This window comes from Magallana gigas, chromosome 6, assembly GCF_963853765.1.
Source record: "Magallana gigas chromosome 6, xbMagGiga1.1, whole genome shotgun sequence".
NCBI classification, from domain to species: domain Eukaryota; kingdom Metazoa; phylum Mollusca; class Bivalvia; order Ostreida; family Ostreidae; genus Magallana; species Magallana gigas.
Genome location: NC_088858.1, coordinates 27,976,659 through 28,120,837, shown reverse-complemented (window position 1 = coordinate 28,120,837; position 144,179 = coordinate 27,976,659). Strand labels below are relative to the sequence as shown.

Genomic DNA, 144,179 nt, shown 5'->3' with positions numbered 1-144,179 from the left:
ATACAATTTTAAAAAATATCCCTTGGACACACCCTCCCAGGCACCCACCCAGCTTGATCCATGCATGTATTTCTTATTTAACTGGTACTCCAGCAGTATTTTTTTCAAATAGCATAAAACTCTATTTTTAATAAGATAGGCCTATACAAATATTGCTGAATAAAAAAGCCTATTCTACATTTTTTTGACAGCGTTTGAATCGTAAAGTAATTGTACGACTTAACAAAAGGAAAGCAATCGGTTGAGGGTGGCAGGGGATAGTTTTTTTTGGTCGAGGAAATGTGAGGAAGATAGTGCTCATATATGTGATTTGATTTTTCAGTGGATTTTTAAATTTGCTAATGTAACGTGTTTTACCTAAACAAAATATCGGGTTCTTTTTAAGGGATATAAATATATTAATTTTACTTCTACTCTTCCTGAGTACAATGATTAAACTTGATTTACAATTGATTGGAGGTGTATTTAAATCACTTATTATTGTTTAACTGGGATACTTATCCCCGCGTGCCTTGGTAAAGGGTTCTTAATATTACAGGAAGTCAGGCGCCTCAGTCATATAGACTTACTACCTCCCGACAACCAATTAAGATTCCAATTCCAACTAGTAGGCTAATTGTTCTCGAACAATTAGAGGTCTTTCCACCTAATTTTTTTAATGAATTGCTAGATTGCTCAATAAGGTATACAAAAAATTATTATACCTATGATACATGTTGTACTATAAAATGGGAAAACCACGAAGCTATTAATTGATAAATGGTTTTTAAAGAGATTTTTTATTATTATCAAGCCAATACTATAGAAATAGATTTAACTAACAATAGAAGAGAGTGCTCTAGAGGCTAGCTGTCTTTGAACAAAATGAATGGCAAGTTCCACTTGAGTAACCACAGGACTTGATGTGATACCTGGCTGACCCAATTGAATACCTTATTGCGCAATCCAGCAAGCTATTGAAACCCTTGCTATAATTCTGTAATTCAAATGATATGAAAATTCATTAATTAACGGACTTCCAAATGACGTTGACCTTTGACCTTTATGTCATTTTGTTTGGCCAAGGTAGATGCTTCTATTCCATGTGGTCCAAAGTCTGTACGACTAATAATAAAAAAGTTGGAAATGATTTTATAGAAATTTAAAAACTTTCAGGGGCAATAACTACTAGAAGGGGGCCTTAGATCCTTTCGGTATGAATAGATTGAAGAACCCTCCAAGTGTACTGAATACATTGGTAAAAGTTCCAAGTCTCTATCTCTTATGGTTTCAGAGGAGTAGCGATAACAAGCATTTCGTACAATAGGGGCTATAACTCTGTAAATATTCAAAAGTATGAGCCAAGGGGCTATATTTTAATTGTCTTAAGATGTCCTACTAAATCGATCAAAAAGTTTTTCTCTACCACCCTTAACAAAAGAAATATAAAAACTTATTAATTAACAGCTTCTCAAATGACCTTGACCTTTGACCTTTATGTCATTTTGTTCGGCCAAGGTAGACGCTTCCATCCCAAGTGGTCCGAAGTCTCTATGATAAATAATAAAGAAGTTGGAAGTGATTTTATGAAAATTGAAATACTTTCAGGGGCAATAACTACTACAAGGGGGCCTCAGATCTTTTTGGTATGAATAGATTGAAGAAACCTCTAACTGTAATGAAGACATTGGTAAAAGTTCCAAATCTCTATCTCTTATGGTTTCAGAGGAGTAGCGATAACAAACATTTTCTTCTCAAAGGGCAATAACTCTGTAAGTTCTAGGAGTTCTTTGACACAGGGTCAATTGGTACCATAACTTTTAATGAGCAATTACATAAAGTTTAAATTGTTTGGATAACTCCAATAATAAAAAAGTCACCCCGAGCTAAATAGAAAAAAAGAAGAAGAATAAAAAACATAAAGAAATCAAGAGGTCTTTCACCTGAAAGGTGGAAAGACCTAATTACCGCTGAGGAGTATTCCTTCCCCTAGTCTGTCTACTTACAACCTCACAAATTACTTCTAACAGGTTTCTATTACCTTCCAGGTCTTGCGGGTTCTTCTGAGAGCTGTGCGTGTCAGACCTACTCTCCTTATCTGCTAGATGAGTCTGGTTATATACCCTTGGGAGAGTTTATTTCCAAGGGGGCACCAGGTCATTCCATTTCAATGGGTGTGTGCTTTATTACTTAAACTTCATGGGTGTGTTTCTCTGCTTGTCACTACCCCTATTCCGTTCCACTAAAATTGGTTTGCATGCAGGGGAAACATGGTCCCGACTCTTGAGAATTTTTAAAACAAGTACAACTTACAAATAGCACTATATAGAATAGCCAGGGACGGTCTCAAAATTTTCTGAAAAATTTTCCTTTTTCACATTTTCACGGGTCCAGCACCACGCTCCAGTCCCAAGCAACTGCCATAAACTACCATAGGATTATTAGCATAATGTATACGCATGCAAATAATCACCAATTGAAAGGGGGTCAATCACCTTCTTTTCGTGTGACATTTCGTGTTCTGAACCAACCCTACTTTTCAAGCACAAAACCGAAAGTTAAAAATGTTGGCCACAGTTTCGCATTTTCATTCCATATCTGATGAAAAGTGCTACCAGCATTAAAGTGTCATATATCAATGGAATTGACATGAGCCCCTCTATCCACAAAATGAATGCAATAAATATTCTAGCAATTTATACACCTCAAATAACCAGCCAAACCTCAGGTTCTCCCTTTATTTCAAAATTTTGACCCGGGTCTTTCGTTCGAAACTATCCCCTGCCACCAAGAAATTCGAGATGAAAATTTGACAGCTCGGATGGTGGGGGGATTTAGCAGTTAAATTATGCCTTTGCATTGCATTGAAGAACAAAGAGGGTATTATATTTTTTATACAAGTACTAAGCAACATATCTGCATGATCTCTTCATTGTTAATCTTTTATTTACTACAGAAGTTTTAATTGTTCCAGTGAGTGTGACATAATTTATACGTCCCTGTCTGAGATTGTTCTATATGTTGATAGGTATGTGTTTTGTACCTGGATTCCTTCAAGAATTCTCTTCATCTTATAATCGTATACATATGCTTAAAAAAATACTGAATCTGTTATGCTATAAATAACTCAGTTTATGACTAGTCTTACATAAAGTATCTGCTATAAACAGCTAGGTTATTCTCTCTTGAGAAGTGGACAGGCATAGCCTACATCCACTTCTCCTCTCTTCGCAAGTCCTCATATTTTGATTCTGGAAAACGTAAAAATGTCAGAACCAAAGACGATTTACGCTTCGACCGGTGTTTCGACTTCACTTTCCCTGAATTTTCGTAACAGACCTTTTCTATATTTTAAACATTATTGCATCCATATAAATTTAAAGCAATATGAGCTTTATTTTTTAAAATTTTATTTTGCTGCATAAACCTGTTAGTACGATAAGTCTGCATGTAACTTAAACTTTTATGATAAATAAGGTTGGAAAAAATCATTAATTTTTGTCAGAGAAAAGATATCTCTTCAAAGGAACATATAGCAAATCCATTTTTGTATAGGACAACAATAATTCAATTTCGCTCCAATTAAGGTTCCTGAACAGCCCTTTTCACAAAAATTTGGCGAAAAGAAATTTAAAAACCATGATATTTTTGTCATTTTAGTAGAAAATAACATTTTTGTTAAAAAAATTCTTCATGAAAAGTGCAGGTCATATTGCTTTAAAGTGCAAAAAATGAAAAAATGTTATTTTAAAATTTTTGATATAAATTTGCATTAGAATAGATGAAATGTAACAACTTTTGGTAAGCAACTTTTTCTGTAACTGATTGGAAGATTAATGGAGATTGATCCCTCAATATATCCAGAACTTCCTAGGGATCTTACAAACTATAGACAAATAGAACAACTTCTTAACTAAAAGTTGTTGCATTTGAAACATATTAATGCAGATTTATGTAAAAAAATTCAAAATCAAGAATTGAATTTGAATTAGCTAGGTGACCTAATGCAATTGGTCTTCATCTGTCGTTGTGCGTTGTGCGTCGTGCATTAATAATTTTACAATTTTAACTTCTTGAAAACTACAAGGCCAATTGTTATCATTTTTGGTGTGAAGCATCTCTATGGTAAGAAGAATTTAAATTGTGAAATTCATGGCTCTACCAACCCCAGGGCGCCACGGGCAGGGCCAAATATGCAAAAAAAAGCAAAATTTTCAAAAATCTTCATCTCTACTCCCACACATGTGAGGAAAAAACTGAATAAATGGTTAAGATGTCCATGAAGCCCTCTACCAAAATTGTGAAAGTCATGGCCTCTGGGTCAGGGGTTCAGGATCTAGGGTGGGGCCAATATGGCCATATAGTAAAAATGTATTTAATATTTAGATCTTAGAAAATCTTGTCCATGAAGTCTTCTACCTAATTTGTGAAATTCTAAACCCCAGGGACTGGGGTTTAGGCCCTTGGACGGGGTCAGTGAAGCCATATGTTGTAAATGTATTAAATCTTAGAAAATCTTCTTTACTCCCACACATGTGGGGAAAAAATTGAATGCATGGTTATGATGTCCACAAACTCCTCTACCTAAATCATTAAATTCGTGGCCCCTGGGTCAGGGGTTCAGGCTGTTTTAATTTTTGCTAAAATTATAGGTTTGATAGTCCTTTTTGAAAGATTTCAGGCAGGAGGTGGTCGTCATTACAATATTATAATTTTTTACTCCAGAATGAAACTTATTTAAATGCATATATGACTATGAGACTCCTCAACAAGTTTGTGTATGGGCTATGGTACTCAGGTGACCATTAAGGCCTATTGGCCTCTTGTTTTTAAAGGAGGCTGGCCATCCCATTACTTTGTTTTTATCAATATCTTTAATCATGAGTTTTAAACAGTTTATTAAATGATATGTTTATTTTTTTTAACATTTAATTAGTACTAAAACATTACTATTCTATTTTTGATAATGATTAATAAAGGATATAGACATCTCATGAGTATTATAAACTAATATGACAAATTATCATTATAAAAATTTATTATGATTTATATATTTATTTATTATAAACACATACATGTTGACTCTACTGATTTACGTGGAAGTCTACCGCTTTTAAGCTCTGTCTCCCACCTACCTCTTTTATTAGAACATCTACTGCTTTTCTTCAAAATACGCTCTTTGTTTTAATAGATAGCCATTATGGAAGCAATTGTTGACCAAAAATCTCATCGGGTTTGAAATTAGTGCGTGACTTTGAATCAGAGGCATACAAACATTTTTTGAAGTTGGGGGAATGATAAGTTTTCAAGCATGTGTATTACATTGAATGATGAGAGAAGCCACTTCCAGCGATTACATTAGTTACAAGACATGCCAATAATATCCTTGCCAAGGATAAGGAAGCTTCGCAATTCAACACGTGCCTTTAACGATGCCTGAATATATCTTTTAACTTGGCCATAACAGTAAACTTGACTTCCAGTTTATTGCAACATTGCATTATTTGTGATATTTAAAGCATGTAAACATCGTTTTTGACATTGAAAAAGAAAATACAATTTCTTACTAGTTCTTACTTCTCTTAATATGTTAGGATTAATCTATTTTTACTGAAAAAAATTTAGTCAATTGTTGAAGTCTGCACTCAAAAAATTTTTCCACATAAAAATTAGCATAATGAATTTGATGGTTAATGCATGCAAACTTTTTATTGCATGTGTTGATATTTCTAAATTTTAAAAGTCTTTTATATTGTAGTTGGTATCGTAAGTTACTTTTCAGAAACCTTTACAACTTATGTAGTATATAAAAATATGTGTTTTGAAATATACACGAAAAAGACTGCGCGCAATGCTACCGCTTTTTTGGTTCGAAATCTACCTCTTTTTCACCTCTGGAGGTTAACATGTATGATAAATAGTAATTCAACTTTATAACAATTGCACTGTTAAATCTTTCCATCTTCAGAAACACATCTGAAGATAATGGAGACACGTGTTCACTATGGACAGATATTCCAGAGTCCTTACTATTGCAAATATTCTCTTATCTAGAGGCGACAAGTTTAGTGGCGGTTACACAGACTTGCAAGGTAATAATCTTGAAATTATCCGATTATTATTGAATAAAACATGTGAGAATATTCAAATTATATTCAATAGTTTTGTGAAAGGAAAATTTTCCTATTGATGCATTTGATATTTGATGTACAGGTATGGTGCAGAGTAGCGTATGATGAGAGCCTTTGGAAGGCATTGCTGTGGCGACGGTGGAGTATTTGTGGGGTGGAGCTTCCACCGGGGAGAGACAGTTGGTACCAGGAGTACAGACGTCTGTTCTACCACTGCCCTGTGATCCTCAGTGAAACTCTGATGGACCACAGTGATGAAGTTCTCCATGTCAGCTTCTCAAACCGCGGCGACATGTTCTCTACTACTTCCAAAGATGCTTCAATTAAGGTGATGTTACTCCATTTTAAGTGCAATAGGTCTTTTTGTTTACCTGGTTCTATTTTTGATTACAATAAAAGCGACAAGAACAAGCACTCAATTTGTGTCCTAGACTTTGAATATCTCTTACAATCGTTCGATTATTTTGTGTCAATTTGTTGTAGATTTGGCAGGTGGGGTATCCAACAAATCTTAAATATACCAAGGACTTCCGTGAGCTGCTGGGCTGGGACTTCACCCAGTTCTCTTGCTTCAACAAAAGCGACACCATGCTTCTAGTTTCAAGTGTCAAAACAACTGATTTTATGGACAGAAGAGGCTTTGTAGCTATTCTATCCCTCATGCATAGTAGGTCCCTCAAATATGAATTATATTATACATATATAATTATGTATAAATATTGGCCGGGGTTAAGGGCAACATTGAAAATATTAGCCTTCGAGGGACGAAATATTGCCCATCACAAAGCAGAAGAAAATACATTTATATTTGTCCCAAGGGGGCTAATAAAAATTTTTCAAAACAACAATCAACATTTGTTTTTATTGTATGAAAAAACAAACCATATTGAAGAAAGGGTTTGTAAACAAATTGCTGTAATATTTTCTCAGCTCAACATAGAAATCATGAGGTCAATTTTGCAAAAAGTTCATTTTCTAAATATCGTCGGCATTAAAAGGTCTTTGATAATATTCTGTTGCCCTTAGAAATTATGCTACAGATATTCTATCTGTGTTTACTCCTCAGTAAATTGCAAATCCTTGTATCTGTTATGCTAGCAAACCCCTACATTGATCGTCCGTTGTTTAATTGCCTTAATTGATTGCGTGAAATCACCTTGTTTTGGAGTCGCAAAGGTTTATTCACGTCACTGTCAAGGAATCGACAAATCAGAAGTAATTTATTAAAAGCGTGGGAATATTCTCTCGATATCATTCCTAGACTGGTCAATATTTTTTAACATGCTAATATTTCATTTATTGACTATTCTTCTATATAGTGTTATATAGTGAGAATATACTACAAAACATAATAGATAAAATATTTGACCATGTATAGCATATTAATGGTGAAATTGGTCTAATGGGTCACTGTACAATATGCAGTTAACCCTAAACAATGATATCCCTATATATATGCAAACGGCCCCTTTTTAGCTCACCAAGATGAAGTCGGGGGGAGCTCATGCTATACCCCCAGCATTGGCGTCCGGACCTGGTTAAAGTTTTTGTTGCAGGTCCTGTATCTAAGTTATTACTTGTCCTATCTTCATCAAACTTGCATGGATGATGCATCTTGACCTACTTATGGACTTGAAAGAATTAGACGCTGAATCTGGGCCATAAATTTCAGATGCTGGAGGAGGTTAAAGTTTTTGGAGCAGGTTAAAGTTTTTGGTACAGGTGCTCTCTGATTGTAATTTTATGCTACTACTGGTCCTAACTTCACCAAACTTGCATGGATGGTGCTTCTTATGATACTGATGCACCCGACAGGCTTGAATGCTGAATCTGAGCCATAAGTTTCAGATGTAAGAGGAGATTAAGGTTTTTAGAGCTGGTTTAAGTTTTTGGAGCAGGTGCCTTTTGATGATTATATCTTAGTTATTACTGATCCTAACTTCACCAAACTTGCATGGATGATGCATCTTATAATACTGATGCACCTGATAGGTTTGAATGCTGAATCTTAGCCCTAGGTTTCAGATGCTGGATGTTTTTTGGAACATGTCACATGTTTTACAGATAATAGTACATCTACTATTTCAAACTTGCTTAGTTGATTTAACTATAATATACATAAATCGCAGAGGTACATTGTAGCTTGAGATGCAAGGCCTTATCTCCATGTATCAAGAATGCTAAAAAAAATCTCTTACCTCACTCAAACCTGCTTGATAGATGTGTTTCTTATAAAATGGTATAACATGATTCCTATGATATAGTATTGTATGGTATGATATGATACAATATTATATCATATATTATATTGTAAAAAGTTATATGATACGATATGATATTGTGTCAGAATAATCATTTTTTGTACATTAAGATATGATATTTTATTATATGATATTGTTATGTATAGTATTGTATTTTGATATATATTGTAAGTATTATAGGATGCAATATCGTATTTTATATTATTGTCTTGATAAACATTGTATCTTATAATACGTATAAAATGAACATATGATTACCATACAATTTTTAGCTCACCTGAGCTGAAAGCTGAAGTGAGCTTTTCTAATCACTTTTTGTCCGGCGTCCATCTGCCCGTCCATTCGTCCGTCTGTCTGTCTGTCTGTAAACTTTTAACATTTTTTACTTCTTCTCCTGAACTTGGCCAATTTCAACCAAACTTGGTTTGTTAAGATAAAAGGGCACGCCCTATTTTAAGGGGAAATAATTAGAATTTATTGAAAATTTGGTGATATTTTTAAAAAATCTTCTTCTCAAAAACCATTTGGCAAGAAAAACTGAAACTTGTGTGGAAGCATCCTCAGATGGGGAAGATTCAAATTTGTTCAAATAATGGTCCCGGGGGTAAGATGGGGCCCCAATGGGGGGGGGTCGGGGTCGAAGTTTTACATAGGAGTATATAGAGTTAATCTTAAAAAAATCTTCTTCTCAAAAAGTATTTGGCCAGAAAATCTGCAACTTGTGTGGAAGCATCCTCAGATAGTGTAGATTCAAGTTTGTTTGAATCATGGTCCCCGGGGGTAAGATGGAGCCACAATGGGGGGGGGGGGGCATCAAAGTTTTACATAGGAGTATATTGAGTTAATCTTTAAAAATCTTCTTCTCAAAAACCATTTGAACAGAAAAGCTGAAACTTGTGTGGAAGCATCCTCAGATAGTTTAGATTCAATTTTGTTCAAATCATGGTCCCCGGGTGTAAGATGGGGCCACAATGGGAGATCAAAGTATTACATAGAAATTTATAGAGTTAATCTCTGAAAATCTTCTACTAAAAAACCATTAGGCCAGAAAAGCTGAAACTTGCATGGAAGCATCCTAAAATAGTGCAGATTCAAGTTTACTCAAATAATGGTCCCTGGGGGTAAGGTGGGGACACAATGGGGAGGGGGGGGGGGTCAACTTTTTACATAGGAATATAAAAAGAAATTTTATTTTAAATTTTCTACTCAGATCAGGACTGGCCAGAAAAGCTGTAACTTGTGTGAAGTAGCATCAGGTAGGGTAGATTCAAGTTTGGTCAAATTATGATCCCTGCGGGTAGGGTAGGGGCACAATGGGGACCGGTTAAATATAGGAATATATTGAGAAATATCTTTTTCTAATAAAAACAACATTTTCTTACAAAAGGTGCAACATTAGTGAAAGCAACTTTAGATAGTGTATGGATGCAAATTTGTCAGAATCATATTTTTCAGGAGTAGGATGGAGCCATATGGGGAGGGGGTCCAATTTTACAAAGAAAAACATCTTAAATTCACCAAAACTCAAATGTTATAATATATGGTTTTACTTATATGCAAGCATTTTGACAAATTTTTGATTCTTTAGAATTGTTTAGACTTTGGCTTCTGGACATTTCTTGGGCTTCATAAGTTTGATGTAGGTTTATATCCCATTTGATTTAGATCTTTTTGAGAACTGTAATGCTCAATATGTAAAATGACTATACTGTGACAGAAAGGGATCAATGATGAACAGAATATCAAGGGAAAAAATTAATGTTTTAATATACAGGATCTGTTAGACTACATTGTCCATATTTATTTTTTTTATATTACTCTGTAAAGCTGATTTTATAATGTGTATTGTTGCTCATGTGAGCAATGTGGCCCATGGGCCTCTTGTTTAACAAACGATATACGATATGTATGCATACAGTATCCATGAGTATCCAAGATCATTAACTTTGATTTTCATATAATATGATATCATATAAAAAGGTGGTCTCATAAAGTTGATGCCAATGCCTCATAAAGGTGATGCCTCTCCTTGGTGTGCTTTGTAATCTGTGATTACCTAATACAATGTATGTTTATACAATGAATTTTTAAAAATCTACCATGATTTTAATAATTTTAAAACAAGAGTAAAGGAAAATTAAACATCCTGATTAGTGTTTTAAAAATAGCTTTGATCATGGTTTTTTGTTTTTTTTGGTAATGGTTGACACACTATTAATGATTTTGTAGATCCTGTAACAATGAATTTTGTTCCAGTTTGCAACCCTGTTCTTTCAGTGAATAGATATGAATAGAATGGGTAGACCTTGGTACAATAGTTGATATCGCAGTTCGTACAAGACTCGTTAACATATTTTGTGACTTTGTTAATTGCAAAAATCTCTGCAGTTGAGTAAAAACTTAGTGATCAGAAATAAAATCCGCTCAAAATACAACTTACAAATAATTTATGCATATAAGTACACCCTCACCTAAATCTATGACGTGTATTATAGACGTAGCATTATGACAGGTTAAGCAAGTTTACATCAGGTAAACAAAATCAGTTTATAATGGGGAAGGCCCATGCACTGGACTTTTGCATTTTTTTAGAGGTTACATTTGTCATGAGTGCAGTCAGGTACATTTTTCTACTTTCTGGACAAAATAAATGACCAGCTGAAGGAGAAAAATGCACCTAAATGTGCTCCTGTATTTTAAAGGCTTTCAAATGTGGGGCAGGGATGAAAAGTCTACTGGAATAAAATGTAAATAGTGTACCCCTACCATGAATAATGATATATATCTCCCATGTGATTGTTGTATCTTAGGTAAGAAAGGGATTCTATTAGGGTACATATATCGCAGATTATGTTCATGTAAAATGTAAAACGAAACTTCCAAAGTTTATTTCTTTGCCAATTTACTGGGGTCGGTATTATGCATCATCCTTTAATTATTTTGTCAATCATCATTCATTTGTACATTTCTTTCAGTGTAAATAAAGTTACATGAATTCATAAGATAAATTGAATTGTGGCTGTGATTGTAGTACATGTACAAAATATTTTGTTCTTTCTTCAGATTTACAGATTTTAAGAGTAGTTTCTATGGATCCCTCCCAGCTGTTTGGAGCTTGGCTGGATGACAATACATTCCTTGGAGGATATCTAGAAATAAGCTTAGATAGATTTGCAACCACTGTTCAGATTGAATCATTTCAGGTAGAGTTTATGTATTAGGCTTCATCATTTTTTTGAATACATGTACATGTAATTGTTTAAAGATTAAGAACAAATTATTTTCACTGTTTTTGCCAGAATCAATATGGTGATACTCTTTCAGGTTGATAAGAATTCACCATTACCGAATGATAAAACTCCAGTAGTGGAGGAAGGCATAGGACAAAACCTGTTCACTTTCTCCAGTGAAACAGCCAGCCTAATCAAATTTTTGACAGTGGCCCATGTGTCTAGTACTGATACAAAAAGTTCTTCATCATCACTGCTGAAAACTTGTCATGGAACAGAAGATATTGCAATGAAAACAGAGAGTAAAAAGGAGGAAGCTCTGAACATTTGTTGTAACTGTAACATTAATCACAATGAAAATCAGTCAACAAGTGTGAACATTGACCACAGTTGTAATTGTTTGAGGACATCGTTTGAAGAGTGGAAAAGTGGAGCCAGCACTAAGCCCAGGAATCCATGCATTTCATGTGCCAGTGTCAAACTGGAAGATCATGAATCACCACCAGGTACCTCTCTGAAAAACTTGATATTTGTTACTGGAGAGTTTGCTGTCGCACTCCATCAGCTGGGAATTAAAAACGTAAGTTCAGAAACTTTGTCCAAGCAGATGTCTTTCAGCAGTGAGATGGATGAGATGGAAATATCTGAGGAAAATCACCATATGGTGGTTAATTTTAGTAACAATGATATTCATGTGCAACCTCTTAGAAAATCAGACAAACCAGATCATCTGATTGATCTGTTCGGACATGTGACAGGATTATGTCTCTCAAGAGATTCTAGGCAAGTGGTTGTCTCAAAACTCAAAGTTCTATCTGTTAAAAACATCTTAAGATGTGATCCTTCAATAGTTTATAATTATCATAACATACAATACAATTGGCTTACGGTTACTTCTGTAAGTATGTTAATGTTCATGATTACTTTGCAGGTATTTATATCTTAATTATCGTCCTTGGATTGGTAAAGTAGACAGAAATGACCCCTGGGCAACCCCTGACCTTTCACCTTCTATAGAGATCTTGGTGATTGACCTGCTTACCTTAAAAAATGAGGGCGTGCAATATGTAGGTCACAAGGGATATTCCCCTTCCACCATGTGTTGTTTTGTATTTCTGGATGTCAGCAGTGACTATGTTGGAAGGTAATGCAATTGATTAAGTGATGCAGGTACATATTAACAATAGAGCATAAAGATGATATTTGAATTCATGCATATGCAATAAGCAATGATAAAATCATGTAAACTTTTTACAATTTTGACTTCTCCTTGAGAACCATGGAATTTAAAACAAAAAATTACATTTTACAAAATGAATTAAAAAACTAAGCAAGTTTCCTCAAAATTCCATAAAAATGTTCTCTTATTTGTTGTTGCTGTTACATCAGCTGATTTTTTTTAAAAATTTGCAATCTAAAAGGAAATTGTTTTGATTGTAGTGGTAGTGAAGATGCACGAGCATATCTGTGGGATAAGCATTACAAAAACAACATAGCAGTGTATGAGCACTCCTGGGGAGTGGTGAATGCAGTAGGGTTCAACCCTGCCAACCAGGAGTACATGGTCACGGTCAGTGATGACAACACCATCAAGATTTGGAGGTCCAGGTCAGAGATCAGGAAGTTACGCCCTAACTTTGAAACCGCTTCGATCGAAGCAGACAAATTTGCAAGGAAATTCTGAGTCTGTGAAAGTACTCAAACGATCCAGGGTAATCTGAGGAACCATTTATCTGTGATCACTAGGACCAATGCCAACAATCTTGAAATGCAAAGCTGTTTTGCACCCCCTCCCCCCCTTTTTTGATGAAAATTTGAGCCATTCTTTCTAGTTATTTTTTTAGTATACACACTCTCCTAAATGCTGGTATTTGTATTATTTCTTTTTGTGTATAAATAAACCAATATTGCTGTTGTACATGTATGATAATTAATAAAACATGATAAATTATTGAAGAGGGCTGGATAGTCGTGGCAATCTTTACACTTTACAATGTCCTTGAGAAAGAGAGTATAAATATGTAGGAAAATTTTCAAAATTTAAAGCTAAAATGTTTTGAAATTTTTCGTTACTAAATAATAGTTCATATCTAAAAAATCATTTAAGAAAATTTGAGGTAGTTCTGATGAGTGATTTGTTGATCACTTAAAAATTAGCTTCCTTAAGATCTGTACAAGAATAGTCTCTTATTAATTTAAACAAACAATGGTTGGGTCAAAAGTTTAAAATTTATCAAGAAATTTGAAATAATAATGTGTCAAAGAGTAGCACTTCAATATTGTATAAGGGCTAACAAAGCTGCTAATAACTTTTTAATAAGAGGCCCATGGGCCTTATCGCTCACCATTAAGAATGTTTTAATCCAAGGATATTTCTACCTGAATATTAAAGCTGACATTAATTCATAATTATGCATTTTTTTCTTCTGTTCTTTGAGTTCTTAATTTATTTTGATACTTTATCGCTGCACACAAGGGATAAGTTTTACAAAATTACTTATGACCACATTTATAAACGCTCATGTTTCATAAACTATCTAAAAGTCTCTATCTAATGATATTAGTGCTCTCTTGAATACCTTCAAATGATGCCTACAATGTATGTTTGATAAGATTTGAAAATGATAGAGAGCATGAATTCAAACCGAAATACAGTAAAATTTGCCAGAAATCTAAAATCTAAAATATAGACTTGAGGAACCTATAAACTACGTGTGATATATAATATGCAATAATGATTTCAAAAATTACACAATATCTTATGATATCAAATCATATGATACAATATCATATTATGAAATGAATTGTATAATTTGCATTGCAAGATATTGTATCATGATTTAATGTCATAAGATATTGTATCATGTTTGACATCAATATGGTATATTAAATGATATCAGGTTACGATACAATCATACAATATCATGATACTATATTGTATGATATGACACAATATGATATCATGATACAGTATTATATAATCTGATCAGGGATGGGGTAATGGTAATTTGTAATGGTAATTGAGTGTAATTAATTACAAATTTTGATGTAATTGAAAGTAATGTGTAAGTAATTTGCCTATTTTTCAATAACATAAAATGGTAATTTAATTACTTTCAAAAAAGAAATGTAATTCAAGTTACTTTTCAATTACTTTCAGTTACACATTGATGATTGTATATAAGAATAAGAAAGCTGTCCAGTATACATTGTCCTCCACACTTCCAACAGTACAAAAATATATAACAATACAAATACAAGAAATGCCAAATAAGGATGAGTACTTAAATGCATTGAACTTTTACAAAATAGACATGAGGTTTTTGATAGGAACTTTTTCATTTATTCACTATTTACTCAAAAGGTTCCTAACTTTATGTCAAATATTAATATCTGTTATGTTTCTGATATTTATCAATTTGTAAGGGACCAAATAATGTTTATGGTATGCTCAATCTTCGTTACTTAAAAATTATGTTTCTGATATTTATCAATTTGTAAGGGACCAAATAATGTTTATGGTATGCTCAATCTCCGTTACCTAAAAATTGAATTTTTTTATTACAAATAAAATCAATGTTATTGAATTGTATAAACTATTAAGTCAATAATGCTTTTTAATTGCCAGTTTCCCTAGAGCTATATGGCTTCAGTTGTTTTTTTTAGCTCACCTGAGCTGAAAGCTCAAGTGAGCTATTCTGATCACATTTTGTCAGTGTGTCCGTCTGTCTGTCTGTAAACCTTTCACATTTTCAACATCTTCTCAAGAACCACTGGGCCAATTTCAACCAAACCTGGCACAAAGCATCCTTAGCCTAAGGGGATTCAAAGTTGTGAAAATTAAGGACCACGCCTTGTTGCAAAGGGAGATGATTAGGAATTATTGAAAAATTTCGAGAAATTTTCAAAAATCTCACAATCCATAAGACCAGGAAAGCTGAAACTTGTGTGGAAGCATCCTCACGTAGTGTAGATTCAAAGTTGTGAAAATCATGACCCTTGGGGGTAGGGTAAGGCCACATTGGGGGTCGACTTTTTACATAGGAATATATAGAGTAAATTTTTAAAAATCTTCTTCTCAGAAAGCAATCAGCCAGGAAAGCTGAAACTTGTGTGGAAGCATCCTTGGGTTGTGTAAATTCCAGGTTGTGAAAATCATGACTCCCGAGGGTAGGATTGAAGCATTCTCAGGTAGTGAAATTCAAAATTGTGAAAATCATGACCCTTTGGGGTAGAATGGGGCCACAATGGGGAAACAAATTTTTACAGAGGAATATTAAGAGTAAATCTTAAAGAAATCTTCTTCTCAGAGACAAATTTTTAGATAGGAATATATAGAAAATATCTTTAAATCTTTAAAAAAACAAAAACAAAAAAAGAACAAAAAAAACATTTGCCTAGAAAATCTGTAACTTTAGTGAAAGCAACTTCAGATAGTGTAGATCCAAATTTGTTCAAATGAAAATCTTTAGGAGTAGTGTGGAGCCACATTGGGGATTCAATTGTACAAAGGAAAACATTTTAATTACTAGTATTCACAAAAACTGAGATATTATTATCCCCTCGCGCAACTTGTTGCGAAGGGGATATAGCATCGCTACCGTGCGTGTGTGTGTTCGTATGTGTGTGTGTGTGTGTGTGCACTCCATTTCAATTTTCTAGTAAATTAAAAAAAACACCTTCCAATAGAATTTTCCCAACCTTTGCACAAATATTCCTCATCGTAAAAGATTAAAACAAATGCAGTGTCATTAATTGGTCAAATTTTTATGCAAAAACTTAGATAAAATTACACCATTGTAAAGGAGGGGGGCATACATTATGACAAAATTCGTTCAAAACTAAAAATATTTATCATAGATTGCACACTTCTGTAAAATAACAAATAAAAAATGCATGTGCCTTTCCTAACCATTAATACTATTACAAATTATCATTTCATTAAATCAATGTCATAATCAATTTTGTATAGAGTACGAGTTATCAATCGAAATTTCTGAGTAAGAGTTATCAATCACCAGAACGAAAGGTAGCAAGGGACAGTTTCGCATAAAGTACCCGTCAATATTTTAGTAAAAATGAGTGTTACTGTATTTGAGGGCCTGTATGTTCTATGAAAATTAGTGAATTGATTATAGGTGATAATTTTATGGTAGCAGGGAGTCATTCCTGTATTTTGGTGTAAAGCATGTAGCAGGCTTGGGGCGAATTACATTGTAAAGTAATGCATTACATTGCCATTACTTCATTAATTTGGGCATTAAATTACCATTACCATTACTTGATTTTCTTGAAGTAATTTAATGCATTACATTACCATTACATGAGTAAAGTAATGCATTACCATTATCATTACTTTTTTTTTTAAAGTAAAGCTAATAAAGAGTTTTTGCAATTGTTTCAAATATACAACACTCTTTGACATATCTACAGCTTCATGCTCAGTATCAGGTTCAAATTCAATGTATAAACAAGAGTCATTCTTTATTTGCACAATATATAATCATATTGTGGCAATATGAACAACATATTACATAAGTAAAATGATATTTATAGACATTTGGCATGATACAATATCAGATATGAAATAGAGACACAGGATAACATGCATAACAAAAAACAATTTATGAAATAATGTTGCGGTTTTTAAAAGCTGAATATAGATATATCCCCAGATTACACAAATCTTTATAATTTTGGACACTTACTTTTATTAGCTCACCGAGACGAAGTCAGGGGGAGCTTATGCTATACCCTCGGCGTCGGCGTCGGCGTCCGGACCTGGTTAAAGTTTTTGTTGCAGGTCCTGTATCTAAGCTATTACTTGTCCTATCTTCACCAAACTTGCATGGATGATGCATCTGGACCTACTTATGGACTTAAAAGACTTGGATGCTGAATCTGAGTCCTAAATTTCAGATGCTGGAGGAGGTTAAGGTTGTTGGACCAGGTTAAAGTTTTTGTTGCAGGTGCCCTTTGATAGCAATATCTAAGTAACTGCAGGTCTGTACTTCACCAAACTTGCATGGATGGTGTTTCTTATGATACTGATGCACCAGACAGGCTTGAGTGCTGAATCTGAGCTATAGGTTTCGGATGCTGGAGGAGGTTAAGGTTTTTAGAGCTGGTTAAAGTTTTTGTTGCAGGTGCCCTCTGATGATTATATCTTAGTTACTACTTGTCCTAACTTCACCAGATTTCCATGGATGGTGCGTCTTATGATACTGATGCACCTGACAGGCTTGAATGCTGAGTCTGAGCCTTAGGTTTCAGATGCTGGATATGGTTAAGTTTTTTGGAACAGGTCACATGTTGAATTGATAATAGTACTATTTCAAACTTGCATAGTTGATTAAACTGTAATATGAATGAATCACAGAGGAAGCTTCAGATGCAGAGCTTGATCTCCATTATCAAGGATGCTAAAAAATATATCTTAGTTATTACAGGTCCTAACTTCACCAAACTTGAATGGATGGTGTGTCTTATGATACAGATGCACCTGACAGGCATGGATGTTGAATCTGAGCCAAAGGTTGCGGATGCTGGAGCAGGTTAAGGTTTTAATTTCTAGTGCCCTCTGATGATGATATCTTAGTTATTACTGGTCTGAACTTCACCAAACTTGCATGGAGATGCGTCTTATGTATACTGATGCACCTGACAGGCTTGAATGCTGAATCTGAGCCATAGGTTTCGGATGCTGGATGAGGTTTAGTTTTTTATGGAACAGGTCACATGTTAAATAGATGATACCTTGCATAGTTGATTTTTTTTCGATTTGAACATATTTTATTATGCAAAATAATATTTACATAATAGGATTGGGCAGCAGGCAAAGCCTATTTAAGCCTTCTCCACTAGGTACAAGGTAGTCATATGTACAAAATACAAGAATTGTGGAGTTAAATGATACAATTAAGAATACATGATTTTTTTGTGTAGCAAAGTGAACAAAAGAAAAAAAGAGGGAAAAAAAAGATAAAATTGACAAAACCGGTTATAACAAAAGTAGAACAGAATTATCAAGTTTTGTCAATAAGGTTACAGCATATATATATAAATATAGGTATATGCATAATTTTGTTTACATTTTCAGTATATGTGTTAATTACATTATTTTCTTTACACAAATCTTCTGGATTTTTTAATGTATTCATGTACAAGCTTGAACAATTTAACATTTTCATCATATGAAACATCATTATCTCCATAAAGTAATAGATCTAAGGTAATTGGTTTTTGGAGATTTAACATAGATATTTGATGAAATAGACAATTTCTTTCATCATTATATTTTGGGCACTCAAAGAAAAAATGATTTGCATTTTCAGTATGAAAACCACAATAATCACAAACAGAATTTTCTCGAATAAAATCACTAAATAAGTCAGCATTTAAACTGCTAGCATTATTTCTTAGTTGACAATGTATAATGTTTTCCCTCCGATTCCCTAAATTAAAAAGTTTTGTTGGAGTCTTAAAAAAATGTTTCTTAATAGCATTTGAAAAGCAAGCCAACTTTGGAAGACTTCTAATAGCTAGTGGAAGATCATTCCATAGCTTAACTGTAGATGGTATGAAACTTTTTAAATAAGATGTTGTTCTGGCTTGAGGGATAGTGTAAGTAGATTCATCATGATTTCTTAAAGGATATGGGGTTATAGGTGGAATACATGGTTCTAAAAGATTTTCAAGGTAAGTAGGTACCATGTGGTTTACCATCTTATAAAACAAAATTAACTTGTGCACTTTTCTTCTTTCTGATAACATATCCCATCCCAATTCATAATACAACTTTGTTCTAGAGGAATTGATTCTTAAGCCTGTGATAATTCTAGCTGCTGTGATTTGAACATCTTCTAAAAGATCTGATTCCCTGTCATTGCAGTTGTCCCAAATAACATCGCCATATTCTAAAACAGGTCGGATAAAGGACAGATATATTTTATTAATGCATCGCGACAAAGTGTGTGTTTGAGCATACGCAACTTGTTTAATCTACTACAAGCCTTTTCATATATGCCTTGTATATGTAATTTCCAGTTTGCATCAGACTGGAAATTAAGTCCTAAATGAACATGATTATTTTGTATTGTAATATCAGGACCATTATTACCAAATTTAATAGTAGGATGAGGAATATTTTTCCGAGTAAAGTTTAAGTTTATAGTTTTTTTAGGATTAAAATCAACCATCCATTTTTTGGACCATTTATCTAACTTGTCGAGATCCTTTGTTAGAGAATCTGCTGCTTCCATAATATCCTGATCAACAATAACATAGAGTGATGTGTCATCAGCAAATAGTCGAACATTATTGGACAAGTCAGAGGCAATATCATTAATGTACAATAGGAATAAGAATGGCCCTAACACTGATCCTTGTGGGGCACCAGAGTTAGTTATAGGACCCAATGAAGATGTAAAACCATCTAAGACTACCTTTTGTTTTCTATTCCATAGATAATTTTTTACCCAGTTAATAATTTGACTTGAAATGCCATACTGTTTTAATTTAAGAATGATACCCTCATGCCAAACCCTATCAAAAGCTTTGGATATAGTTGATTTAACTATATTATAAATGAAACGCAGAGGTTGCTTCAGATGCAGAGCCTGATCTCCATTATCAAGGATGCTAAAGAAATCTCCTACCTCACTCAAACCCGCTCAATAGATAGATGTGTTTGTTGATAAATGATATAACATGATTCCTATGATATAGTATTGTATGGTATGAAACAATATTGTTTAAAATTATACAATATAATATCATATGTAATATTATAAAAAGTTATATGATTCAATATGATTTTGTATCAATTTTTTTGATATTTTATGTTATGATATTGTATCATGATATCGTTATGTATAGTATTGTATTTTGTGATACAATATTGTATAATATTATATTGTATTATTAATTTATTATTTTATCACATTATACTATTACATAAGATATTGCAAAATATAATATTGTATCCTATGATACAATATTGTATATTCTATAATATTGTATCATATGATATTGTATAAATATGCTATTAGTTTCTGTAATATAGAATTATATCACATGAAATTGTATAATATGATACTGTAATATTATATGATATTGTATCATACGATATTGTATAATATGATATTGTTTTATAATATGATATATTATCACATTGATACTGTATCATTTTTGATACATAATATGATATTGTATCATATGATACAATATAATTTGAAACAACATTGTATCGTATCATATGATACAATATGTATAATATAATATTGTATTATATAATATTTTACTTTATCACATAATTTTGTATCATTTGATTTGATACAATGTTGTATCAAATTATATTGTATCATATGATACAATATCATATTATGTATAAAAAATGATACAGTATCATACAATTTCATACTGTATTATACAATATAATATCTAATGTTTCAATGTTATGATGTATTATGTTATATGATATTGTAATATAAATTACTATATTGTTTTATATATTATGATATTGTATTATGTGATCAAATACAATAACGTTTATAAATAGTGCCTGTTTTGGAGGGTAACTGTTGAAATTGACACCCCGAGACAACCATTGTCAACCGATGCGAAGCGGAGGTTGAATATGGTTTTCGAGGGGTGTCAATTTCAACAGTTACCCTCCCAAAGAGGCACTATTTATTTTATTATACTGAATGTCTTAATTTTAAAGAAACTTTTACTGCTTTTATATAGAAATGAAGTGAATTCTACGGCACACCGTAGGCGCATAATTAATGCGCATCTAACAATTCGTTGTGTTAGCCGTTGCCAAGTGTGTTGCTATCGCTGAGGGTAATGGAACGAATTACCAACTGTGTCTAAACCAATCAGATTTCAGTATTTAACATGAAAGTATAATTAAATACAATGTCATATCATACGTTACAATATCATCTCTCATCATTGTTTATTATGGTATTTTATTGTATTATATGATAGATGTTGTAAATATGATAGGATGCAATATTTAATTTTATATTATTGTATTGATTAACATCTGAACATATGATTATAATACAATTTTTTAACATATGATATACGATATTGTGTCAAAAACAGAATCCATGAATATCCAAGATCAAAGAGTATGATTTTCATTTAATATGATAAAGGTGGTCTCGTAAAGGTGAAGTCTCATAAGGGTGATGTCTCGTCTCGGTGAGCTTTGTAATCTGTGATTACCTATGTTTAATTTATAAACAGATGGTTTTCCCCAGTTATATTTCTTAATATATTTGAATCGTATTTCTTTTTACGGAGGACAATTTAAGACAAAAGATTGCTGTTGCACTTTATGATTGAAGATTCAATGGGTTCATCTTTTAAATGCATCCTTCTTCCGGGCTATACTAAATAAATGTTTTGCAGTAGCAGTCAAAGCTTGGACTGGAAAATACTGTTTGACGATCCTTATCTTAGGATATATTAAGTGCAATAATAGATTAAATACATAAATCTTGTATTTTCTATCAGTCCAAACTAATGTACAGTATAATTAATATACAAGAGAGAGAGAGAGAGAGAGAGAGAGAGAAAGAGAGAATAAGTAAGATTATTTTCAAATGGGTTATAATATTGGAAGTGATATTGATTTTCATCGTGCATTCATTTTGCTTTTAAAGGTGCAGGTCTGTCTCCTATTCTATTGTGACATAGTGAAGGGAAGGGGATTGGGGTGTTTAGCACTTCTTATAACAATAGATTATTTTGATACTTAGATTATCCTGGGGGCATAGTTTGTTGTTGACACATTTCTTATTGAAGTGCAAACTAATTGGAGTAAATTGTTTAAATGATTAAAAACTCTTAATAACAACACTCTTAAAAATGTTATGAAATTGTGCTGTTATCTTTAGTAATATAAACAGTTCAAAAATGAAGTTTAAAAAACCTTTTTTAATAAAACATGTACAATTAAAACATTTTTTTCTTAATTAGATTTTTTTCTTTCTTCTTGAAAAATATATTTAATCAAATTCAATTTCAACTATTCATTTATTCATCACATTTTTTAAAGTGAACATGCATAAAAATGCAAAGTAATGCCATGTAATGCCAGCATTACACTAGATTTTGGAAAGTAATGCATTACATTAGCATTACTTGTAATGCTAATTTTGAGGCAATACACATTACTAGCATTACTTTGAAAACATGTAATGCATTGCAATGCATTACCATTACATTTAGCATTACCCCAAGCCTGGCATGTAGGTCCCATAGTGTTATAGGGGGTGCTTGGGAGTCAGATGCGAAACGGCGGCTGTTGACAGGTGTGCTCACTTTCATGCAAGAAGAAAGTAGGGCAGACGGTAAGTGAAATAGTGTGAAAATGACATGGATGGGAGGTGGATGGTACAGACTGGCAGGGAGGGGACATGTTAGACTACAGGTTGCACCCTGTCACGGGGGTCATCTCTCTGCAGGGAATACGGTAGGGTGGGGGTCTAAATGGGCCAAAATGGGTAAAATTTTGACATTACACAGGGGGGTCAATAAGACATTTTATTTGACCAGAAAAAAATATGGGTGTCATTTTGGGTAAATTTTTAACCTTAATGTCCTTCCTTAAGTCTAACAGGTAGTTACAAGTCATTTTGATCCAGGTGCAAATTATATTTTTCCCGCAACATAGCGCTAAATGGGGGTACCCCCACCCCACAATTTCATGCATCAAAAAAACTGTCCCCTGCTACCTTCAAGCATAGGTCAAAATTATAAATTCCCCCAAAAATAGTTTTAGTGACATATCTGTGTTGCATAAGATGCTGTTAGTTCCAATAGGCCAGATTTTGTCCTCTGTTGTATCTGTTTACACTCATTTTTGACTTTGTAGCCAAGGAAAGATAACTCTAATATTTGGCTAGGAATAGGCAGTGATTACTAAGCCTGGTGAATAGCACAATGGACGGACCTGCAGACACTGGGGGCTCTTGGTAACAGTATTTTTGGCTTGTGCTGCCCCATCACTTCATTTTATTAATTAATTAAGCAGATTATTAATTAAATTATCAATTAAAATGGCCCATTGATCTTTCCTTATTCTTAATTACAGGTACTTGACCATATTTGGTTTTTACCTCTGCATCTCTAATGTAATTATGTCTGCAGTTTACGAAATCAATTTAACGGAAGAGCAGAAAGCTCAGTTAATTCATATCTAAAATTGAAAGGAAGGTCAAAAGGACCAATTTTTGTCATTTTTGGTTAGGCAGCCTTAACGAGTCAGGGTATGGGGTTTTTCGCCCCGTCATCAATAGCAAACAACACAAAGTATTAGTGCACAGATTTTATTTTTTTATACAAGGACATCATATTGACAAAAATTTACATGTTTCTCATCTGTGTCACTGTAAAATTTGTATAAACACACAGCATTTGTCTATTGAGCCGCAGTCTGTAAACAATTCACGGAAAACATGTAAGTTGTTAAGGAGATGCATGGGTCATGAACCTTATCCGCAGTGTCTGTTTCCATAAGGTAGTATGATGTTTCTGTTAAGGTTTAGCGGTTAATTCCTCACGCATGCTCATTTGCCCTGTTTTCTCTTTCGTTATTGTAGAGGGAGAGTTCTCGGAGTTTTCGGTTCATTTTCTTCTTCCTCCCAAAGTGTCGAGTGGTCTTGTACTTCATTGTTTTCTTTCATAGGCTGTGGTACTGCCTCAGGCGATCGAGCTGTGTCATCTTCCGGTGGAATGGTCCTGCATGGTCCCAGCGCACACCGACCTTGTTGGCAATGAAAAATGAGGAAGATCCAGTGCCGTGAGTAGAGGTATGAACTGCAGAGTGACACAGTGCGGTGAAGTTTCTGGCCCAAGTGGTATTCTTCGGTGCATAAGTGAACACTGTCTGATGGAGACTCTCACATTTATTAGTAGTTGAGAGTCTGCAGATTTTTGGTAAGTTTTGGCCCAGTATCTGCTTATTGATGACCCTCTGTAAGCTGGAAATGTCTTCAGGTTCCAGGTCCAGGTGCCTTCCATAAGGTAGGAATTTGGCGCTGTAAGTAGGTAGGTGGGCATTGCACGTAAACGACATTCTGCGACAGTGGTCATGGACTCCAGAAAAGCATGGCAGAATGTTGGATATGGCCTGCTCAGCCTTATGTATGAAAAGTTCATCAGACTTGCACAGTTTTCTTATGTGCACCAGTTCATATCGAACTCGTGCTCGCACACATGTTGCCAGTCTCTGAATAAAAGCATCTCTGTTGCTACCGGGTGGGAGGGGGGACTTTAGCTTTATGCTCCTGATGTTCTTTTGCAGGTTCCTTAGCTTATGAATAAAGCACTTGTACTGTATGATTTCAGTGCCAGTCGCTGCGGAATAGTCTCTGAGTGTCTTATCAAGTTGTGCAGAGGAGTCACTGGTTACTGAATGTTCTCCTCGCGCAGGGAATCTAAGTTTCTCCTCACAAGGGTAGCTTCACTTGATGCAATGGTCTCATCACTCTCATAATTTTTCTTGCAGTTCCGGTGGTCACAGGATCTTTTACTACAGAGCTTGTTGGCAGTCTGTAGCACCAGCACCAGCTTCCGGGGAGTGTTGTTCTCTACAAGGGGTGAGAAGCTCTGAGTCCCAGCCTCGAAGCTGGCCTGTGGTCTGTTGTTATATGACGTGTCAGTCTCCAAGTCGACTTCCGTTTCCTCCCTTCCTGCCAAGCGGTTCACCCTCCTCACGTATCGTTGGTTTTCTCGCATGCTCTCAGAGTTAATTTCTTCCACTCGGTCACAGAGTGAGTTCAGTTTTCGCTGCATTCCCCTTATATCAGGTGCCTTAACGTTAAGGCAGCTGAGAATGAAACTAGTGTCTGACACTCCAACCTTTGTTTTTAGACAGCCGAGTAGAAGGGCCTCATTGAGGGTTCCAGTCTCCGGTCCTCTAGATTTCTTGTGTGTATCGTACAGCTGCACCTGACTAGAGCTGAACCGACAGGTAAGACACTTGGACTGGCCTGTTATGCAAAGTCCTTGTCTCTTGGAAATGCTGAAGTTCATTTTAGGGCTACTGCAGTAATGGTGGACTGCTGTTTCTTGCAGTAGCGTGGTCAGTGATTGTACGTTGACTATAATGTTTTCTCCGTCAGACCGATCCTCACTTGCAATTTTGACTGTTGTAGGCTTAACAGGACGGAGTCGGGATGGCAGCACTGGACTGTTGGCATGAAGAGGACATGGATGAAAGGGCATCTCGATAGGCTTCCTGGGGCGGACGCGTCCACTGGTCACTTGCCGAGACTGACCGGGAACTGTCATCAGCATCTCCAACGTCGTCGCCATGGCAACCGTCAACAGGTACTACTTTTGAACTGAAATAGGGATGACCCTTTCGGAAATACCCTTTGCGTTTTCCGTGGTTTATTCTGTATTGGGTTCTCTTGGAGCCGGGCATGTTTGAATGTGGCCTGCCTTTGGGTACCTGCTACATATAGTTGCAGCACTTGGTGTATCCCCATCCTTTTATCACTAATGTGTTTGTTTAAATTAAGAGTGTAACCAGTATCTGATAAGGAATTTTCCATCTTATGAGGCTTTGTTAGGATTATAAGGGGTGAATTGATGGATGCTGTCAGTGTTGGTCACATATCATGTCTTCAGATTATCTCCCCCTGGATTTAAGACTAACTGCACATTATCACTTATGCTGAGTTTAGATAAACAGTCATTGAGGGCATACATGACCCGTGTAGGCTAATTAGAAATCCTTTGTATCAAATTTCAGTATTTTAAGATGTTTTATGTGTTTTAATTGTATTTAATATTTACTAAAAATGTAGGGAAAATTCAAAATTATAGACCATTTTGGCTAATATGTAAGTGTTTCACCTGGATGCAATAAGTCAGAGTTGGGTAAAATCTGTTGATATAGAATCTATAGGCTCTGTAGTATTCCTCTATTTCTTCTTAGTCGTCTTCAGTCTTTTTGAGTTTTTGTAGTTTGGACCCTTTACAAATGACAACTCATACTTTCTCAGAAAGAGCTTTTTTATTCAAAATCTACATGTTTTGTTCCACTGGCATATTTCATTCTCAATAGTGCCCATCTTTAAAATTTTGTCAAGTTTACTCCGTCATAGGCCTGGGTAGCCTTTAAGGCAGTTTCACCCCTATTTAAGGAGGTTCACTCAAAGTTAAAGGTAGCAAGGGACAGTTTCGCATAAAGTACCGGTCAATATTTTAGTAAAAATGAGTGTTACTGTATTTGAGGGCCTGTATGTACTATGAAAAGTAGTGAATTGATTATAGGTGATAATTTTATGGTAGCAGGGAGTAATTCCTGTATTTTGATGTAAAGCATGTAGGTCCCATAGTGTTATAGGGGGTGCTTGGGAGTCAGATGCGAAACGGCGGCTGTTGACAGGTGTGCTCACTTTTCATGCAAGTAGAAAGTAGGGCAGACGGTAAGTGAAATAGTGTGAAAATGACATGGATGGGAGGTGGATGGTACAGACTGGCAGGGAGGGGACATGTTAGACTACAGGTTGCACCCTGTCACGGGGGTCATCTCTCTGCAGGGAATACGGTAGGGTGGGGTCTAAATGGGCCAAAATGGGTAAAATTTTGACATTACACTGTCACAGGGGGGTCAATAAGACATTTTATTTGACCAGAAAAAAATATGGGTGTCATTTTGGGTAAATTTTTAACCTTAATGTCCTTCCTTAAGTCTAACAGGTAGTTACAAGTCATTTTGATCCAGGTGCAAATTATATTTTTCCCGCAACATAGTGCTAAATGGGGGTACCCCCACCCCACAATTTCATGCATAAAAAAAACTGTCCCCTCAGGCCTGCTACCAAAGTAGGGTGACAGAACAACGTTACGGTGAGTTAATAAAGTTAATAGCTTAAAGCTGACATGAATTCATACAAGCTTATCTTTCAAAAAAGATTGGTGAGCTAGCGCTGTAGCTATCATAAAACACAGAAGCAGATTTATAAAACATTGGTTTATATATATTTTTGAGTCGATTAATTAAATGGGAAGGCACAGTGGTGTACTGGAATTGTGTTGAAGTGGGGTATCAATTTAGAAATGTGAAACTAGAGGCATGGCATAGCTCATTGACTGTGTCTTAATCATTATGTATCTACTGTAATTTCAATTTCCGGGTGAACATTTTCAAGAACCATTGGTACTGTTTTGTAGCAATCGTATCTTCTCGGGCCTTTCCGGCAAGCTCGGAAAACATATCCGAAGTTGTTTTCCGAGGTTGAAAAAATCTAAGATAAAGCTAGCTATTTCTTATAATATCGAAAATAACTCTGCATTATTAGTCCTAAGCTACTGTTACTTTTTGACATTTACAATAAAACACAAAACTTCATGTGAAAATGATAAAACGAAATTCAAATGGTACAGTTTATCTACAGTAGTACAGAATTTCCAGAATCCCCTACTATGGAGTCGAGCATGCGTATTCCAGTGAAAAAGACTAACATAGTTGCTAGCGCTCGAGAGCGCTAGCAAAAAGCATTTGGTCGCCATATTAGTTTCGATCGCTCCTCTACTGCCACTGGTGTATATATACCGGTTGAGAAATTTACCTTCGGTTGCTTTCCGATCGAGGCATTCAGGCTGCACCGACTTCCAAATGCATGAACTACATATTGTAGTAAAATGTTTTAGTAAAGAATAAAGAAAACAACAATCAATGAAATACAAAGTATATTTATTCTTGAAAGGATTTCCCAGGTTTACTTTATTATTTTGCACAGACAGTGCTGCTTAACTTCGCAAGCACATCGAACACGTGTGTCGTTCATACAGAGTGAATAGCGTCTGCATCTTTTTGAAAACCCCGATGGCACTACATCCAGCACAGTAGATAAATGATAATCACAGTAAATCCAAGAAAGTAACAACGTAACATCGTTTCCATTCGTTCCTACAAAAACGCTCCGTTTCTAAAATCCATGCAATCATTGACATTGCTCGATCTGCCACAGTGTGTGGTTTGCGCATGTGCGATGTTATAGTATACACAGGAAAACGGTCCACAGTTATCGAGGAATTTTATAAGTATCATCACCTGGATTTCAGTCTGTCTTGTTTCGTCGTTTATTGGATATATCTTGCCAGTGCAGTGGTTGTCATTTTATTTTTCTTCAAAACGCGTTTCTACACGTCTTTTCGTCCTAGGTAACGTGTTCGGGTGTATGAAATTCCTGAATGCGGTGAAGCATGAATAGTGCTCTCAGCTTTATATAGGGGGTGTGGAGCTATGAGCAGAACAATAGAAATCGACAACTAATATGGCGGTAGTCGGAGATAAAAGGGAAATAATGCGTATTTATGAATTCATGTCAGCTTTAAGGTGTGTTTGAATGTTTGTTATTATCCCCTCGCGCAACTTGTTGCGAGGGGGATATAGCATCGCTGCTCTGTGTGTGTGTGTGTGTGTGTGTGTGTGTGTGTGTGTGTGTGTGTGCGTGCGTGCGTGCGTGCGTGCGTGCGTGCGTGCGTGCGTGCGTGCGTGCGTGCGTGCGCGCGCGCGTGCGTGCGTGTGTGTGTTTCCAAGTCAATTGATTCAATATTATTTGAATTATCGTAAAAAGGTTAAAACATGAATTCTATGTACGACTTGACAATAGACATTTCCGGTAATTTTCTGTACGACTTTAAGTAAATCGCTACCGTGTGCAGTTCAAATCAACAACTTGATATATTTGGCATTTTAATCTAGTAAAGGTAAAAAAAAAAGCGAACGTTTTGTAGTATTGGAGAGTTAGAAGATTGCCCATAGGTATAAGTTGAAGCGGGCAAGAAATTAAAGTCATCCAATTGACATCGAAACAAGCTAGCAGTCGACTTTCGGACAAATTTTCCCGTATTACTTACAATAAAACTAGTCCAAATTCCGGAGGATACTTTGACAGATATCGCACATTTATCACGCGAAGATTGTTTTATATCAATAGTAACTGCATATCTACTACTATGAGTTGACATACCACAAGCAACTAGAATTGTCAATCAGAGTAGACTACAGATCGCTAGATCTGCAGCTACTTTTTATAATATACACGTATACGGGTCGTTTATGTATGCTTATATAGAAATGAATGTCACTTAATGAATCTATATTAATTATTTAACTTTAAAGCATATGTGTACATGTTTTGAGTTTCTGCCAGGGATAGGAAAACTGTGCAACCACGTACATGTACCCCCCCCCCCCCATTTATACACCACAAAGTTTGGGGATTAGGATGAAATAGAAATTATAAATTCAAAGTGGTTTTTAGAAATTGTTCTGTTCTATTTATTTTGATCTGATAAATTTTGATCTGAAAAATTTACATGTATTTTCCTAAATAATGCATTTCCCCCTACAACGAGTCATGTCGCGAGGGGATGCTCCACTTTGCAGTGCCCTTGTTAGTCCCCTACCGGTTTCACCGGAGGGGACTATAGCTTTCCTCTGCGTCCGTCAGTCCGTCTGTCCGTCTGTCCGTCCGTCCGTCAGTCCGTCTGTCTGTCCCACTTCAGTTTTCCACACTTTTTTTCTTTATGCATTTGAGGAATAATATGAAATTTGCTGAACAGCTTCAAAATGTCAAACTACAGATCAAGTTTACACTTTTGTAGCGTCTGATTGACATATTTTCGAGAAAATTAATTTTTTATATTCTAATTTTTTAATGTTCGGGTTCGTTATCGGGTTCGGTGTGTAACTGAATAAACGAGGTCAGTATGTAGTCAGTAATAATATCGTGCGTTACTTGAACCATTCCTTTTCCTGTACCATTCCTTTTATCATTTCTAACAAACAAATACATTCTATAAAATAGTGTCAAGCATTGTGTTGTAAATTTAATCGGCAGGGTTTTTTTGTATTATTATTACAATCGGGTTCGTTGTCGGGTTGGGCTGTTTAACTGTTTGGTTTGATTCGGGGTACAGAAGACGGTAAGAAATGATATTGTGCATAACAGTGCATTGTTTTCACAAATTTTTACCAGCGAATACAGAATAGACTTGGCGAAATTACAGGAGATGAAATAAAGAGTATTATTTTACCTATTTCCTATTTAATTTCTATATCAACTATATAGTTTTAATTTCCTCTGTTCTTTTATCTCTGATTAAAGCATGACATCTCGTTTACAATAGCTCTGAAATAGTTGTGTGCTTGGAAGCTTTCATAGAATAATACAAACCGGTAGGGGACGTGTATTGCTTATGCAATACTCTCAGAATGCTTGTTATATATGCTTTTATTTATATGCAAGCATTTTTATGCTGATTCTTTAAAGCTGTTTAAAATTTCGCCCCTGCAAAATAATTAGGCCTCACAAGAGGTTCCTGGTTTGATGTAGGTTTATACCCTGTATATATAAACAATTGTTTAGGGTCTTTTTGAGAACTGAGATGCTGAATGTGATACGACTATAAAATCATCGTGTTAGAAAAGGGACTTGGTTATAAATATTAAAATATCCAGGGGGAAACAGATTTTTTCGTAAAGGATCCACATGTATTATACCACATTGTCTAAATATTTTGTATCATGACTCCATGAAGCTGATTTTATCATGCCTTTTGTTGCTCAGGTGAGCAATGTGGCCCATGGGCCTCTTGTTTTTAAGTTTCTGTTGCCAAATCTTGGTGGGATCCCTTAATGACCAATAGACCAATAGGTGTGAATTGTGTTTTGATAACAATTATAGTCTGCTCTCTACCTAGATTTACCTAACCTGTATTTTTCCAATTTGTAAAGAGGAATTTAGTGGAGATAAATGTTTACTTTCAGTGTCCCAGAAAAGACTTGTAAACATGATAGGTGTAGGTTAAGGGACATGGATACTGAACAATTTATAATCATTAAACGAAACCGTGAAACTGTAAACATGTGGTGTTGTAGCTAAATCATTGGTAAATTTGACAAAAGTTGTATATGTTATATCTGCTTTAATTCAATAAATGTATTTTTCTCAAATATAAATGTGTATTTTAAAGGGGCGTGGTCACGATTTTCGTCAAATTCTATTTTTCTAATTCTATTATTAACAATGCTTAAGAAATGCATTTCTAATGATCAAATGAAATTTTAGAGTCAGTCTTTGAGTTTTGAGTAAGATACAGAGCTCACAATTCTGTGTCATGTAAACAAGGCTCGTGCCCTGTTTTTGTTTACATAGGTTCAATATACCAATTAAAAACCTTTTTCAAGCTGATTTTTCTATCTTCTTATTCATTTTAAGCATAGATAAACAGTTCCTAACGTTTAACAAATTCATTTTAGGTCTAAATTAAAAATTTTAACTTCAACATTCAAAGTGTAAACAAAAGCTTTGTTTACATGTCAAAGAATTGTAAGCTCTGAAACTCGCTTGTTACTCAACAAATGACACTCAAAATTTGTTTACCTATTAAGAATGCCTCACTGAAGCATTGTAATTATTCAAATCGGAAAAATAATTTTTGACCAAAATCGTGACCATGCCCCTTTAATCAATTTAATCAATTACATTTGCAAAGCAATTGTAATTTAATTAAATACATTTGAAAATCCTTGTAAAGGTAATTTAATTGAAGGTTTTAAGCAAGTAATTGTAATTTAATTAATTACTTTTGAATGTATTTGATCCCATCTCTGAATCTGATGCAATATGATATTGTATCATGATATTCTACAATATTAATTTATAATGTGATATCATAGAATGCAATATAAAATGTATCCTGTGACACAATATTGTATATAATGAGAACATCGTATCATATGTTACAATATAAAATTGAACATATGTACAATGCAATATTATATCATATGATATGATAATGTGTCAAAACCAAAAAATCCATTTTATATTATTGATTGATCACTAGCTCTCTGATTGCTTCATATCCAACAATCTAAAAAAAACCAGAACGCTTCTTTCACCTGCACGTGATATAGGAGGTCAATATAACATTTGATTTTCTCTACATTGGACTAAAATTAGATCGTTCAGATTGTTTGGCTATAGTTTCAAACTAAAATCTTCGCTTGATAACACTTAATTTGATATGTCCCAGTCTGTATCGTCGCTGAATCATAAAATAATTATTTCTGTTTGTTTTCGATCAATACGATGATTCAGCTACCCTCGTAGTACAATATTCACCTCGCCTCCGGCTCGTTGAATAGTGTACTTCTCGGGTAGCTTACTCATCGTGTTGACCTCAATATCAGCAATAAATTTATAGTATTTTATATACTAGATCATTGCCTGATTTTATATAATGTGTCAAAGTTGGTCTCATAAAGGTGATGCCTGTTCTCGGTGAGCTCTGTGATCTTTGAATACCTATGTTCGTGAAATGCAGTCAAGGAGGTATATTTAAAAAATCCCTCCCACATTATTTTATGTTGGTTTTCGGTAATTCATTGTGGAGAGATGCGATCTTTAAATGACTAGTACATTAATTGTAAGCAAAATAATTCAAGTTTTATTGGGTTTTTTTTTCTAAGTAAATGGTAATATAACACTTTAAAAGTCTAATTGTTAAGTCAAAACATGCACAACACAACGCACTGGAAATCTTTTGAATTCATGCAGCTGTTCTGATGAACAGTCTCGTTATATAATACGGTTATTGATATCGTTTATATCAACACAGACAAAAATCGAATATAATGACATAGAACATGGTACAGAATTGTGACAGTCACTCCACTTTTAGAATACTGGGTAGACAAGATACGGCGGTCAGTAGCTGGCGGTGCTTAGTTCTGATTTGTCCGTATACAGTGTATATATATTTCACTTTATTCAAGACGACCTGAAAGAGCCCCGTAAAACAATGCTAGAGCACGGTTAACGAAAATAAAACTTGACCATATTGAAACAAATTCCGACCCCTTTGGCCAAAAGCAATCGACCAGTAAAAAGCTTCGTAGCTTTGAATGACCAATTATAACGTGTGGAACCGGTAGGATGTTGAACAAGCTACTAAATGAAACGTTTGTGTTGTTCAAGTGTTTGGTGATGATGAAGCCTGTTTAAGATGGTTTGTCGCTTATTAACGCGCTATTCAATAAAAATTGATTAGAAGACGATGAAGTGTTGGTGGATCCATAGTCCTGTTTTTGACCATTGTTTGAAGTTAACGGTTCGTACACTGATTGGGCCCATTTCTGCTGTTTTCCCGATCCAAAAATAGTGAATATGACAACAGCAAATAGATGAACTGATCCCGTGATTATTAAAATCTTTTGCCAAGATTCTGCATTCTGAAGTAATAGAATAAAATAGATCAAGATAACTTTAATCAAGATCGATAAAAATGATTATAAACAACAAAGCTTTACTGTAGTCTTTCTTACCCCCCCCCCCCCCAAACTATTGTGTTGAGTATAACCCCAAGACGTACCTTTTCCCTGAGGGCTCCGGCTAATGTTGTACTGATAGAACCTCCGAGCTGGCCCAGTCTGGCCACGCCTGTGAGAATGCTTGCATATTGAGGTGACAGGTCTAAAGGATTTACCCGGTATGCTACCGTAGAATTGAAAGTTGATACATTATATTGGAGGATATCAAACATATTTTTAGCACACCTGAGCCAAGCTCAGGTAAGCTTTCCTGTTCAAAAGAATGTGTGTCACCGACCCCTTTTCATACATTGAATTATAGAAAAATCTACCAGATTGAAAACCCAGAAGTGTGTTAAATGAGTGTGAAAAAGTGATACGTCTGGATTAGTGTTAATAGATTTGATTGATTTAATTTATTAATTGAAGATTTAACGATGATTTTGAAGACCTGCTAACAGTGAATTTCGTTCTGATTTATGACCTTGTCCTTACAAAGATTACTCAAAGTACTGACAGGAGATGATTTTATCGATTATTATTTGTCTTAAAATCAACGATATGTTATTTTGCTTGGCAAGTAGTTAAATATAATCTCTATTTGAATTAGGTACATTTTTATAATATGGATCCTCGGACTTTTCCGACAAGACTTTTGAGAAAACCTCTTATGGATAATGCTGTGTAATATTTTAAAATAGAATTGATTTCATCAAACTATGTATCGGTATTCGAAATATTTCAAAAAGTATATGGATCCAACAAATAACTAGATGCTGTCATTAGACAGTAATACCCGCACCAAGTGTTTGCCCCTAAATAACACTGTTTGTACCATTTTAATTAAAAATGAAGGCCACATGCAAGCTCCGGTAATACATTTAAAAATTATAATTTTCATAACTGAAGGATGAGGTCCCTTCCCATATGATAATACACATGAGCAGCACTTTATGTGCGATTTGGGGTTGAACTGTTTGCAGTGAATTTTCAGTTAATCAATAATCTTAACATTTCATGTCATAGAAAGTATAATGGTCTATATAATTATTACAAACAAAATTAAAAATTAAATTATGCCTCCTCCCTGTGGCGGTTGCCGATTTCAGATTTGCTTCTGTGTAGCTACATGTACATCATCGTGTGCACAGATTTAGAGAAGGGGTGGGAGTGAGGGTCCAGACCCCCCCCCCCATGAAAACTCATTTATATCAATTGTAAAATAACCAAAAATACACCTTGGACCCCAATGCTCTTACAGACATGTAAACGCTCTAACCCACTGCGCTTCAATGTTAGGTAACATTATTTTGGGGGTAAATATTTAATTAATATTTAATATACTTTATTGTTTATCTCAATAGGAAGTATACATCACAATATGCAGGTGTCCTGCACCACCTTAAAGCTATTATTTACCTAATAAAATAGTGCAAGTGGATTTGAAGATTAGGTCATAAAAATACATGCATGTTACAAATAACTGATCTTGTCTGAAGTTACGTACACAACACAGGTCTGCAGGTTTCATTAGCGGGTACTAGTTTTACCCAGGTCTTCGATTGTATACATACATGTCATTACATACATGTCTGTGTTTTCCATATGCAGAAAAGGATTAGTTAAGATCAGCTAAAGGAATTCATTATTGTGTTTTAATTGGATTATCATTATGATAAGTTTGGCAAGTATCTAGTACATTTCGGAACAATGTGTTTATTATGCAGAATACAGATGTAGTCAGACGATAGGAATAAGTCATTTGAATATTTCCCAACCTAGATCTCGTCAGAAATCGTTGGAGAAATGGAAGAACTTGTTTAAAACATAGCTTGAAACGAGGTCCCCCTATAAATCCAAGATGGCGAGTGTCGTCCCTTTACTTTTTTTAATGTACATTGAATACACCTTTTTAACATGACTGAAACGGGGGGTTTCAGTGAATTTATTTGTTGCAGTACACAGAAATACACATAAGATTACCAATTTTAATCAATTTTTTCTTCGGGAACAAATAATTAGGAAATTCACTATCCAACAACCAAGCCCCTTTGGATACAATTGTATTTTGTTGTGTTTTTAATAGGTCTAACAACTAATAACTATTACCATTTTTTTAAAATAAAAAATAAAGACAATGATATTTTTAGTCTTATATTTTGAATTGTTTCAGTACTGGGAGATGTGTTAATAAAATGGTTCCAACGCATGGTGATTAAACTCAACTTTTTTACAATGCATGGCCGTCATATAAAGCACAATGTGTATTACTGACATGACAAATGTACGCTGACAATTTAAACGAATACGGGATTGCTTCCGATAGAACATTTCTTTTAAAGGGTACCTGCAGTGCCGGTCAATTTTTGATATAATGAAGATCTATGTGTAAAAACATCATCCTGAAAATTTTACAGCGATCGCATAAGTAGTTTTCGAGATATTTGGGGAAAACCCGATTTCACACCTGAACGAGTTTTGAATCAAGCCGATTTGGCGCGAGATGAGCTGTGACGTCACGGGGTCAACGCCGCTGTATGAGAAACAGGAATATCGTAGGAAAACTGTTCGTTTTCTTGCATTGTTTTATCGATTTCTGAACATTTTTTTCTGTTGTTTTATTTCCTTATCAACCCTGGATGACTAAATATACTGTTGTTTGAGTTTAAACCCGTATTTTATCAAACAAAAATGCCGAATTCGGAAAATTGTTTGCTTCATGAATTTAGTCAAATGTGTAACTCATTTTCCATATAAATGCACATCATATGTAACATAATGACAATTAATCAAATCACTATTGTTATAAGAAACATATTTCGTTAATATTGTCATTCTTTCGAATGGTTTTTCCGTGACATTATTAACTGATTTATAATATTGATAATACATATTTCGTAAAAGGTAACGCGGGGTCTATTCCTCGTATAAGGCATAAAATTACAAATGATGTCGGCCGATTATTCAATAATATTGATATCGGACCTATAACAATCAAAATAGTATGCATTCTTTAACAAACAAACACGGGGTTATAAACGGATCAAGGCGAAAGTCCAAGATGGCTGCATGATTAAGTCTGTCTCGTATTCTTCCAGTAAAAATACGATAATGGAATTTTATTTTACATTTATTTACATCCTTTGTCAAAATGTTCAAGTTTATTCAGATTTCATAATAAATCGTTGTCAGTATAACAATTTAAGCTATATGGAGTTAAAGCACTAACTATAAACTGCTGACCACAGCGCTTCCGAAATAAATACTTGATCACATAAAAAAGGGTTTAAATTGCTGAATTGTAAATTTGGTCAATATTTAAGTGATTAGATAAGTAACAATAAAAACATTTACTTCGAACATTAGTTTTACTATTTGATTGTCTCATGCATGATTCTTTAATCACTGATTGACGGACTATACACATGTATTAGGTCTAGCTTACGAATGATTGATTTTACAGAGTCTAATTTATTTCTCTGTTTTTTTTTTTGTTAAACAATTGAGTAGCTAATTATACACAAATCAATTTACCAGTCTAGAGGTGTGAAACCCTAGGCCTCTCTTCGTTCACCAGACTCGTGTACCTTGTGTATACATACCCCAGATACACGTGTGTCTGGAGCAGTGGCTTCGTTAGTTTACCTGTTTACCTGAGTCATTGTCTCAGATCACTCGTGTGTGAAAGGATATTATGTAATCAAAAAATGAATAATGAACATAAATATGCCCATGCAAGCGTTTTAAGTTATTGTATTAATCGGTAAAAAGGCGACGAGAATAGCAAATTTTAAAATCCTTTAAAAAGAAATCTGACTGTAATAAAATAATTAAGGATATAAATTTCTAAATCTACAATACTTAAAATAACTAGATACGTCAAAACATTTGACCTATGTCAGTCATTTTGGCTGAAAAATCGAATTTAATTTGTATAGCTTTGTAAAGGAATTTCCCTCCTGTTGACCTCGTGACGTCACTTCCGCTGAAGCCTCTATATCGCCTAATTCTGTTTTCTCTTGATTAGATTTCCCAAAGCAGGTAAAAATAGCCACTTTGAAGCGGCGTAACTCCGTTATTTTTGCATCGATTTCGATGCGGTTTTTTGCATTAAATTTTGGTGATTAAACTCTTTGACATATGTTTCACATCGGCTTGGCTGCAGGTACCCTTTAAGGCAAAACAAAATACTGATTTACGATGAAGATGATATTATCATCGTGGAGATGATTTTAAAAAGTGAACTTAATATTCGTATACGATAATATTTGAATCCAAAGCCGCTTATTTTAAGTTACAGTTATTAGGGATATTAATTACGACTTGCCCCGCGTTTCGCGTTTTTTATTTGCAAAACATCTACAAACGAAAAGACCAAACAACCTTCAGCAGCAATTTATAAATCATTTATTACATACATAATTTTAGAGGGGTAATTAAATAAATTTTATAAATGCTTTATAATTGTACTCGCTATCTCCCATGGAAAAAAGTGACATGGTAAAAATGTTGTTCAATCTTCATCAAATACGTTGCCCTCCCCTCCCCCCCCCCCCCCCGGATGCTACGTGCCTGCATGCAACGCAATGTAATGCTAGGGCTATTAAATTCGAACAATGTATATGGTGAGGATCGGATTGATAATGGTTCTGCTTGTTCTACAAATACAAATAGCGAATGTAATACGAAGTATTGGGGTGTTATTTTTTAAACAAATATAAGTAATGCTTTCTTTAAAGCTTGCATTACTAAACAAAGTATTTCATTGGGAGCATTATTAGTTACCTAAGCTGCATATATGTAGTTCTCGGTCTGGATCCCGGAAAAACTGACTACCATCCGAAATGTTTCATACAAGGGCTACAGACTTACAGCTAACATTACCTTTAAAAAATACATTTTAGAATTTGCCGCTGTTCATAAATTCATTAAAAAGACGCGCAAATTCAATTGGTAATATGTCGTTTGATATGAGATTTATGACGTCTATTTGTATTGTTTTCATAATAATTATTTTATTATTTCAAGCTTGTGGGTGGAATAAAAACAGTTTCACATGTTATATGGCATTCGCGGTACATGGTGACATTGTATGATGTGTCTCAAAAGTTCTTTTTTGGACTCGTCTACGAAAACTGCGAAAAATTAATGAATGAGACATTCTGGCGCGGAGTCTTGTAAATGAAATTTCCATTGGCCAGAATTGATTCTTTCGTGAGGGTCGGGGTAGGTATAAAAACCAATTTAATCGTTCAAAGTTTTGAATTGTCAAGCAATGATATATCAGATCGAATGTTTTAGAATGATTTATAAATCCATACAGTCATTTTAATCGGTTGTCGTGTGAGCATGTGTATTTAGCAGGCGGGCATCCTTACACCCTATTAATTTAAGACAAATGAAATCGTCCAGCAGAAAGAGAAAACAACCCCCTCTGGCATTTTAGTTCTTTCAGTTAACTTTCCAGACTGCATGTTATAATAAATTAATGATTTTGTTTGTTAATAATAATTCAACATCAATTATAAATTAACAATGAATGTACAGTCTAGTACGCTAGTACGCGAGTACACAATCTTGTTGCGATGACAACCCCCCCCCCCCCGGTCATGATACCTATTTCTAAATCAGGGTTACACACGTGCCTGCAGGTGGCAGAAGACAAGCTGGAATTTAACTGTTAAATGAACTATAAGTTACCGATATATCTCTTTGGAAATGTATTTTTCCTTAGTAAGTACGTGTAGTAACTGATACATGTAATTGTGAAAACAATAGAGGAATGCATGATCTGCGCATAATAACTGCTTGATACAATATTTCTTTTTTCCAACATGATAATAAGAAAATATATGCTTGAATTCTAATCGGAAAATATACGAAAGCCGAGAAGGATCATTCGAGATTCGAGATACGAGATTCGAAATACGAGATTCGAGATTCGAAATTCGAGATTCAATATCTAAATTAACCAATCAAATCAAGGATCTGAAAATATGTATCCTAGCGACATCAAACTGTTCTAAATAAAAATCATACGTACATGCTCTTATATACAAATAAATGCTATGTTCACTTCTCCCTACCTAACTAAATAATTATTTGTATTTACTTTTACACAGAATATCTAAGTAGACTAGTAATAATGCAGTGTGCTTCGCGGATCTAAGTGATTTTGTTTGCCCTGGTGCATTTCCACCTGATGCGTTTGAACCCTGGGGTATTTCACCACCAGTAATAGTTTAAAACCCGGGTTTATTCACCCCTTTTGTGTAAAAATGCGGTTGTGGTAGAGAACTTCATAAGCGTAGCTAATTTTTTCTGTAGGGGGTCCTAGGCCAATTTTAAAAAATTTTACTATGTAAATTTAATAAGCTCCAATTTTCCCGAGGAGGGGGTCCAGATCCCCTGACCCCCTCCTTTCTAGATCCCCGCATGAAGATTAGTACATGTATCTAAATAATCTAAATGTAAATAATCTGTCCTGTTTCACTAATAAATATAAGCATTACTTATCGTTTTTATGTATGCATACAGTGATACACTAGTACTATGATTATTAACAAATCATTGAGATATTATCACATCATACGGAATTATTAATAAATACAATTTTTTTTCCTTTTCCTCAGTAAACAACTTATTATGAGTCTTACTTTTGGAATTGTTTTCAATATAGAAGGATACCTACTCTCTACAATTAAAGGTAGGGATGATAGGGTGCCAATTTGTTCACATTGCCGATTTCTTGTGCAGAGAACAGTAAAACCTTTTATTTGATTGTGAATGAATATTTCAAAATTAATTGTTGTACATATATTTTGTTATAATTCATTCATTGATATATCAACAAGAAAGAATAAAAGCATATGTTTCTCTGTAGTTTCCTACCCCCCTACCCCACCGCACCAAAATTGACAATAATTACATATAAGTCATACAAATGTTTACTTTTTTTGTAAGTAAATCTCTAAAGATGTAAATAAGCACTGCAAACAAAGATGTGTGTATTTAATTAATATACTACTACATTACACTTAGCCAGATAAAATGTAATCAGGATGAAGCTACAAGGGGTGAGTGGTGCAAATTTACCAATTTGTCGCCATACACACAGAACACCAAATAAAGAAACTGTGAGTGGTGTGTGGAATGCATAAAAGATGGCGGCAAATTATCTCAAATAATCAGTGCAAAAACCCACAAATAGGCTGTTATTTGTTACATATCCTGCAAAAACATTGATAAAAAATGTTATCGTCCCATAACATAGCCGATTAAGTTAATGTGTACATATGGTCTGACGTACATGTAATTCTAATATACAAGAAGGCGGACGTATCAGGCGGGAATCCAGAAAATTAAATTTCAAAAATGATCGGTTGAATTACATTAAATGCTTTGATAATTGTTTTTAACCTATCGCACGGGTCAAAATGCGTGATAGAAGCTATGTACAGTGTAATTGGAAACTTTCATTTTATATCAATATGTAGTATTACCTATTATAACAAATGAGAGTATAGCACAACTGCCACAAGCAATACATGTCCTTTACCGGCACCACCTCCCTCCCCATAAAAAAATGAAACAATTGTCGTTTTATTTGCTAAAATGTGTGTGGTTCAAGATATTTTTAAAGGATATACCCGATTAGAATTGAAAAAGAGTCGTACGTTTAAAACTAATTTTGTCAAAATTTTTAGATTCATTTGGTTATATTTTGGTCCATTTGGGTAAATATATGCACCAGCGCAGCTCTAATTTATATATAATCAGGCCATAAATTCAAAATATTTTCAAAAATTAATAGCTTTAAATCCAGTGGATGAAAGAAAAGGAAAGCAAGTCGAACTCGATGAGTGCTAATACCTGTGTTGAATGAATGGCACAGTAGGATATGCGCAAAAAAGTCCCGTCTACTCTTTCCTACCCTATAATTATTGGAATATTAAATCCGATTATAAGACTCAAATTAAAAATCAAGTACGGATATGTACCTGTTTATCAAAAGTAAAACTACTCATAATTTATCTACAGTGCATCGTTATGGAGCTACACAGAAAGTTTTATATTAATTTGCCGAGCCAAATAAAAAAACCCTGGAAAACGAAGAAAAAACAAAGTGGGGACAGAATAACTGACAAATTAATTAGGACTTTATAGCCCCCCCCCCCCCTCTTGAAATGTATGTACTGAAAAATATTATTGGCGTACAACATCCGCACATAATTTAGAGAAAATTTCATGGTGTTTTTTTTTTATCATTTTCGCTAGCTAATGTAAGACATCACAAATACCACAAACCCCCTCACGGAAAAGGAAATGCTATGTGATGAGAGAGAGAGAGAGAGAGAGAGAGAGAGAGAGAGAGAGTCGATGTAAATCACAGGTGCGCTAACACCGTTAAAATGCTTGCTAGTTGGTCTGCCCTACCCTAGCTACCTCCTCTCTTTTCTCGTTTTAGAGGCTTAATTATTGTCTATATATGCTTGTAACAAATCAAATCTATTTCAAGTTCTAAATCAAACTGAATTTGACACTACAAAACTCTCTCTCTGTCTGTCTGTCTGTCTGTCTGTATCTCTCTCTCTCTCATATCGACAATGGCATTGCCATACCCTACAATACACTATTCTTATCTGGATTTTTGTCTTTGAGGTTGTAAATCATTATATCTTCTATGGTTTAAAACTTTATCATAACCTATATTTTGACATGTCGATTATTTCATTGAGTTTCGTTTCATAGCTAAAACATTTAGATTAAACAGATCTTTCTTCGCAAGCCGATTTTTACACAGTTGGGGCGAATACACTTCGGGTTAAAATTGTTCGAATACATACAGGGCAAACAAAACCACTTAGATTCGCAAAGCCAACAGTGTTATTTCTAATTTAATTGTTTATACTGTGTGGGGTTAATTCATCAATGTTAATTTAACCATTTTATAACCACTATATAAGAGCTATTAAGACATTTATTTGTAGGAAAGAGCATGTACGAATGATCTTTATTTAGAACAGTTTGATGTTGCTAGGATACAGGTTTCAGATCCTTGATTTGATTGGTTAATTTAGATATTGAATCTCGAATTTCGAATCTCGAATCTCGTATTTCGAATCTCGTATTTCGAATCTCGAATCTCGAATGATCCTTCTTTGCTTTCGTAGAAAATATGCTGGACTTCATATCCGAAAATTCAGGCACGTAGAATCAGGGGAGGGGGGCTGCCCCAAAAATGTTGGTAAAGATAGTTAACTCTTACGTAGAATTCTTACGCCCGCCGAGGAAATTTATACGCCTGCCGTTTATTTGGTGAATTATTTTAATATTTCCTTAGCTATTTTATTTCTTTTAACTAAATAAATGATAATAGAAATAAAAAGTTGGCTTTATATTCATTATTTAACATGAAATTAGTTAAAAATCGGGCAAGCAGATAGATCTTGCGAAGAAATCACACGCCTGCCGAAATAATGTTGACGCCTGCCGTTTATCTAATGGATTATTTGAATTTTTTCTTAGATGTTTCATTTTACTTACCTTAATAAATGATAATTTAAAAAAATTTGACTTAATATTAATTATTTAGCACAAAATTTGGAAAAATGTTCAATGTCGGGAAAGATAGTTACTCTTACGTAGAATTCGTACGCCTGCCGAGAGAAAACCACACGCCTGTCGTTTACCTGATGGATTATTTCAATTTTTTCTTTGATATTTTATTTCTTCTAACTAAATAAATGATAATGGAATTAAAAAGTTGATTTTATATTCATTAATAAGCACAAAATTGGAGAAAAAATCGGGTAAGCAGAAAATCATACGCCTGCCAAGAATATCTATATACGCCTGCCGTTTATTTGATGGATTATTTTCATTTTTTCTTTAATATTTTATCTTTCCTAACTAAATAAAAGATTACGGAAATAAAAAGTTGACTAAGTTCATTAATTAACACAAAATTAGTAAAAATTGGGGAAGTAGATAACTCTTAGGCAGAATTTATACGCCCGCCGAGAAAAGTATTTACGCCTGCCGCTTACCTTGTGGATGATTGCGTGGACCCTGAGGTCCGTGCAGAAAATATATAAGCGAGGTTAAACCGACAATCGCAACTTCTCGGGCCTTTCCGGTGTCGTATAATTTAAGGTCCGCCTCGTTAAATGGTCCGGCCGGACCTTTAATGTTAACATTTAAGGTCCGGCTTTCCCTTATAAGAAAAGGTCCTACCCGTAGTCATTTATTAAAGTTTCTCTAAAATTAATTATTCTCTTTTGCTAATACACTTGTATCTTAAAGATGTCTTTGTTTACATAATCCAGCCGGCCATTTGCGTATGGTACAAGTATGACGGTATTATTTTAATAAATGACTTTGTGGAATATCAAATACTGATAGCGGGTTAGATTTTGACCAATTATTTAAGAATCTGAAAAAAAAACCAGGAGTATTTTGTCGATAATTTGCACACACTATGTAGTCCCTTTAGAGCGGTCTAAAATTTCAAGCACTGGTTGAATAACATTTAACTTATTTTGTGCTTATATGTGCATGGAATGACACTTTTCCTGTAACGTAACAAAAATTACACATTGTGAATTCTAAAAGTTTCTAAATTTATCATTAAAATGAAGAATTTTAGACGACACATGCAGTAAGTTTTTCTAGCCGAGTCTTTCGTTCAACAGCGCATCGATTGTAAACATTTCAGCTAGGTTTTCACCAACAGGGTGAAACGACCATGATATTTGACAGATTTGGCTAAAAGGAGATTAAAAGTTATGGATACTCTTACTAATTATAAGCAGTCAGGTTTTTTTTCATCGCGGCAGTTTACAAAATAGACAGGATTAGGATTGCACAACATTTTTAAAACAAAAATAATTGAAAAATGTCAAGGGGCTGAATAATGTCGCCGGATTTGACAAAATGCCGGAATACACAACATCCGGATTCAATGAGTTTCAACATGTACATTATTTTTCATTGAAATATGGCTTAATTGACCGGAAAACTACTACAACGTATAATTATTGCACACATACTTAGCATAACCATCGTTTAAAAGCGTACAATTTTTTAATTAATGAAAATCGGACCTAGCAGCTTCAACATTAAGATTTACACGTGTAAGACACTTTATTTGTCATATGCATGATCCTGTGCATGAATTATTTTCAATACCTGTTTAGTCTCCAAAATGATCTCAAATTCCATTCACAACTGTTGTCATTAAAAATCACGTTAAACAAAATTTCAAATTTTGAGTCGATCTCAACCGTTATATATCCAAGGAATCTATTGATTTTATCATGTGTTACGTAATTAGGTTTTTAGGGGTCTAACGTCCAAAATTTTGATCACCCATATATCATTTGATCTTTCATTTGATATTAGGAAAAAAAGGGCTTGCCTCTTAAATTAGGGGACCAGAGGGCTCTAAAGTCTTTACTGAGAGATATTATGTGAAAGGTCATAAAAGCAGATATGTTACCTCACAGTTATGTATCCAAGCAATGTAATGATTTTACCATGCAGTACATACATGTAATTAGAGGTTTTCAGAGGTCAAATGTCCGGAAAAATTAATCACCCATATATCAATAAGGAAAAATCTTTGGAAATGCACTATAGAAGCAAAGATGCTCAAAATGATGCACTAAACCTTTATTCAACCTTTAAAATGTCGTTAAACGGCCCTTATAAGGAGATCAGGGATCGGTCCCCAAAACTTTCTTTCACATATATCTCAGGAATGGTAATGAATTTATAAACATTTATGAACAAAATGTGTTTCACACTAAACGATCTTTTATTTGATATTAAGAAAAAGGGATTGACTTCTCAAATTAGGGATCAAGATTGGTCTTTTATCTATATAGTCATTTACTTAGTGATGTTTTGTAATAGGTTATAAAAGCAAAATTAGGTATAATACGTTTATATATCCTAACAATATAATAGTTTTCTCATGCGCTGCCTAACTAGGGATTTTAGGGGCCAGAGGTAAAATAAAAAAAAGGGTTAATCTTTTCTATCTCAATTGGAAGAAATGCAAGTGTTTAAAAAAGCAACTTAAGAGAACTTATAAAAAGCATTACATGAAGGCATTAGTACTCAACTCCTATTTCCAGATCAGTTTTGTTGTCGAAAAGTCGATGACGTCATATCACCTTCTAAAAATCGGATGGAAGACCTCCTCATTGCTCGCAACGAGATCGTGTCTAGTTATTCTTCTTCTTGGTAGACACCCTTAATTTCTCAGCCATTTCTCAATCGATTTTAATGATTTTTACAGGGATGATTTAATTGGTGAATGTCTCTTTGCATCCCACTTCCTGTCTGAACTGTCTGAAAATTTACTTCCGCTTCTGAATTATCTCCCTTTTTAATGTATTTTTGTTTTCTAACTATTATAGTTAGAGACTTGTTTATATAGAGACTTGAAATTTATATGCAAGATAGAGTGGTTATGGTAGATTTGCTTGCTTGTTTTAGATTTGACCAGAAGTCATCCCGGTAATCCGTGAAGCTCGCCTTGACCTGAAAATGTTGAAGTTAAATTTTTTTGACAATTTTTGGGAAATTTGAGATTTGATCACGAATATTTTTATTCTCTTAAATATTTTGTTAACACATGTAGGGTATCAAAAGTTTATCTATACAAGAGCTTTCAACTGACACCAAGCAAAAGGGGCTGACCCCTCATATTAGGGGCCAAGAGGGGTCTGAGGTCTTTTATCTATATCGCTTTAATAAGAAATATTTTGTAATATATTATAGAAGCAAAAATGTTTATCTTTCAGTTATTTATCTAAACAAGATCCACGTTTTCAGTTGTGTTACATAATTAGGGGTTTTAAGAGGCTAGAAGTTCAATATTTTGATCATTTATATCTTAAAAAGGAGAAATATTTTAAAAAGCATTATAGAAGAGAAGATGCCCATAACAACGTTTGTAATAATATTTAACCACCAAAGTTTCATTAAATGGCCCCTATATGGAAATAAAGGGTCGGCCCCTGAAACAATCTTTCCCAAATATCTCAAGAACGGTAACAAATTTGGAAACACTTAATGAACGAAATATGTTTAGAATAAAAAGACCTTTTATTTGATCTCAAGAAAAAGGGACTGAACCCTCAAATAAAGGACCAAGAGGGATCTAAAGTCTTTTATCTATATCTCTTTCATAATAAATATTTGTAATGCATTATAGAATCAAAAATGTTTATCTTTCAGTTATTTAACTATACATGTTAAAAAGTTATCTAATATGCTACATAATTAGGGGTTTTATGGGGCTAGAAGTCCAATATTTTGATCATTTATTTCTTAAAAAGGAGATATATTTTGAAAAGCATTATAGAAGAGAAGATGCTCAGAATAACGTTCGTAATCATATTTAACAACCAAAAATATAGGGTCGGCCCCTGAAATAAATCTTTCCTAAAGATCTTTTGATACTAAAAAAGGGGCTAGTCCCTCAAATTAGGGAACAAAAGGGATCTCAATGTTTCCAATCAAAACTCTTATACATGTATCACAAACAAAACAAGGGCGAGAAGTCCAATACATTAATGATTTATTTGTTAAAAAAGAGGATAAATTTAAGAAAAGAGTCTGTTTAAAATCAAAGGATTTTTTCTACTATTTCCTAATCATGTTTTCCTGGTAAATAGCAAAAAAAGGTCATACATGTATTTCAATTTCTAAAATTGGACGGAAGACCTCCTCGTTGCTCGCAACGAGATCGTGTCTAGTTTTCTTTATTTTCCTTTTTAATTAACAAAACAAACCAACAAACAAAACTGATCAAGATGAATATAATTACATGTATCAAAATAAACCTCAAAAACAAACTACACATTCATCCTTCACCCACAATATTGCCTTTTCGATATTTGTCATCGTTGTAGACCCGTGTAACAATCTATTAAGTAGGTGCTTGCACGACAAAGAACCCCTTGCTGATCTTCGTTTTCATTAACGCATGTAAAGAAAAAAAACACCATATTTTGATTTATTCTTGAATTTCTTTTGATGTAAAAAAAAAAAAAGAGAAGAAATTAGTTCTCAGTCTCTCTTTATGCCTGTTTGCAAGCGGTTAATCTAAATTCATTTTGTATATCCTTTTGTAATTTATAAAAAATGCGATGTAAATCTTTTTTCCATGCAATATTTCGGATAAAGCAATGAAGAGTTGTTTCTTGAAATCTTATAAGACCATAAAATTGTAAAATGCTAACATTGAAAATTGTGCCCGACTTCTTTCTTTTTTAAGGTAAAACTTTATTGATTTAAAGAAACCTGATTCTTTGAGACAAAGTAAATTGACATAATCAATAAGAGTTTGACAATCTCTAACGGCAAGTCTGTAGCTCTTAATCTGTAAAAAAATCGGATGGACGACCTAGGACCCGGATCGTCCATCCGAATTTCTTGAATATTGCCATTTCTTTCGTACGCGGACGCAATACTCACCGAGACTAAATGGTTCGTATCTTAAGTTTTAACTGCTTTGAAAGGTACATGTAAAATTGGCATTCCGATTATTTTGAAAATCGATGAATAAACAAACTGGTTAAAATTACCGTAAAATTACCGACATAGGTCTTCCCCATGCGCGGATCTAGAAGGAAAGGGGGGTGGGGTGGGGGTTCCAGACCCCCCCCCCCCCCCCTGCCGCAAAATTTCGTTCAATTACGTGTACATTAAAAACTTACCAAAATTATGCCTCGGACATCCCCTGGCAAACTCAAATAACCGCCAGACCTCATCCCCCACCCCGTTAAAATTTTATGATCCGCGCATGCTCCCCCTCCTCGAAAATCAAAATTATTCTTCAAAACCCCCTGTAAAATTTCCAGGATCTTCGCATATATACTGAAAGATTCATTTGCGCTTGCGTTCGATAAAAATGCGTGTAAAATGTTTGCCAATGGTCTTTTTAACTTCATACCGGGCATAACCACAGTCCCACTGTGTGAATAAAATGCAGCGAATCAAAGTATAGACAACGTGTAAAGATCTGTATTTGCTTATAAACAGCGAGAATTAAAGTTCACGCTTCTGGCTGTTACAGTGGCTCTTCTATTTATTTGAACTTACCCTTAGGATAAAACAGAAATTTGACGTATAAATCGCATTTGCAGACAAGAAAAGAAGTTTAAAAAATGTAAATATAAGCATTAAATCATTATTTTTTGAAAGATATAGTCTCATAACTGCAGCGGTGTGTGCATACAAATTTTCATAACACGCTAGCGCGCGTTACTCAATTTGTATGCACACAACGCTGCAGTTATGAGACTATATCTTAAAAAAAAAATAATGATTCAATGCTTAAATATATTGTACCATGGTCAGCTATCAATTTTTTGTATTACGTCACAAGTCACGCAGCTACGACGGAAGACCTAATCGTTGCTTGCAACGAGCTCGTCTCTAGTTTTCAAGAACTAACTCTTGTCAGCGGTGATGATTTGTGCTTAGGTCCAAACACAGTTTCAGTTTCGGTTTGCTAGAGTATCTGCATATTTATTTAAATCAACTCCCAAAAATGAATCAAATGTGCAGGTTCTAGTACAATAGAGGATATGTATACAAAGAAATTAAGCAGATCGGACAGGATTTGTTTACATATCACGTGACATTGTTTTTCGCGAAAATCTCACCAGTTAAGTGAAAAATGTACACATTCTATACACTTTTCTATGCACTTTGCTAATTCGAATATGCGCCATGAGCATTTAATTTACATTTTACATAAGATTCTTCTCAAAAATAGTTCGCCAGAAAATTTTAACACTAATGTGGAGCCATCCCCAAGGCGTCAAGTTTTTTAAAATCCTGATCCCTGGGTTTAGGGTTTGGCCACGGGGGGGGGGGGGGGGGGTAAATTTTTGTATATATGGGAAAATCTTTAAAAATCTTCTCATAAAAATTTTGCCAGATAAGTGAAAACATATATTTATGTGGAAGCATTCTTGGATAGTGTTGTATAAAATTTATTCAACTCATTATCACTGGAGGTAAGGTGGAAAACAATATTACCATTTTTACTAAGGTATTATTTTAGGAAAATTATTTAAAATCTTCATTATTTATTAGGAACTCAATGTTTAAAATGCACTCAAAATTAAAATAAAATCCGCAAATTATACAATAATTTTAAATTTGATTATTTAAAGATGTTTGGATCCGAATTCTGTCAGTTTGGTATTGTTTCTCAGGTGAGCGATGTAGCCTCTGACCTCTTAATCATTTTTGTCACGTAGGGTTATAACCGAAAATACAAGACCAATGTGGCCAAATTTGGTAAGTACTAAGAACTATTTATCTTTCTCCTTCTATAATTAAAAAAATTGATTGGTCAATTCATAAAAATTTCTGGAGTCTGGATCAACCTAGATTAATTAAACAATATTGTAAAGGAAAAGCTTCTTTCTCTCGCACCAACCTGCAATTCCAAATCCCGCCAGCCCTTCTGCAATGATTAACAGGATAATTGCTGCAGTGTAGTTTTTGACGAAACCCACAGCTATGACTATTACGGCCTCTGGACCAAATCCTTCAAAAGTATCATGATTATTATTTGTTATTAAGACATAGCTAATGTGACAAGTTATTTTTTTGGTGCTTTACACCACAACCATCTATTAAGTCAAGGGTTTCTGATTTGAACCTCTCCTCACGAACGGGTTTGTTGGGAACGGGGTGGACCGAAATACTTGGCTAGCGAAGATGTACTACAACTAGTAGATTTATTGTTCATGGAACAATTATAAACCTTTCCACCTTTCTTATTTTGTTTTAAAAATTTCAAAATTGTTCCCATGAGCTTTTACCCCGTAATAAAATTACACATGCAGTATTATGACATACAGGTACTTCGAAACAAACGAGTGTCTGTGATGTTACTCCCTAGGAATGCCACTTACCAACGAGAAGGGACAGTTTGCGACCAGCTGTTGTTGATATCTTCTTCTTTTTAATTAATTTATCCATAAGAATTCCACTTAAAACGATAAAAACCGACATCAGAATGGGCGGTATAGATGTCAAGAATCCAATCTATAAAGAGAAGTGAGGATGGAAGACTTTCTACAAGGATGCTTAACTAATTCCTACAAATAACAACACTTTAACATGTGTGTACTTAATCCAACACTAGTAAGTTACCGTCGCAACACTGAGCGCAAAGACGTCAGCAAAATATTGGGGTATCTCCGTAACCATTGTGGCAAAAACCCAAGACCTTGTTACATTGGCCAGCAGTAATGCCCAGACAGGAAGTGACGTAAATATACCCTTCCACGGAATGCTCTTTGCCTTTTAAAATAAAGGAACAAGCACATAACATAAAACATTCAAATAAAAAAAACCCATTTTGCATGAATTCAAAGATCGCTGACCTTGACTGCCGAAGCCTTTTGCATATTTGCGCCCTCTTCTTCATAGACTCTTCTCTCTTTCTCGCTTAGACGAGGGTGTTGTTCTGGAGTTTCATAGATTGTACAGAGCCAAATAATCGATAATACAACCCCCAGGGTACCTGGAATTAAATAACAAGTCAAGCTATCATAAAATTTAGAAAAATGTTGTTGTTGTTAATGTATATGTTGTTGCAATTGAAATTTAGAAAAATGAATCATTTAAAAAAAAATGCCTTAAGTTTTTGTGTACTAAACTTAAAGGTATATATGCCGTTTTAAATTAAAACTTAACAAGAAAGAATTTTTTTTCATTTTTCCATTTAGCCACAAAAGTTATTAACTTTTTGCAAATTATACAGTTTAAATCAAACTCAAAATCAGTTTGGATTGAAATGGTTTATGCTTTTAGAATTTTTAGTTAAAACAAAGTAGAACAAAATTTTGAAAGCTTTTGTGGAAAGAAGAAACCGGAGACCAAACATCGTATTTCATATGTCATATAGTGTTACCATGTCTTGGGTCAATATTTATGTTCCGAGAAGGTGTTAGGGAAAATCACCACCATCCAGTAGAAAACGCGAGAAAAATCTTCAGACAAATATGGTACGGCAGACACCACACAAAGTATAAGATAATTGATTGCTTAAATCTCTGTTCCAGACTTCTAATGCCCAAAGAAATTTTAAATTGTTTAAATATTAACACTTCCTTTTCGTGTAGTGGTCGTGATTCAAGACTCCAGAGTCTTGATTTCATTCTTGAAAAATATAACAGAAATACTCAAAAGCATGTGAGTGGTGTTGCAAACAATAATAAATGGGAAATTAGATAAAAAAAATTTGATAATCTAGAAATATTATCCAAAAAGAATCCACGACCACCACACGCAGCCAAAACAATTTCAAAATTTTACCAAAGAAAGAGAGAACCTCAAGATAAAAATCAGACGGTCATATCATTTCAAACCCAGTTCAATTTTTGTATTTCTGGTTTAAATCAATCTGCTGACAAAATATCTCAAAATGTATTGACATTTACCCCTTTCTCTTTGGGAAATATGCGAACAATTTTTACAGATTTTCTGTTGCACTGTAAGTACCCAAGCCCTTTAAAATTTAAAAAATTCCCCATTTCAAAAACGGAGCAAATATAAATTTCAAAAGATGAGAACAAGACTAAAGCTTTTGGTTTTAATAGATGAAAACATTTCTATGCTACCTTCGGACAAAATTAGAAAATTACGAATCCGACAGAAAATTACTTAAAAATGCCAAGAATCAAGTTTATTAGACTTCCTAAAAATATTAGAAGTGAAGTTTTAGATTGTTCTGTTTCTTTTGAAAAAAATTGTTGAAATACGTATTTATTTAGACAGTTCTTACACATGCATCAACTCGGACTTGAAGCATTTCATTAAGCGAGTATGTACAAAGATGAAACTGTAAATATTGTTTACTGCCGTGTACGTTATATGTTATTTTATGCTAGTATTTAATGATATTCAAACTTAAAATATATTTGATGTGTGAATCTTAACTGTGTGAGTGTGTATTTTATTATGTTCATTTCTGTAATAATTATCGTTACAGATCACCTTAAATTATATACTAAGTACATTGAAAAATATATATTACAAGAACCCAACAACAACGATTTGCGTTAACATCAAAATGCGGCTGTGACATAGAGATAAACGGGAAAAAATAAAAGCATTTATTTAGCTAATGCTGGATTGGTAGAAATGTTAAGCTCTACAGGTAAAACGCGACAATGATTTTTCTTAGTTTTCTTCTTAATTAATTCTTAGTTACGCATCAAAAATTTCATCATTGAGATGTTTATTTCAATTTCAAATAATTTTCGGATCGGGTTAGGGGAGGGATCTTATTAGTTCTGAATAACAAGGAAAATTTAATACAGTTTTGTACAGGATGAATGCTTTTAATTAGGGTTAGGGTTAGGGTTAGGGTTAGCAAAAGAGATTAAACTTGTAATAGTAAGTACTTTAAAATTATGTAAATCTTAGACAGTTAGCCTTGGGTCAGCTGAGAGGAGAAAACTCATTCACCATTTTTAACACTATATAGAGCAACACTTGTCGTTTTATTCATATTCATAGAGTCTAGTCTTTGCGCATGCACCAACATAACCCTGGAATTACTAGAGTCAGTTCAATCAAACGCGCCCTATAAATTGTATATGTTTTGAGTCGTACATTTGAGTTTGAGTTTGATCCCAGACGGGATAATTTTGCATTTATTATCATAAAAGTACAATGTGTGAAAATAATGGTCAATTGCAAAAGAGCTCTCATCGATTGTCTTCGACACCGATACGCAACCATCCTCATGAAATGCAGGTGACAATATCTATTTTTCTGTTAGCAGCACACAAACCTGTTCAAATGTAAACAACCCTGTCGTATTACATGTACCTCGTTCTGAATGCTGCTTGGCTAGTACCTCGTTATTATATTTTTTTTTTAAATTGCTACATTTTCTATAAACTTCTTTTTCATATATATATCAAGTCATGCTGACAAAATTTGGGTCTGGTTTTTAACATTGCAAAAATGCCGTTAAAAACGGCATATATACCTTTAAGTATATATAAACACAAAATCACAAATATGTATATAAAAACAAAATTGGGGATCAGTGTTCCCCATTTTTCCTGTTTTAAGGTAGCAAGGGACAGTTTCGAATAAAGTACCCGTCAATATTTTTGTAAAATTGAGAGTTGCTGTACTTGAAGGCTTATGAGTGTTGCTAAAATTCATGAAATGATTTTTAATGATTATCATTAGTTAGAGGGGTGTCTCTTGTTGAAATTGATATGCAATATGTAGGCCCCTTTCGTAGGTACATGAGAATCAGAAGTAAAATGCGAAACCTGCGGCTTTGACTGTTGTGCTGACTTTACACAGTGAAATTGCAAGTTACAGACGGGAGGTAAAATAACACGAAAAGTAGGTGGATGGGACATTGTAAACTATACACCGGTAAGTTTCTGACATGTGATAGTGCAGCATGCACGCGGTAGGGAAGGTCAACCCTCTGCAGGGAATTAGCTGGGGGAGGTCTAGAAAGCTGAAAAATCATGAAAAATTAGCAAAATATGAAAGGGTCAAAATCTCATAAAAACCAGTATGTAGAGAATTTTACAGGTTTTGATTAGCAATTTTCTTCAGAAATTGGTGATTGGCCTTATAAAGAGTGAATTAAAGGTATTTGTGCTGAATGGGAACTGAGGAAATTCTAGTTACAGAGTTCCGAAGACATGCATCCCTTGGCTACAATGAATTGGATTAAAAAAACTGTCCCCTGCCACCTAAAGGGACTTGGACACGATTTGACTTAAAATTTTCAAATTTTATTTTCCCATTTTCAATGTTTATACTGATAAATATAGAAGTTTACAATGCTATGTCAAAATTTGAAAGTCAAATATCAAGTTATAAGCAAGATACAGAGATTATAATTCTTTGTTTTGTAAACAAAGCTCAAAAATGTCTTTTTTTACAAATGTGTTGTATTGGTGTAAGTTTCAATCAAATGTATCTTTCTTTTGTTGAAAATAGTATTTATGAAGATATTGAATTAGTTTAAATTGTTTTTTGCATGTCATTATGTCTAGGAAATGGTAATTCTCTACATTTCATTTTTTGTAAACAACTATAAGACTCGAGCTTTGTTTACATAACAACCAATTCTTACTTCTGTATCTCGCTTGTAACTTGACTTTAACATTCAATATTTTGGTCAATCATTTAAAATGCACCAGTTAACCATTTTATACATAAAAAATAAAAATAGAATTTTTGATCTCAAATCGTGTCCAAGTCCCTTTAAGTTCAAAATGTAAATGATTATCTTTAAACAAGAGTCTACAAAATGTTTCTGATTATGTTAATTGATAGACCGTGCCCTGCTGACAGATGTGTGTGTTGTGTCTATGTTTGATGAGAACTCCTCCCATTCGTGACTGTGTTTATTACCGTATATCAACAGCCCAGCGTTCCAGCTGATGTAACAGGTGGCCACCCCCGTCACCACCGAGGCGAGGGTGGTGCTCAAGTAGACCCCTGAAGAGACAGATAGAACTAAGTGCAAGTGTTATAGATGTGATAGATCTCAAAATGTCACACAAATCAATTCACTTAATTGTCAAGAATGATACAAATTCTGATCATCAAATTATTAATTTTCCCAATTTTGACCTGAGTATGAGAATCCGACGATTCCAGCCCGCTCCGACACTGGGGCCCACGCCGACAGAATGGCGCTCAGCGCTGGCTGACACATACCCTTTTGTAATGACAATTCAAGTTTATAATATTTTACATGAAAAATATTCATAATCCATATGACAAATTTGGAAAAAAAAAACACCTTTGGCATACCTCTGCAAGTCCTTGGATGAATCTAATCGCAAATACTATCATTGTACTGTATGGCATTAAAAATGCCAGGACCAAGAAACAAGACCCACTCAGGAAGATGGATCCTCCCAGTATTCTATTTAAGACATTGGATAAGTGAATTTGTAAAATTCTTTAATAAAGATACTCCAAGTCAATGCTTTTCTAACAAATTGCTATTTTGCATGGCATAAAATTTTCTGCAAAATACATATGCAAATTAAACTAAGTTTACAAAAATTTAGATTATTGATATTCAAAATTTGTACAGTATACTTTGATTTACTATTGTGTTTGTTGATCAAATTTGGAGAGATACAAAAGTATCATTATTATTTGCATTTGAGGCAGGCGAAAAAACAAATTATGAGTCAGAATTAAGGGACAACAATACTTGAAAATATTCGATTAATTTAAACCTATGTTTGCGTTTTATAAATGTAGTCATTTGTTGATACGTCATTGGTGATCCCCATCTAAGTCTGACTGACTGTAAAGATCGGTCTATTTTTATCTGTTTAACCACACCAGTAATTGTTTCTGTCCAAAAGAAAATTCTTAGACCTTAGACATAGATAAACTAGTTTACCTAGAATGATAAAAACTAATGCTCACTTTGTTGGAGAGAACCTGAGTGCTAGGAATCCCCCAGGTACCTGAGTGATGACGTAACCCACAAAATAGGCTGTGTTGAAGTACTGTGACGTAGCAACGCTCCAATCCAAATGTAGGTCGTACGCTGTGCCGTTTAAATTGCACTTGAACATAAATCATATTTCTATATGTCATTTGCAAATATATAATAGCGAAACCGATAGAATAGCAAAAACATTCAATTCTGTATACATGTATTTACATTCAGTGTATATTTTCCCTTATGTATGCATTGGAAATCTGCGACAATCAATTTCCTATGAACACACTTAGGTTAGATGATGAGTTTTATTATGACGAAACAAACGTCACAAGCGAAAATCAGAGTTCACGCTTGTGGCTGTTACACTGACTCTTCCATAAATTTAACTTACCCTTAAATAATTTGCTAAATAAAATCATTGCCATGTTTGATGCTTGTGGTGTGTTTAAAAAAAAAAATAATGGGTGAATGTTTTGCATAAAAACTTAGTATATCGAGCCATTTTCAAGGAACATTCTGCATAAAATAGTATAGTCTCTTTCACTTTTGATGTTATTACTAGGTCAGGCGCGGATCGAAAATCAATTCCTACAACGCATGTTAATTGTTGCAACAGCAGAAAAAAACTATTTTTTGTATTGTCACATTTCTTTCTAGAACACATTCTATCCACCAATTAATGAAGATAAAGTTTAAAATCAATATACGTCTAGAATTTATATTTGACAACAAGTACCTAAATTCTATAAAATAGACTATAAACACGAGGCACGATTTTTACTGCGAAACTGAAAGGGTCAAATAAAACCACGTGGTCTAAAATTTAAATGACAATAACATTCGCAGGGGTGAATAGCTGGCTTTGGGTTTTGCTAAAACTCGGAACGGAAACGTAACAGAACGGAAAACGGAAAATATCATATCACGTTTATCGCTGTAAAAGGGTATAGACTGGTCAGAAACGATTTACTTTGTATCATTTAGTCATATCTAATGAATGATTATCAACATGTTGCTGTCTTATTGATATTCTTATGAATGTCTATCAAATATAGCATTGTAGTTGAGTATGAAGCGGAAAAAAAATCAAATGTATACGAATTGCGAAATATTTACTTATTTTTCTTATATGGTATTGCTGGCATATCAGCATAACGTACGCAGTTAGTGAAAGCAATTCATGTGTTTTATGAGTATTTTTATATTTCAAATATGATGTATATACTTACATCAAATTGAATATTCGGTGTTCTATTATAATACGATCTTAAATCATACAGACGATACAGTATCATTGAGATGAAGAAAAAAAAACCCGTACGACTGACTACATTTAAAATTAAAATACATTAACCAGAGACATAAATAATATGTTATCTATGTCTCTGATTAAACATTAAAATACCCGGTACTTAGTGAAACTATTATTTTAAGCAATGCAATTTTGTTTACGTTTGCATTACTTGCTTGGCAGTTGTTCATTCCTGCAGCTTTATAAATATGATCCGAATAGAGAGCTCTAGACGTTGCCTGCTCTGATTTTCCGATTATAAATTGAGACTTTAGTCTGTCGATCCCAAAATATTCACTCAGCACATGTGGACGATTTAAAAAAATACACATACCTGCAATTGAAATAGATGTTGAAATGCAAAACCACGTAGACTTCTTTATTTTCAGCTGTGTATTAAAACCAGCTGATGAGCTAGATAAGACGTTATAAAGAAAGAATAATGAGAATTTTTAATGCTTCTGAAAGAGAATCGCTTGAACCCTGAGGTATATATAAATATGGAGCTATTCTGCAAAACGTGAATCGAGGATATTTTGGGACAGAATATAGTGGCCAATGCATGTACTTTTAATTTTGAGGAAATAATTATTCTTGAATAAATAATTTAATATTGCTAATCTTTCAAAAAAATTCAAAAATTGCATAAAGTATATCGTTTTTAGCATGACTAACAAATCTATGAAGTAAATAACATTAGATAAGATTTTCCGTTCCGTTTTCCGTTCCGCGTTTTAGCAACACCTATCTGACATTATGCAAATTGACAAATGTAAAGTCTACAAGTTTGTCGAATTTTGAAATGACCTTATATGGCAACTGCCTTACGGCGGGAAAAGGCATACTGCAATCGCTGGAATGGACAAAGATAATCGTAATATTCATATAAACTGTTGCAATAAGTTTTTAATGAACGACACTTTTTCTATCGAAAATACCGGTATCATTTTTGGAAAAATTATGGAGTTATGATTGAAACTGGACAAAACAGGAGGGGGTTTATGTATATGAAAATCGTTATCGATGTGATGAATGCACTAATTTCTGTAATGCCTGATATCTTATTTCTCTAAAATAATTTGATATGTAATTTAAACTTGAATATAAGTGAATGAGTACTCTTCTCTAGAAATGAGACAGATCAAGAAATTCCCTAGGAGGTGAATATATTATGAGCGGCTTTGGGTTTGGAGACCGCCGTGAGTTCCCATGTAGCTCCATTGCTTGTGAATTCTAAGAATTTTGAGAGAATTTTAACCGGGTTTTCCAAAGGAAAAATCCGGTTATTGAAATAGTGAAAATGGCGGTCGGGCGGCTGGCTGCCAAAAAAGGTACCAATTACTCCTCGTACAGTGTCAAGATAGGAAGTTGTTCTTTTGCAGATCAATTGTACACATATCAGAGGTGTACAAATTGCTAGAATTTTGATATCTGATAATTAATGAGAAAAAAATACCAGCTGTTTAACTTTTTGGGTAAATTTATTGCATTAGAATACCCCATTTCTCTGGATAGGTAGTATTTATCAATTCAGGATTGACAAATTGATTATGGATACTGTTCACACAAAAGAAAACCCGGTTTGCTGTCACATTTACATCTTTTCTCTTTAATTGTTAATTTTCTGAATGTGTTAGAATTAAACGATCGCGACTTGCAAAGATTTGATAATTTTTCGCGAAAAGATGTTGTAACTATACATTAATTTTTACTTTTGATAAATATCAAAATGATTTTGTTGTGCAAGTGTATAATAAGAGAATTATATAAGAACTTTTATCATAATTAATTAAAGCACAACGTTTTGTTAACAATTAAAAGGTTTTGAAAGGTAAACAGTGCATGTTCACAAGTGGCTGTAAAGCTGTATCATATATAATAGCTCTCCGGAAATTTGTTATCAACCAACTTCACTAAGTGAGTCTGTATTGAACCGACATTCAGGACGTCATACTCACATCCCGTAATACTGGTAATTGCTTGAAATAAAAAAAAAAACCAATTTTCACCTGCATTTTTCCAGATTTATTGCCGACAATGCAAAATGAAACATATTTAGAAATAATTTATACACATTTTAATTTCACGACAGTTAGCCTTTTTTCGGAATTTTTATTTATTTTCTAAAAAAGGGGGAGGGTTAATCTCAATACCAATAAACCCAATGTCTTAAAATAGTGTTTGTTTTTCTCATTGATAACTTTGCAACTCAGCAAATATAAGACCAATTGGTCGATCCTGTGTAATTTTTCGCCGGGGGGGGGGGGGGGGGGGGTGTCTTGTCCCAACTTTGTGGTAGCGATAGAGATGTTAAAAAATTTTCTTTATTCAGCCGAGCTTTAACAAACTTTATATTTATACTTTATACTTTAACAATTTGTTGCTTGTACTCTAATAAAAATGCGTGTATATCTATTTATATGTATATCCAAACAAAGTCATTATATTTATTTTATCTAAAGCCGATCGAATTCCTCACTGGCATCTTGATTATACAGAGATAATATGAGAATACATTTTTTTTAAATTTATTCCGTCCCCATTCCGGCGATTACGGCATGCCTTTACCTGCAGCTAGCCTTTTCTATCGGCGACGTCACTGTTTCCATATATGGTCATGTCAAAATTCGACACACTTGTAAACTTTACATTTGTCGATTTGTAACATGTCAGCCGTGCTATAAAACGGAGATACAAATGAAATGACTACAGATAGAAAGTGTGTATTATAGCGAGCGCAGCTCGCCGGCGCGTAGCGCCGGCGAACGAAGCGAGCTCTAAGAACCAGTGTGCGCGGGAAATAAACCTACAGTTCATCAAACCAAGGGCGCTTTCCATTAACGTTGCCTCGCCGGCGACGTAATCGGGAAACGGTGACGTTAATGGAACGGTTGGCAACGTCACAATGATCCATCGATGACGATTGCATCTTAAAACTAATACTTATCTTAAAATTTGATCAAGAAATTTTGGATTTTTGCAGTTTAAATGTATTTCAATGTAGTAGGACAAATTGTAGTTTTAGAAAAACTGGTTTTGTAGAAGATGATAACTTCAACACCATATTGTTTCCTAATCGGCAACGGTATATTGCGTTGCCACAATCGCTTGCCGGCGACGCGCGTTCCAGCAATCGGCAACAAAGGCAACTCCGGCAAATCGGGCGATGTCGGTTAAATGGAAAGCACCCCCAAATTTTTGTCTACGTCCCATAATGCTCTCTAATATTTTCACCCGTGGTGCTATGCCAAAAATGGCCGACTTTTAACTCGTAATTTACGGTGTCTTAAGGTTTGGAGACACGTTTTGAGTACCGCATATGCTTTGGCGAGACTCAAGAGATTTGTTACATGCTTCCATACTATTACTTATTCAATAGGTTTGTTACTGACTGTGTACAGAAATTTGTGGGGTCGGTAAAGTCCTTTTATGGACTTTACCGATCCCACAAATTTCTGTTCACAGTCAGTAACAAACCTAATAAGTGTTTTGTTTTGTCGAGGACCTAAAGTTTGATATGTAAACAAACAGAAGATAATACATAATATTAAAATTCATAGCTTAATTCTCTAATTTTTTACCTTTCTCGTCAGTCGTCTGTGCAAACCTGGATGCCATATTGTAGGATCATAATATTACGTCACGGGCAAAGGGGGGACACTCTAAATATTTTGGGGCTTAAAACTCAAAGGTATGGTTGAACATTTGTGTAAAAAATCAGCTTGAATAACGTTACGTCCGCCATGTTGCCGTATAAATTTTGACGCTTGTCGTGTAAAGGAATTTATAAGGCAATCACGTGACGCTATTTATCCAATGACGTCGAGACATTCCAGTCCGAGGCAAAACAAATTCATATATTGAGTCGAGATACGTAAACTGAGGCCGCTTTCCATTAACGTTGCCTCGCCGGCAACGTTATCGGGAAACGGTGACGTTAATGGAACGGTCGGCAACGTCACAATGCTCCAACGAGGACGAATGCAGATTAAGACTGATACTTATCTTAAAATTTGATCCAAAAATTTTGGCTATTTGCAGTTTTAATGTATTTCAATGTAGTAAGACAAATTGTAGTTTTGGAAATACTGGTTTTGTAGAATATGATAATCTCGACGCCATATTGTTTCCTATTCGGCAACGGTATATTGCGTTGCCACAATCGCTCGCCGGCGACGCGCGTTCCAGCAATCGGCGACGAAGGCAACACCGGCAAATTCGGCGATGCCGGTTAAATGGAAAGCACCCCTAGACGAACAAATCATGGATGACGTCACAGTGCTCTCGCGCTATATTTCCCGCGATAAATTTAGAGGTGGATCAAACATCTGTAATGAGTGTACTGGCTATTTCAGTAAAGACTGCGATACATGCCTCATTGACAATTGATTTGTTTTTAATTTTTTTAATATAGAGATTACTAGTATATAAATAAATACTAGCAAGAGCCATACTTTACTCCATTTTTAAGCTAATTGTGCATGCATATGCAGGTAAGTATATGAGTAGGGAGGAAATAAACAATAGGACATTTTCTCTCTCTCTCTCTCTCTCTCTCTCTCTCTCTCTCTCTCTCTGAGTCTGAGTCTCAGAAATCTGAATAATTCGCCGATGTAGAGCTTTAGGGGTTGAATTATCCGAAGTTTAGGACAGAGTTAAGTTGTTTGACGCCAGTTCTCTTGATTGTTATTGATTTAATTGCCAGGTCAAACCAAATATCGGCACGACAGCAGATTTTTGAAAAATCGCGTTGCATTCCTGAGCGAAGCTCATGGCAGGGTTTTTACTTATTTTGACTCTAGGTATTATTTATTGATAAGATTGCCGACTCCTGTGGTTATATGAACTTATGGGACCGACGAGCATTCAATGCTTATATGAACTTTCTCGTGACGTCACAATCATCATAGCACGCGCTTATTGCTTGTCGCTAGGACATTTGGTTGGTACGTGAATAATTTAATTCTGGTTGTAACGCGCTTTCTGATTGGCTAAAAAATTATTTTATATCGTATAAAGAATGTTGCCTACGTCATAGTAAGACTAAAGTCAAAAACGCATCAATACGCCTGACGTTATGTTTGAATTTTGTACAGTTTTACGTAATTTTAAAGGTCAAATGACCGTTTTTATCTACAATGAAGAGTAAAAAAATTAAATTATAAGAAATGAATTCAATATTTATTAGTTTTATACGATGAAAAATGGTTGGAAACAGTTTTCGCTTTTTTATAAACCGCGTAAACTGCCCCAAACCATTTTATATCGTATAAAACAAATAAATATTGAATTCATTCCCTAATTAAATCTAATTATAAATTGATTAAATCCTTCAGGATTTGATCACGTGACCAACCAACTTCATATCCCTGTGAAATTTTTAAATTGCTGTTTATTTCTTAAGTAAAGCTAGATTTCAGCATTCAAATATTAAGAGGAGTGTAGTTTTACCTCAACAAAGGTAACGTCATCACTGTCGTTGTCTATGATGACGTAAACCATCACCATGGTGAACACCGTCCTGAAGCCAAAAAGGATCAAGAAACACAGGAACGACAAAAGAACCACACTGACTCTTTTTGGGACACTCATTGTATATTGTAGTAAACCGCCTATTGATGAATATTTATTAAAAAAAAATCAATCCCAAAGCATGGAGTTACTTAAATTTCTAAACGTTATAGGGTTAACGTAGATAATGGTCTTTTCAAAGTCAAGATTTTAAAATTATTTTAAGGTGTGTTTTAAATAAAAAGAATATAAGTTTTTAGGCGTTCGTAGTTAATTCAACTATGTTTAAGGTATGTCTTAAATTAAGCTGTACATACCTGAAGAAATGTTCCCTATCTGCTCCTGAGGTAAAAACTGTACTTATGATCTCGGCATTGTTTAATTACTCGAGAACAGAATACAGGTGCCGTGTGCAGGTCAGCATATCAGCTCATATAACGGTATACTTCTACATTGTGATACAAACACTAGTAAGAGGCAAAGACAGTATTTTATCTGCGTCTCTTTCGAGATACATGTAATCAATGCGGGGACATATTGGTACATTGTTAGCGAACACAGAGCCTTTGTGAACGATCCGGGTCGAGTTTTAGTACAGGAAATACTAGTAGATAGATAAAAATTTGAAAGGCTTGTGAAATATATTTCCCAGTTCTGCTTTGAATGGTTTATATTGTCTTAGTGTAAAAGTTGAGTTTTGATACAGAAAGTCATTTCTTTACGAGAATTTTCTCAGAACAAATTAGACAAGAATATCATGGTGGAAAATTTAGGGTGATATGTGTTAATGCTCTACTTGAATATTTATTTTCTACAAAGCTCACTCCCTTCATATCCGCACATGAATACATGAATGAATATATTTCATAATTAAAACGAACCACATATATATATATATATATATATATATATATATATATATATATATATATATATATATATATATATATATATATATATATATATATATATATATATATATATAGATGTGATATATCACATCTATATATATATATATATATATATATAGATAGATATATATATATATATATATATATATATATATATATATATATATATATATATATATATATATAGATGTGGTTCGTTTTAATTATGAAATATATTCATTCATGTATTCATGTGCGGATATGAAGGGAGTGAGCTTTGTAGAAAATAAATATTCAAGTAGAGCATTAACACATATCACCCTAAATTTTCCACCATGATATTCTTGTCTAATTTGTTCTGAGAAGCTTCTGCAAAGTACTTTTATCAAACAAATATCGCGGATTTAAGAAACGAATTAGCGCTTTTTTTTTGTTTAAAATTTGTCACATCTTAATTCCTATGTAAATTAAATAAATTTCGGAGATGCATAATTATATAGGTACTTAATTATTTCATATTATATTATTGCAAGTTGTCATCTTGGTTCAAACTCTGAATGTCTACCACTTCACTCTCATATTTGTCATTTCGGGGTGGTTATCGAAATAAAAAATTGAAAATGAAAATATAGTTTTTGCAATAATTTCTCAATAATCAAGATCAAGAATGCTTATTTAATTTAAGGTTAAGTGATCGAATGAATGTTAGTTTAAGATAGTGGAGTGGAGTTTGTTCTGACTATCTTTACTTATATGATTTATGGTTACAATAATTATTAATAAAGTGGATTAATTTTGATTCTAAAAAATGTAGATAAATACAATGTTTGATAATTTACAAGTTTATATGTATGACGCTCAAGGTGTTAAGCATTTATTTAAATCATTCTGTTTCTTTACTGGCAAATGTCATGTTATTTTAATACAATTATATCAATAATATTGAATGCCGTCAAAAAAACCAATATATTGGCTGTATAAAAATTCATTACAGGAAATGATACATGTATGTCCAACACATGAAAGCTCATCAAATGGCGAATTGTGGTCATTTGACCGGTACACTTGTTCCTAATCCGACATACAAAATGTAATGAAGATTTAAAATCATCCGTTGATTTTTTAACTTAATTAAGCCCTTTTCGTGTTTTTTGCTGGCATTATCTTTTATTTGAATATATGCAGAGCGACACTACCATTCTGTGATGATGTGTCATAGGTAGATCCATAAGTCGGTTTGTGTACCTTCACTTTCTGCAGCCACTAGTTTCTCATAAGCCGATTGAGCCCATTCCTGCTGTTTTCCCGATCCAAAAGTGGTGTATAATATAACATAAGAACGCTTGCGTATTTATGGAATGCCATAGCTGCCTTAAGGTCAATTTCATATTATATGAATTGGTGTATTTTTTATATGCAATAGTAATATCATTATATGCAGTGCTAACATCATTATATGCAGTGCCAACATCATTATATACTATTATTTCACCATTATATTTAGGGGTAAAATCTGTATATGAAGAGGTAACATTATTACGTTATGTCGTAAGATCATTATGTGCAGTAGTTTATTCATTATATGCTATGAATAAATCTTTATATGATATGATAAACTCATTTCATACAGAGCTAAACTCATTATGAACTATTGTTCAATCGTTATGTTATATGGTACACTCTTCATGTGCAGTTGCAAAATCCTTTTATGCAGTGCAACTTCTTAACATTAGGTGATAAGTTCATTATATGCAGTACTAACATCATGTTATGGTGTATTAAAACCATTATGTATGGTGGTAAAACCTTTATGTATTGTGGTGAAAGCTTTACATGCAATTGTAAATCCTTTATATGATGTTACAATTTTATAATATGCCGTTGTTGAGTCATTATATTATGAGGTCAGTTCTTTACATGATGTGATCATTTCATTATATGGAGTGGTGACTTCTTTATATGCAGTCGTAACTCTTTATGATGAGGTTGTAAACTGGTTCTCGCTGAAAAGTTTTAATGGGGAGGAGATCCAGTTTTACTTTTAAAAAGATGCCGCGTTCATTGTGACGATGCACATTTCCTGGTCAACTTGTCGTTTGTTTTGAAGAGAGAGAGAGAGAGAGAGAGAGAGAGAGAGAGAGATGTGTGATAAATCGAATGAATTTTAGTAGAGTACGCGTTTAATTTTAAAAGTCAAATAAATTTCAAAAAATGATTGAATTTTGTAGAAATTTAATACCCCCCTCTGCTTCTAGATCCGCGCATACAGTTAGGAAGATCACTTTATGCATCTTGATATTAACATAGAACAATTTGATTTCTACTTGCTATTGTGTTTTAAACAATATATGTAATTCTTTGAAGCTTTTTGAATTAATAAATCTAATTCTGTCTCTTCAAAAACGTTTAAATTGAGGAGTTACTTTGCTCTTGATTGTTATTTAAAATAATTTTAATAGCATCCATATAAACCGTGGTGCTTGGAACAAACTTATCCGTATTTTGCTGATTCATACATTATTGCACGGCTTGCTTTTAACGATGTCGAACAATGTGTATATATATTTTGAAAACGACATTTTTTACAAAAAAAAAATACATTAACTTTATCGATTAATGCGTTACTTCCTCGTTCAGCAGCAAGTATTCTAGCTGCAGACCTGTAGCTCTCTGGTTGAAAAAATTCGGAATTTGTCTATCCGAATTTTTTCAACCAGAGAGCTACAGATCTGCAGATACAAATATTTAAAATGTGAACAAAGTCGGTAACGTTGAAAAAATCAGCCCACATGTAAAATATTACAATGACAAGCGTTTTGAAACTTATTTATCCCGACATCATTTATTTTCAAAACCATCGGAATAGGGGTATTACCTTTTCAAAAATTAATTTAAAAAATACCAAGCTCGGTGATTATTCGGACATCCTGCGTAACCACTCGGCTATACTAGAAACGATGAAGTTTGCTAAGATTTAAAACACCGTTTTTTAACTTCGGAGGTTTTTTTTTCGAAGTTTAATCTTTAAAAACATGCCTCTTTGAAACAAAAATCGGATATGCCTTGAAACCAGTCACATTTTTCAGTGAAACCATTTTACAATTTGTTTAATGCATGGGGGTCTTGAACGGGGTGGGGGTGGGTCGCGGGGAGGACCCCGCCCCAGAAAAATTAAAATTTCTTAAAATGTCCATGAAATTACCAAAAATTTGCCTCGGACCCACCTCCCCCCACCCCTTCGACAAACTTCAGTATTCATCGTACCCCCCCCCCCCCGAAAATTTTGTACTGATCCGCGTATAAAATGGACCTATAAAAATGATATGACAATATCTGCAACAGCTTTATGGAAAATAGCACAGGAACTGCAACACCTTCTTTGTTGGATTTAAAATACAAAAATACATACCCGGTGAGCTTAAATTTTATTAAGTGGATGAAACAACCATAAAAAGAGGTTAAGACCAACCAATTTCTTTATTATTTCTTGAAAATCAAATTAATTTTAAGAAAAATGAAAAATAATTTTTATTTATGTCTATGAATAATAATCTGTCTATTCCTTTTGCGTTGGAGGCATTAATCAGCGAGGAGTAGCATCTACCTGGTACATTGAAACAAAGGTCTTTCGACTTTGATTTTGAAACGCTTGCTTCATTTTTTGTAATTTCTTTTACTCTTAAATTAAAAGCATACTCTACTAATAATAAATAAGATTTTTCACACAAAATGGGTTCAATGATTGATATTATGATATCGATGTTAAAGGACAGATAAACTCTCTCTCTCTCTCTCTCTCTCTCTCTCTCTCTCTCTCTCTCTCTCTCTCTCTCTCTCTCTTCAAAACAAACGACAAGTTGACCAGGAAATGTGCATCGTCACAACGAACGCGGCATCTTTTTAAAAATAAAACTGGATCTCTTCCCCATTAAAACTTTTCAGCGAGAACCAGTTTACAACCTCATCATAAAGAGTTACGACTGCATATAAAGAAGTTACCACTCCATATAATGAAATGATCAGATCATGTAAAGAACTGACCTCGTAATATAATGACTCATCAACGGCATATTATAAAATTGTCACATCATATAAAGGATTTACAATTGCATGTAAAGCTTTCACCACAATACATAAAGGTTTTACCACCATACATAATGGTTTTAATACACCATAACATGATGTTAGTACTGCATATTATGAACTTATCACCTAATGTCAAGAAGTTGCACTGCATAAAAGGATTTTGCAACTGCACATGAAGAGTGTACCATATAACATAACGATTGAACAATAGTTCATTATGAATTTAGCTCTGTATGAAATGAGTTTATCATATCATATAAAGATTTATTCATACTTATTAAACTACTGCACATAATGATCTTACGACATCACGTAATAATGTTACCACTTCATATAAAGATTTTACCCCTAAATATAATGGTAAAATAATAGTATATAATGATGTTAGCACTGCATATATAATGATGTTAGCACTGCATATAATGATATTAGCACTGCATATAATGATATTACTCTTGCATATAAATGAAATACCAGTTCATATAATATGAAATTGACCTTAAGGCAGCTATGGCGTTCCATACGTATTGGGGAGATTTACTTTGCATCCTGTGAAGTATATAACAAATTAATCATAGTTCATATTTTTTCATCATTTATTTCAAAAAGAAAATTCATAAGTATTAGATAAAGGAATCATTTTTCGGCATCTTTCAATGAAGACATTTGTGGATACACATACCTTCTATTCCAAAACCTGCAAAACCGTCTTCCATGATCAACAGAATACATGCTACGGTCACAGGGGCTAAGCCCGTTTTAACATCCTAATTTCAATGTAAGCATAAATAAAGAAAGGGGTCGAACTCTGACCCAGATAAAAAAAACAAACTACCAGCTCGCTTCAAAAGCCTAATAAATCAATCAATCAATTTGTATGTAAGCAGCATACGTTTGATGTGAGATTTTTAAAGATTAGTGCGAATGTTTCTCGACTTGTTGCTATACTGCTGTTGTCATAGGCAAAATCCCATCGTGAGCCTTGGACCGGTAAATGTCCGAGTAAAAATAAACTGGCGACTTCGAGAAAATTATGACGTTTATCTCCGCTATTTTAAGACGCATCAACCCACAAATATGAGGGACACAGAGTTGAGACAGGTTATGAAATTTGGCATTTTTTGCATATTTGGCCCCGCCTATGGCCCTTGGGGGTGGTAGAGCCATGAATTTAACAACTTAGAGACCGTCTTATAAGTAAACATCAATCTGCTTATATCAAAGGAAGATACATAGGGATAAATGCTCGAACCATACATGATATATTTGACTTTTGCGAAAATGAAAATTATAATGAAATTCTTCTTTTCCTTGATTTTAAAAAAGCATTTGACTGTGTTGAATGGAATTTTATTTTTGAAACTCTCTAAAGATTTAACTTTGGTGATAACTTCCTCAGCTGGATATTCATACTCTATAACGAACCAAAATTTAGATTAAAAATAACGGATGGATTACAAAAAGATGCTCCATGAATAGAGGCATTAGGCAGGGATGTCCTGTCTCCGCTATAATATTTCTTTTTGTAACGGAAATACTATCTTTAACCATTATGGAAAACAAAGAAATTACTGGTTTCAAAACCCAATATATGACAAAAGAAATAAAATTGATTCAACATGCAGACGACGCTACATTACCGCTTAGAGACAAACAATCACTAAAGGCTGCGCTAAAATGTATAAATAGTTTTGGTACGATATCTGGCATGTCGTTAAATATAGATAAAACAGAATGTATGCTTCTTGGTGACTTGGAAGGAACAGAAAACACAATACATGGAATTAAGATCAACTTTGATTGTACAAAAGTACTAGGTACATATATTGGACACAACAAAGAAAAGTGTATTGAAAAAAATTGGGGAAATAAACTGAAAGAACTAGAGAGACTTTTTGAATCGTGGAAAAAAAGAAAATTAACTATATTCGAAAAAACATGTATTATTAATAGTTTAGCTATCTCCAGATTGATCTACAATATATCAATATTACCATCCCCAAGTTCTGTTATTATTTAATCTATAAATAAATTGATTTTCAATTTTATCTGGAATAAAAAGGATCGAATAAAACGAAAAACACTTATCGGAGATGTAAAATATGGCGGAATAGGAATAGTAGATATAGAATCAAAATTCAAAGATATTAAAGCATCTTGGATATCTTATATATTAAACGGTGAAAATAACTTGCTCTATTTTCTAGAAAATTTCAAACTGAAAGATGATGACATACTTTATATATTACACACAAATAAATGATCTGCAAAACCACTTTCTCCTAAAAAAAGCTACCAATATTTTACAGAGAGATATTTGAAGCATTTAGTTATTTCCAAACCACTAAAGAGGCAAATGCTATGTCAAACCCTGAATTTTTACAACAGCATATTTGGGGCAATAAAATGTTCATGTTTAAAAACAAAACACTTTATTTTCAAAACTGGTTTAATAAAGGTTTGAAATATGTCAAAGATATTGTTGACGAAAATGGGCTAAAACCACTGGAATTCTTTTTGAATATATTAGCCCAAAAGAACAATTTAATCTGTGAATATTTTATAATGAAAAACGTATTTCATAAATTAAAAAAAAACAGTTTGACCTAGGTCTGGCTAAACATACGACTGTTATTCACAGACCGCAGTTTCTATTTCATGGTAACATATATGAATCGATAGGTGATAAAAAAATGTAAATTTTACTATAAGATTTTTAGAGATCACAAATTTGAAAAGCCATGCTATATCAAGAAAATACTTAAGGAATTTAATATTGAAGGATTAGAATGGATAAAAAACATTTATCTAAACAAAGTCGTTAACATGTCTGACAAACAAATCGCAGATTTTAACTTAAACTATTAAACAACATACTTATAAGTAGAGACTATCTCAGTAAATGAAAAACGATTCTAGTACATGCTTGTATTGTAAGCACCCTAATGAAACAATAAACATTTACTATATGATTGTACAAATGTAAAAAAAAAATATGGAATATTGTTAGCATTATCTTACATTTTGTTGTTTCATGTAAACATGTAATAGATTCTGCGATTATTAGTTGCCATAAAATCTTTGATGAAATTTTGTTAGCGACAGACACAAGGGTAAAACAGTATACAGATACTCCTTTGGGGGGGGGGGGGGGGGGGTCATTTTTGCTTTCAGCTATGGGGAGCTTATTACCGTATAATTTTTTCTGTACTTTCTCTTCTCTCTGCCATAATAGCTTTCCTGCAGAAGTATCCGAGATGCCTTCACATTGATGCGATTGCTTTCTTGATGGAAAGATATGACTCCCGTGAAAACCTGGAAGCAGAAGGTATAACTGGGTATAAGAGGAATTCTATAACACAGGTTACTTACTATGTTTGCTAGGAAAACTAATTACTTTCATTGCGAATACAATCAAGAGACCTATGGACCACATCGCTCACCTGAGCAACTATGAGCAACAATGGGTGTTCAAAAGATATTGTGCCGTATGGCTACTTGGTAGAATAACAAAAAATATATATATTGTTAAGTATTCGAATTTTACACTTATTTTTGTATACACGTAATCTTTTACATTGTACCTTTATGGAATTTTATTTTAACCAAGAATAAGAAAATAAGCAAGATATAAAACTAAACAGGGGTACACTGTTAACTTCCAATTCCCTATTTATTTCGTTCTGCCCCCCCCCCTTATAAAGCGATCAAAATATTTGAGAATATATAGGTACATTTTGTTTCTCAACTACTTACTAGTTATTGTATTTTTTTAAAAAATATATCCAAATAGTTATTCTATTTTATAAAAAAAAAATCCTATAGATGTACATACAGGCATGCAGATGACATTTTTATTTCTCTTAACTGAAATTCGTTTATTTTTTTCAGAACACAGTTACTCCTTTCACAGATATCAGTATCAGTATCTGGTAAGAAGTGGTGATGATCTAATGTAGAATCAATAATATTTTTGTATAATCTAGATATTTGTTTAACTATTAGGTGCACATCTTCAAAAAGTGTTCCACGTATGTACTTAATTTCAGACTATATACCACGGTAATAGTTTTCAAATCATTGGCAAGACAAAATTGTATCTACATACAGACCACGAACAGGGCAACCCCATTTTATCCATCAAACTTCATTTTTGAGATACAGGTATATATAGGTATCTTGAACATGGGATATCTCTAATACCCCGCTTATGACTAAGTCTTCCCATGGTCCCAACCATTTTCTCTATATAAAAGTATTGAAAAACTCCTGATATCTCGAATAGGGTAACCTCGAATGCCCTGGTTTGTCGAAGTATTTTGAAAATTTGTTTGTAATAAATAAATAATCAATACTTTGATGCGTTTAATACGTATATTGCTATATATTATGTCTTACATTGTATATACTGGTATATTTTGTATTCTTTAATGTATCTGATGAGCCATTTGGCTTGAGAAATAAATAAACTGAAACTGATGAAAGGCTGAAGCCCTTATTTTACCTGGTTTATCTCAAAGTGGAACCATTTTCCGGTCAGCTGAACTAATTGGTCCCTTACCAAAGTAAAATTATTGCTGCAACAATGTCGCAATATCGCGGCAATATTGCAGCAACACATTTTTGTTACCAGAAACCAGATTTTGAGACTAGTGAAATGTTGCCGCTAGCTGCAACAACTTCTGGTAACATTTTGGCAATAATGCTGGAGTGTTGCCGCTAGCGGCAATAACTTCTGGCAACATTCTGGCAATACTATTTCTGTAAAAAATTATATTAACATGCACCTAGAATATTGCCACTAGCTGCAACGACTTCTGGTAATATTCTGGCTACACTCAGTATCATACTGCCAGAAATAATTTTCTGGTAACATCTACATGTATTTGATCATTTAAATCATGAACTAATTTATACATAATATATATAATTCGATCTGGCAATACTGCTAGGCATCATATTAGATTTCTGCTTTAATTATAATTTAAGGAGAAGCCGAGCAGTGGAGGGGGGTTAAAAAATTGTCAATTATTTAGATATGATTTCAGTTATAACACCTCAAAATTTGCCAGAAGTTTACCACGAACTTTTTTTTTCCTCTGATTTATTATGCTTACCGAGCTTGCAAAAGCTTTAGCAGAATTTAGACTTATAAAATTTTAAACATTCAGCACAAGTCTAAAACTGTCAATTATAATTGCATGAATTGCTTTTGTATACATATTTTCCCCCCAAAAATAATAATAAGTCGAAAAAATTAAATCTAATAAATATTTTATGATTAAAGTCTTATTCTAAGAAAGTCTCAATTAAAAAAATCCAGTGATATTCCCTTCAATGGCATATAACTGTTATGCATGGTTACGATGACTGTTTGAATCACCCCCCCCCCCCCCCCCAACTCATGTTTTACGTGAATACCGACCTGTCTGTTCTTTTGTAACGGTATATTCTTTTTTATTAAGTTTAAATATCAGTCTACTTAGATTTGAGTATCTAAACTGCTCGATGCATGTTGAATAAAGAATTTTCGTATGCTGTTTGTTTCCACTTTTACTTTCGTTTCAATGTTAAGTTACGCGCGCGCTGATTGGTCGATCAAATCGCTAGCCGCCAATTTTCACATTCGAAGCTGCCATGTTGTCTGCCATCGAGCCTCCTGCCATCACTGGAGATGGTGAAATGAATGAAATACAGGAATTATCTGTAAACAAGGTTAAAAAATACACTGTCAATGGAGTGTTTATCTGTAAAAAAAAAAATCAACGGCTGAACTGAGGACGAATTGAGTGTTGACATCCCCTGCACCATCTGCATGAGCACGTTTTTGAAAAAGTAAGTTTAGCAATAAAAATATATTCATTGAATGGCAGTTTAAACATGTTTGTTATAAGAATATAAACCGAAAGACTGCGATCTACCATTATACCAATGGGTTTAACACTGTTTAAGAACCATGCGCAGATCTAGAATTTAATTCCGGGGGGAGGGGGGGGGGGTTCGACGGTTATTTGAGTTTGCCAGGGGAAGGGGGTCCGAGGCATATTTTATGATGTAATTTAAAAATTATCTAAGGGGGAGGGGGTCTGGACCCCCCCCCCCCCCCGACCCCCCTTGAAACTGCTTAAAATCTGAAAACAATTGCCAATGTGCTTATATGAAATCCATTTATCTTCCCAGTAGGTCTGCCCTGGGTTACACAGACCTGAAGAAAACCATGAAAAAAGCTGTCACCTTACTGATTAAATGAATGGTGGAACTGGCAACCAAAACAGAATGATGAAGTAATTTGTTTAAGATTATGGAGAGGAACATATACACAACAGTGCTGAATTCCAATGTGGATATTGTTGTGATATTCTGATAGCTGTTTTTGTGATTGTTTATGTGTGAAATCAGAATGCCCACAAGGCTGTCAAAAAAGGACATTTGGAATGCCTAGGACGAATGCCTTGATCGGTCGTAATACAGCAAGTGGTTGTGTAGGACTTGTGAACTATATGGTTTGAGCTTTGCTTACGGTAAACAGTGAACTTTTGTCCATATCCGTCTGTGCGCGTTGTGTCAATCCGTCTGTGCGCGTTGTGTCAATCAAACTGCAATACATGTTTATCTGCAGCAACAAATCGTCACTGATCGGCTGAGTACTTTGAGTCAAGTTCAACAATATGTTGCAGCAAAACTTTTGCGGCAACATCTTTCTGGCAATATTGCCGCAATCTCATTTGCATACGAAAAACGCTACTGCAGCAACATTGCCGCAATGTATTGCCAGAAAGGTGTTGTCACAACAATTTGTTGCAGCAAAACTTTTGCAGCAACATCTTTCTGGCAATATTGCTGCAATCTCATTTGCATACGAAAAACGCTACTGCAGCAACATTGCCGCAATGTATTGCCAGAATGTTGCTGCAGTATTGCTGCAATAATGCCAGAATGTGTGCCAGAAGGTCAATATTTTGGTAAGGGGTGTCATTACTTCACACAATTCTGTCAGTGAAAATTTTCACACCTTTCAAAACTAGTGGTATATCAAACTGCATAATGTAAGTAAATTAGGATGGTAGCTAGTACCTTTTCACAACTTTGAATCCCCTTTGCCCAAGGATGATTTATGCCAAACTTGGTTGAAATTGGCCTTGTAGTTGTAATCAGAAAAGCTCACTTGAGCTTTCAGCTCAGGTGAGCTAAAAAGATTAATTACGCATACAGAATAGAGATTATTTTTTTATCACGTACGTTCCATTAACAATAAAGCATGATTGAGATACGAAAATTTTAAAGAAAACTTATTTAAATTTAACAGAAACAGTCCATGTTTTAATTGAACACACAACATGTAATTTACAATAAGGTTTTTTTTCAGAAATGACAGAATGGGGTTATTATCTGATTACCTGTTAAAATTAACAGCATTAAGGCAGAAAAAAACAAGATATCTGTGAGCCAATGCTCACTAGTGATACCCCCGCTCTGAATATGAAATATAAGCAAAGTCGACATTTAACAGAAAGCTGGCATCCGATTGTTACAGAAATATATCCCACAATATGGCATGCCTAAACAAATAGTGTGTTAAAAATTCAAGCATCTGCGATAAATAGCTGCTAAGAAATCTTTGAGGAAAATTTGTTTGAAAATTTTGGCTAAAATAAACAAAGTACTCATTTAACATGAAGTTGACGTCCCATTGGTACAAAAATATATCCCACGATATGCCATGCCTTAACAAACACTGTGTAAAAATTTCAAGCATCTGCGATAAATAGTTGCTGAGATAAATGCGACAGAAATTTTTGTTACGGACGGACAGACGGACCGACAGAAGGACAGACAGACAGACAGACAGACACACAAGGGTAAAACAGTATACCCCCACTCCTTCGGAGCGGGGGTACAATAAAATAAATTATTAAAAAATAAAATAGAAGAGCAAATTTTGTTAATACATAATTCTGACTTCAAATCATCGTATAACAAAAGTAAAATCGTTATGAAAAGGATATCTTAATACTAGTATATATCTTGATTTTAGAGTTCAGTAAAATATCAAAAATTATTGTGTACGGTATTTTAACCAAAATAAAGTATGAATATTATATTTTAACTCCATATTTCAAAGAATGTACACAATACTACACATCATTTAAAATTGACCTTAACTTCAAAACAAAGTTCATTTGCAGACGCAGGCAGTGCAGTAATTAATCTCAATGTGACAGATAAAGATAAAGCTTAGGATTTTCTTCCTGTGGAAGGTTAATTAATCCCAAAGGACAAATATTGCACTGCCTTCCAAGTATACAATGGTAACATTCTCAGCAGTTATCTCTCTTTGCCCATTCATTCTTATGCATAGATAAGGAATCTACCCCACCACCCCATCTCCAAACCAAAAGACATAGAGAACCATTAGAAAAATTATTAGAAAAAAACAGAAAATTTGTGGACGGAAGAGTGACAGACGGACAGACAGAAGGACGGACAGACAGAGTGATTACTATAGGGCACCCGCAAATCCTTGCAGGGCCCTAATAAGAAACGTTAGTTCACAAACACAGATGTGATTCTAGACTCTTTATTTCTGGGTTGTTGTTTTTTTTTGCAAATCCGTATTTTTCGTTTCCCATGTGACAAATTTTTAAAATTACATTGCAATTGCTTCTCCAATTCAAAGTTCTTAACAGTCAAGACTGAAGTGGATTTGAAGTCGATTTGTTAACGAAATATAATTATATTGATTTTACAAGGCCGAGTACTAAGCAAGTACACACACTCTCACGCAGTGTTCCATTTGTATTGTGGCGTCATCTTATTGCTTAGTTGACGCCATGGTGTGATAGTTTCAACTGCAGATATTCAGCGAAATTTCTTGAAAATAGCTCTTTTGATGTGTAAAATTGATATTATATTGTGGAAAACACAAAACTGTAAAAAAAAGATATGCAAAATTGATACATTTCAATCAAAATCCCAAAGGATCCTATGTTAAAAATTAACAAGGGCACTGCTAAACGGAGCATCCCCTCGCAACATGAGTTATTGTGTGTAAGGATGTATTATTTAAGAATAAATAGTTATGTTAATGATAAGATCACATTCTACTATCCCTACATTACTGCAAAAACTACATTTTCTTTACCTGTACTCGATCTAAATCTAAAAAATATCAAGTTGTTGATTTGAACTGCTTACTTTCAATTGGTTTCAAAGAAGTGAAGCGGAAGATTGATAACTCTTACTCAGAAAGTTTGATTGATAACTCGTATACAAAGTTGGTTATGACACTGATTTAATGAAATAATAATTTGTAATAGTATTAATGGTTTTGAAATACACATGCATTTTTTATTTTTTATTTTACAAAAGTGTGCAATCTATGATAAATATTTTTAGTTTTGAACGAATTTTGTCATAATGTATCCCCCACCCCCCCCCCTCACCCTTTACAATGGTGTAATTTTATCTAAGTTTTTGCATTAAAAATTGACCAATTGATATGACATTGCATTTGTTTTAATCTATTACAATGAGGCATACTTGTGCAAAGGTGAAGGAAATTCCATTGGAAGTTTTTTTTTTTTAATTTACTAGAAAATTGAGATGGAGTGCACACACACCAATACGAACACACACACGCACGGTAGCGATGCTATATCCCCTTCGCAACAAGTTGCGCGAGGGGATAACAAACTTTCAGATGACCCCTTAAACAAACGGTGTGGTAAGTGTCTTATTTTTTTAATCTTAAAATTATAAGTAGAAATTAATGTAAACATTTTCATTCACAAAACTAGGGTAGAACAAATTAGAAAATTAAATTAAAAATAAAAATACACACACTAAAAATATTTCATCAACTTGTTGATTATTTGTTTATGAGTAATAGAAAAGCAATTACAGTCCAGTACTAAAACATGTGTTGATATAAGAATACATGGAATTTAATTTGGAAAGCCACTTTCAATATCTCAAACCCCCAAATATCTCGAACTTTTGTTGTTGTTTCCCACCCCCAAGTTCGAGATACCGATATTTACCTATAATAATTATAACCATTTAAATCCTTGAGAATGCTTTGCATCTACTAATTTTTGCTTACCCTTTATTGTAGAATGACGATAACAGAATACAGGAGTTGTCATGGGATGGCGATTACCTTGTGTCACAAGCCGCGGATCATGTGGGATTGTAACATATAAAGAGAAAATGTCATGCATTACATGCAAATCACCTCAATGTGAACATACGTACATTTTGAAAATGCAAAGACCTTGAATATTGACTTGCCAGAGAATGCCTCCAAAAAAATATCATCATGTCCTTGGGTTAAAGTTTTTTCCAGTAAAGGCATTCCTTTTGATCTCGATGTGGACATGAAGCAGCAATATTCCAGACCTCTTCTTGAAAGAATTCCAGAAGGTCTTCTTGCTCAACCAAGAGACGGTGTTTGCGGGCATTGTGGCAGCATGTGGTCATATGAACTTTAGAATTCAAAGTCTCATCCCCTTGTTGATAAAAAAATAACAACAGTAGTTCAAGGTATATGAACATTATGAATATGATAAACTGAAAATCTTCTTACACCCAGAACAATTACACAACTACTCTTCCTTTAATCATTAAAAAAGAAAAACAAGAGGCCAATTGGCCTTAAAGGTAACCTGAGTAGCATATAACCCATACAGAAACTTGTCGAGGAGTCTGGAGTGTGCATTTAATTAATTAGGTTTCATTCTGGAGTAGAAAAATTATAAATTTGTAATGACGACCACCTCCCTGCATGAAATCTTTCGAAAAGAATTATGAAACTTATAATTTTGGCAAAAAACTTTAAAGATCTGGTCTACAAAATCATGAATTCAGTTTTCCTTTCAGGTGTGTGGGAGTAAAGAAGATAATTTTTTAACATTATATGCATTAACACTTTATATATATCCATTTTGGCCGTGCCCTAGAGTCAAAACCCATACACCATGGGACATGAAAATTAAAATTTCTTTAGAGGACTTCCTGGTAAACACAATTATAAGTCAGTTTTTAATACAGATGTGTGAGATTTAATAGAGAAGAAATTTTTTAAACATTATATGCATTAACACTATATTGCCATTTTGCCCCCCCCCCCCCCCCCAACCTCATATTTTGAACCCCTGACCCAGGGGCCATGAATATAATAACTATGCAACCAGTTTTTTTTCTCACATTTGTGGAAGTAGAGTAGAAGATTTTTTAAAATTTGGCTTTTTTTCATATAAGGCCCCACATTGGTGCCCCGGGGGTGGTAGAGCCATGAATTTCACAATTTAGATTCCTCTTACCATAGAAATGCCTTACACCAAAAATAGTAACAATCAGCCTTGTAGTTTTTAAGAAGAAGTTAAAAATGTTAATTGTTAACGCACGACAACGGACGAAATCAGATAGCAATAGGTCACTTGAGTTTACTCAGGTGACCTAAAAATCTCACATTTATTACGCCCCCCCCCCATTCCTTGACAATGCTACACAAATAAATGGCAGATACTGACACTGCTGAATGGTATAAAATGAGAAATACTTTTAATATCTTTCCTGACTATAAAGCTGGTCTAAAGAAAACACAGAAATGATATAATATATCGGATACTTCCCCTGTAATGAGAGCAAAATTAATATCTACAACACATGGAAACACGCAGCCATTAAATTTAGAACAATTTTTTTTAGTTCTACACTGATTAAAAAAGAGTAACTGCTACAAGTGTTTTCGAGACCAGATTTTTTAGTAAATTTTTCTCCAAATCAGATAAAAACAGAAATGAATAATTTTCCATTCAAAAAAGTTTTGAGTTGGCAGTAAAAGCTAGGGTCGGTCAGTAAAGCAGAAACAAACCTATTCTTAAGGCCTAACAACAACGTTGTTCATTGACATTTTTAAATACAAAGAACCCAACAGCTTTATATTGTTATTTTGGTAATACTTGAAACTGTGTGTTATTTAAAAGGATTAAACTAAAGAATCTCAACTTCATTTCAGTGGCTGAAAGAAAATGCAGCAACAACACCTGTGATGCACTCTTGAAGTATGACGGACAAGAGCACTGCGTCTTTCACACAAGCCATGCTCTCATTGCGTATGAAGTTCTGTTTGAGTTCATGGACTTGTTTACAAGAAATAGGTGATTATAACCTACAATAAATATTAGGCGTAAATGAAGCAAAAAAAAAGATGACACAATGAATGTAGCCTGTAGAACACTCTCTCCTATTGTTAGGTTTACTGTTTATATGATTGTGTAAAGAATATTCACTTGGCTCAGTTTTGTTCATAGTGGAAAAAATTCAGAAAAGTAATTCAATAAATGTTTACGATATATACAACATGGAATTCATCAAGAAATGGCTTACTAGTAGTAACTGAAAAAAAAATCTATTTAAAAATCATTTATCATTTTATGACTTTGTGGTTTTCCCATTTTATAGTACAACATGTATCATAGGTATAATAAATTGTTGTATACCTTATTGAGCAATCTAGCAATTCATTAAAATATTAAGGTGGAATGACCTCTAATTGTTCGAGAACAATTAGCCTACTAGTTAATTTGATTTCTTTTTTTTATTGTAAAAGATATGGGCATGTCTTACTTTTTCAAATGCAGTTTTTAGCACCCAGATAAGTAAAATTTTATAAAAACTTGCACAATAGAGGATATATTTTAATAAATGTTGATCCTTGTAATAATAAAATAAATATTGATCCTTGTAGTAATAAAATTTTTCCATATTATTGATCAATATAGCATCTATCATTTTTCTTTTTAGAACAACTCTCTACACCCACTTTTTGTCCCTGAGAGACAGCCACGAGAGATCAAATGACCTTCGATTCCAAAAGACCTTTTCATATGCATATTTTAAGTTTGCTTGGAATGGATTTCTGGAGTTGTTGTGTTCCAAAATCGATTTTGAAAAAGGGTTTCAATGTGGTCAGTGTGGGTCATCTCCAGTAAATGTCATCATGGATGCAACAGCACTTGCTCATAGGAAAGACCTTAAGTTTTGGAGCAGCAACCTTCAGAATGCCACATCTGAAAAAGTTCTGCAAGTCCCATACACGTAAGTCAAAGATAACATTTTGCAAACAAACTTCTACAACAAAGGCAGACCTCAAACAAGATATCTGTGAGCCGATGCTCATTAGTAATACCCCCGCTCTGATGTGAATATACACAACAAAGTCATCATTTAACAGGAAGTTGATGTTCAAAGTTGGTACAAACGAACCCACATATGGCATGTCTAATGCAAGAGTGTGTTAACCATGCATGCATGGAATCAGAATTTCTTGGCAATATGAACATTTAAAGCTGCTTGGTCCTATTTTTTTTGTTATTACAGTATCAAAATTTTTTCCATACAAATCATTTATCTTAGAAAGTTATGGACTTTCTCCTATTTACACCAGCAGTATCAGTCTCCTTTCAAAGTTAGAAATATTCAAAGTAAAAATAAATAATTTTTTTTTGGGCAAACGAAAAAACAAACCAAAATGCATCACGGGAATGTTTAGAAAATGAAACCTCTCGGTTTCTTCCCCCGAATGATTGGGGTTATTCAACCCTCATGCTATGCATTAATTGTAAAGAAAGCAGACTTCAGAAATATAAGCGAACAAAACGTACACATGTTTATTTGTAATTTGTCTGATCATTTCGACTTTTATTTAAAGCGATGTCAAATTCGCAAAACAACCATACCCATCTCATCGTCAGGGTGAAATTTAACATGAGGCGAAATAATGCGGTACCTTTTAATTTCGTTTGTTTTGTTAGCAAATTTTGTAAGCATTTTTCTTCATTGAAATTTGGCATAATTGACGGGTAAAACTACTGCAATGTCTATTTTTATACATATACTAAGCATAGCCATCGTTTAAAAGAGTGCATAAAATTTGATATAAAAATGGACCAAGCAGCTTTAAACAATGAGTCCTAAATACCTACAAAGTTCAATGCAGTTGTTTGAAAATCTAGGGTAAAAATAAACAAATTCATCAATTAACAGGAAGTTGGTACAAATATTTATCCCACCACATGCCTAAACATCAAAGAGTGCATTAATATTTCAAGCACCTGCAATAAATAATTGTTGGGGATAATGCGACAGAAATTTTGTTATGGATGTGCAGACAGACAAACACACAAGGGTAAAACAGAGTACAGCCCTCCTTCAGAATGGGGGTTTTACAATTAGTTCAAAATTCTTTGTTCAAAAGGGACAAAATTCCCAGAAAAAATGTAAACGACAGCTGTAATTGGATAGCCATTAGTCCCTTAAGCGACTTTATCAGTTGACCTAAAATATGTACAACATTAATCAAAATAATAAACATTTAAACTACCATTTTTTAAAAATAATTCTAGCCGTCATAAAGACCGTGTGCTGATCGCTGATCCATACACAAGATTGCTTCTTCAGAGGTATGCTAGGGAACAGCCTCCACTGACCATGCTGGAGTTTAAGAAAATGGTGGAACTCCTTGGATTTCACACTCTACCACTTCAGAATCTTGTCAAGTCCTTTGGAAACTCCACATGCCCTCCACCATATGTACCTTTTCTGAAAAGTCTTGCCTTAGATAGCCCCATTTGTGGGATGTTCCATCCTTCAAAAAATCTAAGGCAAACTTTGATAGAAATGAGAGAAAAGGATCCAAGGACTTCACCAAAGCTCCTTGAAGACCTGCAAATGCAACTGCCATTGGTAAATTCTTTATGTCAGCTTTTGAAAAAAATAAAACGAGAGGCCGAATGGCCTCAATAGTCGCCCAAGTACCATAGCCTATAAAAAAGATCCATCAAGGGATCTCATATTTCAATCGATATATTTTTAAAAAAGTAGATTGAGTTACAGATCTGCAACAATTTAATCATGTCATTGAAATAAATAGGGGCTGGTGATTACTTTAATTGATTGATGTCTCTTTTGAATCTTAGATCTTTTCCACGTAAATTACCTGGTACTCATAAAATATGGTCCAAAATTTGGCTAAGTCAGCTGTTTGTTTTGTTTTTTAATCAAATTGTTGATTTTGTTGTACACAATGTCAATAATAGCAAACTAGAACAGCGTTTACGAGGGTTGTCCCAAAATAGCATAGACAGAACACATAACCTAAAATCTGTTCACTGCAATTTCAGTAGACTTCTATGTTTTCTTCAATGACTGGGCTTTGACAAACCATACTGAAAAATTCAAATCTGTACTTTATTTATTTCGTGAAAAAATGAATAATTAGTAGTAACAAGTTTTGCCGTGCAGAGGAATGTGCGACCCCCAAAATTGTCTGTCTTTATGTTGTTGCCAAACCCTTCAAATCATTTTTGATAATATTTACACTTAATTTCCGCTAATGTCTTGGAAAAAATATTTTCTTTGCACATGTACCCTGAGTGCACATACAATATACATTTTCTACTTTTGTTTTTTAAATTAATTTCTAAGCATAAATGATCTGCCAAACTCCAAACTTGCCTTATTTGTTGTTTAACATTCGTCTTACCGAAATGTGTCAACAGTTGACATCCATTTGTATTGGTCAGGGTTTCTTTTTTCTACTATTGTCATCATACTTGTCTGAATATTTTCAATTTTGTAAGACTACAAGTTATTGGCTATGTAGTTTTTTAAAAAGATGTTAACACATGACACACAACAACAGACGAAAACCAATTGCAACATGTTACCCGAGTCACTCAGATGACTTAAAGAATGTTTTAATTAGTATTTCATTGCATAATTAGTATACTAAAGATAAAAACAAGCATACCATTTTAATTTTGCTTTATTACTGGATATTGAATTCCTCTTTTTATTATCCCACACAGGTTTTTAAGTTGATTTGGCTCTTAAGGAGGCCGATTTGGGGTTTTTTGCTGAAAAACTACAATAGCAAAACTCTTTATTTTTTAACCATATGTTATTTAAACCAACTCTAGTTTATTTGCGAAGGTTCATGAAAATCGACCGTCTGGTTCTTTTTAGGGACCATCTCAAAATAGAGGTACATTTACTAAAGGAATATATAGGAAACTGTCATTTTCCGCACATCAAAGCAGTTTAAAAAAATACTACAATAGCTTTTTTTCTCAAATTGTTATATATGATTCGCAATATCATTTCCTACCTTATATGTAAAAAACACAAAATTCTACCGTCTGGTTTTTAGTGGGGGCCATCTCAAAATATTAAAATGCACCAAATTTTGCTATATATTTGGATCATCACGAATGATGATTGGTATAATGGATTCATTCCAAAAATGAGGAAAATGTCCTCGAGGATAGCATCATTCTGTATATAAAATTTCAACAGCGTACAATTTTTACTTTTTCTTTTATGTAATTTCTTATAACGTACTCCTACAAAGCTTCATTTTATCATAACGTCATAAAAGCGCAATGGCAATGCTCCCCTACCGCACAACGTAAAACTCGTGTTAAAAATAAAAATTTCCTGTAAAAATCTTAATATTTTTATCTGTATTTTATTTATTGTGTTCGATTTTATAAATGATATCGAAAAAAATTCATAAGAAGTATAAATCAACTGTATTTTATTAGAATGCGCAAAAACATGCGCAATGCAAACTAAAGTCGGCCTCCTTAAGTAAAACTCCTCCGGAACTCATCGAGTTGCTCATATCTTTAGAGGAAAAAGCTGCAGAGAGCTATCCTCCATATACCATGGCATCTCTATCTGAGGATGAAACTGAATTGAAACTGAACATTTTTTTCCCATCCCTCCCTATCCAAAGATGCAGGGGAACGTACGAAATGGACCTAAAAGGGTGCAGAAAGAGCAGCCACGACTGCAACAAAAAATCAAGAGGCCACCCTAGTCTACTGCCTGGAGTGTTTTGCCTCTTTTGTGAACATGGTATTTAAATCTATATTTCCATTTTCTACCAAAAAAAATCATGTCATATCATTTCATGTTCTCTTTAAAAATCCATTTACTGTAACAAAACTTATTTGCCTTGAAATGTTTTAGACCTTTAAAAAAATAATTCTTAATTTGAAAACTTAACATGTTCTTTGTTCTTTTTCTGTCAACAGGTATCTGCTATGGGTATGAGCTGATAGAATCCAATGAATCGCCAAACATCCCATTCACTCTCCTTTTGACAAGATTTAAGAAAGGTAATTATTAATATTTTCCCATCAAAGCACACCTGTGAAAGAGTGAAACACAAAACCCAATACATTGAGTAGATGAGCTCACTTTTGATCTCAGTCTAAGTTTTACAAAAAGAACATAGTGGAGAAGTGAGACCGAGATCAAAACTTAACGTTCATCTAAGTTTTATGGCCCCGGGGCCAGAACTTTTGTCCATTTAAAGCATCTTATTACTTGATTTTAACTATTTCTTGAAGATATGAATGCTTTTGAGTTTCAAATATGTGATCTGATTTCCTTGTAAATTAATTTGCATTATTCTAATGAATTGAAATATTGTTTTAAACAACATTTTTACTATTTCACTTGCAGCTCCATCCACTGTCATCTATGACAATTCTTGCAAGCTGCACACCTACTGCTTGAACCGTTATCCCGACTTTTTTAGAGGAACGTGGTTTTTAGTCGACCGGCTGCACTGGTTCAATCACAGAGGCTGCAATGATGGCTACAATATAAATGAGTATGCCCAGTTCAGCAGTCTTAACAGTCAGGCAGCTGAGCAGTGCAACAGCTCACTTGGTAAATTGAAGTCAATGCTGTCGTACATGACAAACAAAATTTTTCACTTGCATTGTAAATTTTACTTGTGGGTTTTGAACTTAAGAAAGCAACTTAAAGCTGACATTTAAGCATAAATTCACTATTGTGCATCTGATGTATGCTATTTTATGCCACGTACAAAAGAAACAAATAATGTATAAAATCTGCGCAGATATGCTTTTTTTGCCATGCAGGATTTTATCACTGTTGTATACGCTTCATTTAAAACTTTATTTTGAAACTAAGCAGCGGATATGTAATGTAAAAGAAGGAAAACATTGAGATTCAAAACAATGTGAAAAACTGCATATAATTTGATTTATTGCGCTATTCTGAATAGCTTAATTACGCTATATACCTTTTTCAAGCTACATGTATATAAATCAGGAGGTAGTGCTGGACCTGACACTATTATACACTGTTTAATATAGACATCATGAGACAATTAACAGATTAAGCATCTGTGTTGTTTGGTTTTTGCCATTGTTTGCATGTGCAATTAAATTCTTCCTATTTTTGAACATGGTTTTATTTATTATTAAAAATGGACACTTACTCCGTAAAAATGTGGTCTGAAAGCTGTGCAGCTGACTTCTTAGGACAGTTACCTGTAAAAAATAATTACAAACGTTACACGTTAACAGAGATATGGTTAAATGTTGCCTTATATGTTATATATCAGAAATATCAATCTTACCGTGTTCAGTTAAACTGGGTCCGTAGGATATCTGTCATTTTAGTGATGGATCATCCCCTCAATTTATTATTTGAAAATGCCAAAGTCAATGTCATTCAATGTCAACAAAGGCGGGAAATTCACATGCTTAGTAAAGGAAATATAACAATTGATATCATAATATACATGTCGTACTCTGAATATTGAATTCTTTGACAATTAGGAGAAAAATACACACGATTTAGTAACTACAGATGCCTTGTAATTTCTCGAAAAGATGGCGCTCCCGCCAATCCTGCGCAATAAAATCAACTCCTCATGTGTTTTAGTTCAATGCGCAGATATGATAATCACTATTTTTTTTTAAAGCGCAGTAATGTTTAAATTTATCTGATAAGTTAAAAGATTATTACTTCACTATTGCATAATATTCATAAAACCGGTTTAAGATCAATAAACAGATAAGATAAACTGGGAACTATTTTTAGTTGAGGAAGAACGTTTGTCATGTAACAAATAGCATGTGAATGTGAATTACCGCATCCCCCCCCTCCCCCCCGGAAAACACAATTATCCTTCAGATCCCCCCTTGGAAAAAATGTCTGGATCTGCGCATGTGAAATTTGTGTTTTTTTAAAAATAAAACGGTATTCTAACTAAATACATGCATATTCTAACTAAATACATGCATTGTATGATGTTGAAACATAGGCGTCGAAACCAGGGGGGGGGGGTGATATTGAAATTGGAGTCATAGGTATACTAGCCCCCCCCCCCCCCCTGGTTTCGACGCCTATGTACGAATTTCATAATTTGGGGAATTTTTTTTATAGTTACTCTCATACTTCCTCCCCCCCCCACCACCCACCCCCCCCCCCCAACCCCCCCCCCCCCCCCCCGCCTGCATGGATTAGGATTTTCATGGTTTGGGGATTTTAATTTTTTTTTTGCCTTTCAAAATTCCCGATTATTAGTCTAGCCCCCTTCCCACCCACCGCTTTCAATTTGATTTCGACGACACTAGAAAATGTCTGGTGTTTGAAAAGTGCTTTATATTAAAGGCTCTTTACTTTAATTCAGCGCAAAAACTCCATGAAAATGTTTGCATCGAAAGCTCCTACCATGTGAGTTGAAATTTTCAGGGTCATTTAATAAAGCCTTTAAGTGGCTGGTTCCCTGTCCTACCATGTGCCTCGCGAGTCAAGCAAGTCATTCTATGAATAGGATGTGTTCGATTTCACGCTCCTTCCATGTAAACTTCCCTTCTAGATAGCGAAAACAAGGGGTTTCTTTTCTTCATTACTTACGTGATGATGAGAAATGATGAAAAATATCTTCATATAACGATCGGATACATTTTTCGTTAGTGCCATACAATATGTACCTGTAAGGAGGTTACGGGGGTAGCAATCTCCTTCCTTTTTATTTACAAAAATTACATCATAAAACAAGAGAGAGAGGGAGGGAGAGAGAGAGAGAGAGAGAGAGAGAGAGAGAGAGAGAGAGAGAGAGATTTAATCATAATAAAATAATGGTCATTTGGGGTTTTCCCTCCTGAGTAATTCTACACCTTTAAACCAAATGAAAGGACAAGAGCGTACAAGGCCTGACAAATCCCCCGTACCCAGGATTTTGAAATGACATATGAACATATGAAAATTCTGTATATTTGAAACTGTGCATCAGTACATGTATCCTATAGAACTGCATCCTCTGACAAATACATGATATACAATAATACATGCACTTTTGTTTTATTTCGATGTTTTCTGTCCATCAGTACATGTACATGTATAATATAGAACTGCATCCTCTGACAAATACATGATATACAATAATACATGCACTTTTGTTCTATTTCGATATTTTCTAAGCATTACAGCATGATCTCATATCAATGTTAGCGCTATTTTTATCCGACATTATGTGTGCAGATTATGAACATTACGTAATTGTTGTCATTATATAAATGGTATTAGAAATTTTTTTCATAATAATCCAATAAAAAAACAAAACACGTTTTACTTAAAGGCAAATGAATTAAAAATAAAACGCCGTCTTTAGGATTCGAACACGTACCTTCTCCATGGAGAATGATGGACTTACGAGCCTTCGCTTATCACATTGAGCTACGTTGACACATTTGAGTAACAGTGAATAATTTAACTCTTTGACAATTATTAATAAGGTAAAACGTTTTTGGTGAAAATAACAAATTTGACCCATTATGGGTCTAGACTCCATTTTAATAAATGAATAATAAAAATCAATATAAACTAATTCTTTAAATAAAAGTACTTTTAGGAAGGAGTCAGGACCCATTCATACCTATTTTTGCAATTAAGAACAGTGAATGGTTCAAGATTTAGGCGAGAAGCGATGCGCAGCTTAATTTTGAAACTTGTGCCTGTCGTGTTAATAGAATGAAATCACAATAATGATTTCCCTCGTGAAATTTATAATGAAAACAAAGCATACAAGTCAAAAATTTATATTCTAACTTGAATTGAAATTCTTTCGTCCTCATTGCTCCGAGTGGGGGATATACAACGCCTTGTATGCCCCTGTTCTTTAATTTCCGCTAATATTGTGTACATATAGAGAGACTTTCAGGGATAGTAGACGAAAGATTGTAGATTTGCAATTTTATTTTCATTTTGATCTAGCTTTAAAGGCGCCGAAGCTCGCCTGGACCCGAAAATTGACATGGAAAAAACGTCGTAATTTTTCGTGTTTTTTTTAAATTATCTCTTTTCTGAAAAATATTTTGTTAAGACATGTAATGTAAAAATAGTTTCTATTTACAAGACCTTTCTTTTAAAATCAAGAAAAAGGGGCTGGCCCCTTCAATTAGGGAACAAAAGGGCTCGAGAGTCTTAAATCTGTAGCCCTTTACTGAACGATATTTTGTGAAATGTTATAGAAGCAAATATGTTCATCTTACTGTTATGTATCTAAGCAATGTAATGATTTTTCCATGTATTACGTAATTAAGGGTTTTTAGGGGCCGAAAGTCCAAAATTTCGATCACCCATATCTCAGAAAGGAAAAATATTTTGAAATGCAGTATAGAAGGAAAGTTGTTCAAAATGATGTCCTTAACAATATGCAACCTTCACAATTTCGTTAAACGGCCCCTTAAAGGAGATAAAGGATCAGCCCCTTAAACCTTCTTTCTCATATACCTCCAGAACGGTAACAAATTTATAAACACTTGTTGAACAAAATGTGTGTAGAATTAAGTGACCTTTTATTTGATATCAAGAAAAAGGGGCTGGCCCCTTAAATTAGGGAACCAAAGGGCTCTAAAGTCTTTTATCTATAGCCCTTTACTGAGGGATATTTTGTAAAATGTTATAGAAGCAAATATGTTTATCTCACAGTTATGTATCCAAGCAATGTAATGATTTTATCGTGTGTTATGTAAATAGGGGTTTTTAGGGGCAAAAAGTCCAAAACTCTGATCATTCATATCTCTGAAAGGAAAATTATTTTGAAATGTAGTAAAGAAATAAAGTTGTTCAAAATGATGTTCTAAACAATATGCAACCTTCAAAATTTCGTTCAACAGCCCCTATGAGGAGATACGGGATCGGCCCCTAAAACCTTCTTTCCCATATATCTCAAGAACGGTAACAAATTTCGAAACATTTGTTGACAAAATGTGTTCAGAATGAAATGACCTTCCATTTGATTTCAAGAAAAAAGGGCTGGCCCCTTAAATTAGGGGATCAAAGGGCTCTAAAGTCCTTAATCTATAGCGTTTTACTAAGAGCTATTTAGTGAAAGGTTATTTAAACTGAATTAGGTATAATACGTTTATATATCCTAACAATATAATGGTTTTTTCTTGCGTTACCTAATTAGGGTTTTTAGGAGCCAGAGGTAAACAAGTTTAATCTTTTCTATCTGAATTTGGAGAAATGCAAGTATTTAAAAAAAGCAATAGAAAAGTTATTAAATGCGATACAAAAAAGCATAAGTTCTTCACACTTTTTTCCATATCATGTTTTTTTGTTGAAAATCAAAGTCGATGATGTCATATTTCCTACTAAAAATCGGACGGAAGACCTCCTCGTTGCTCGCAACGAGATCGTGTCTAGTTATTTTAATTTTTTTTCTTACAAATTTTGTGCACGCGATTTCTCAGAAACGGCTCGACCGATTTTCATGAAACTTTCAGATCTGATAGATAATGATCTAAACCTTATAGGTTTTTTATCATATTGATGACGTCACTTCCGTTTTTGAGAATTTGACGTTTTAGCGATTTTTAGAGGGGTGGCTTGTCCCTCTACGTTCTCCTAAACTATAAAAGATATTGAGTTCAAACTTTTAGGGATAGTAGACAAAAGATTGTAGATTTGCAATTTTATTTTCATTTTGATCTGACTTAAAAGGCCCCGAAGCTCGCCTGGACCCGAAAATTGAGATGGAAAAAACGTCGTCATTTTTTCCGGTTTTCTTTGATTATCTCTTTTCTAAAAAATATTTTGTTAAGACATGTAACGTAAAAAAAGTTTGTATTTACAAGACCTTTTCTTTGAAATCAAGAAAAAGGGGCTGGCCCCTCAAATAAGGGGACCAAAGGGCTCTAAAGACTTTAATCTGTAGCCCTTTACTGTAAGATATTTTGTGAAATGTTATGAAGTAAATATGTTTATCTCACAGTAATGTATCCAAGCAATGTAATGATTTTATTATGTGTTACGTAATTAAGGGTTTTTAAGGGCCAAAAGTCCAAAATTTCGATCACCCATATCTCGGAAAGAAAAAATATTTTGTAATGCAATACAGAAGAAAAGTTGTTCAAATTAATGTTTTTAACAAGATGCAACCTTCAAAATTTCGTTAAACGGCCCCTATAAGGAGATAAGGGATCGGCCCCTAAAACCTTCTTTCTAATATATCTCCAGAACGGTAACGATTTTCTGAACAATTGTTGAACAAAAATTGTTTAGAATTAAATGTCCTTTCATTTAATATCAAGAAAAAGGGGCTGGCCCTTTTAAAAAGGGGACCAAAGGGCTCTAAAGACTTTAATCTGTAGCCCTTTACTGTAAGATATTTTGTGAAATGTTATAGAAGCAAATATGTTTATCTCACAGTAATGTATCCAAGCAATGTAATGATTTTATTATGTGTTACGTAATTAAGGGGTTTTAAGGGCCAAAAGTCCAAAATTTCGATCACCCATATCTCGGAAAGAAAAAATATTTTGTAATGCAATACAGAAGAAAAGTTGTTCAAATTAATGTTTTTAACAAGATGCAACCTTCAAAATTTCGTTAAACGGCCCCTATAAGGAGATAAGGGATCGGCCCCTAAAACCTTCTTTCTAATATATCTCCAGAACGGTAACGATTTTCTGAACAATTGTTGAACAAAAATTGTTTAGAATTAAATGTCCTTTCATTTAATATCAAGAAAAAGGGGCTGGCCCCTTTAAAAAGGGGACCAAAGGGCTCTAAAATCTTTAATCTGTAGCCCTTTACTGAGAGATATTTTGTGAAAGGTTATAGAAGCAAATATGTTTATCTCACAGTTATGTATCCAAGTAATGTTATGATTTTATCATGTGTTATGTAATTAGGGGTTTTTAGGGGCAAAAAGTCCAAACTTTTAATCACCCATATCCCAGAAAGGAAAAATATTTTCTAATGCAATACAGAAGAAAAGTTGTTCAAAAAAATGTTCTCAACAATATGCAACCTTCAAAGTTTCGCTAAATGGCCCCTAAAAGGAGATAAGGGATCGGCCCCTAAAATCTTCTTTCTCGTATATTTCCAGAACGGTAACAAATTTCTTAACTTTTGTTGAACAAAATTTGTTTAGAGTTAAATGGCCTTTCATTTGATATCAAGAAAAAGGGGCTGGCCCCTTAAATTAGGGGATCAAAGGGCTCTAAAATCTTTTATCTATAGCCCTTTAATGGGAGTCATTTTGTGAATGGTTATTAAAGCTAGATTAGGTATAATACGTTTATATATCCTAACAATATAATGATTTCCTCTTGTGTTACCCAATAAGGGATTTTAGGGACCAGAGGTGAACATGGTTAATCTTTTTCATCTAAATTGGAAGAAATGCAAGTATTTAAAAAAGCAATGTAAGAGAACCTATAAAAAGCGATACAATAAAGCATTAGTACTTCACTCCTTTTTCCATATCATGTTTTTGTGGTCAAAAATCAAAGTCGGTGATGTCATATTTCCTTCTAAAAATCAGACGGAAGACCTCCTCGTTGCTCGCAACGAGATCGTGTCTAGTTCTTATTAAGGTCTTCCGTTTCCAACGGAAGACCTTATTGTTTTTGCTTTGTTTCTTTTTCCCTATTATTATTTTTCTTTTTTTTCTTACAAATTTTGTCCGCGCGAGTTCTCGGAAATGGCTCAGCCGATTTTCGTGAAACTTTTAGATCTGATAGATATTGATCTGAACCTTATTGGAAATTTTTTATATTGATGACGTCATTTCCGTTTCCGATATTTTAACGTAATAGCGATTTTTGGAGGCTTAGTTTGTCCATGGAACTACTCCTAAACTATAAAAGATATTGAATTCGAATTTTCAGGGATTGTAGACAAAAGATTGTAGATGTGTATGATGTCGATCAAATTTGTCTGTTTAAAAAGGCGTCGAAGCTCGCCTGGACCTGAAAATTGAGTTTAAAAAAACGTCGTAATTTTTCTAGGTTTTCTGTGTTTATCTCTTTTCTGAAAAATATTTTGTTAAAAGATGTAATGTAAAAAAGGTTTATATTTACAAGACCTTTTATTTGATATCAAGAACAAGGGGCTGGCCCCTCAAATTAGGGGACGAAAGTGCTCTAAAGTCTTTAATATGTAGCCCTTTACTGAGAAATATTTTGTGAAATGTTATAGAAGCAAATATGTTTATCTCACAGTTATGTATCCAAGCAGTGTAAATATTTTGTTATATGTTACGTAATTAGGGGGTTTTAAGGGCCAAAAGTCCAAAATTTTGATCATCCATATCTCAGAAAGGAAAAATATTTTGTATTGCAGTACAGAAGAAAAGTTGTTCAAAATGATGTTCTTAACAATATGCAACCGTCAAAATTTCGTTACACGGCCCCTAAAAGGAGATAAGGGACCGGCCCCTAAAACCTACTTTCTCATATATCTCTAGAACGGTAACGAATTTTTAAACACTTGTAGAACAAAATGTGTTCAGAATTAAATGACCTTTTATTTGATATCAAGAAAAAGGGGCTAGCCCCTCAAATTAGGGGACGAAAGAGCTCTACAGTCTTTAATATGTAGCCCTTTACTGAGAGATATTTTGTGTAATGTTATAGAAGCAAATATGTTTATCTCACAGTTATGTATCCAAGCAGTGTAAATATTTTGTTATATGTTACGTAATTAAGGGGTTTTAGGGGCCAAAAGTCCAAAATTTTGATCATCCATATCTCAGAAAGGAAATCTATTTTTTAATGCAGTACAGAAGAAAAGTTGTTCAAAATGATGTTCTTAACAATATGCAACCGTCAAAATTTTGTTAAACGGCCCCTAAAAGGAGATAAGGGACCGGCCCCTAAAACCTACTTTCTCATATATCTCTAGAACGGTAACGGATTTTTAAACACTTGTAGAACAAAATGTGTTCAGAATTAAATGACCTTTTATTTGATATCAAGAAAAAGGGGCTGGCCCCTCAAATTAGGGGACCAAAGGGCTCTAAAGTCTTTAATTTCCAGCCCTTTACTGAGAGATGCTTTGTGAAAGGTTATTGAAGCTAGATTAGGTATAATACGTTTATATATCCTAACAATATAATGATTTTCTCTTGCGTTACCCAATTAGGGTTTTTAGGAACCAGAAGTAAACAAGTTTGGTCTTTTCTATCTTAATTGAAAGAAATGCAAGTATTTAAAAAAGCAAGAGAACTTATAAAAAGCGATACTATAAAGCATTAGTACTTCACTCCTTTTTCCATAACATGTTTTGTTGTCGAAAATCAAAGTCGATGATGTCTTATTTCATTCTAAAAATCGAACGGAAGACCTCCTCGTTGCTCGCAACGAGATCGTGTCTAGTTATTAGGGTCTTCCGTCTTCAGCGGAAGACCCTTCTTTTATTCTTCGGTTTCTTTTTCAATTCTATTATTATTAGGGTCTTCCGTCTTCAGCGGAAGACCCTTCTATTATTCTATTGTTTCTTTTTCACTTTTCTTCTTATTATTCTTTTTTTTTCTTACCGATTTTGTGCAGAAGATTTCTCGGAGATGGCTGGGTCGATTTCGCTCAAATTTTCAATATAAACGTGTTTTTATCTAAAGCTGATACGTTTTTTTTCATTTTTGAAAAAACACTTCCGGTCAGAAGTTATCGTCCGTTTACGATTTTAAAAAATCAATTTTGTCTGTCGGGTTTCTCAAAAACGAGTAAAGATAAAAGGCTGAAATTTTCAGAGATGATAGATCTACCGTTTTTCTAATGTACCTCGGTATAGAGAATGTCCGCCGTCACTTCCGGTCGTCACCGGAAGGAAATTTCAAAAATTGAGTTTTTCGACTTTTTTATTTTTTAATATTTTTCTTTGAAATTTTTAAACCTTATAGTGACCCTTTTACTGATTAAGAATATGTAATTAGTTTTAAAATCGATCAATGCATTCTCGAGAAATTAAGCGTCAAAGTTCTGAAGCGGAGTCCGAGTAGCTCAGTCGTTATAGTCGTGGACATGGCCCAGGCGACCCGGGTTCAAGCCTCGAGTGCCGCAATATTTTTTTCTCTTTTTTTCGCTTAGATCTACGATTTTATCTTTGAATTGATAAGTTTAAACTTATCTTTTCAAAAATTGGACGGAAGACCCACTCGTTGCTCGCAACGAGATCGAATCTAGTTATTATTCTTTTTTTCCTTACACATTTTGTGCAGGCGATTTCTCGGAGATGGCTGATTCGATTTCCGTCAAATTTTCACTGAAGATGCCTCGCCATCTGAAGTTTGTACCCCCGTGACATTTTTTCAAAATTCACTTCCGGTCGGAAGTTATCGTCAATAAACGATTTTTTAAAGTCAATTTTGTCTGTCAAGTTTCTCAAAAACGAGTAAAGATATAGGGCTGAATCTTTCAGAGACGATAGATCTATCGTTTTTCAGGTGCACCTCGGTCAAGAGAATGTCAGCCGTCACTTCCGGTCGTCACCGGAAGAAATTTTGAAAAATTGAATTTTTCGACTTTTTTATTTTTTCGTATTTTTCTTTGAAATTTATACACCTGATAGTGACCCTTTCACTGATTCAGAATATGTATTTTGTTCTAAAATCGATCGAGGCATTCTCGAGAAATTAAGCGTCAAAGTCCTGAAGCGAGAGTCCGAGTAGCTCAGTTGATAAAGTCGTGGACATGGCCCAGGCGACCCGGGTTCAAGCCCCGAGTGCCGCAAATTTTTTTTCTCTATTTTTCGCTAAGATATACGATTTTATCTTTGAATTGATAAGTTTAATCTAATCTATTCAAAAATCAGACGGAAAACCCACTCGTTGCTCGCAACGAGATCGAATCTAGTTATTATTAGGGTCTTCCGTTTTCCAACGGAAGACCCTTTTGTTTTTCTTCGGTTTCTTTTTATTATTATTATACTTTTTCTTTTTTTTCTGACTCCTTTTTTGCTTCATAACTCAAAAAGTTTTCAACCGATTTCAATGAAACTTCCAGAGATTTTAGCAAGTTATCGTCCCTCAAAGAAGTTAAAGTTTTAAAAACAACATCACTTCCGTTTTGACGTTACGTCATTTTTAAAATTTTAAAAAAGTCATTTTGTCCGGGACTTTTCTCAAAAACGCTTTAAGATAGAGGCTTGAAAGTTTCAATGCTTATGATTTGGTCGATTTACCTCTGTAATAAAGCTACATGATAAAAATCTGTCACTTCTGGTCGAAACTGGAAGCGAATCAATTTTTTCAAAAAATTGAATTTTTTGATAAAACAAAAAACGTAAACGTATTTTGTAGAGCTTTTTTAGCTGAATCTAATGCTGAAAACCGTTTAAAATTCGAAAGATGCATTACAGAGATATCGGGGTTTAAAAACTGATTTTCCCAGAAATTTTGATGCCGCGTTCTTGGTTTCAAAAATAGTGCAAAATTCACACTGAAAGTAACTTCTACTGTAACAATTCGTACTGATCATAAAACTTTATAAAAAAACATAAAATTATATGCATTTTGTATAGTTTGCAAAGCTAAATACAAAACTTAAATTCGTTTTAAAATCGGATACTGCATTGCAGAGATATCGGGGTTTAAATATTGATTTCTCCGGAAATGTTGATTCCTCGTTATTGGTTTAAAAAATAGTGCAAACTTCCCACTGAAAGTAACTCCTGCTAAAAAGATTTCGTACAGGTCATAAAACCGAACTCGTTTTTTATATAGTTAATCGGAGTGTTTATCGAAACGATTTCCTTACTTCGATCGATAATTACGTTGTTAGTTTTTATTAGTCTTATTAGTTTTAATCGAAATAATTATCGTACGGTTCCCCATGTCAAGTCGCCATGTTTTGACCGCGAACAACAGCTGATAGCGGTGTGTCAGAAGAATGGCCTGCAAGACCGCGATAGTGGAAATTTCAGCTCAACTAACGTATGACAGATTTAAAGGTATGTTTCAATACAGGATATGTCGTATTGACTTTTTCTTTTCAAAGTGTTTGTGCACTTTTCAATCTAATCCGACATTCCTCTGACTCTAACCTCCGCTTTTGACGTGCGTAACAATATAAAAGCGGGCATTTGAGTCTGAGAAATCTCCGGATATTATCTGTCCAATGTATTTTCACGTGTATGTTTTGCACACTACTCTTTTGAATTTCTATTTATTATTATGTATGTCTTATTTTGTATTGAACAACACACCACACACTGTAAAACAGTGCATTTAAAAGGGGTGGGGGTCCAAAGGCACACAAGAGTAGAATGTTGTAATTAGAGTGCATTTTTGCATGATGATAACTTTATCCTAAATATTTGAATATAGCAGATCTTTACCATATCACATCCACTTAATTAATTAATTAAAGAACTCAGACAGGCTTGTGCTTAATTAAAATAAAATAAATATATTTGACATGGTAAATATTCAGTCTAATTAAAATTAGAACTTTTGTCTGGCTCGCCGTTATATATGATTATCGCCTGTGAAAGAGCATGTAAAACAGAGTGCAAGATGAAACGAACTTTAAGTTCAGATTTTAGGTTAATATTCCCTGATATCTATAAAACATTCTTCTCAAGATTTGATTATTTCACAGAACATTGTAAATTCTTTGAGATTAGTTTATCTTTTATATATATTGAATTTTATTGATTCATTTTAGGTAAACTTTACATGCAGAACACATCTACATTGTAAACAATTTTTACAGTAAGACAAATGTATGCAATAATTTTTACTACATGCGCCTCAGATCTCTCTCTCTCTCTCTCTCTCTCTCTCTCTCTCTCTCTCTCTCTCTCTCTCTCTCTCTCTCTCTCTCTCTCTCTCTCTCTCTCTCATGCTTTTAATCTTGGCAAAGCATCACAGAGCAACATCATTTTGTGCATATCTCTATCTAGGAAAAGAAATCAACAATGCTTTAAATTTCAAAATGAGCATGTATTATCGTGCAATCCCTCATTTTTTCATTGTGCAACTAAAATCCAAAGCTTTGTAAAATTGTTTATGAAATGTTATACATACTAAACATAATATTGTTTTTAAAACCTGTCATTAATAAGAAAAGAGAAAAAAAATCCTCGCTAAATTTATTTGCAAAAAAAACCCCCAGTAGAATTCATTTAAAAAAAATGGTATAGCAGAAAATTATGCTTTGAGGCTGTTCGGATGAAATACTGTAAGTGTTTTTAATTCCACCGTGTTAAAATTTCATGATTTTTACTAAAGTTTCAAATGCGATGGTTTTCATTTCACGCTGCTTAAAGATTCAATTAATCAGAATAGAAGCATTTAATTTCATAATATTTGGTTAAAGTGTTCAAACTAATGCTTCTTAGGAAAATCAAAAAATAGGGGGAGGGTATATATGTAAGAGTATTTCTAAGTGATGTGATGCTTTTGTCATGATAATATCATGTATATGTATGTAGTTTTGAATAAGGTTTCTTATTTAGGGAGGTTGAACAACAGTTGACCTCTAAAAGATTAGGTAAAGATGCTTTATTTATGGAGAGCCCAATAAATCTGTGTTAAATAGAAGAAAGTGGAAATGCTGGGTTCACTTAAATGGCCATATTTTTCTTAATCCTTAATGGAATTGGCAAAATGAGGTATACTTTTTCTCAGAATAGCATAAGCTTTGTAAGTTTAAGACAATATGACTTTTCAGAGAATGTTAGTGTAAGTTTCAAGACTACATGGTGTTTTCAGATTTTTCATTTAACTGTAATTTTGAGTGGATTTTGTACCAAAAGTAGTCTTTTTTGGGAAAATGGATGATTTTGTTGGTTATATATGTCATTACATGATTTATTAGCTATAATATACAAGGGAAGTAAATCCCTTTTAAATGTGTAGAATGACCGCCACTAGAGTAAATTGGCTTAGAAAGTAGGTATTTCCTATCCTGATGACAATTAATAGGCTTGAGTTAATTACTGAGATAAGAATTAATACTGCACAGTAAAAGAGTTTTGATCAATTGAATTATTCAAATTTTAAATTTGCAGCAATTTTGCTGTCTGATTTCATGAAATAACATCAAGCAACCTGACTTATATAACTCAATTTTTTTAAAACAGCATATTTTTCTTTCGAATAAAATTCACATGTAGACAAATGCAGTTATCAAAGTATACAATATGTCAAAAAACTCAAGTTTTTGCTCCTTCCTATCCAAAAGTGATATTTTAGATATATTTACGGAATTCAAAAAGCTACCCCCTCTTTCCAATTGTCTTCATTACCATTACATGTTGGATATGTAAATGTACATTTGACCTTGAAATAACATCTGCTATAATAATTACTCTCGAAATGATCAAGAAACAACAAATGTTTACCCTTTTATTGTATATATGCATCAAAAATGTAGGAAAACATGTAAAATTTGATAATTTATCATGGAATTCTCATCCATCCCCAGGAACCCGGTTGTGTTTGAATTTCATTTTAATTAAGAGCAGACATCACACTTGTAGGTTTTACTATTTTAGCAAAGTTAAAAGGAGACTAGAAACCAGAATAAATAAGATATTCACTAAAAATGATTATAAGCTTACTGTTTCATGAAAACAAGAAATCACATGTATGGCGGCATGTCTTTTTGTGAAAAAAAATGTTACATTTCATCCATTTATCAAGAAAAGATCAATTTTCAATATCAGTGATGGTTGTTTTTAAATATGTGTCAGAAATGACTCAAGGGAATTGCCACAAGTTTCATAATATTTGGTTAAAGTGTTCAAACTAATGCTTCTTAGGAAAATCAAAAAATAGGGGGAGGGTATACATGTAAGGGTATTTCTAAGTGATGTGATGCTTTTGTCATGATAATATCATGTATATGTATGTAGTTTTGAATAAGGTTTCTTATTTAGGGAGGTTGAACAACAGTTGACCTCTATAAGATAAGGTAAAGATGCTTTATTTATGGAGAGCCCTGTGAATCTGTGTTAAATAGAAGAAAGTGGAAATGCTGGGTTCACTTAAATGGCCATATTTTTCTTAATCCTTAATGGAATTGGCAAAATGAGGTATACTTTTTCTCAGAATAGCATAAGCTTTGTAAGTTTAAGACAAGATGACTTTTCAGAGAATGTTAGTGTAAGTTAAAGGTAGCAAGGGACAGTTTCGGATAAAGTACCCGTCAATATTTGTGTAAAATTGAGAGTTGCTGTACTTGAAGGCTTATGAGTGTTGCTAAAATTCATGAAAGGATTTTTAATGATTATCATTAGTTAGAGGATTGTCTCTTGTTGAAATTGATATTCAATATGTAGGCCCCATATGTTAGGTACATGAGATTCAGAAGTAAAATGCGAAATTCTAGTTACAGGGTTCCGAAGACACACGTCCCCAGGCTACAATGAAATGTACCAAAAAAACTGTCCTGTGCCATCTTATGTCACGTATCGGGATATGTCATACTAATTACACTGCATGGTCAGTGTATTTTTTTTTCAGAAATACTATGCATATATTAATGTAAACACAGCTATTATAAGTACCGGTACATTTATTAACACAGCTTATTGATTTTTTTAATTTCAGCTATTGGTGGCCACGTGGTTTTTACCTGTTGATTCTTTTCAGCTCTTGAGGTTAACCTGTCACCTCTACCTACATGCATATTCCTTAATGTGTTCTACAGACTATTTACCAGTAATTCAAATTAAATCGGATAATTCATGAACAGTTACTGTAATAGAACTTTAAGAAAGCATCATGCCTTGTTGTGGTTTGTGTTTGATAAGAAATTATAACAAACAAAATTATGGCTGTTTAAAGTAATTTACAATTGTTAGCTGTGAAAAATTGTATTTCAATAAAAGTATGCAACTATGTTTCCTTTATTTTGTTTTTAGCTCACCTGAGCCAAAGGCTCAAGTGAGATTTTCTGATCACAATTTGTTGTTGTCGTTGTTGTAAACTTTTCATATTTTCATCTTCTTCTCAAGAAGCACCACCACTAGGTGAAGGGGATTCAAGTTTGTTTGAATGAAGGGCCACGCCCCCTTTAAAGGGGAGGTAATTGAGAATTATTGAAAATTTGTTGGTATTTTTCAAAAATCTTCTTCTCAAAAACTATTCGGTCTGAAAAGCTTAAACTTGTGTGGAGGCATCGTCGGGTAGTGTAGATTCAAGTTTGTTCAAATCATGGTCCCCGGGGGTAGGGAGGGGCCACAAGAAGGGGATCAAGTTTTACATAGGAATATAAAGAGAAAATCTTTGAAAATCTTCTTCTCAAAAACTATTAGGACAGAAAAGCTCAAATTAAAGTGGAAGCATCCTCAGGTAGTGTAGATTCAAGTTTGTTCAAATCATAGTCCCAGGTAGTATGGTGGGGTCACAACGGGGGAATGGATTTTTACATAGGAATATATAGAGAAAATCTTTAAAAATCGTTTTCTCAGAAACTAATCAGCCAGGAAAGCTGAAACTTACATGTATGTGGAAGCATCATCAGGTAGTGTAGATACAAAGTTGTGAAAATCATGACCCCGGGGATAGGTTTGGGCCACAATGGATGGGGTGGGGGGGGGGGGGCAAAGTTTAACATAGGAATATATAGAGTAGATATTTAAAAATCTTCTTCTCAGAAACTAATCAGCCAGATGATTCTTTATAATTGTTAAGACTTTGGCCCCAGGACAGTTCTTTGGCCTCACAAGAAGGTTCAGAGTTTGATGTAGGTTTATATCCCATATATAAACTATTGTTAAGGATCTTTTTGAGAACTGCAATACTCATGCATGCGATATGGCTATAAAATCAATATAAAATCATCCTTTTAGAAAAGGAACTAATGATTATAAACATAAGAATATTTAGGGGGGGGGGTGGATTTTATTTATACAGGATCTACATGTATTATTGTACATTGACCAGGTAGTTTGCATTGTGACCCCATTAAGCTGATTTTATCATACCTATTGTTCCTCAGGTGAGCGATGTGGCCCATTTGCCTCTTGTTTTAGTTTTTCATTGTTTTTCAATATTAAAAATTAAACATATTATGTAATCTACGGTAATTTTCATGATGAGTACAAAACTAAAATCCGTTTTTAAATCGGACGATGCATAACAGATATCGGGGTTTAAAAATTGATTTTTCAGAAATTTTGATTCTGCGTTTTTGGTTTCAAAAATAGCGTAAAGTTCAAACTCGTACAAAAAAAAGTCATTTTGTCCCGGACTTTTCTCAAGAACGCTTTAAGATAGAGGCTTGGAATTTTCAATGGTTATGATTTGGTCGATTTACCTCTGTAATAAGACTCGAAATGAAAATCTGTCACTTCCGGTCGAAACCGGAAATGAAACAAATTTTTCGAAAAAATGAATTTTCTGATCAAATCAAAAATGAATATGTGCTTTATAGAGATTATCAAGCTGAATCTAACACTGAAAGCCGTTTGAAAATCGAACGATTCATTAAAGAGATATCGGGGTTTAAAAATTGATTTTTCCGGAAATTTTGTTTCCGTGTCCTTGGTTTAAAAAATAGCGTAATGTTCAAAGTAAAATTAACTCGTACCGAAAATAATTGTTAAGTCGTACTTGAACAATTCGGATTTTTTTTGTTAAGTCGATCTTGAAATCGGAAAGGTTTTTGTTAAGTCGTACCTAAAATTATTCGGTTTTTGTTAAGTCGTACCAGGAATAATTCGATTTTTTCATCTTTTTATTTAAGGTACTCTTGTTATTGGTTTAAGAGCTCTGCTTCTTACAGGAACTTCCAGCTTTACTTCCGACATTAACGGAAGACCCACTCGTTGCTTTGCAACGAGCTTTGCTCTAGTTATTATTCTTTTTTTTTCTTACCGATTTTGTGCAGACGATTTCTCAGAGATGGCTTAACCGATTTCATTCAAATTTTCAAGATTAACGCGACTTTATCTGAAGTTTATTGTTTTTTATCCATTTTTGAAAATACACTTCCGGTCGGAAGTTATCGTCCGTTTACGATTTTTAAAAGTCAATTTTGTCTGTCGGGTTTCTCAAAAACGAGCAAAGATATAGAGCTGAAATTTTCAGAGATGATAGATCTACCGTTTTTCTAATGTACCTCGGTCAAGAGAAGGTCCGCCGTCACTTCCGGTCGTCAGGGGAAGGAAATTTGAAAAATTGAATTTTTCGACTTTTTTATTTTTTAATATTTTTCTTTGAAATTTTTACACCTTATAGTGACCCTTTTACCAATTCAGAATATGTAATTTGTTTTAAAATCGATCAAGGCATTCTCGAGAAATTAAGCGTCAAAGTTCTGAAGCGAGAGTCCGAGTAGCTCAGTCGTTATAGTCGTGGACATGGCCCAGGCGACCCGGGTTCAAGCCTCGAGTGCCGCAAAATTTTTTTCTCTTTTTTTCGCTAAGATCTATGATTTTATCTTTGAATTGATAAGTTTAATTTTATCTATTCAAAAATTGGACGGAAGACCCACTCGTTGCTCGCAACGAGATCGAATCTAGTTATTATTAGGGTCTTCCGTCTTCAGCGGAAGACCCTTCTATTATTCTATTGTTTCTTTTTCACTTTTCTTATTCTTATTATTAGGGTCTTCCGTCTTCAGCGGAAGACCCTTCTATTATTCTTCGGTTTCTTTTTCACTTTTCTTATTATTATTATTAGGGTCTTCCGTCTTCAGCGGAAGACCCTTCTATTATTCTTCGGTTTCTTTTTCAATTCTATTATTATTAGGGTCTTCCGTCTTCAGCGGAAGACCCTTCTATTATTCTTCGGTTTCTTTTTCACTTTTCTTATTATTATTATTAGGGTCTTCCGTCTTCAGCGGAAGACCCTTCTATTATTCTATTGTTTCTTTTTCACTTTTCTTATTATTCTTTTTTTTTTTCTTACAAATTTTGTGCAGGCGATTTCTCGGAGATGGCCCGCTCGATTTGGGTCAAATTTTCAGGGATGATGCCACGTCATCTGAAGTTTGTACCGCCGCGACAATTTTTAAAAATTTACTTCCGGTCGGAAGTTATCGTCGTTTTACGATTTTTAAAAGCCAATTTTGTCGGTCGGGTTTCACAAAAACGAGTAAAGATAGAGAACTGAAATTTTCAGAGATGATAGAACTACCGTTTTTCTGATGCACCTTGGTATAGAGAATGTCCGCCGTCACTTCCGGTCGTCACCGGAAAGAAATTTCAAAAATTGAATTTTTCGACTTTTTTATTTTTTAATATATTTCTTTGAAATTTTTACACCTTATAGTGACCCTTTCACTGATTCAGAATATGTAATTTGTTTTAAAATCGATCAAGGCATTCTCGAGAAATTAAGCATCAAAGTTCTGAAGCGAGAGTCCGAGTAGCTCAGTCGATAGAGTCGTGGACATGGCCAAGGCGACCCGGGTTCAAGCCTCGAGTGCCGCAAACTTTTTTTTAACTATTTTTCGCTTAGATTTACGATTTTATCTTTGAATTGATAATTTTGATCTAATCTATTCAATAATCGAACGGAAGACCCACTTGTTGCTCGCAACGAGATCGAATCTAGTTATTATTATTATTATTATTCTTTTTTTGTCTTACAAATTTTGTGCAGGCGATTTCTCAGAGATGGGACGATCGATTTCTCTCAAATTTTCAAGACTGAAGCCTCGTTATCTGAAATTTATACCGCTGAAACAGATTTTGAAAATTCACTTCCGGTCGGAAGTTATCGTCCGTTTACGATTTTAAAAAGTCAATTTTGTCGCTCAGGTTTTTCAAAAACGAGCGAAGATAGAGAGCTGAGAATTTCAGAGATGATAGATCTATCGATTTCCTGGTGCACCTCGGTATAGAGAATGTTCGCCGTCACTTCCGGTCGTCACCGGAAGGAAATTTGAAAAATTGAATTTTTCGACTTTTTTATTTTTTAATATTTTTCTTTGAAATTTTTACACCTTATAGTGACCCTTTCACTGATTCAGAATATGTACTTTGTTTTAAAATCGATCGAGGCATTCTCGAGAAATTAAGCGTCAAAGTCCTGAAGCGAGAGTCCGAGTAGCTCAGTCGATATAGTCGTGGACATGGCCCAGGCGACCCGGGTTCAAGCCTCGAGTGCCGCAAAATTTTTTTTCATTTTTTTTGCTTAGATCAACGATTTTATCTTTGAATTGATAAGTATAATCTAATCTATTCAAAAATCGGACGGGAGACCCACTCGTTGCTCGCAACGAGATCGAATCTAGTTATTATTCTTTTTTTCCTTACACATTTTGTGCAGGCGATTTCTCGGAAATGGCTGATTCGATTTCCTTCAAATTTTCACTGATGATGCCTCGCCATCTGAAGTTTGTACCCCCGTGACATTTTTTCAAAATTTACTTCCTGTCGGAAGTTATCGTCCGTTTACGATTTTTAAAAGTCAATTTTGTCTGTCGGGTTTCTCAAAAACGAGTAAAGATATAGGGCTGAAACTTTCAGAAATGATAGATCTATCGTTTTTCTGGTGCACCTCGGTCAAGAGAATGTCAGCCGTCACTTCCGGTCGTCACCGGAAGGAAATTTGAAAAATTGAATTTTTCGACTTTTTTATTTTTGAATATTTTTTTCGGAAATTTTTACACCTGATAGTGACCCTTTAACTGATTAAAAATATGTAATTTATTTTAAAATCGATCGAGGCATTCTTGAGAAATTAAGCGTGAAAGTTCTGAAGCGAGAGTCCGAGTAGCTCAGTCGATAGAGTCGTGGACATGGCCAAGGCGACCCGGGTTCAAGCCTCGAGTGCCGCAAATTTTTTTTTAAATATTTTTCGCTTAGATCTACGGTTTTATCTTTGAATTGATAAGTATGATCTAATCTATTCAAAAATCGTACGGAAGACCCACTCGTTGCTCGCAACGAGATCGAATCTAGTTAGGGTCTTCCGTCTTCAGCGGAAGACCCTTCTATTATTCTTCGGTTTCTTTTTCACTTTTCTTATTATTATTATTATTATTATTATTATTCTTTTTTTGTCTTACAAATTTTGTGCAGGCGATTTCTCAGAGATGGCACACTTGATTTCTCTCAAATTTGCAGGACTAAAGCCTCGTTATCTGAAATTTATACCGCTGAAACAGATTTTGAAAATTCACTTCCGGTCGGAAGTTATCGTCCGTTTACGATTTTAAAAAGTCAATTTTGTCGCTCAGGTTTTTCAAAAACGAGCAAAGATAGAGAGCTGAGAATTTCAGAGATGATAGATCTATCGATTTCCTGGTGCACCTCGGTATAGAGAATGTTCGCCGTCACTTCCGGTCGTCACCGGAAGCAAAATTAAAAAATGAAAATTTTCAACTTTTTATTTTTATATATTTTTTCCAATAAGATGATAGTGACCCTTTTACTGATTCAGAATATGTAATTTGTTTCAAAATCGACCAAGGCGTTCTCGAGAAATTAAGCGTCAAAGTCCTGAAGCGAGAGTCCGAGTAGCTCAGTCGATATAGTCGTGAACATGGCCCAGGCGACCCGGGTTCAAGCCTCGAGTGCCGCAAATTTTTTTTTCATTTTTTTTGCTTAGATCAACGATTTTATCTTTGAATTGATAAGTTTAATCTAATCTATTCAAAAATCGGACGGAAGACCCACTCGTTGCTCGCAACGAGATCGAATCTAGTTAGGGTCTTCCGTCTTCAGCGGAAGACCCTTCTATTATTGTAATGTTTCTTTTTCACTTTTCTTATTATTATTATTATTATTATTCTTTTTTTGTCTTACAAATTTTGTGCAGGCGATTTCTCGGAGATGACTCGTCCGATTTCCTTCAAATTTTCAGGACTGATGCCCAGTTATATGAATTTTATACCGCCGGAACAATTTTCAAAAATTCACTTCCGGTCGGAAGTTATCGTCGTTTTACGATTTTTAAAAGTCAATTTTGTCGGCGATGTTTCTCAAAAACGAGTAAAGATAGAGAACTGAAATTTTCAGAGATGATAGATCTAGCAATATCCTCGTGAACTTCGGTCAAGAGAATGTTGGCCGTCACTTCCGCTCGTCACCGGAAGCAAATTTAAAAAATGAAAATTTTCAACTTTTTGTTTTGATATATTTTTTCAAATTAGATGATAGTGACCCTTTTACTGATTCAGAATATGCAATTTGTTTTAAAATCGATCAAGGCGTTCTCGAGAAATTAAGCGTCAAAGTCCTGAAGCGAGCGTCCGAGTAGCTCAGTCGATAGAGTCGTGGACATGGCCCAGGCGACCCAGGTTCAAGCCCGGAGTGCTGCAAATTTTTTTTCTCTTTTTTTAGGTTAGATCTATGATTTTATCTTTAAATTCACAAGTTTAATCTAATCTATTCAAAAATCGGACGGAAGACCCACTCGTTGCTCGCAACGAGATCGAATCTAGTTATTATTCTTTTTTTCCTTACACATTTTGTGCAGGCGATTTCTCGGAAATGGCTGATTCGATTTCCTTCAAATTTGCACTGATGATGCCTCGTTATATGAAGTTTGTACCCCCGTGAAATGTTTTTAAAATTCACTTCTGGTCGGAAGTTATCGTCAATAAACGATTTTTTAAAGTCAATTTTGTCTGCGACGTTTCTCAAAAACGCGTAAAGATATAGAGCTGAAATTTTCAGAGATGATAGATCTACCGTTTTTCTGGTGTACCTCGGTCAAGAGAATGTCCGTCATCACTTCCGGTTGTCACCGGAAGGAAATTTGAAAAATTGAATTTTTCGACTTTTTTATTTTTTAATATTTTATTTTGAAATTTTTACACCTTATAGTGACCGTTTTACTGATTCAGAATATGTAATTTGTTTGAAAATCGATCAAGGCATTCTCGAGAAATTAAGCGTCAAAGTTCTGAAGCGAGAGTCCGAGTAGCTCAGTCGATAGAGTCGTGGACATGGCCCAGGCGACCCGGGTTCAAGCCCCGAGGGCCGCAATTTTTTTTCCTCTGTTTTTCGTTTAGATCTACGATTTTATCTTTGAATTGATAAGTTAAATCTAATCTATTCAAAAATTGGACGGAAGACCCACTCGTTGCTCGCAACGAGATCGAATCTAGTTATTATTATTATTCTTTTTTTGTCTTACAAATTTTGTGCAGGCGATTTCTCAGAGATGGGACGTTCGATTTCTCTCAAATTTTCAGGACTAAAGCCTCGTTATCGGAAATTTATACCGCTGAAACAGATTTTGAAAATTCACTTCCGGTCGGAAGTTATCGTCCGTTTACGATTTTAAAAAGTCAATTTTGTCGCTCAGGTTTTTCAAAAACGAGCAAAGATAGAGAGCTGAGAATTTCAGAGATGATAGATCCATCGATTTCCTGGTGCACCTCGGTATAGAGAATGTCCGCCGTCATTTCCGGTCGTCACCGGAAGGAAATTTCAAAAATTGAATTTTTCGACTTTTTTATTTTTTAATATTTTTCTTTGAAATTTTTACACCTTATAGTGACCCTTTTACTGATTAAGAATATGTAATTAGTTTTAAAATCGATCAAGGCATTCTCGAGAAATTAAGCGTCAAAGTTCTGAAGCGGAGTCCGAGTAGCTCAGTCGTTATAGTCGTGGACATGGCCCAGGCGACCCGGGTTCAAGCCTCGAGTGCCGCAAAATTTTTTTCTCTGTTTTTCGCTTAAATCTACGATTTTATCTTTGAATTGATAAGTTTAATCTTATCTATTCAAAAATTGGACGGAAGACCCACTCGTTGCTCGCAACGAGATCGAATCTAGTTATTATTAGGGTCTTCCGTCTTCAGCGGAAGACCCTTCTATTATTCTATTGTTTCTTTTTCACTTTTCTTATTGTTATTATTATTATTAGGGTCTTCCGTCTTCAGCGGAAGACCCTTCTATTATTCTTCGGTTTCTTTTTCAATTCTATTATTATTATTATTCTTTTTTTCCTTACACATTTTGTGCAGGCGATTTCTCGGAAATGGCTGATTCGATTTCCTTCAAATTTTCACTGATGATGCCTCGCCATCTGAAGTTTGTACCCCCGTGACATTTTTTCAAAATTTACTTCCGGTCGGAAGTTATCGCTGTTTTACGATTTTTTAAAGTCAATTTTGTCTCTCAGGTTTCTCAAAGACGAGTAAAGATATAGGGCTGAAACTTTCAGAGATGATAGATCTATCGTTTTTCTGGTGCACCTCGGTCAAGAGAATGTCAGCCGTCACTTCCGGTCGTTACCGGAAGGAAATTTGAAAAATTGAATTTTTCGACTTTTTTATTTTTGAATATTTTTTTTTGAAATTTTTACACCTGATAGTGACTCTCTCACTGATTTAGAATATGTAATTTATTTTAAAATCGATCAAGGCATTCTCGAGAAATTAAGCATCAAAGTTCTGAAGCGAGAGTCCGAGTAGCTCAGTCGATAGAGTCGTGGACATGGCCAAGGCGACCCGGGTTCAAGCCTCAAGTGCCGCAAATTTTTTTTTTACTTTTTTTCGCTTAGATCTACGGTTTTATCTTTGAATTGATAAGTATGATCTAATCTATTCAAAAATCGTACGGAAGACCCACTCGTTGCTCGCAACGAGATCGAATCTAGTTATTAGGGTCTTCCGTCTTCAGCGGAAGACCCTTCTATTATTCTATTGTTTCTTTTTCACTTTTCTTATTCTTATTATTATTCTTTTTTTTTCTTACCGATTTTGTGCAGACGATTTCTCGGAGACTACTGACTCGATTACGCCCAAATTTTCAATACGAACGTGTTTTTATCTAAAGCTGATATATAATTTCTTTTTTTTGGAAAAACACTTCCGGTCGGAAGTTATCGTCCGTTTACGATTTTAAAAAGTCAATTTTGTCTGTCGGGTTTCTCAAAAACGAGTAAAGATAAAAGGCTGAAATTTTCAGAGATGATAGATCTACCGTTTTTCTAATGTACCTCGGTCATAAGAATGTTGGCCGTCACTTCCGGTCGTCACCGGAAGGAAATTTGAAAAATTGAATTTTTCGACTTTTTTATTTTTTAATATTTTTCTTTGAAATTTTTACACCTTATAGTGACCCTTTTACTGATTAAGAATATGTAATTAGTTTTAAAATCGATCAAGGCATTCTCGAGAAATTAAGCGTCAAAGTTCTGAAGCGGAGTCCGAGTAGCTCAGTCGTTATAGTCGTGGACATGGCCCAGGCGACCCGGGTTCAAGCCTCGAGTGCCGCAAAATTTTTTTCTCTTTTTTTCGCTTAGATCTACGATTTTATCTTAGAATTGATAAGTTTAATCTTATCTATTCAAAAATTGGACGGAAGACCCACTCGTTGCTCGCAACGAGATCGAATCTAGTTATTATTATTCTTTTTTTTTCTTACCGATTTTGTGCAGACGATTTCTCGAAGATTAGTGACTCGATTACGCCCACATTTTCAATACAGACGTGTTTTTATCTAAAGCTGATATATAATTTTTATTTTTTGGAAAAACACTTCCGGTCAGAAGTTATCGTCCGTTTACGATTTTAAAAAGTCAATTTTGTCTGTCGGGTTTCTCAAAAACGAGTAAAGATAAAAGGCTGAAATTTTCAGAGATGATAGATCTACCGTTTTTCTAATGTACCTCGGTCAAGAGAATGTCCGCCGTCACTTCCGGTCGTCACTGGAAGGAAATTTGAAAAATTGAATTTTTCGACTTTTTTATTTTTTAATATTTTTCTTTGAAATTTTTACACCTTATAGTGACCCTTTTACTGATTAAGAATATGTAATTAGTTTTAAAATCGATCAAGGCATTCTCGAGAAATTAAGCGTCAAAATTCTGAAGCGGAGTCCGAGTAGCTCAGTCGTTATAGTCGTGGACATGGCCCAGGCGACCCGGGTTCAAGCCTCGAGTGCCGCAAAATTTTTTTCTCTTTTTTTCGCTTAGATCTACGATTTTATCTTTAAATTGATAAGTTTAATCTTATCTATTCAAAAATCGGACGGAAGACCCACTCGTTGCTCGCAACGAGATCGAATCTAGTTAAGGTCTTCCGTTTCCAACGGAAGACCTTATTGTTTTTCTTCGGTTTTTTTTTCTCATTAGGGTCTTCCGTTTTCAACGGAAGACCCTCTTGTTATTCTATTGTTTTTTTTTATTAGGGTCTTCCGTCTTCAGCGGAAGACCCTTCTATTATTCTATTGTTTCTTTTTCACTTTTCTTATTGTTATTATTATTATTATTCTTTTTTTTTCTTACCGATTTTGTGCAGACGATTTCTCAGAGATGGCTCAACCGATTTCAATTAAATTTTCAAGATTAACGCGATGTTATCTGAAGTTTATCGTTTTTTATCCATTTTTGAAAATACACTTCCGGTCGGAAGTTATCGTCCGTTTACGATTTTAAAAAGTCAATTTTGTCGGTCGGGTTTCTCAAAAACGAGTAAAGATAAAAGGCTGAAATTTTCAGAGATGATAGATCTACCGTTTTTCTGGTGCACCTCGGTCAAGAGAATGTCCGCCGTTACTTCTGGTCGTCACCGGAAGGAAATTTGAAAATTTGAATTTTTCGACTTTTTTATTTTTTAATATTTTTCTTTGAAATTTTAACACCTTATAGTGACCCTTTTACTGATTAAAAATATGTAATTAGTTTTAAAATCGATCAAGGCAGTCTCGAGAAATTAAGCGTCAAAGTTCTGAAGCGGAGTCCGAGTAGCTCAGTCGATATAGTCGTGGACATGGCCCAGGCGACCCGGGTTCAAGCCTCGAGTGCCGCAAATTTTTTTTTCATTTTTTTCGCTTAAATCTACGATTTTATCTTTGAATTGATAAGTTTAATCTAATCTATTCAAAAATCGGACGGAAGACCCACTCGTTGCTCGCAACGAGATCGAATCTAGTTATTATTATTCTTCTTGTTTTTCCTTCTGACTTCTTTTTTGCTTTATATCTCAAAAACTATTCAACCAATTTGCAAGAAATTTTCAGGGATTATTTTAATTTCTTGTCCCTTGAAGCCTTCAAACTTTTAGTCATTAAGTCACTTCCGGTTTCTAGTTACGTCATTTTAAACATTTTCAAAAAGTGATTTTGTCCAGCATTTTTCTCGTAAACGGTTAATTATAAAGACTTGAAATTTTCTGTGATTGTAAATCTGCGGATTGACTTATGGCAAATGTACAGAAAAAAATATTTTTTCACTTCCGGTCGAAACCGGAAGTGAAACAAATTTTTCGAAAAAATGAATTTTCTGATCAAATCAAAAACGAATATGTGTTTTGTAAAACTTATTAAGCTGAATCTAACACTGAAAGCCGTTTCAAAATCGGACGATGCATAACTGAGATATCGGGGTTTAAAAATTGATTTTTCCGGAAATTTTGATTCCGCTTCCTTGGTTTAAAAAATAGCGTAATATTCAAAGTAAAATTAACTCGTACCAAAAATAATTGTTAAGTCGTACTTGAACACATTCGGATTTTTTTTGTTAAGTCGTTCTTGAAATCGGAAATGTTTTTGTTAAGTCGTACTTAAAATCATTCGTATTTTGTTAAGTCGTACCAGGAATAATTCGATTTTTTCATCTTTTTATTTTCGTTACTCTTGTTGTTGGTTTAAGAGCTCTGCTTATGACAGGAACTTCCAGCTTTACTTCTGACATTAACGGAAGACCCACTCGTTGCTTTGCAACGAGCTTTGCTCTAGTTATTATTATTCTTCTTGTTTTTCCTTCTGACTTCTTTTTTGCTTTATATCTCAAAAACTATTCGACCGATTTGCAAGAAATTTTTAGAGATTATGTTAAATTCTTGTCCCTTGAAGCTTTTAAAGTTTCCGTCATTAAATCACTTCCGTTTTCTAGTTACATCATTTTAAAAATTTTCAAAAAGTGAATTTGTCCATGACTTTTCTCGTAAACGGTTGTTTATAAAGACTTGAAATTTTCTGTGATTGTAAATCTGCGGATTTACTTATGGCATTTGACCAAAAAAATGTATTTTGTCACTTCCGGTCGAAACCGGAAGTGAAACAAATTTTTCGAAAAAATGAATTTTCTGATCGAATCAAAAATGAAAATGTGTTTTGTAGAGCTTATTAAGCTGAATCTAACACCGAAAACCGTTTTAAAATCGGACGATGCATTACAGAGATATCGGGGCTTAAAAATTGATTTTTCCGGGTTTTTGGTTAAAAAAGTAGTATCAATGTCTTGGTTAAATTAACTTGTACCTAAAAATTATTTGCTAAGTCGTACTGTAACACATTCGGATTTTTTTGTTAAGTCGTTCTTGGAATCGGAAAGGTTTTTGTTAAGTCGTACTTAAAATCATTCGGATTTTGTTAAGTCGTACCAGGAATAATTCGACTTTTTTCATCTTTTTAATTTAGTTACTATTGTTATTGGTTTAAGAGCTCTGCTTCTTACAGGAACTTCCAGCTTTACTTCCGACATTAACGGAAGACCCACTCGTTGCTTTGCAACGAGCTTTGCTCTAGTTCTTCTCCTTTTTTTTTCTTACCGATTTTGTGTCAGCGATTACTCGAAAACTGTTTGATCGATTTTAATAAAATTTGCAGATCTTATTGACATTAGTTTAAACTTGATCGGAAATTTTTTTGGTTGATGACGTCATTTCCGTTTTTGAAATATCGACGTTTTCTTGATTTTCAGAGTGTCGGCTTGTCCAAGAGAGTTATCAAAAACTATAAAAGATATTAAGTTCAAAATTTCAGGAATGATAGACAAAAGATTGTAGATATGTAATAAGGCATTAATAAATTTCAGGCACAAAAGGCGCTAAAGCTCGGTAGGGCTCGAAATATGAGATGAAAAAAGCGTTGTGATTTTGCTTGGTTTTCTTAGATTATCTTTTTTCTCACAAATATTTTGTTAAGACATGTAGAAGAACAAAAATTTATATTTACAAGATCTTTTGTTTGACTCCTAGAAAAAGGGGCCGGCCCCTCAAATTAAAGACCTAGAACCCTTCAAAGTTTTCACTTTATAACTCAAAAGCGGTTAAGATTTCGATATGGCTGTCGCGGCAAAAGTTGTTCATTATGATCTTATTAATGTCGTTACAATAATATTTTGTTCGGGTATTGCGTAATATGAGTGTAAAAAGCCAGACTTGTTACCATGTATTTGTGTTTTATTTGGCAAATAAACGGGGTATTTGTGCGTATAACTGACATAAAGGGTACCGGTTTACACACGGAAAGTGTTTCAACATTTTAGTTTTTTTCTAGTGAAACACATTATGGATAAAAGAACTGTTTCTATGCAATGCATTTGAGTCGCATTTAAAATCTAGCTGTATACCGAACTGTGTATGTTAACAATTACGTATCCGATCCCTTGCCGCAGCCGAGGAAATAGGTCACGAATGGACTAGCGAGCGGTCTGCCGTTATCTAATACACAAGATTTGCGTCTTGCTGTAATGCACACATGGTTTTTTTTTATGTAGCTGCAAACACAAAACTTCCGATTTTAATGATTTTAATAGTAAATAAAAAAGATTATACCTTTACCTAATACCATAGACAGTGTACTAGCTTGCATTCGGAAAGTGTTTAAACAGTTTAATTCTTTTCTAGGGAAATATATTATGTGTATAAGAATTGCTTCTATGCAATGTATTTGAGTCGCATTTAAAATCTTGCTAGCTGTATTCCGAGCTTCATGTATGTAAACAATTATACGTATCCGATCCTTGCCGTGGCCGAGAAAATAGGTCGCGGCTGGACTAGCGAGAGGTCTGCCGTTATCCAATACACAAGATATACGCATTGTTGTAATGCACACACGGGTTTATTTATGTAGCTGCAAACACAATGAATTCAGATTTTAACGATATTAAAGAGTAAAAAAAAAAAAGACTATATTATTACCTACGAAGTATTGCTGTTTTGCTCTCGTAATTAAAAAAAAAAATAGATAGTATGGCTGTCGTTGAAAAAAAGGCGTTCTTTGTGTTCTTGTCTATGTCATGAAACAGTTTTATTGTTGGTAAATAAAATTCAGTTATCAAACTGCAAACGTTAACAGTTCAAACCCACCACGTTGAGTGTACATTTTCATAACACGGGCCGAGGAGATGCCGCGCTAGTGGACAGCCGATTCACTGTAGGACACATGCTTCTCGTGTTTATACGTATCACACATTCCAATGCCCATTGATTCGTTGTTATTTTCATTTCCAATTATATTGGTTAACGATGCATCAAACCATTGATTTAAATCATAGTTCGTATAATAAAGGGGAAAAAAAAGCTGCCATCAATGAATATAATACAATTGTACGTTTTACAGTCGTACGATTTGAAATGTAAATAAATTCACTTGTGTCCGTTTGTGACATTTTGCTGCTGAGAATTAAATGCATTACACTACCAATTTCAACAAAATATAGGCGATATTCACATATCTATGATAATGTGATACTTCATTTGGCTAACAAAATATTAGAATTTTTATGAGTTATGAGAGAGAGAGAGAGAGAGAGAGAGAGAGAAAGAGAGTGTGTGTGTGTGTCTTAAGCAGGATGTAGTAAGTAAAAGTTGAAATATATTTAAAAAGCGTTCGAGATAAGGCAGCTTAAGAAATCCAATGTTACATGCTTGCGGTAGGTACGGGCACGATAAAACAAACCATTTTTAAACAAGTTGAGGTTTTATTTACATTTATGCCGTAAAATAATAAGGGTCACACTATTGGTATAACCTCTTCTCATTGGTAGTCAGATTCCATAAAAAGCAAACTCATTGCTGATTTTATTCATTTATAAATTAATTTTTTTTGATTCTGAAAGAATATGTGAGTTTTAAAAATGTAATGTACATGTACATTCATTGTAAAAGTTTTGACTGTATTCGGACAGTTGAAGATCGAGTAGCGAACACTAGACTTAGTAGATTAATTGTCTAATACAAATCGAATTGGCTTTAAAATTTGCATTTTCAAGCACACTTAAATAGTTTATTCATAAATTATATATAATTATATTAATAAAAACGTCTGTATGCTGTATTATGTATTTGCTGTCTGATTAGGACTGTTCTTCCCCAAAAAGAAGCGCTCGGCGATCGCGTAAAAAACGTTCTGTAAAGTACAACACCTGATTGGAGTACATGCTTATACATAGGCGTCGGAACCGGGGGGGGGGGGGGGGGGGGGGGCTAGGGTGGGTTTAGCGACAGTTATACCTAACCATTACAAACATAGCCTGATAGAGGGTTCAGCCCCCCCCCCCCACACTTTTTCTCGCAGGAAAGATTATTGTTCCTAAATATACCTTGAAAGACTGAGAAGTTGGGTTCAGATGCAGTCCAGCCCCCCCCCCCCCCCCCCCCCACGGATTAGGATTTCCATGATTTTGGGAATTACTTTTTTCTCAATATTTCTGAGGATTAGTCTAGCCTCCCCACTTTCAATTTGCTTTCGACGCCAGTGTTATATACAATTTTTTTAAAATGTGTACGTTTAACTAAGCGAAATTGTAGATGTCATGGAGTCAATAGGCAAATCAAATTCGCCAATCAGGCAATATCATTTATCTAATGCCTATGACTGATAATTTTACAAGGTAAATTAATACATGTAAATATGAGTTTTAAAGCACTCCCTGCTCCCGTGTTAAAAGCTCCCGTTACCTGCATTCTTTTATTAACGATTTTTTGCACACATTTATTCGGAAATGGCTCAAATTTGTTACACGGGCCCGATAAGAAGATGAAAGGATGACCCCTAAAATTTCTTTCCCAAATATTTCAAGAACGGTCTCAAATTTCAAACACTGGTTGAATAACTTATTACTTAATTTGTACAAATTTTATGTGCATGAATGACAATGTTCCTGTAACTTAACAAAAAATGACACTTTTTGAAATCTTAAAGTTTCTGAATTCATCATTAAAATTAATAATGTTAGACGGCCCATGCAGCAAGTTTTTCTAGTCGAGTCTTTCGTTCATCAGCGCATCGATTGTGAACATTTCAGCGGGGTTTGGGGTTGCAACAAGAGGGTGAAACGACCACGAATTTTGACAGATTTGCTACAAAGAGTTTAAAAGAGATGGATACAAAACACAGGTGCGATTATATCTTTAAGAGATAAAAAATGATTAATCTGTTTGCCATAAATACCAATTTTTATCATAAAAATATTTTAACATTTGGATCCGCCGAATATTTCCATTTCCCTTCATTGTTTGGTGCCTGATTTGAAATAACGTTTCGAGGTATAATAAGTTGAGAAATTTCTTCAAGCTGCATGTTCCGATTTGTCGGTCATTACAGTATCAAATAATTTTCCTTGCAAACCTAATGAATAATCTTACAAATTTATAGACGTATTTAAACGGAAGTGCTCTCCTTTCAACGTTAGAAATATTCAAAGTAAATAAAAATAAATTTGGGGCATACAAAAACCCCCCAAAATACATCATTGGAATGTTTGAAAAAGGAAACCGTTGGGTTTCATCCTCCGAATGATTGAGTTTATTCATCCTGCATGTTTTGCAATAATTATAAACAACGTAAACATCAAAACTATTAATGAACAAATGTACACTGCTTTATTTTTGTTTAAATAGTCATTCTGTATATTTTATATGTTATAATAGATTATATTAAAAAAAACAGATGTCAAACTCGTAATACAATCATACTAGCTTCGACGTAAGGGGCCAGTTTAAACACGCGGCGAAATAACGCAAAACCCTTTTATGTCGATTATTTTGCGAATACACAACAAAACTTGTCTAATCCGGCGGAGGGTGGTTCTGAAAAAAAAATGGCCGGATTAGGCAACATCCGGTTTAGAGGATATTGTTGGAAATTAATTTTAGTATTTAATGCAGTAGGTCCTGATCGTGTATTCTTGCAAAATGTTCAATTGTTCTGAATTATATTAGATTTCATCGATCTTATTTACGGTACAAATTTTCATTTTAAATATTTTTTTTCAAACAATAAATCCATAACGGAATACATACGATGGAAATCCTTGAATTAAATCGTCGTTATTGATAATCTTTCAAACATCCGATTTACCTGAAAAGTGCATGCTTAACCGTAAATTGTTAAACAAAACATTAACAAGTCAACAGGTGGCTGAAATACCTGATGGCGAGAACTGTTTTGATGCAGGGAAACAGTAGATAAATATTAATATAAATGAGAATTTTATATAAAAAAAAAATTGAGCATTTTGACAGAATAATATGCAACTCTGTACGTGTAGCCATGCAACGGGGATAACAAACGATATCGGCAGTCTTACTCCCGCAGTATCCTGAATCACGGCCTGAAAAAAATTGGGTGAACTATAATCTAATTATCCAATTGCAATTCATAACAAGACTTTACGGTATTAACTGAAAAAAGTTGCTTCTTTGGATCTATATTAACAGTTGTTTAAATCAATAGCAACGACAGAAAAATTGGTCAATAATTGAGCATTAATATCTCACAGAAGGCCGATCGATCGATAAGTGGACGGACTACGGGAGATAACTCTCACTAATAATATGCAGTAGGCTTTTTCATCGCGCCGGTTAACAGAATAGATAGGATCCGGATTGCACAAATTTTTTTAAAACAAAAATGATGGGAAAATGTCAAGGGGCTGAATGATGTCGCCGGATTGGGCAGCATGCCGTAATAAACAACATCCGGATTCAACGAGTTTCAACATGTACATAATTTTTTCATTGAAATATGGCTTAATTGACAGGGAAAACTACATGTACTGCAACGTATATTATTGCACACATACTTAGCATAACCATCGTTTAAAAGCGTACAATTATTTTATTGAAAATCGGACCAAGCAGCTTTAACATTAAGATTTACATGTGTAAGACACTTTATTTGTCATGTGCATGATCATGTGCATTAATTATTTTCAATACTTGCTTATTCTCCACAATGATCTCCAATTCCATTCACAACTGTTGTCATTCAAAATCACATGAATTAAACAAAATTTAAAATTTAGTGTCGATCTCAACTGTTATGTATCCAAGAAATCTATTGATTTTAACATGTGTTACGTAATTAGGTAATAACGTTTTTAGGGGTCAAACTTCATTTACAAATTATCAGTTTTCCTTCGTAAACATTCACAGGATCGAAAACAGATTTCCTACGGATATTTATAATGGGGAATGTTTACATCTTTCCTCAATTCGGAAGTCTTTCGGAATATCTAGCACAATTTTTTAAAGTTATCATCCGGGCTTTATAATGGCTGATGCAATGCAAAATCCCCGTAGACGTTCTTTTTTTTAGCCGTGTATTAAAACCTGACAAGCTAGAGGGGGCGTTTCAAAAGGGAAATCTTGGGATTTTTTCATACTATCGAATGAACATCGTCTGAATCAAGAGATATTTACAAATATCAAATAATTTAAGAGAATGTGTGGCAAAAATATCTTGGGACAGACCTTAGGTATAATACGTTTATATATCCTTAAAATATAATGATTTTCTCATGCGTTACCTAACTAGGGATATTAGGGGCCAGAGGTAAAAAAGTTTAATCTTGTCTATTTCAATTGAAAGAAATGCAAGTATTTAAAAAAGCAACGTAAGAGAACTTGTAAAAAGCATTACAGGTAAGCATTAGTACTTCACTCCTATTTCCATATCATGTTTTGTTGTTGAAAATTAAAGTCGATGACGTGATTTACCTTTTTAAAATCGGACGGAAGACCTCCTCGTTGCTCGCAACGAGATCGTGTCTAGTTAGGGTCTTCCGTCTTCAGCGGAAGACCCTTCTATTATTCTTCGGTTTCTTTTTCAATTCTATTATTATTAGGGTCTTCCGTCTTCAGCGGAAGACCCTTCTATTATTCTTCGGTTTCTTTTTCACTTTTCTTATTATTATTATTATTATTAGGGTCTTCCGTCTTCAGCGGAAGACCCTTCTATTATTGTAATGTTTCTTTTTCACTTTTCTTATTAGGGTCTTCCGTCTTCAGCGGAAGACCCTTCTATTATTCTATTGTTTCTTTTTCACTTTTCTTATTATTCTTATTCTTTTTTTTTCTTCTTACCGTTTTTGTGCAGGCGATTTCTCAGAGATGGCTTGCTCGATTTCAGTCAAATTTTCAGGGATGATGCCTTGTCATCTGAAGTTTGTACCGCCGAAACAGTGTTTTAAAATTCACTTCCGGTCGGAAGTTATCGTCATTAAACGATTTTTTTAAAGTCAAATTTGTCTGCGACGTTTCTCAAAAATGACTGAAGATATAGGGCTGAAATTTTTAGAGATGATAGATTGACCGTTTTTCTGGTGCACTATTGTCTAAAAAATGTCAACCGTCACTTCCGGTCTTCTCCGGAAGGAATTTTGAAAAATTGAATTTTTCGACTTTTTTATTTTTTAATATTTTTTTTTGAAATTTTTACACCTTATAGTGACCCTCTTACTGATTTAGAATATGTAATTTGTATTAAAATCGATCAAGGCATTCTCGAGAAATTAAGCGTCAAATTCCTGAAGCGAGAGTCCGAGTAGCTCAGTCGATATAGTCGTGGACATGGCCCAGGCGACCCGGGTTCAAGCCCCGAGTGCCGCAAATTTTTTTTTTTTTTTTTCGCTTAGATCTAAGATTTTATCTTTGAATTGATAAGTTTAATCTAATCTATTCAAAAATCGGACGGAAGACCCACTCGTTGCTCGCAACGAGATCGAATCTAGTTATTATTATTATTCTTTTTTTGTCTTACAAATTTTGTGCAGGCGATTTCTCGGAGATGACTCGTTCGATTTCCTTCAAATTTGCAGGGCTGATGACTAGTCATATGAATTTTATACCCCCGGAACGATTTTGAAAAATTCACTTCCGGTCGGAAGTTATGGTCGTTTTACAATTTTTTAAAGTCAATTTTGTCGGCGATGTTCCTCAAAAACGAGTAAAGATAAAGAACTGAAATTTTCAGAGATGATAGATCTAGCAATATCCTCGTGTACCTCGGTCACGAGAATGTTGGCCGTCACTTCCGGTCGTCACCGGAAGCAAAATTAAAAAATGAAAATTTTCAACTTTTTATTTTTATATATTTTTTCCAATAAGATGATAGTGACCCTTTTACTTATTCAGAATATGTAATTTGTTTCAAAATCGATCAAGGCGTTCTCGAGAAATTAAGCGTCAAAGTCCTGAAGCGAGAGTCCGAGTAGCTCAGTCGATATAGTCGTGGACATGGCCCAGGCGACCCGGGTTCAAGCCTGGAGTGCCGCAAATTTTTTTTCTCATTTTTTTCGCTTAGATTTACGATTTTATCTTTGAATTGATAAGTTTAATCTTATCTATTCAAAAATTGGACGGAAGACCCACTCGTTGCTCGCAACGAGATCGAATCTAGTTATTATTATTATTCTTTTTTTGTCTTACAAATTTTGTGCAGGCGATTTCTCGGAGATGACTCGTTCGATTTCCTTCAAATTTTCAGGGCTGATGCGTAGTCATATGAATTTTATACTGCAGGAACAATTTTTAAAAATTTACTTCCGGTCGGAAGTTATCGTCGTTTTACGATTTTTAAAAGTCAATTTTGTCGGCGATGATTCTCAAAAACCATCAAAGATAGAGAACTGAAATTTTCAGAGATGATAGATCTAGCAATATCCTCGTGAACCTCGGTCAAGAGAATGTTGGCCGTCACTTCCGGTCGTCATCGGAAGCAAATTTTAAAAATGAAAATTTTTAACTTTTTGTTTTGATATATTTTTTCAAATTAGATGATAGTGACCCTTTTACTGAATCAGAATATGCAATTTGTTTTAAAATCGATCAAGGCGTTCTCGAGAAATTAAGCGTCAAAGTCCTGAAGCGAGAGTCCGAGTAGCTCAGTCGTTATAGTCGTGGACATGGCCCAGGCGACCCGGGTTCAAGCCTCGAGTGCCGCAAAAAAAAATTCTCTTTTTTTCGCTTAGATCTACGATTTTATCTTTGAATTGATAAGTTTAATCTTATCTATTCAAAAATTGGACGGAAGACCCACTCGTTGCTCGCAACGAGATCGAATCTAGTTATTATTATTATTCTTTTTTTGTCTTACAAATTTTGTGCAGGCGATTTCTCAGAGATGGGACGATCGATTTCTCTCAAATTTTCAGGACTAAAGCCTCGTTATCTGAAATTTATACCGCTGGAACAGATTTTGAAAATTCACTTCCGGTCGGAAGTTATCGTCCGTTTACGATTTTAAAAAGTCAATTTTGTCTCTCAGGTTTTTCAAAAACAAGCAAAGATAGAGAGCTGAGAATTTCAGAGATGATGGATCTATCGATTTCCTGGTGCACCTCGGTATAGAGAATGTCCGCCGTCACTTCCGGTCGTCACCGGAAGAAGTTTTGAAAAATTGAATTTTTCGACTTTTTTATTTTTCAATATTTTTCTTTGAAATTTTTACACCTGATAGTGACCCTTTCACTGATTCAGAATATGTATTTTGTTTTAAAATCGATCGAGGCATTCTCGAGAAATTAAGTGGCAAAGTCCTGAAGCGAGAGTCCGAGTAGCTCAGTCGATATAGTCGTGGACATGGCCCAGGCGACCCGGGTTCAAGCCTCGAGTGCCGAAAATTTTTTTTCTCTATTTTTCGCTTAGATCTACGATTTTTTCTTTGAATTGATAAGTTTAATCTTATCTATTCAAAAATCAGACGGAAGACCCACTCGTTGCTCGCAACGAGATCGAATCTAGTTATTATTCTTTTTTTCCTTACACATTTTGTGCAGGCGATTTCTCGAAAATGGCTGATTCGATTTCCGTCAAATTTTGACTGATGATGCCTCACCATCTGAAGTTTGTACCCCAGTGACATTTTTTCAAAATTCACTTCCGGTCGGAAGTAATCGTCAATAAACGATTTTTTAAAGTCAATTTTGTCTGTCAAGTTTCTCAAAAACGAGTAAAGATATAGGGCTGAAACTTTCAGAGATGATAGATCTATCGTTTATCTGGTGCACCTCGGTCAAGAGAATGTCAGCCGTCACTTCCGGTCGTCACCGGAAGGAAATTTGAAAAATTGAATTTTTCGACTTTTTTATTTTTGAATATTTTTTTTTGAAATTTTTACACCTGATAGTGACCCTCTCACTGATTTAGAATATGTAATTTGTTTAAAAATCGATGAAGGCATTCTCGAGAAATTAAGCGTCAAAGTTCTGAAGCGAGAGTCCGAGTAGCTCAGTCGATAGAGTCGTGGACATGGCTAAGGCGACTCGGGTTCAAGCCCCGAGTGCCGCAAATTTTTTTTTCACTTGTTTCACTTAAATCTATGTTTTTATCTTTGAATTGATAAGTATGATCTAGTCTATTCAAAAATCGTACGGAAGACCCACTCGTTGCTCGCAACGAGATCGCATCTAGTTATTATTATTATTCTTTTTTTGTCTTACAAATTTTGTGCAGGCGATTTCTCAGAGATGGGACGATCGATTTCTCTCAAAATTTCAGGACTGAAGCCTCGTTATCTGAAATTTATACCGCTGAAACAGATTTTGAAAATTCACTTCCGGTCGGAAGTTATCGTCCGTTTACGATTTTAAAAAGTCAATTTTGTCTCTCAGGTTTTTAAAAAACGAGCAAAGATAGAGAGCTGAGAATTTCAGAGATGATAGATCTATCGATTTCCTGGTGCACCTCGGTATAGAGAATGTCCGCCGTCACTTCCGGTCGTCACCGGAAGAAATTTTAAAAAATTGAATTTTTCGACTTTTTTATTTTTTAATATTTTTCTTTGAAATTTTTACACCTGATAGTGACCCTTTTACTGATTAAGAATATGTATTTTGTTTTAAAATCGATTGAGGCATTCTCGAGAAATTAAGCGTCAAAGTCCTGAAGCGAGAGTCCGAGTAGCTCAGTCGATATAGTCGTGGACATGGCCCAGGCGACCCGGGTTCAAGCCTGGAGTGCCGCAAAATTTTTTTCTCTATTTTTCGCTTAGATCTAGGATTTCATCTTTGAATTGATAAGTTTAATCGTATTTATTCAAAAATCGGACGGAAGACCCACTCGTTGCTCGCAACGAGATCGAATCTAGTTATTATTCTTTTTTTTTCTTACCGATTTTGTGCAGACGATTTCTCGGAGATGGCAGGGTCGATTTCGCTCAAATTTTCAATATAAACGTGATTTTATCTAAACCTGATATATAATTTTTATTTTTTGAAAATACACTTCCGGTCGGAAGTTATCGTCCGTTTACGATTTTAAAAAGTCAATGTTGTCTGTCGGGTTTCTCAAAAACGAGCAAAGATATAGAGCTGAAATTTTCAGAGATGATAGATCTACCGTTTTTCTATTGTACCTCGGTCAAGAGAATGTCCGCCGTCACTTCCGGTCGTCACCGGAAGGAAATTTAAAAAATTGAATTTTTCGACTTTTTTATTTTTTGATATTTTTCTTTGAAATTTTTACACCTTATAGTGACCCTTTTACCAATTCAGAATATGTAATTTGTTTTAAAATCGATCAAGGCATTCTCGAGAAATTAAGCGTCAAAGTTCTGAAGCGGAGTCCGAGTAGCTCAGTCGTTATAGTCGTGGACATGGCCCAGGCGACCCGGGTTCAAGCCTCGAGTGCCGCAAAATTTTTTTCTCTTTTTTTCCCTAAGATCTACGATTTTATCTTTGAATTGATAAGTTTAATCTTATTTATTCAAAAATTGGACGGAAGACCCACTCGTTGCTCGCAACGAGATCGAATCTAGTTATTATTATTCTTTTTTTCCTTACACATTTTGTGCAGGCGATTTCTCAGAAATGGCTGATTCGATTTCCTTCAAATTTTCACTGATGATGCCTCGTTATATGAAGTTTGTATCCCCTGTGAGATTTTTTCAAAATTCACTTCCGGTCGGAAGTAATCGTCAATAAACGATTTTTTAAAGTCAATTTTGTCTGTCAAGTTTCTCAAAAACGAGTAAAGATATAGGTCTGAAATTTTCAGAGATCATAGATCCACCGTTTTTCTGGCGCACCTCGGTCAAGAGAATGTCTGCCGTCACTTCAGGTCGTCACCGGAAGGAATTTTGAAAAATTGAATTTTTCGACTTTTTTATTTTTGAATATTTTTCTTTGAAATTTTTACACCTTATAGTGACCCTCTTACTGATTTAGAATATGTATTTTGTTTTAAAGCTCAGTCGATATAGTCGTGGACATGGCCCAGGCGACCCGGGTTCAAGCCCGGAGTGCCGAAATTTTTTTTTTTTACTGTTTTTCGCTTAGATGTACAGTTTTATCTTGGAATTCATAAGTTTGATCTAATCTATTCAAAAATCGGACGGAAGACCCACTCGTTGCTCGCAACGAGATCGAATCTAGTCTTCTTATTCTTCTTCTTCTTCATCCAAATTTGTCCAGGCCGTAACTTAAATACCCTTTGACATTTAGACTTAAAACTTAGAACATAGGTAGATGGTATTGAAAAGGAGTGCACGCCACCAAAAGTTTTGACCTTGACCTATTTTCTTTTTCAAGGTCAAACTTTTTATAAAAAACATTGTTCGGACCATAACACAAGACTCCTTTAACTTACAGACTTTTAACTTGTATCATAGATAGATGGTATATAACCTAGTTGAACCTTACCAAAAATTTTGACCTTGACCTAGAATTATTATTTCAAAGTCATATTAGAAAAAACTTCATTGTTCAACTTCTGAATATACTTTGACAGAAGGACTTCAAACTTTAAACAAAGAACAATAATAATACACTTAGGTGTACTATTGAATAATATTTGACCTTGACCTTGTTTAACTCAAGGTCAAATTAATTAGAAAAAAATAAGAAAATTTTGTCTGGATCATAACTTTAATACCCTTTGACATTAAGACTTCAAACTTGGAACATAGGTAGATGGTAATGAGAAGGAGTGCACGTCACCAAAAGTTTTGATCTTTACCTATTTTGCTCTTCAATGTCAAGCTTTTCATAAAAAATATTGTTCGGACCATAACACAAGACTCCTTTAACATACACACTTTTAACTTGTATCATAGATAGATGGTATATAACCTAGTTGAACCTTACCAAAAATTTTGACCTTGACCTAGAATTATTATTTCAAGGTCATATTAGAAAAAACTTCATTGTTCAACTTCTGAATATACTTTGACAGAAGGACTTCAAACTTTAAACAAAGAACAATAATAATACACTTAGGTGTACTATTTAATAATAATATTTGACCTTGACCTTGTTTTACTCAAGGTCAAATTAATAGAAAAAAATAAGAAAATTTTGTCTGGATCATAACTTTAATACCCTTTGACATTAAGACTTCAAACTTGGAACATAGGTAGATGGTAATGAGAAGGAGTGCACGTCACCAAAAGTTTTGATCTTTACCTATTTTGCTCTTCAATGTCAAGCTTTTCATAAAAAATATTGTTCGGACCATAACACAAGACTCATTTAACATACACACTTTTAACTTGTATCAGATATAGATGGTATATAACCTAGTTGAACCTTACCAAAATTTTTGACCTTGACCTAGAATTTTTATTTCAAGGTCAAATTAGAAAAAACTTCATTGTTCAACTCCTGAATATACTTTGACAGAAGTACTTCAAACTTTAAACAAAGAACAATAATAATACACGTAGGTGTACTATTGATTTATATATGACCTTGACCATGTTTTACTCAAGGTCAAATTAATTTTGTCTGGGTCTGGGTAACATATAGCTGACATCATTCTTATTCAATTGTTAAATTTGCCCCATATAACAATCCTTGGGGAGAAGGGGAGACATGTGTTTTTTTGTAAAAAAAACAATACCCACTAGTTAATATTTTGAATTTCGAGCCCGATATAAATTAGAATAAAAACGTGAAGGAATTTGTTCATGTTTCTTATTTAAACTCTAAAGTGAAATTTGTAATATTTTCATGGTTAATTTTTGTTTCATTGATTTGTTCATCTGGAGGTACCAGTTTCTCATCTACATTCATCTGTTGCAAATAAATTTGTTATTAATTTAAAACTTTGATTTTTGTTGACTTCATTTATTTTTGCTGACTACTAATCAGCAATTAGGGATAAGTAGTAGTCATCCCCGTACCCGACTGTCCCAAGAGCAGGATTTATCCCCCTCTTGGGGTAGCAGTCTTATTACAATGTTGCCGTTGTTAAAAAGCTAAATAGACATATTTCCCCAGATTACACAAATTTTTATAATTTTGGACACTTGTATTGTATTGTATTAATTTATAAACAGAGGGTTTCTTTATGCTGAGGACACTTTAACACAAAAGATTGCTGTTGCACTTTATGATCAAAGTTTCAAAGGTTTCATCTTTTAACTGCATCCTATTAGTTTGAAATCTTCCCAGCTATACTAAATAAACGTCTACAGGAGCAGTGGAAGCTGGGACTGAAAGATTGTTTGACAATCTTTATCTTAGGATATATTAAGTGCAAAAATAGAAAAAATACTCTAATCTTGTATTTTCTATCAGTCCAAACTAATGTACTTAATGCCCCAGTCACACATTCACGGATCAACTCCACAGTTGACACCGGAAAATCAAATAATCGTTAATGCCCCAGTCACACATTCACAGATCAACTCCTAGGTTCTACTACAGAATATTTTCCACGGTTGACACCGGAAAATCTAATGATACGGAGTTAGTACGGATACACTACGGACTGTATACAAATTGATACATACGAATTACTACGGATTTATACAGACTTCTGCGTTCTAAAACGTTTTGGTAAGATTTTCTAAGGAAGTACTACGGTGGTTTCATCCGTAGTGGAATTTTGAACATGTTCAAAAATTGTCGCAGCTGTACAAGTTTTGCTACGTTTGGATATGATAAAAAACGGAAAAGCCACGGGTCAATACATATCGCCACAAATGATTCCGGATCGCTTCCATAGCTAATCCGGCATTTAATCCGTGAATGTGTGACTGGGGCATAATATCATACAACAGAGAGAGAGAGAGAGAGAGAGAGAGAGAGAGAGTAAATTATTTTCAAATGGGTTATAATATTGGAAGTGATTTTGATTTTCATCATGGATGGATAGTTTATTCCAGGTGCATGTCTGTCCTCTATTCTATTGGGACATGGCGTAGGGAAGGGGATTGGGGTGTTTAGCACTTCTGATAACAATAAATTGTTTTGATACTTAGGTTATCCTGGGGGCCTAGTGTGTTGTTGACTCATCTTTATTGAAGTGCAAACTACTTGGAGTAAATTGTTTAAATGATTTAAAACTCTAAATAACAACACTCATAAAAATGTTAAGAAACTGTGTTGTTATATCTAGTAATATGAGCAATTTAAAAATGAATTTTTATAAATCTTTTTTAATAATACATCTAAAACATTTTTATTTCAAGAATTATTTCTTTCTTCTTTATAATAAAATTATTCAAATTCAGTTTCAGCCATTCATTTAAGCTTCACATTTTTTAAAGTGAACATTTACAAATAAGCATAGTAATGCAAAGTAATGCCATGTAATGTCAGCATTACACTAAATTTTGGAAAGAAATGAAATACTATACATTACCATTACTTGTAATGCTAATTTTGTGGCATTACACATTACTAGCATTACTTTGAAGACATGTAGTGCATTGCAATGCATTACCATTACATTTAGCATTACCCCAAGCCTGTTATGATTATATATTTACATTTTCCAGTGTCTTTGCCTGTGATAACTCTACGTATTGATTTTGTACTATATAACTCATAAAGCCAAATTGAGGCACTTGCGGGTTTGCTTATTTACATTTAAATATTTAATTGTACAATGGTTTAAAATTTTATAAATATATTAAGTAATAACGAATCATTCTTAAAATATTATGAGGTGATAATTTCGGTCAGGGCGTGATCAAATCTATCATAAAGCCCTTCGGGCTTTATTGGATTTGATCATGCCCCGATCAAAATTATCACGTCATAATACTCAAAGAATGATATTCCTTATTCCGTATAGATTTGCATTAATTTGGGTAAATAAGTCTGTCGTGCAATGTTGTACGTTTGCACATTTAAACATGTAAAGGCCTACTAATACCATGCTGCGTAGTATTTAATCCATAAAACCTATCTTTGTTAATCATAATCAAAATTTGATGAAATTATCTGTAATCATTTTAGTAGATATTAACAATTGTATTTATCTATTTATATATTGAAACAGTAGAATATTTTGTTTTGGGTAGGGTTGATATTGAATGTTTGAAAGGGGGGGGGGGTTTGATCTTTAGGTTATACAAATGTGTTGTGCATGAATATGTATAGTTGTCTGTCTGTTTGTCTGTCTCTCCCTCTCTCTTTCTCTCTCCTCTGTCTCTCTCTCTCTGAGTTTAAAACATATGGCTGCTTGAAATTGCAAATGTTGGGGATAGTCTGTTTGATACATGTAAAATTAAATTCAAAACCTTTCATTTTAGATACCATGTGATTTGAAATGGTCCTGGTCGAACTTCATCAAAGACCCACAACAGTGAGACACACTTGATGTAAGTAAAATTTATTTTCTTAACAATGATGTTTAATTACACTTGTCCAAATTTAAAAGAGGGAACCTGCGAAAACTATATACCAAGTCTTTGACATGCAGATGATTTAGAATATTAAATATAGGGAAACTATATATTGATTATACATATTTCACAGAATTATTGGGTATTTTTTGTTCTTCTAGATTTTGAACTCTAGTTAATTGTAGACTCTTTTTCATTGGATATGTTTTTCTTTAATTTTGGTTGAATTTGTTACCATGGTAACCATATACAAGAGAAAAAAAAAACCTTATTAGCTAGTTTCTTTTCCCTATGACATATCTTTAATGGGTTAAATCATGGTTCATTTCTTCTGAAATTAGGCTTAAAGTTCAGCAAATATTACACATACACGAGTAAAAACAATTCATCACTATGACGTCATTATGGTGTCATAGGATCCATTGATGGATATAGGGAAATTTCTATACTTTTCTATTTTACCTTTTTCATGGTATTTGAAAACATTTCTTTTTTTTGTGTGATTAAAATTTGGAATCCTGGTTCTATATAGTGTCTAGAGTGAATATATAAGCTTAGAATTGTAAATAACCACAGTGACTGTTTTATATTGGGTAAATCCCTTCAACTATTTTTAGAATTGGTAGGACAACAATTAAAGTACTGCCTTTAGGCAAAATAGTTTGTATACTTGCAGAGTGAATAAACATATTTATTGGGACATTTTGAATCAAAATGCTTGACACATGTCAGAAAAGTGGATTTGCAATTTTAAAAGCAAGTGTCAATATTGAATTATCATTTGAAGAAAGATAAGTCTTTACTATTTTTTCGCGGTCTTCCCTAGAGCATCCTATTTTGTCCTGTAGATTTCGGCGTATATTGTCTTTCATATGTTTGGTACATAAGAGGTGGGTGGCAGTTGGAAATGTGTTGGAAATGGCTTTGGTGATCGCCTTCTCCTCGTCACTTCCAATTATGATGTCTGTATCTCCTATCTTCTGTCTGATGTGCGAAAGGAAAGTGAAGTATGTGTTGTAGTCACTGTCAAAATGTAGCATCATAGGTCCCAGCATTATTGGATGATCTCTGGTTTCTCTTTGAATAACAGCCTTTTGCTTGTACGTCAATGTGGAAACAAAGCAGGAGCCCAAATTGAAAGTTTTGTCTATACCTATGATGCTTCCTCCACCAATGCAGTTAGCCTTCAGGTCTTTCATTTGGTCCATCTTGTAAAGTATTACAATAGGTCTCTTGCTGTTTGTAAAGAAAACTTGCTGGATGAAGTCAGATGTCTGGAGTGAGCATAAAACTTGATAGATTTCATCTGCAACATTTACTGGTTTTAATGGTGATTCTTTGGAAGTTTCTCTGTATTTTTTGTTTCGAATTTGTTTTTGTACTATTGAAATTGTTTGAAGTACACCCTTTCCAAAACTGTGAAATTCCCTACTTTTACTTTCATTTTCAGAGTTTTTCAATACAGACGCAGTTGCGGGAAAACGAATCTGACTTCACACCACTTCACACCACGAAATTTTAACAGTAGGGAAACAATTTGATGAGCTGTCAATCAAGAGGTTCCTTTTCACTGAACGAAAATTAGGGCTGGAGCTATGAACCTGAACGTTAACATTACCGCCTATGGAAAATGCATTAGTGGACTATACCCAGTTGCATGATCAAAAGACATAGACATGTTTGAATTTTTCAGATAGATGTAAATATTTACATTACAGCTTGACGAAGTATTATACTTCATTAGGTCGACTATAACAAAGTGTCGATCATCATACAAATTTTAAATTAATCAATAATTTATTTGTTACTTTCAAATGCATACTATAGTTTCAGTTTACTATATATCAACATATATATGAATTAAGGTATGCTAGTTCTTATGCACAGATGGATTGAGTTGGTGAACACTTTCTTTACATTTCCATTGGCTGTTGTTCCCATTGGTTAGTGTTATTAAATCAGATCATTTCTATTATAATTATAATACCCGATATTTTTTTATTTTCATTCTGGGTCCGGCGATCTTGTACGCAAACACCTCCAACTGTATCTATACTACTATTTTAAAATAATAGACTCAAATTTTTGGTCTTTAATACCGAGAAATCGGAAGAATACTGTCTTTTTTTTTTATATATATTTTACACATCAAGTTTTACATAGGACTATATAGAGAAAATCTTTAAACTTTCTTCTCAAAAACTATGACACCAGGAAAGCTCAAATTAAAATGGAAGCTTCCTCAGGTAGTGTAGATTTTAGTTTTTTCAAATCATGGTCCCCGGGGGTAGGGTTGGGCCACAGTAAGGGGATCAAGTTTTACATAGGAATATATAGAGAAAATCTTTAAACTTTCTTCTCAAAAACTATGACGCCAGGAAAGCTCAAATTAAAATGGAAGCATCCTCAGGTAGTGTAGATTTTAGTTTGTTCAAATCATGGTCCCCGGGGGTAGGGTTAGGCCCAGTAGGGGGATCAAGTTTTTTTCATAGGAATATATAGAGGAAATCTTTAAACTTTCTTCTCAAAAACTATGACGCCAGGAAAGCTCAAATTAAAATGGAAGCATCCTCAGGTAGTGTAGATTTTAGTTTGTTCAAATCATGGTCCCCGGGGGTAGGGTTGGGCAACAGTAGGGGGATCAAGTTTTACATAGGAATATATGGAGAAAATCTTTAAACTTTCTTCTCAAAAACTATGACGCCAGGAAAGCTCAAATTAAAATGGAAGCATCCTCAGGAAGTGCATATTCTTGTTTGTTCAAATCATGGTCCCCGGGGGTAGGGTAGGGCCACAGTAGGGGGATCAAGTTTTACATAGGAATATATGATGGAAATCTTTAAACTTTCTTCTCAAAAAGTATGACGCCAGGAAAGCTCAAATTAAAATGGAAGCATCCTCAGGTAGTGTAGATTTTAGTTTGTTCAAATCATGGTCCCCGGGGGTAAGGTAAGGCCCAGTAGGGGGGTCAAGTTTTTTTCATAGGAATATATAGAGAAAATCTTTAAACTTTCTTCTCAAAAACTATGACGCCAGGAAAGCTCAAATTAAAATGGAAGCATCCTCAGGTAGTGTAGATTTTAGTTTGTTCAAATCATGGTCCCCGGGGGTAGGGTTGGGCCACAGTAGGGGGATCAAGTTTTACATAGGAATATATAGAGAAAATCTTTAAACTTTCTTCTCAAAAACTATGACGCCAGGAAAGCTCAAATTAAAATGGAAGCATCCTCAGGTAGTGTAGATTTTAGTTTGTTCAAATCATGGTACCCTGGGGTAGGGTTAGGCCACAGTAGGGGGATCAAGTTCAACATAGGAATATATAGAGAAAATCTTTAAACTTTCTTCCCCAAAACTATGACGCCAGGAAAGCTCAAATTAAAATGGAAGCATCCTCAAGAAGTGAGTATTTTAGTTTGTTCAAATCATGGTCCCCTGGGGTAGGGTAGGGCCACAGTAGGGGGATCAAGTTTTACATAGGAATATATAGAGAAAATCTTTAAACTTTCTACCCAAAAACTATGACGCCTGGAAAGCTGAAATTAAATTGGAAGCATCCTCAGGTAGTGTAGATTTTAGTTTGTTCAAATCATGGTCCCCGGGGGTAGGGTTGGGCCAAGGTAGGGGGATCAAGTTTTACATAGGAATATATAGAGAAAATCTTTAAACTTTCTTCTCAAAAACTATGACGCCAGGAAAGCTCAAATTAAAATGGAAGCATCCTCAGGAAGTGAATATTCTTTTTTGTTCAAATCATGGTCCCCGGGGGAAGGGTAGGGCCACAGTAGGGGGATCAAGTTTTACATAGGAACATATAGAGGAAATCTTTAAACTTTCTTCTCAAAAACTATGACGCCAGGAAAGCTCAAATTAAAATGGAAGCATCCTCAGGAAGTGAATATTCTTGTTTATTCAAATCATGGTCCCCTGGGGTAGGGTAGGGCCACAGTAGGGGGATCACATTTTACATAGGAAAATATAGAGGAAATCTTTAAACTTTCTTCTCAAAAACTATGACGCCAGGAAAGGTCAAATTAAAATGGAAGCATCCTCAGGTAGTGTATATTTTGGTTTGTTCAAATCATGGTCCCCGGAGGTAGGGTTGGGCCACAGTAGGGGGATCAAGTTTTACATAGGAATATATAGAGAAAATCTTTAAACTTTCTTCCCAAAAACTATGACGCCTGGAAAGGTGAAATTAAATTGGAAGCATCCTCAGGTAGTGTAGATTTTAGTTTGTTTAAATCATGGTCCCCGGGGGTAGGGTTGGGCCACAGTAGGGGGATCAAGCTTTACATAGGAATATATAGAGAAAATCTTTAAACTTTCTTCTCAAAAACTATGACGCCAGGAAAGCTCAAATTAAAATGGAAGCATCCTCAGGAAGTGAATATTCTTGTTTGTTCAAATCATGGTCCCAAGGGGTAGGGTAGGGCCACAGTAGGTGGATCTAGTTTTACATAGGAATATATAGAGAAAATCTTTAAACTTTCTTCTCAAAACCTATGACGCCAGGAAAGCTCAAATTAAAATGGAAGCATCCTCAGGTAGTGTATATTTTGGTTTGTTCAAATCATGGTCCCCTGGGGTAGGGTAGGGCCACAGTAGGGGGATCAAGTTTTACATAGGAATATATAGAGGAAATTTTTAAACTTTCTTCTCAAAAACTATGACGCCAGGAAAGCTCAAATTAAAATGGAAGCATCCTCAGGTAGTGAAGATTTTAGTTTGTTCAAATCATGGTCCCCTGGGGTAGGGTAGGGCCACAGTAGGGGGATCAAGTTTTACATTGGAATATATAGAGAAAATCTTTAAACTTTCTTCACAAAAACTATGACGACAGGAAAGCTCAAATTAAAATGGAAGCATCCTCAGGTAGTGTAGATTTTAGTTTGTTCAAATCATGGTCCCCTGGGGAAGGGTAGGGCCACAGTAGGGGGATCAAGTTTTACATAGGAATATAAAGAGAAAATCTTTAAACATTCTTCTCAAAAACTATGACGCCAGGAAAGCTCAAATTAAAATGGAAGCATCCTCAGGTAGTGTAGATTTTAGTTTGTTCAAATCATGGTCCCCGGGGGTAGGGTTGGGCCACAGTAGGGGGATCAAGTTTTACATAGGAATATATAGAGAAAATCTTTAAACTTTCTTCTCAAAAACTATGACGCCAGGAAAGCTCAAATTAAAATGGAAGCATCCTCGGTAAGTGAATATTCTTTTTTGTTCAAATCATGGTCCCCGGGGGAAGGGTAGGGCCACAGTAGGGGGATCAAGTTTTACATAGGAACATATAGAGGAAATCTTTAAACTTTCTTCTCAAAAACTATGACGCCAGGAAAGCTCAAATTAAAATGGAAGCATCCTCAGGAAGTGAATATTCTTGTTTATTCAAATCATGGTCCCCTGGGGTAGGGTAGGGCCACAGTAGGGGGATCAAGTTTTACATAGGAATATATAGAGAAAATCTTTAAACTTTCTTCTCAAAAACTATGACGCCAGGAAAGCTCAAATTAAAATGGAAGCATCCTCAGGTAGTGTAGATTTTAGTTTGTTCAAATCATGGTCCCCGGGGGAAGGGTTGGGCCACAGTAGGGGGATCAAGTTTTACATAGGAATATATTGAGAAAATCTTTAAACTTTCTTCTAAAAAAGTATGACGCCAGGAAAGCTCAAATTAAAATGGAAGCATCCTCAGGAAGTGAATATTCTTTTTTGTTCAAATCATGGTCCCCGGGGGAAGGGTAAGGCCACAGTAGGGGGATCAAGTTTTACATAGGAATATATAGAGGAAATCTTTAAACTTTCTTCTCAAAAACTATGACGCCAGGAAAGCTCAAATTAAAATGGAAGCATCCTCAGGATGTGAATATTCTTGTTTGTTCAAGTCATGGTCCCCGTGGGTAGGGTAGGGCCACAGTAAGGGAATCAAGTTTTACATAGGGATATATAGAGAAAATCTTTTAACTTTCTTCTCAAAAATTATGACGCCAGGAAAGCTCAAATTAAAATGGAAGCATCCTCAGGAAGTGAATATTCTTGTTTATTCAAATCATGGTCCCCTGGGGTAGGGTAGGGCCACAGTAGGGGGATCAAATTTTACATAGGAATATATAGAGGAAATCTTTAAACTTTCTTCTCAAAAACTATGACGCCAGGAAAGCTCAAATGAAAATGGAAGCATCCTCAGGTAGTGTAGATTTTAGTTTGTTCAAATCATGGTTCCCGGAGGTAGGGTTGGGCCACAGTAAGGGGATCAAGTTTTACATAGGAATATATAGAGGAAATCTTTAAATTTTCTTCTCAAAAACTATGACGCCAGGAAAGCTCAAATTAAAATGGAAGCATCCTCAGGAAGCGAATATTCTTGTTTGTTCAAATCATGGTCCCCGGGGGTAGGGTAGGGCCACAGTAGGGGGATCAAGTTTTACATAGGAATATATAGAGGAAATCTTTAAACTTTCTTCTCAAAAACTATGACGCCAGGAAAGCTCAAATTAAAATGGAAGCATCCTCAGGAAGTGAATATTCTTGTTTATTCAAATCATGGTCCCCTGGGGTAGGGTAGGGCCACAGTAGGGGGATCACATTTTACATAGGAAAATATAGAGGAAATCTTTAAACTTTCTTCTCAAAAACTATGACGCCAGGAAAGGTCAAATTAAAATGGAAGCATCCTCAGGTAGTGTAGATTTTAGTTTGTTCAAATCATGGTCCCCGGGGGAAGGGTTGGGCCACAGTAGGGGGATCAAGTTTTACATAGGAATATATTGAGAAAATCTTTAAACTTTCTTCTAAAAAAGTATGACGCCAGGAAAGGTCAAATTAAAATGGAAGCATCCTCAGGAAGTGAATATTCTTTTTTGTTCAAATCATGGTCCCCGGGGGAAGGGTAAGGCCACAGTAGGGGGATCAAGTTTTACATAGGAATATATAGAGGAAATCTTTAAACTTTCTTCTCAAAAACTATGACGCCAGGAAAGCTCAAATTAAAATGGAAGCATCCTCAGGATGTGAATATTCTTGTTTGTTCAAGTCATGGTCCCCGTGGGTAGGGTAGGGCCACAGTAGGGGAATCAAGTTTTACATAGGGATATATAGAGAAAATCTTTAAACTTTCTTCTCAAAAATTATGACGCCAGGAAAGCTCAAATTAAAATGGAAGCATCCTCAGGAAGTGAATATTCTTGTTTATTCAAATCATGGTCCCCTGGGGTAGGGTAGGGCCACAGTAGGGGGATCAAATTTTACATAGGAATATATAGAGAAAATCTTTAAACTTTCTTCTCAAAAACTATGACGCCAGGAAAGCTCAAATTAAAATGGAAGCATCCTCAGGTAGTGTAGATTTTAGTTTGTTCAAATCATGGTCCCCGGAGGTAGGGTTGGGCCACAGTAGGGGGATCAAGTTTTACATAGGAATATATAGAGGAAATCTTTAAACTTTCTTCTCAAAAACTATGACGCCAGGAAAGCTCAAATTAAAATGGAAGCATCCTCAGGAAGTGCATATTCTTGTTTGTTCAAATCATGGTCCCCGGGGGTAGGGTAGGGCCACAGTAGGGGGATCAAAAAAGTTTTACATAGGAATATATGATGGAAATCTTTAAACTTTCTTCTCAAAAAGTATGACGCCAGGAAAGCTCAAATTAAAATGGAAGCATCCTCAGGTAGTGTAGATTTTAGTTTGTTCAAATCATGGTCCCCGGGGGTAAGGTTAGGCCCAGTAGGGGGATCAAGTTTTTTTCATAGGAATATATAGAGAAAATCTTTAAACTTTCTTCTCAAAAACTATGACGCCAGGAAAGCTCAAATTAAAATGGAAGCATCCTCAGGTAGTGTAGATTTTAGTTTGTTTAAATCATGGTCCCCGGGGGTAGGGTTGGGCCACAGTAGGGGGATCAAGTTTTACATAGGAATATATAGAGAAAATCTTTAAACTTTCTTCTCAAAAACTATGACGCCAGGAAAGCTCAAATTAAAATGGAAGCATCCTCAGGAAGTGAATATTCTTGTTTATTCAAATCATGGTCCCCTGGGGTAGGGTAGGGCCACAGTAGGGGGATCAAATTTTACATAGGAATATATAGAGGAAATCTTTAAACTTTCTTCTCAAAAACTATGACGCCAGGAAAGCTCAAATTAAAATGGAAGCATCCTCAGGAAGTGAATATTCTTGTTTGTTCAAATAATGGTCCCAAGGGGTAGGGTAGGGCCACAGTAGGGGGATCAAGTTTTACATAGGAATATATAGAGAAAATCTTTAAACTTTCTTCTCAAAAACTATGACGCCAGGAAAGCTCAAATTAAAATGGAAGCATCCTCAGGAAGTGAATATTCTTGTTTGTTCAAATCATGGTCCCCGGGGGAAGGGTAAGGCCACAGTAGGGGGATCAAGTTTTACATAGGAATATATAGAGGAAATCTTTAAACTTTCTTCTCAAAAACTATGACGCCAGGAAAGCTCAAATTAAAATGGAAGCATACTCAGGTAGTGTAGATTTTAGTTTGTTCAAATCATGGTCCCCGGGGGTAGGGTTAGGCCACAGTAGGGGGATCAAGTTTTACATAGGAATATATAGAGAAAATCTTTAAACTTTCTTCTAAAAACTATGACGCCAGGAAAGCTCAAATTAAAATGGAAGCATCCTCAGGTAGTGTAGATTTTAGTTTGTTCAAATCATGGTCCCCGGGGGTAGGGTTGGGCCACAGTAGGGGGATCAAGTTTTACATAGGAATATATAGAGAAAATCTTTAAACTTTCTTCTCAAAAACTATGACGCCAGGAAAGCTCAAATTAAAATGGAAGCATCCTCAGGAAGTGAATATTCTTGTTTGTTCAAATCATAGTCCCCGGGGGTAGGGTTTGGCCACAGTAGGGGGATCAAATTTTACATAGGAATATATAGAACAAATTTTAAAACTTTCTTCTCAAAACCTATGACGCCAGGAAAGCTCAAATTAAAATGGAAGCATCTTCGAGAAGTGAATATTCTTGTTTGTTCAAATCATGGTCCCCTGGGGTAGGGTTAGGCCACAGTAGGGGGATCAAATTATACATAGGAATACATAGAGGAAATCTTTAAACTTTCTTCTCAAAACCTATGACGCCAGGAAAGCTCAAATTAAAATGGAAGCATCCTCAGGAAGTGAATATTCTTGTTTGTTCAAATCATGGTCCCCGGGGGTAGGGTAGGGCCACAGTAGGGGGATCAAGTTTTACATAGGAATATATAGAGAAAATCTTTAAACTTTCTTCTCAAAAACTATGACGCCAGGAAAGCTCAAATTAAAATGGAAGCATCCTCAGGTAGTGTAGATTTTAGTTTGTTCAAATCATGGTCCCCGGAGGAAGGGTAGGGCCACAGTAGGGGGATCAAATTTTACATAGGAATATATAGAGGAAATCTTTAAACTTTCTTCTCAAAAACTATGACGCCAGGAAAGCTCAAATTAAAATGGAAGCATCCTCAAGAAGTGAGTATTTTTTTTTATTCAAATCATGGTCCCCGGGGGTAGGGTAGGGCCACAGTAGGGGGATCAAATTTTACATAGGAATATATAGAAGATATCTTTAAACTTTTTTCTAAAAAACTATGACGCCAGGAAAGCTCAAATTAAAATGGAAGTATCCTCAGGAATTGAATATTCTTGTTTGTTCAAATCATGGTCCCAAGGGGTAGGGTAGGGCCACAGTAAGGGGATCAAGTTTTACATAGGAATATATAGAGAAAATCTTTAAACTTTCTTCTCAAAAACTATGACGCCAGGAAAGCTCAAATTAAAATGGAAGCATCCTCAGGTAGTGTAGATTTTAGTTTGTTCAAATCATGGTCCCCGGGGGTAGGGTTAGGCCCAGTAGGGGGATCAAGTTTTTTTCATAGGAATATATAGAGGAAATCTTTAAACTTTCTTCTCAAAAACTATGACGCCAGGAAAGCTCAAATTAAAATGGAAGCATCCTCAGGTAGTGTAGATTTTAGTTTGTTCAAATCATGGTCCCCGGGGGTAGGGTTGGGCAACAGTAGGGGGATCAAGTTTTACATAGGAATATATGGAGAAAATCTTTAAACTTTCTTCTCAAAAACTATGACGCCAGGAAAGCTCAAATTAAAATGGAAGCATCCTCAGGAAGTGCATATTCTTGTTTGTTCAAATCATGGTCCCCGGGGGTAGGGTAGGGCCACAGTAGGGGGATCAAGTTTTACATAGGAATATATGATGGAAATCTTTAAACTTTCTTCTCAAAAAGTATGACGCCAGGAAAGCTCAAATTAAAATGGAAGCATCCTCAGGTAGTGTAGATTTTAGTTTGTTCAAATCATGGTCCCCGGGGGTAAGGTAAGGCCCAGTAGGGGGGTCAAGTTTTTTTCATAGGAATATATAGAGAAAATCTTTAAACTTTCTTCTCAAAAACTATGACGCCAGGAAAGCTCAAATTAAAATGGAAGCATCCTCAGGTAGTGTAGATTTTAGTTTGTTCAAATCATGGTCCCCGGGGGTAGGGTTGGGCCACAGTAGGGGGATCAAGTTTTACATAGGAATATATAGAGAAAATCTTTAAACTTTCTTCTCAAAAACTATGACGCCAGGAAAGCTCAAATTAAAATGGAAGCATCCTCAGGTAGTGTAGATTTTAGTTTGTTCAAATCATGGTACCCTGGGGTAGGGTTAGGCCACAGTAGGGGGATCAAGTTCAACATAGGAATATATAGAGAAAATCTTTAAACTTTCTTCCCCAAAACTATGACGCCAGGAAAGCTCAAATTAAAATGGAAGCATCCTCAAGAAGTGAGTATTTTAGTTTGTTCAAATCATGGTCCCCTGGGGTAGGGTAGGGCCACAGTAGGGGGATCAAGTTTTACATAGGAATATATAGAGAAAATCTTTAAACTTTCTTCCCAAAAACTATGACGCCTGGAAAGCTGAAATTAAATTGGAAGCATCCTCAGGTAGTGTAGATTTTAGTTTGTTCAAATCATGGTCCCCGGGGGTAGGGTTGGGCCAAGGTAGGGGGATCAAGTTTTACATAGGAATATATAGAGAAAATCTTTAAACTTTCTTCTCAAAAACTATGACGCCAGGAAAGCTCAAATTAAAATGGAAGCATCCTCAGGAAGTGAATATTCTTTTTTGTTCAAATCATGGTCCCCGGGGGAAGGGTAGGGCCACAGTAGGGGGATCAAGTTTTACATAGGAACATATAGAGGAAATCTTTAAACTTTCTTCTCAAAAACTATGACGCCAGGAAAGCTCAAATTAAAATGGAAGCATCCTCAGGAAGTGAATATTCTTGTTTATTCAAATCATGGTCCCCTGGGGTAGGGTAGGGCCACAGTAGGGGGATCACATTTTACATAGGAAAATATAGAGGAAATCTTTAAACTTTCTTCTCAAAAACTATGACGCCAGGAAAGGTCAAATTAAAATGGAAGCATCCTCAGGTAGTGTATATTTTGGTTTGTTCAAATCATGGTCCCCGGAGGTAGGGTTGGGCCACAGTAGGGGGATCAAGTTTTACATAGGAATATATAGAGAAAATCTTTAAACTTTCTTCCCAAAAACTATGACGCCTGGAAAGGTGAAATTAAATTGGAAGCATCCTCAGGTAGTGTAGATTTTAGTTTGTTTAAATCATGGTCCCCGGGGGTAGGGTTGGGCCACAGTAGGGGGATCAAGCTTTACATAGGAATATATAGAGAAAATCTTTAAACTTTCTTCTCAAAAACTATGACGCCAGGAAAGCTCAAATTAAAATGGAAGCATCCTCAGGAAGTGAATATTCTTGTTTGTTCAAATCATGGTCCCAAGGGGTAGGGTAGGGCCACAGTAGGTGGATCTAGTTTTACATAGGAATATATAGAGAAAATCTTTAAACTTTCTTCTCAAAACCTATGACGCCAGGAAAGCTCAAATTAAAATGGAAGCATCCTCAGGTAGTGTATATTTTGGTTTGTTCAAATCATGGTCCCCTGGGGTAGGGTAGGGCCACAGTAGGGGGATCAAGTTTTACATAGGAATATATAGAGGAAATTTTTAAACTTTCTTCTCAAAAACTATGACGCCAGGAAAGCTCAAATTAAAATGGAAGCATCCTCAGGTAGTGAAGATTTTAGTTTGTTCAAATCATGGTCCCCTGGGGTAGGGTAGGGCCACAGTAGGGGGATCAAGTTTTACATTGGAATATATAGAGAAAATCTTTAAACTTTCTTCACAAAAACTATGACGCCAGGAAAGCTCAAATTAAAATGGAAGCATCCTCAGGTAGTGTAGATTTTAGTTTGTTCAAATCATGGTCCCCTGGGGAAGGGTAGGGCCACAGTAGGGGGATCAAGTTTTACATAGGAATATAAAGAGAAAATCTTTAAACATTCTTCTCAAAAACTATGACGCCAGGAAAGCTCAAATTAAAATGGAAGCATCCTCAGGTAGTGTAGATTTTAGTTTGTTCAAATCATGGTCCCCGGGGGAAGGGTTGGGCCACAGTAGGGGGATCAAGTTTTACATAGGAATATATAGAGGAAATCTTTAAAGTTTCTTCTAAAAAACTATGACGCCAGGAAAGCTCAAATTAAAATGGAAGCATCCTCAGGAAACAAATATTCTTGTTTGTTCAAATCATGGTCCCTGGGGGTAGGGTACGGCTACAGTAGGGGGATCAAGTTTTACATAGGAATATATAGTGAAAATCTTTAAACTTTCTTCTCAAAAACTATGACGCCAGGAAAGCTCAAATTAAAATGGAAGCATCCTCAGGTAGTGTAGATTTTAGTTTGTTCAAATCATGGTCCCCGGGGGTAGGGTTGGGCCACAGTAGGGGGATCAAGTTTTACATAGGAATATATAGAGAAAATCTTTAAACTTTCTTCTCAAAAACTATGACGCCAGGAAAGCTCAAATTAAAATGGAAGCATCCTCGGTAAGTGAATATTCTTTTTTGTTCAAATCATGGTCCCCGGGGGAAGGGTAGGGCCACAGTAGGGGGATCAAGTTTTACATAGGAACATATAGAGGAAATCTTTAAACTTTCTTCTCAAAAACTATGACGCCAGGAAAGCTCAAATTAAAATGGAAGCATCCTCAGGAAGTGAATATTCTTGTTTATTCAAATCATGGTCCCCTGGGGTAGGGTAGGGCCACAGTAGGGGGATCAAGTTTTACATAGGAATATATAGAGAAAATCTTTAAACTTTCTTCTCAAAAACTATGACGCCAGGAAAGCTCAAATTAAAATGGAAGCATCCTCAGGTAGTGTAGATTTTAGTTTGTTCAAATCATGGTCCCCGGGGGAAGGGTTGGGCCACAGTAGGGGGATCAAGTTTTACATAGGAATATATTGAGAAAATCTTTAAACTTTCTTCTAAAAAAGTATGACGCCAGGAAAGGTCAAATTAAAATGGAAGCATCCTCAGGAAGTGAATATTCTTTTTTGTTCAAATCATGGTCCCCGGGGGAAGGGTAAGGCCACAGTAGGGGGATCAAGTTTTACATAGGAATATATAGAGGAAATCTTTAAACTTTCTTCTCAAAAACTATGACGCCAGGAAAGCTCAAATTAAAATGGAAGCATCCTCAGGATGTGAATATTCTTGTTTGTTCAAGTCATGGTCCCCGTGGGTAGGGTAGGGCCACAGTAAGGGAATCAAGTTTTACATAGGGATATATAGAGAAAATCTTTTAACTTTCTTCTCAAAAATTATGACGCCAGGAAAGCTCAAATTAAAATGGAAGCATCCTCAGGAAGTGAATATTCTTGTTTATTCAAATCATGGTCCCCTGGGGTAGGGTAGGGCCACAGTAGGGGGATCAAATTTTACATAGGAATATATAGAGGAAATCTTTAAACTTTCTTCTCAAAAACTATGACGCCAGGAAAGCTCAAATGAAAATGGAAGCATCCTCAGGTAGTGTAGATTTTAGTTTGTTCAAATCATGGTTCCCGGAGGTAGGGTTGGGCCACAGTAAGGGGATCAAGTTTTACATAGGAATATATAGAGGAAATCTTTAAATTTTCTTCTCAAAAACTATGACGCCAGGAAAGCTCAAATTAAAATGGAAGCATCCTCAGGAAGCGAATATTCTTGTTTGTTCAAATCATGGTCCCCGGGGGTAGGGTAGGGCCACAGTAGGGGGATCAAGTTTTACATAGGAATATATAGAGGAAATCTTTAAACTTTCTTCTCAAAAACTATGACGCCAGGAAAGCTCAAATTAAAATGGAAGCATCCTCAGGAAGTGAATATTCTTGTTTATTCAAATCATGGTCCCCTGGGGTAGGGTAGGGCCACAGTAGGGGGATCACATTTTACATAGGAAAATATAGAGGAAATCTTTAAACTTTCTTCTCAAAAACTATGACGCCAGGAAAGGTCAAATT

General features: G+C 34.5%; 3 protein-coding genes and 2 long non-coding RNA genes across 8 annotated transcripts; 3 read left to right on the top strand and 2 right to left on the bottom strand.

Moving 5' to 3' along the window:
• Positions 1-2,723: 2,723 nt before the first annotated feature.
• LOC105333306 (F-box/WD repeat-containing protein 5) lies at positions 2,724-13,557 on the top strand. Its single transcript, XM_011436213.4, has 8 exons — positions 2,724-2,859; positions 5,948-6,071; positions 6,193-6,438; positions 6,594-6,777; positions 11,435-11,574; positions 11,696-12,384; positions 12,533-12,745; positions 13,042-13,557. Exons 1-8 carry the CDS (start codon positions 2,828-2,830, stop codon positions 13,283-13,285), a joined length of 1,872 nt encoding a protein of 623 aa, XP_011434515.1. The 5' UTR covers positions 2,724-2,827; the 3' UTR covers positions 13,286-13,557.
• Positions 13,558-25,491: 11,934 nt separating this feature from the next.
• Positions 25,492-85,061, top strand: LOC136276069 (uncharacterized). Of its 2 annotated transcripts, XM_066086930.1 has the most exons (11): positions 25,492-25,591; positions 25,776-25,950; positions 50,242-50,281; positions 71,470-71,562; positions 72,126-72,166; positions 77,829-77,958; positions 78,349-78,776; positions 80,254-80,395; positions 81,042-81,335; positions 82,643-82,982; positions 84,107-84,696. In XM_066086930.1, the coding sequence occupies exons 2-7, from the start codon at positions 25,819-25,821 to the stop codon at positions 78,351-78,353; spliced, it is 441 nt and encodes a 146-aa protein (XP_065943002.1). In that variant the 5' UTR covers positions 25,492-25,591; positions 25,776-25,818; the 3' UTR covers positions 78,354-78,776; positions 80,254-80,395; positions 81,042-81,335; positions 82,643-82,982; positions 84,107-84,696. The 2 variants fall into 2 exon arrangements, with proteins under 2 accessions (XP_065943002.1, XP_065943001.1); XM_066086929.1 differs by lacking the exons at positions 25,492-25,591; positions 25,776-25,950; positions 50,242-50,281; ... (2 more) ...; positions 77,829-77,958; positions 84,107-84,696 and adding an exon at positions 84,930-85,061 and having other exon boundaries at positions 78,637-78,776.
• On the bottom strand, positions 33,071-63,856 carry LOC105333304 (vesicular glutamate transporter 3). 3 transcript variants are annotated; one of them, XM_034471050.2, is made up of 12 exons: positions 63,576-63,840; positions 63,199-63,359; positions 56,435-56,577; positions 55,802-55,916; positions 55,619-55,706; positions 55,397-55,483; positions 51,379-51,518; positions 51,146-51,295; positions 50,905-51,037; positions 50,424-50,534; positions 34,018-34,139; positions 33,071-33,877 (listed from the first exon to the last, which is right to left on the bottom strand). In XM_034471050.2, the coding sequence occupies exons 2-12, from the start codon at positions 63,337-63,339 to the stop codon at positions 33,647-33,649; spliced, it is 1,461 nt and encodes a 486-aa protein (XP_034326941.2). In that variant the 5' UTR covers positions 63,340-63,359; positions 63,576-63,840; the 3' UTR covers positions 33,071-33,646. The 3 variants fall into 3 exon arrangements, 2 of the variants coding, with proteins under 2 accessions (XP_034326941.2, XP_034326942.2); XM_034471051.2 differs by having other exon boundaries at positions 63,199-63,268; XR_010714544.1 differs by lacking the exon at positions 33,071-33,877 and adding an exon at positions 46,063-46,504 and having other exon boundaries at positions 63,576-63,856.
• On the top strand, positions 73,643-74,506 carry LOC117689510 (uncharacterized). Its single transcript, XR_004601805.2, has 2 exons — positions 73,643-74,069; positions 74,415-74,506. It is a non-coding gene; the product is annotated as an uncharacterized lncRNA (long non-coding RNA).
• An 88-nt stretch (positions 85,062-85,149) lies between the features above and the next one.
• On the bottom strand, positions 85,150-87,304 carry LOC136276070 (uncharacterized). The gene is made up of 4 exons (XR_010714545.1): positions 86,698-87,304; positions 86,557-86,608; positions 85,756-85,905; positions 85,150-85,398 (listed from the first exon to the last, which is right to left on the bottom strand). It is a non-coding gene; the product is annotated as an uncharacterized lncRNA (long non-coding RNA).
• Positions 87,305-144,179: the final 56,875 nt, after the last annotated feature.

What these genes read in the sequence shown, in the direction of transcription:
- LOC105333306 (XM_011436213.4), top strand. Translation starts at nt 2,828, where the DNA reads ATGCCTTTGCATTGCATTGAAGAACAAAGAGG. An exon ending in CCAAAGATGCTTCAATTAAG is followed by an intron (nt 6,439 to 6,593) that starts GTGATGTTACTC and finishes AATTTGTTGTAG; the next exon opens with ATTTGGCAGGTGGGGTATCC. An exon ending in TATTCTATCCCTCATGCATA is followed by an intron (nt 6,778 to 11,434) that starts GTAGGTCCCTCA and finishes TTCTTTCTTCAG; the next exon opens with ATTTACAGATTTTAAGAGTA.
- LOC105333304 (XM_034471050.2), bottom strand. Translation starts at nt 63,339, where the DNA reads ATGAGTGTCCCAAAAAGAGTCAGTGTGGTTCTTTTGTCGTTCCTGTGT. An exon ending in ATGACGTTACCTTTGTTGAG is followed by an intron (nt 56,578 to 63,198) that starts GTAAAACTACAC and finishes TTTATGTTCAAG; the next exon opens with TGCAATTTAAACGGCACAGC. An exon ending in AAAAGGCTTCGGCAGTCAAG is followed by an intron (nt 51,296 to 51,378) that starts GTCAGCGATCTT and finishes TTATTTTAAAAG; the next exon opens with GCAAAGAGCATTCCGTGGAA.
- LOC136276069 (XM_066086929.1), top strand. Translation starts at nt 80,373, where the DNA reads ATGGACTTGTTTACAAGAAATAG. An exon ending in GACTTGTTTACAAGAAATAG is followed by an intron (nt 80,396 to 81,041) that starts GTGATTATAACC and finishes TTTTCTTTTTAG; the next exon opens with AACAACTCTCTACACCCACT. An exon ending in GTTCTGCAAGTCCCATACAC is followed by an intron (nt 81,336 to 82,642) that starts GTAAGTCAAAGA and finishes AAATAATTCTAG; the next exon opens with CCGTCATAAAGACCGTGTGC.